The 142,546-nt window shown below is 34.9% G+C and overlaps 1 protein-coding gene across 1 annotated transcript; it reads left to right on the top strand.

Annotated features, from left to right (window-relative positions):
• The first annotated feature begins 22,628 nt into the window (after window positions 1-22,628).
• Window positions 22,629-113,184, top strand: inc (BTB/POZ domain-containing protein inc). Its single transcript, XM_090407611.1, has 6 exons — window positions 22,629-22,835; window positions 59,492-59,600; window positions 76,403-76,494; window positions 76,716-76,814; window positions 95,430-95,558; window positions 111,960-113,184. The coding sequence occupies exons 1-6, from the start codon at window positions 22,629-22,631 to the stop codon at window positions 111,987-111,989; spliced, it is 666 nt and encodes a 221-aa protein (XP_090263737.1). The 3' UTR covers window positions 111,990-113,184.
• The last annotated feature ends 29,362 nt before the right edge of the window (window positions 113,185-142,546 follow it).

The raw sequence follows: 142,546 nt of genomic DNA, 5'->3' as shown, positions 1-142,546 counted from the left end.
TTAGATTATTTCCATTGAAAACAAATCAGTACGATATAATCAAAGCTGCATTGATCATATTAGCAGAAGGCAAGATGACAAATGGGCAAAAACTGAATCTTCAGAAATTAAAATAAAAAATCTACAGAAATTAAGCATTACATAAAAATCAGACTCGTTCAATCTATTAATATTTTAGTATTGCTTTTCAACAAATTTATCGTCACTTCTTTTGTAGCTTAATTGTCAAAACGAAGTATCCCAACATACCACACAACGTTAAGCCAACCTGTAATTGAAACTAACCAGTAAGACAGATGTGAGCCTATTAGTCTGTTTATTGGAGGTATCAACTGGTGTGGAAAAGTTCCATTTAGACTTCACGTATCCGTATTTATTTAGGATAGGGTTGCTTAAGAACATATGCACACTCTATAAAACCTCTTCCACTATTATACTAGGTGATTATTAGTAAGCGTCTGCAAAACCATTCCACGAACTTCTCCTCTGTCATCCAGTTCTTTACTTACTTTGTGCTATTCTTCAGCTTTCTTTCTATAGGATTTTTCTATTCGATGTTTTTTTTTTTTTTGGTCCATTCGATCCTGTGAATTGTGCTCAGGCATAATCTTCCAGACCTGGCTGTTCGTAATGATGGCTGTAACTGCAATGATGCTCTACAGGAATGTTAGTTGTTCTTCTAGTTTGTTCATAATTATTTATTTATTTATTCGTGTGGGTTTATCCCCCCGTCCCTTTGGCGGTAGGCAGGTTGAGCCCTCCTAATGAAGGATTATGTATTTATTTTTTATGACTGTAGGTCCGTGTGTGTTCACAGGCCGGTTTGCTCTGAGACCGGCTAACTCACCTTTCGTTCAAAGAGACCAAATAAAGGTTCCTCACGTCACTGACGGAAATCGAACCCAGGTTTTTCCGACCAAAAGGCCTCGTCTATATCGACTGAGCTACGGAGGCTCTTCTTCATAATAATGAAGCTTGAAGATGCAACTGTGTAGAGGACACTAGTAAAAACGGAGATGAGATTCACTGATCAGAGAAGTTTATATATGGATGTCTCAGAAGTATATATTAATAAAACATAAGTTTATATAGGGAAAAAGAGGATGGAGAAGAGTAAAAAAAAAAAAACAGATAATAGAGATCAAGGAGGGAGAAGAAAAGACATTGACCAAAAGACTAAGAATGTGCATTAAGGAAAGCATCAGAAAACAAAGATTGAACCTTGTGATCCTTGTTTTAGTATTCTGGGGAAGCAGCATTAGATGGACCACTGCTTGTAAAAGTTGGCGAGGTGAAAGTGGAACTTCATGAATCAAACAGTTTACAATGTTGCATAAGTGTTAGGAGGAAATAATTTAAAAAAAATTGTATATTAACAAGTCGGCAAGACAGCATTCATAGACAACTGAAAATCAGTTTGATAGCGTTTAAATTAAAGTTGATTTTCATACCATTATTTTATTTTTCTTTCTTTATACTTTAAACATAAATGGCCATGGATAGTGTTACAAAACAGGATTGTGTATAACAAATCATATTGATACTAGATATAAACAGACTGCAAAAACAGTCTGTTTATATCTCATTTTCGTTTAGAGCTCATTTTCGTGTGGGAAAAGAGTGTTTAAAATTTGAATAAAAATTCACAGATGGATACTGAACTTAGCAGGATTAAAACTGAAAGGGGAAAAAAAACTCTCTCATAATTAAATAATTTTTTTTTCTTTCGAACAGCTCATGCAATGAATTGTAAGCATAGAATAATCACAGTTTAGGTTATTCAGTATTTACACGCCTATGAGCAAACCAAAGAAGTGTGGGATAATTTTGATCTAGAAGATCTGTGAGACAAATTAGAGCCCATAGGGAGTGCCATTATTTGAAGACGAGGGTAGAGAGGATCAATAATTCGATATCATATCGAAAAGCGTATTTCTTAACTTAGACTGAGTGGGCAGTTCAATCTCCACTGGTAGCCAATCAGAGATAGCTGGCTCAAAATAGGATGTTTATTTTTTTTCAATAACTCTCTCTCTCTTTCTCTCAGAACTCCTTGCGATATCTCTCGGAACTAGGTTGAGAAACCCTGCATTAAACAATCAGTTTAAGCTATCGATAGATCATGGAAGAACTATTAGACTAAAATCATTAGTGATTTCACTCATATTGTTATACTGACCACTAATAATGGATTTTTTTTTCTGGCTTCATTTTCTTTTCAATCAGAAAAAGGAAATTGATAGGCGTTTGAGTTAAAACGGAAGTTTTTTTTTTATTCGAAATGCTAAAGGTTAAAAAAAGAGAGAAAAACAAGTAGAGTCCTATCGATAATCTTGCCAGCAAAGGTTGGTCGATTGATAGAGCCTCTGCTACTAATCTCACGCAAAAAGTTAAGTAACTTTGAGCGCGGTTAGTAGTTGGAAGGGGTAGATCGTTCGATACTGTTGGCACACTCTCCCTCGATGAGTCCTTGGACTCCCTGGAGATGTCACATAATAATAATAATCTTAAACGGTTTTTGAAATTAATAATATTCCAACAAAATTTTAATACCCTACAAATTCTTTTATGAAAAAAAATAGCATTGGCCCTATAATAATAAATGTTAATTGACACGAATTAGAAGTTATACCTTAGAATCATCGGCGCTGTTAACCTAGTGACTGTGCTCTTCCCAACCATATGCCTGGGGAAGGAGTGTCCTAGGATCGATTCCCGTCGACGACGTGAGGAACTTAAGGATCTTCCTTAGCCAAGTTAGCCAATCTTGGGCGTGAGTAGCAGGGTTCCCCCCCCTCCCCAGTTTATCTGGGGGTTTTCATCCCGCAAGCAGGCAAACCGGCCCCGTGAACACACAGGTTACAGTCATAGGATATCTCCAGGAATAAGAAGTAACCAACCCATTCCGTAGGATTTCGGTTCCGAATGCCTGCACGGTAATAAAGTGTAGGTCTACACGTGAGCGTAAATTAGGATAGGATAGGATCTTAGAATCAGTAATAGTAATAATAATAAAAAGACCACCCAGCCTGTTTCATGCCAACCAGTACTGCACGTTTGACCAGAAACAGGTCGGTGGTGACAATATCCTGGAATGGGGATTGGTCGTCTCATGGACATACTGGATCCTTTCATCCCCATAGAACACACTTTGACCTCTAATTCGTCCCTGACGATTCTTTGGACCATATATTATCTTACATGATGACAGTGCGGTCCGATGGATCTGGACTTCTCCAAGATAAGACCAAATATCACAAGGCTCGCATTGTAGAAACAGGATTCAAGAGCATGTATAAGCATTTCATGCGTTCTGCGGGCCTCCTAATTCTTCTGATTTTAAATCCGTGGAATATTTGTGCAATCATGCGGAATGATGCAAGGGCTTCACTCTTTCGCTGAACTCGGGGACATTTTTTGTCATGTTGTTCCAGAACACCTCAGGATACCTTCCGTGGTCTAGTCGATTCAATGCGAAAATGGATCCGAGCGGTTATCTCGTCCCAACATGCTACTTAGTAGGTGGTCATAATGTTTTTGGCCTCATGTGTGTATATGCGATATATGTACAATTTAATAATGAAGCAATCAAACACTATGCTGATCTTTTGGTATATCTTTATTTTTTTTGTTTATTATTATTATTAAGAGATATAATAGCTCTCGATCTGCAGAAAAATTGTTCGTAACAAGTGTAAATAATAGTTAGGTAATAGTGGGATAAAGACTCACAGATGAAGATATTTGCTCCACTGATTAGAGCAGGTTGAAATTTTGGAACGTATAAGTAGTGAATTAAAGCAGAATTTAGTTTATCTCCTATTTTTCTGGAAGTAGAGCCCTGTATTTAGCACTTCAAGAAAGCGCTGAAATCTGGGGAATTAGTAATACTGGGAGGACAGCCTAACAAGCTGTAAATATATCTAAATAAAAAATAAATCAACTAACGCCTTTCATTCCCTTATAGGGAGTAGGCGAAGCCTTTATACCCTATTACATATACCCTTTTGGAGACTGAGTGGGCAGTTCAGTCTCCATCAGTAGTCAATCAGAGATAGCTGGCCCACGTCTATCACTAATTATAGGTGGTTACTGATGAAGAGACCAGCAAACAAGTGCTGTCATCTCTTGGTGCACCAAGAGATGACAGCACTTGTTTGCTGGTCTCTTCAGACAGTAACATATCCTAACAAGATATGTTATTGAAATAATGCGGGTACTAAGGTCGATTTTCTGGAGTTTACGGGACAAAAAAACCGCGTATCCGGGAGACAAAACCTGCTTGCCCATGCCAGAGATCGACTAACTCTGGAACCGGTTGAAGAAAGGCTTAGAAAAAGTTCCTCCAGTCGGCGACTAGACTTAAACTTAAGTCTAACTTCGAGCGACCAAGCGCCACTTCCACTGAGCAACACAGGTGGCATAAATATATGTTAGTGATAAATAGCTCTTGTTGTGTGAGATAAAATATCTGTAGCAAAGATAATGAAATATTGGAATCATTCTGAAAGTTTCAAGGTTAGACGCTAACAAAGATAAAACACAAATAAAAACCTGTCAAGCAGAGAAGCTAATCTCCTTAACAAGAAGTTAAACTTTTATAATGGGAAAAATTACTGAAAATAACAAAATCAAAGGGAAATGCAGTAGCTTAATTTGATTTATTATTACAGGAACAGCCATAGTAGACCAAAAATGGAAAACAAACAAAAGATAGCAGCATATCTAATTCCATTTCAAGAATGCAAATATTGCATAAGGGAAGACAATTGAATATAAAATAAAGCAATACACTTACAATGCGTTTGGTGTGAAAGCTATGCTGGGAAAACAGATTAACAAGTGATATAATTATAACTGAAATTATGAAAAAGAATGTCTGCCGAGAGATTCCAAATCTACCTAAAAACCTACAAAGAGCAATTGTATAAAACACAAAAATAGTACGATTTTAATGAATGAAATAGAACTTGGTGGAGTAAAGAAAGAAATTAAGTCCGCTGAAGGTACATAAATATAACAGAGAGGGCGGATTGTTCTGAAGAACTGAAACATTGTGAAATCAGCTGTGAGTGGTATAGCTTCTGCAACTTAATAGTATTAAGAGAATTCCATGTGGGTAACATGCAAAATACTAACACAGAATTGTGTGAGTAAAGAATCATCATTTCTACTGAAGACAAAGACATCAAAAGTCCCCAACTGCGCCTCTGTCACAAGATTCACACAACAGCGAATGCAATGGATAAACGGCAAAGTTGAACAGGAAAAGTTGATACATCTAAACAGAGAAAAAATCCGCTAAAGCAGAGGTAAAAGCTACAGTTAACAATTTATTTTCCGAATAAAATCAATTGTATTATACATAAACAATTCGAAGAGCTTGTTAATCTTAATGCCTGTCTGCAATTGACATTGCACCAAAACAAGCACACCAATACCCATTTGGTATACAGCACAGAAATAACAGTTTTTGTAATTAAATTTCTCTCTTAAATTTAATCTGTTTGATAAAAGAGATTTATTCTTCGTTATAACTCCTGCTTTATTAGAAAAATAATTCCAATTGATAATAATATTTTAGGCATCATCAGACCGTTGTAAATGGCGTTTGAATCCATAGATTCTGAAACACTTGGCAACACAAAAAAAAAACTGATCTAAGTGCGATTCTAATCGCCGACAAGAATAACTTTTTCTAAGCCTTTCTTTTGCTAGTTCCAGTAGTTGATATCTGCAAGTGCAAGCAGGATATTTTTCCTCCCAGGAAACACAGGTTTTTAATCCCATAACTCAAAAAAAAAAAAAAATCAACCATAGAACTCACAGCATTTCAAACAATAATATATAGTACTTAGGGTTGGGGACAAGATGTTGGCAGTTGTCAAATCTGTCACTTACCTAGATGCCAATTAAAATCATTGATAATGTTGGACCAGCGATTCGTGATTAGCAGGAGGAATCCAATCCTTTTAGTTTCCCAAACTTACTTGGGACTAAATAGCTTCGTCTTCTCCCTTTGGGAAATCAAAGATGGAGAGCGAATGATAAATGACTTGAATCATTGAATTCTCTTTCTACTTAGCCGTTTCACAAAATGTGCATTGTTCAAACATTCAAGATCTTCAACAACTAATATTTTAAACACTGAATACAGAAATACAGAGCATTATGTCCTTTCTCTTAAAGCAATCGTCATTCATCCTCTCTAACCTTTCACGATATGGAAATTGCCAGTAGAAATGAAAGAAACTCCCTTCTTGGACTCAGCCTTTACTTCTAGTTTCCTTACACTGAAAAGAAACACGAATAACGCTTTCTTCTCAATGGATTACTTAGCTCAGTGGATGTGGCGTTTGCACACCACAACGCTTGGCGCACGAAGCAAGACTTCTTGGTTTTGAATCTAGTCGGCGACTAGAAGAAATTCTAAGCCTTTTTTTTCAACAGGTTCCCGAGTTAGTCGATCTCCGGCATGGGCAAGAGGGTTTTTTCCCGTGAACTCAAGAAAATCGACCGTAGAAACCACATTATTTCAGACATTAAATATATTGTGTTCGGGTCAGGGAGCACAAGATGGCGGCACATGTTGAGCCTTCTCTCTTCACTGCATGACACTTAATTACTGATAGCCTTGGGCTATCTATCTCTGATTGGGTACCAGTGGAGATTGAACTGCCCACTCAGTCTCCAATAGTTAGATAGGAATATATAGCCACGCCTACTCCCTATACGAGAATAAAGAGGCGTTAGCTGATTTTTTTTCTTTTTTCTGATGGATTACTCATCCTCCTGGCGACAAATTTTGTACAAATTTCCAACCCACTAAACCTTAGGATATTCTTATAAAATTTGACAGTTGATCCCTATAAAACTGTCGATGCTGTGCACAAAAAGGCATTTCGAATCATCAGCGCTTCCTATTTTCAAACGAGACCTGAGTTCGAATTCTCTCTAAGACAAACTTTTCACTGTTGGCCAGTTAGTCGGTCTCAAACGGAGGTATAATTGTGTTTTCTGTTTTACCGGAAATATCGATTTTCTTCCCGTAAAGCAGGAAAACAATTTTTCCAGACTATCTCATCTTCACTTAAAACACTCTTAAAATTTTTAATTTTATTATCAAATTTTGTTTCGTCACACATGAAAAATTGTTCATTAGTCATCCAGGAAAGATTATTTTCAGGAATGATCAAAGTGACATTTTGGAATATCTTTTCAGTAGCATTATTAAGAATCCACTTCATTCGGAACGACCAGCTTGAATCGTAAATAAGAGGAGTCATCCAGTCTTGTACAAAGAGTTTCCCTCCCAGAACCAGAAGTTTTTTCGTCTAACAGAACAGACACACCTACCCAAATACATACGCAACTAACATGCTTCATATGTAAACACTTCCATAGTTCAGATGGAAGACCCAATGGGCATTGAAAACTTAAATTATATTTTTGTAGTGAACGACAGGGATCTTTTTTCTCAATTGTAGGTGAGTTTGCCAATCTCATGCGTAGTCAATATTTGTTCTCACCTGAAACTCTGTTTTTTTGTATCTTTAATATAGAGGCACATCGGCTAGAAAGCACATAACAATTACGGAAAAAATACCATTAGTAGGAGGTAGATGGCATAGTGTGGTGTAGTACCGTTGCGTGTAATAGGGCACTGAGAAGTGCAGATAGTAGTTTATGTGAGAAGAGTACCCTATCGAGATTAGTCCTTGGACTGATTGGAGGTGTCTTAATAATAATCTTAATAGAGATAAAAAAAGAACTTTCTTTAAGTAAACTAATTTTAATCGTGAATTTTTGTTGAGGTATCTAAGGCAACTTTCGGAATTAGCTCTCAATGTTGTCAGCTAAGAACAAAAAGATGCGCTTCACTGGGCACGTGATCATCAACACTGGACAGCTGACAATTGGGAATATATTGCCTAGTCAGACGAATTCAATCATGTGTGAATCATGCTGATGGCAAAACCAGAATATGATGGCAACAATAAGGTAGTGGACACTTACTGCCTAGTAGCAACAACTCAGGCTGGTGGCGGAAATGTGTTCTTGCCACACGTTCACGTTGGGTCACCTGATACTAGTTTAACACTGACTGAATGCCACATCCTATCTTAACATCGTTGCTGATCATATTCATCCATTCACGGCTGCAGTTTACCCGTTGTCAAATTTTCACTTCCCGCAAGATAATGTACCATGCCACAAGGCGCGTAGCGCATTGAAGTGGTTCGAGAAACATGACAGCGAGTTTTCTTTGCATCATTGGCCAGCTCAATTCATATACCTCAGTTCTATAGGACATGAGGTCATAGAAGAAAGAGAAGGATTGTGAAATGTGACAGGATGACCATAACCATCTCATGGATAAAGTGAAACGAACAATTCTCAGCAGCAAAGTGCAAATTTCAGGCCATTCTTAAAGCTAAAAGGTTCCCTCAATTTAATAAAACTTGTTCCCATAAAGAGGCCATTTAGTGTACTTATATTTCTATTGCAATATATGCAATAAATAAAGTTATTAAAGATTTAAAGAAAAATATTTTGCTAATAGATTGAATTGCAATTGGTGCATTTAATTTGTGTACATCGACTATATATATTCTACTTAAATGGTTAATGTGACAGCTTTACCGAACACTTACAAAATATAGCCGTTGATCAATTGCTGTTCGGTATTAAAATGTTTGGTGTATAAACGTAAATTTACTTATTTTAATCGAAATGACGCCTTTGTCCATGGCCGTAGCAATGATGAGGTTATTGAGGAAATATCCTCAGGCCCACGTAATGAGAGGATGCAGACAAAAAGCAAATTTAATAATTTTTAAAAATTATTATATTTCATAGAGAGAATGACTTAAGTTCAGTTCTATTCGCCGTCTAGAGAAATCTTTTCTAAGCCTTTCTTCAACCGGTTCCCAAGCAATCACCTATAGAATTGGCATGCAGGCTTTTTCTCCTGGAAACTAGGGTTTTTCATCTCATAAGCTTAATAAAATCGACCGTAAAACCCAACAGTATTACAGACAATAATAGTTTGTGTTAGGAAACACGACATGGCGGACTTGTTTGCCGTCTCTTCATTGGATGTCGCTTAACATTAGTGATAGTGTTGGGTTCAACTATTTCTGGTTAATATTCCTGACAATTACCGGTAGTGATTGAATTGCCCACTCAATCTCCAAAAGTTAGAGATGGCTAAAATAATCTTGCCTAATCCCTATTAAGGGAATGAAAGGCATTAGCTGCTTTTCTTTTTATAATTTCTCAGTAATGATTTTCTAAATAGTATGTAGATATGTTACTTACCTGTGTTGCATATATTTTGTTATCTTGTAATTGAAATAAACATTTGTATTATCATTAATTTTCATGTTATTTATGTACCCATTTTCCCCTTTGCTGCAAAAAACTGTTATGCAACTACTATGGGTTCTAGGTCTATTTTGTTGGTTTCGGGTTGAAAAAGGTTATGTCACAGATAGGATATTCAAGACACACACAGCTCACCTGTTAGCTGTCATCATATTTTTTCCCCTTTGTTCATACTACTGCAGGAATTTCATCCAAGTTGAATTTAAAAAAATTAAACGGAATTGTAATGCCATCCTGGTTGGATGAGTGTTTAGTCTATTTTTCCTACAAACTACAAACTGTGTAGCTCAGCGGAAGTGGTGTTTACACTTCTCAGCATTAAACTGCCCGAAGTCACGAGTTCGATTCTAACTGCCGACTGGCGGAACTTTTTGCAAACTTTTTTTTGACCGTTCCGAGTTACTCGATCTCTGGCACGGGAAGCGGGTGTTTTCTTCAAGAAACTCAGATTTTTCGTCCGATAAACTCAAGAAACATTCGACTAAACATGTGCAGTCGCTAGCCAGTCTCATACTGCAGTGGAAGGTTTTCATTCCACAAAATAGGTCAACAGGCAAGTTCGTCGCCCATAAGAGATATAATGCACTGCTCAAATAGCCTTAGTTGCTTCAGCCATAATTCTCAACCACGGTGATTGCGATCACGTGATTCATCAGGATCCAAATTCTATCTTCTATTACTCTAGTTCTAAGTATATATTTTAGTTCAACAAAAATATTAACAAGACATAGCGAATCTTATTCGAGGGTTTAAATCCAGTTAATAAAATACTTGTAGTAATTCTCTCAGACATATCTACAGATCTTACTAATCAACTGTTTTTGATGAAATATGGGATATTATATTTTCCCCCTTTTGTTCATGCTACTGTTAAATTTCAATCAAGTAGAATTTATCAAAAAAAAAAAAAATGAAGGAAATTGTAATGCCGCCCTGGTTGAATGAGTGTTTTGACTATTTTTCATCCAAACAACAAACTGGGAGACTGTGTAGCTCAGTGGAAGTTCTGTTTTACACTTCTCAGCACTAAAAACCTCCTGAAAAAAAAGCTTCGATAGTCCGATTCTAGTCGCCGACTGGAGGAACGTTTTCTAATCCTTTTTTCGACAGTTCCCGTGTTAGTCGATCTCTCTCTCTCTCTCACGGGCAAGCGGCTTTTTTCTTCTGGAAACTCAAGAAAATCAAGCATAGACCTCACACTATTTTCAGACATTAAGAAATATATATTGTGATAGGGTTAGGTACCACGAGATGGCTGCACTTGTCAGCCATCTCTTCACTCTGTACCGCTTAATTAGTGATAGCCTTGGGCCGGTTATTTCTGATTGGCTACAAGTGGAGATTGTACTGCCTACCCTCTCTCTCCAAAAGTTAGATAGGGCTAAAATGGCCTTGCTTACTCCCTATAAGGGAATAAAAGGCTTTAGCTAATTTATTTTAACAGCAAGCTGTATGTTAAAATATCACTTTGGGCATCGGTGTTTTGTGAATGTCTCCAGATGGTAGCGAATTTCATAACCTCTCAGCTTATTGAAGGCTTGAGATAGTGTCATGTTTGGTCTCTAGAGAAGGGTTTCCGGACTATGTATAAAATAAGTTAAAAAGAATGAATAATAAAAAAATGATTTAATAGAGAAAACATTCTTAACCCACCTATGCTACTAATGTACTATAGGTTTACAGAAATCTTTCTTGGGTGGCAGCCACATAAAACAAAGTTTCTTACGTTATTTTAGGTCCCTTGACAATTTCAGCGCAGTCTGATCATTTCCGTTTCTTCTTCCTTCTTTACAACAACAACGGAGTGGTAAAAAAGTGGTTTCAAATAAGTAAGTAAATGCTGCAAACACCACTATCTCATTATGCAATTAATTTCACCCAGTCATTCAACTGTCTTACCCTTCGTTTAACAGAAATATTATTACCACGTGATACCTCCAAGGAGTTCAAGGACTTATCGTGGGATGACACACTGCTCCATTACACCCAACTTACCTCCTCTACTCGAGCTCCAACTACAACGACACTGCTGCCATCTGTTACACAACACCACCACACCACAATATTTAATTAATTAAATAGTATTTTCTGTTTGTAAATTGTGTGTGTTCTCATGACCAATTTGCCTATATGTATGCATTGGGGGTTGAAAAATCCGAGTTTCCCCTTGGGGAAACTCGGATTTTTCCTACATCTCCACCGTATGAGATCGGCTAACTCACCTTCAATTGAAAAAAAAAAACTTATATAAAGATAACAATAGAACACGTATGCACTGCCGCGCCGTGGGTAGGAGGCGCCCTTGTGGAAAACTTTTTTCAGCGCCACCATAAAATAAGTTTCCATGATAATTTTTGCAAAAATTTCACTTTGTTAAAAGTACAAAACAGTTATACGCATATATAAAAATAAATGTTATTTAACAGTAGTAGAACATTCTAATCACTGAAATTCATCAATAAAGAATTTTTAATAATAAAAATTTTCAAAAATGTTTATTCCTTGATATATAAATACAACAGAATGTGTGTGTGTGTATATATATATATATATATATATATATATACGAATGGCTCAGTTAAGTAAGTTTGAGCGCGGTTAGTAGTTGGAAAGGGACCCATCGTTCGATGCTGTTGGCACAATCTCCCTCGATGAGTCTTTGGACTCCCTGGAGGTGTCAAATAATAATAATAATATATATAAACAAAAATTACTTTTATTTTAATGTAAAAAGAAATATTACATAACAAAAATAATTTGGAGATATGCTTTTATCTATATTTTTATCTCAATTAGGATAAATGTAGATTTATTTTACATATTTATCCGTCTTACTTTACCCACCACAAAATTTTTAATAATATCTTTAATGTCTAATGAATCCATAATATTATTTTCAATTGATATAATTGATAAATCCGTTAGACGCTCTCCAGACATTGTTGACCGCAAATTTTTTTATTAATTTCAGTTTTGAAAAACTTCTTTCCCCTGTTGCTACGGATATTGGTAATGTTAAGTAAATACGCATCGCAATCGCAGTATTCGGAAACGTGTCGGTTAATTTATTTTCGTATATATAATTTAAAACATCCTGAGGAGCCGACTCTTTTTTTAATAAAACATTGCAAAGTTTTTAATTCCTCAAATAAAGTCATATCATCAATATCGCGATTGTCGGATTCAGTTTTAAGTACAAATCTTTACAATGTTTCATTAAATCTTCATCGCTGCAATCTTTTAATTTGCTAATGTCTCTTATAACTTTAAAGTCCTCGGTATGTTGTTTTAAGAGTATGAATCTTTCCGTGACTGAAGTTATTGTTGTGTCTAAAATCGCGAAGAAAAAATTTATTTTAAAATTTTGTTTAGGATCATGCGTTGTCTCATCTGATGCTTCGTAACCAAACATTTTTGTTTTTGTTCTTTGCGAATGTCTGGAAAAATAGGATCAATATTAAGATCGTTTGCTACTTCTTTTGCAGTTCTAATGATATTTTCAAAATATTGGTCTGTTCGGCGAGGATTTAATTCTTGTATAACATAATCAAGAATTTCTGTAATGTTTCCTATATCAAATGTCGGATTCTGCATTATTTTGCTTGCAACATTTACGAGACTTAAGATTTCGTACCAAACATGAACAGAGCAAATAAATTTAAACGAATAAATCTTTGAAATTAAGTTGTCTGTCTGAATTCTAGAATCGATATCTTTAGTTTCATCTTCCGTAATATCAAAAAGAGCCTGGTAAATTTCCTTGATATTATTTTTAAATGGCTTTATTGCTTCTACTCTACTTTCCCAGCTAGTAGCAGAAAGTGGTTTCAAATTTAAAACACTAATATGTTTTTTTAATATAGCCCAACACTTCACAGATATTGAAAAATAATTATATAATTTCTGTATTAGCCCAAAACAATTTACAGTTTCACAGGATATCTTAGCTGCATCATTAACTACCAAATTTAATGAATGAGCAGCACAGAATGAAAAAAAGCCCTTGAATTTATTTTGAGGATTTTTTTCTGCAGTCCATTATGTTTACTTCGCATATTTGAACAGTTAACATAAACTTGGCCGCGTAAATCCGAAATGTTAATATTCAATAATTTTTTTATAAATTGAAATAGTCCTTGCCCAGTGGTATCTTCTACAGATTGAAAACCCAAAAAAGTTCATGAATTTCTGCTTTATTTGTATATATATATATATATATATATATTTTTTTTTATTAACACATCTAATAACAATAGTTGTTCTGTGTGGCTTTTGTTCCGGAGTAGTGCAAAGAATTAATGAATAATATTTCTCCTCTTTAACCATTTCTAAACTTTTTTGTTTTATAGCTTCAGAAATTATACGGATGATTTCATTTTGTATTTTATCACCTAAATAATGAGCAATGTTCGTTTTTTGTGATGTTTGGATGCAATGCAAATGTTCTGCCATTATCGAATCGAATTTAGAGACAGTTTCTATTAACTTTAAAAAATTGCCGTTATCATTTTGAAAAAGTTTTTGTGAAGAGCCTCTAAAAGCTATACACTGTCTTGATAAATGTTGTATTATGTAGATTAACCGTTCTATAACAGATTGCCAATATTTTTTCTCAGTTTCGTATAATGTTTGTTGTGTGCAATCAATAATGCATTTCTTAATCAACGACATTTTAAGTTCGCTGTATTTTGAACAATTTTTAATATGCGCGGAACTTGTCTCGTGTATTTTTAGTATATGACTCAAATGTCGCCAATCGTTACAACCGTATTCGTTAGTAAGTTGGGAATTTTGACTACTAAATATTTTGCAATAATAACAGAAAACCGAATTTCGAAATTCTGAATAAACTAAATAACTTCGTTAAAGTTCGCTAAAGTTCGATAATAGTATGAATCGGAAAACTTGCGGTCAGATTCATCTTTGGGAAATTCTTTATTAACTACTTGACGCGGGCAATGCTCAACTAAACAATCTCTAACTTTGGTAGTTACATGATTCGGCCAAGTATCTGGCTCACTAACATTAAAATTTAAAGTAAATTTGAAGTTTTTCGCTCAATGTTTCGCTGAATTAATCGGAATACAATATTTCTTCTGCTGCAACTTCTGTAGACAGTCCTGTCAGGCCAGTTTCATTTTCGCATGTAACATTTGTTTCTTCATAGTTATCTTGTGTCCTCTCTTTTTCTGTAGTAGAGCTACACGGAGTACTTGCTTCGTCAGAACTTTCTGTTCTTCGTTTTTTATGTGGCCCTGAAATTAAAAATTTATTCAGCGATCCAGCCAATTTACGTTCCAGTTGTACTCGTTGCAATTGTCTTTTCCTGTTTTGTGCACCAGATAACTTCTTTGGCTTTTTTCAGACATCTGGGAGTTAACATACTTGGTTAGACTTTAAAATAAGAAGAGCATTAAAAGTTGTCCACCAAAATAAATAATAATTGCTGAAATTTTCCTTTAAACTTATTTTTTAACCCCTATTATTTTTAAGGTGAATGGCCCAAAACTGACTATTTTTTTTACTACAGAATTTGAATTTTCAGATGTTTTGTATAATAAATATGTTTACATTTTAGTTATTTTTTTTGAAAATTAGCAAGTAGAGATATTAGGTACTGATTGATTTCTCAGTGATATTTATTTAATATTTTTTACATTCTGGTAATTGTTTAATAATTAAGAAATTTCTAGAATATTAAATTTATTTATTAAGGAAATTAGTAAAAGAACCCCAACCCCAATGTCTTCCAACCAGAACAAGAACAAATATATAAATAAATCTCTTATTGAAAATTATTTATTTTCTAGACGTCTACCCAACATAAGATAAAAAATCTTTTGTTTTCAAAATAAGATAATTAACTAAAATGAAACAATTTAACTGATTTTCAAACTTAGCAAAAATATAATAGACGTACTTACTTTACGTGAATAATAATCCAAATTCACAAAAACAAGTCAAAAATTGTCCAAAGTCACTTAAACAAAGAATACACAATACACTCAATATGTTTCACATTCAAAATTGAAATGACGCTGAAAAAAATGTCAGAAGTGCATATTTGGATAGACGCTATTTCGTCTATCCAAATTTGAAGCTGAATTTAAGAAAACGAACATCGTACTATACACCTATGTTTCAGACTAAATATTTGGATGGATCAGTGTTTCTGAAACTTCAGATATCTGTGTACCCCTTCTTTAATTTTCATTATTACCAAGTACCTTTTCAAAATACCCTTATCAAAATAACAATAATAAATAAATAAAAATATATTTCTCCTCCCGGAAACTCGGGTTTTTCGTCCTGTAAACTCAAGAAAATCGACCGTAGAACCCACATTAAATACATTGTGTTAGGGTTAGCGACCACGAGATGGCGGCACATTTGAGCCGTCTCTCTTCACTGCGTACCACTTAATTAGTGATAGCCTTGGGCCATCTATCTCTGATTGGGTACCAGTGGAGATTGAACTGCCTACTCAGTCTCCAAAAGTTAGATAGGGCTAAATGGCCTCGCCTACTCCCGTATACGGGAATAAAAAAAAAAAAAAAAGGCGTTAGCTGATTTTTTTTTCTTTTCAAATATCTCTTTTATTTGAGTTTAGATATACAATTCAACAACAACAAAAAAAAAGGATTTATTTTTAATAGAACAAAATTTATAAAGATACTATGCATTTTTACTTAATATAAATAAGTTATCAATGAGACAAGTGAAATTGCCTATTTCTATATCTGATATATTACTCTCTTTTATAAATCCAGTCTTTAACCAATGATCCATACTTAAGAATTTGAAAGCTAAACAAATTACCGTATTTACTCGACTATAACTCGCACTTTTTTCCCAAAATTAAAGCTAAAAAATCGTGGTCCGAGAAATATGCGGGGATTTTCTGAAACTAAAGTTTTCAGAAAAAAAACAACTGAAAATGGGTATGACTTACCAAGAAGCTTCTATTCTCCATCACTTCTTCTGTCCTCTAGAGCAGTTTCCTTGTGTGCAATCAAAGTTATCTACCCAAGCAGAGTCATCTTCTTTCCCATTATATCAAGCAAAAATTACCAGTAATTTAAAACTTGAGATACGTAATGAACAATTCTTGACAAATTACTAATGAGAAGTGAAAGATCTGCGCGATTGTAGGCCAGTAGAGAAAAAGCAATTATTAAAAAGTGCATATGATCGGTGCGTATTAACAAACGATCACGCGACCCAAACTAAACAAGCTGACAATTGGAAAAAAAAAAAAAAATCAGCTAACGCCTATTTGTTCCCGTATAGGGAGCTGACAATTGAATTGAAATGCTAATTCTCTTAAACTGATTTCCATAATATCTGAAATGCATTCACAATATATTTCTTAGTTTTAACACGTTCGTGACGGGATAGTGTCAAGCAAAACCATGTTGCACCTGCTATATATAGCAGTTTCTGTTGGAAGGAAGATGTGATACGTTAGTGTTTATATTCCCAGTTGTCTGTAATTGCACTGTTTGTTGAGAAATATATTACACAGTCTGCAAATGTCTGTGAATCTTATTCAATGACATGATAAAACGAATTGTTTTTCGTGTTTCTGCAGTATAGTTGCTGTTGTGGAGGGCGTATTGTTTACTACAGGGAGTAAAAAAATGTGAAAGTCGGGGCGATAGTGATTCGCAATTTGAGTAGGAGAATTCATGCATAATATAATTATATATATATATATATATATATATATGTTTAGTTTTAGTAGTATATACTAAAACTAAACTAAAATGTTTAGTTTTAGTATGTATGACTGTAATTTTTTTATTAATAAAATATAATAAGCACATATTTAACTGTCAATGGGAAATGGCGCCTTTTTTATTATTCGCTAAACTAAACCCTGTATTTTTGTAAAACATCATGGTGCCATAATACGGCTGAACGAGCGCCGTTATTAAGCAGCGCCGTTAGGTCTGTCTTAAACTAACAATTTCCACTAAAAATATTGACCATTGACCATTGACGTTACTGACAGGATGGGTGAAGCACAAGTGCTTTTCATATTCCCCTTTATCTGTAATGAGAGTTATTTGGGAATGGGAGATTTGTGAGCAATTAAGCTCGCCCTCTGAGGGCAGTAGTGTTAGCTATGATCAGTTGAGAGAAGAATAGCCTTAGGTCTTTTGTGTTTGTAGTAATCAGTCTCATTGTAATTGACAGCTTGCACGATTAGTGGGTTTGAATGTGAACTTGACTTCACGAAGAATTTTTCTGCAAGATCACGAAGAAGGGAGGAGATGTATGGAATGCCGGTTTCTCGGTGAATCTGTGAATTTCTGACGAACCACGGTGCATCCAGGATCATCCTAAGGCATTTATTTTGGATTCTCTGCAATTTTGAAATGTTTGATCTTGAAGTGTGACTCCATGCTGGTGAGGCGTAGGTGATGACTGGACGTATTTCCATCCGGTAAAGAAGCAATTTATTATGTAGGTTCAATTTGCTCTTGCGGTTGATCAGTGGGTAGAGCTGAGCTATGACTTTGGAAGATTTGGAACAAACGAGATTGATGTGTTTGTTGAAAAGGAGTTTCTTATCCATCAATACCCCAAGATATTTGGTCTCTGAATGCCATGGGATCTTTTGACCAGAGAGCAGGATGTCTTCTTTGTTGCAGATCTTTCTTCTTGAAAACATCATGGCTGAGCTTTTGAGAGGGTTTACTTGAATTCTCCAGTTGGTGAACCAGTTTGCTAGCTCATTGATACTTCCTTGGAGTCTAGTGATTGCTAGGTGAGGGCTGAGCGATCTGGCCAGAATAGCGGTATCGTCGGCATAAAGAGCGGTAGTAGTTTTTGGGTTGAGAGGAACATCTGCCATGTAAGTTGTGAAAAGTATTGGGGCCAGAAGAGAACCTTGAGGTACTCCCGCCTGGATTCTGCGCCTTGAAGAAACAATTCCGTTGAGTTTTACTTGCATGTATCTTTCATTGATATATGAATATATGAGTTTCACTAGTTTAATTGGGATATTGTTTTCAATTAGTTTGAAGATAAGGCCTTGATGCCAGACCTTATCAAAAGCCTTGGCAACATCCAAAAATACAGCAGCAGTATGAAGGTGCCAGTTAAAACCATGAGTGATATGTTCTGTTAGTCGGTGAATTTGTTGCACCGTGTTGTGAGCTTTGCGAAACCCAAATTGTTCATTTGGGATTATTTTCTGTTGGTCCACTGCTGTTTGCAGTCTTGATAGGATGACCTTTTCTGTCACTTTGCCAAGACAGGAAAGAAGACTGATGGGCCTGTAGCTTTGGGGAAGTTGTGGGTTATTACCAGGTTTTTTCAGAGGTATAATGTCCGCGACTTTCCAATCAGAGGGAAAGTATTGGAATCTTAAGATGGAATTGGTAATATTAACTAGATGAATTATGGCTTTCCGTGGGAGTAGCTTTATTATTCTATTGGTAATGCCGTCAGGGCCGGGGGCCTTTTTATTCTTCAGATGGGAAATGATATTTATTATTTCTGTTGGAGATGTGGGGATGATGGTTTCTGAATCATCCTTAAGCTGACTTAGTGCATTTCTAACTTTACGATGGACTTTGTAAATAAGATTGATATTTAAGTTTGCATAAGATGGGCTGCATTGATTTTCCAGATTGTCAATTAGGGCTTCTGCTTTTTCTTCATCTGTGTGTGCAACTCCAAGATTGGTCTTTAAAGGGGGAAGTGGTTGTCTTTTGGTACGAAGAGATTTTACAAACTTCCACATGGAGTTATCTTCTGGGTTGATTTCTTTCAGTTTGGTTTCCCATTTGGAGTTTCTGTGGACCTGGAGGGCTTCTCGAACCTGTCTGTTCAAAGTGTTTAAGGTTGCTTTGTCCTGCGGGGCTCTGGTGTTGTGATATCGCTTTCTGGCCTTGTTTTTGGCTCTAATCAGGTCCATTATCTCTTCTGGGATCTTGGAAGCGTGGAAGACAGTGGTCTGAGTGACTGATGCTATTGCTGTGTTGATTTGCCTAGTTAAGTTGTTTACAGCTTGATCTATTTCTTCTTTTTTACGAATTACAGGGGGAGGACCGATGTGGATTGGAAGAACCTTAGAGAGCTTGTCCCATGGTATGAATGAATGATGGGGAGAGAGTTGGTCTTGAAGTCCTAACCTGAGTAGGATGGGATTATGATCTGAGTTAAGCTCTTCTACTGTCTCCAGCTGGTATTGATATTTGATGTTTCTGAGGATAACTATGACTAATACATCAGAACTTCCTGATGGGCTGTAGTGGGTGGGCTCAGTGGGTCCAGCTACTATTGATGAGTTGAGTAATGTGTAGTTGTATAAGGTACGTCCTTTGGTGTTGATTGACGAACTGAACCAAGCCGTATGTTTAGAGTTAAGGTCTCCAGCTATGATTATGGAATCTGTGGAGCCGAGGATGGAGTCTAAGTCTGCTGTCAATAGTGGAATACTGGGAGGATTGTACGCTGCGTAGATTTTGAGTTTGCCAGCGTTATTTGAGTGCACCTCCACACCCGTCACCTCAAGGTTTAGAGTTTGGGGGTTGGTCAGCGAATTGTGGCTTAAATAATTTTTGATAAAGATAGCTGTTCCACCTCCACTAGAGTTAAGTCTGTCTGTCCTGTATAAAATATAACCTCTTAGTTTTGGATTGTTTGATGGTCTGAGGTGGGATTCGCTGATCAGGATTATGTCTGGATTGTATCTTTTTGCAAATTCTTGCAGCTCGAGAATTTTGTTTGTTAAGCCATTGGCATTCCATGCTGTTATCATGAGAGAATTTGGTTTAAATTTTTTAAACATTATAGAGAGCTGTTAGCATGGATTGGGTTTCTAGGTAGAATCTTTTTCTGGAGGATGGTGAGGTGCTTGCTTTGCTGAATTCATGCAGCATTGTTGCAAGTGACGAGGTTAAAGCTGAAGTGAGATTAGAGCTTGTTCGCTCTTGTGATGAAGAAGTCTGGGTTCTTACCGCTTCTGCATATGATTTGGACATGGTTGAGGGTCTAGTGCCTTCCTGTGATGTTGAATGTGAGGTAATATGTTCTGGAGGGCGGACTTCTTGGATGTGCATTGTGTCATTTCTTGGAGGAGCGTGGTTACTTCTTAATGATCCACGGTTTTTTGGATGGAAAAGGCAACCCTTGTAATTAGAGGGGTGTGGTCCTCTACAGTTGGCACAACAGGCAGGTGTTGACCTGGGTTTGGTGCAGGAGTTGGTTTGATGACCCTCACCGCATTTTAGGCATCTATATGCAGCTCTGCACAGTTTTTGGGCATGCCCGAACCTCTGGCATCTGTGGCACTGCCCTGCCGATGCCTTCTTCCTTAGAGGTTCGGTTGTGATTTTAAGCTTACAGATGTCCGTTAATTCATAGATGCTTTTTTGTGTATTAGAGATTTCGACCAACACCAGTGGCATTGGTGTTTTATCTGATCTCAACATTCTAGTGACTTTGGTTGGAGTCAGTCCTTGATTGATGAGGTCAGCTGTAATCTCATCAGTTGAGATGCCTTCAGCCACTCCTCTTAGAACTACCTTTAAGTTCTTCTCGCTTGCTAGCGCAAAGGTGTGGAAGGGCAGTTTGGAGTTGTCAAACAATTTGGTCATCAAGCGATAATCGGTGACAGTGGTAGGGTGGATCTTTACTCCCTCTTCCGTATTTCTTGCCCAGGAAAAATTGATATTATGATCTCCTAGGGATCTTGAGACTGAGGTCCATTTGTTTTTGTCTCGAAGGATAACTGGAGGGACCTTTTCTTTTCTGTCTTGGGAGATCTGATTTTGTTGAGTTGATACATTATCTTCCAGTTCACCTCCCGATGTTCTTCGTCTTTTATTAGATTGTTCCTCATGAGAACAATCGAGCTGTCGGGGAGACTTTGTAGGTAGAACAGGTGTAATGTCCTCTTCTATGTCTAAATCATCATCTTCAGTGTCATTTACTTGAGTAAAGAGATTCAAGCAGCCAGGGTAGTCTGTATCAAATTTCTTAAGGATGAATTTGAGAATGTCAAGTGACATATCTTTGTTTAGCTGTTGAATGGCGTCCTTGATATCGTTTACATTCTCCATTCTTATGTACGAAATATTAAGATATATTTCGGAAAGGTATGATGGCGTATAGAACGGGCTAGGGCCAGAAAATTGTATCAAAAGTTAAATTCTTACCTTTTATTCTGTAAACAAAGCAGATTCACAATATCTAAAACTCACTAATCACCACTGATATCAAAAAACATTCTTCACAACAACAACCTTCATTCGAGACTACTATGCGAGATGCCATCTTTTTTTCCACTAAATATATAATAAACAATAGAATATTTATACAATTTTCGCTGAGTCGATGCTTACTCTGTGAAATAAAATCTGTGGTAATATCGATAACGTTTCATTTCAAACAAATTATAAAAAACTGGTGATGTATTAAGTTAAAATAATCTAAGTTGTTAGATTATTTAGAATTCATAATAATTTGACTGATTTAAAATTTCATTTGTATAGCATTAACTATAATTTGTAATTGTGATATTTATATAGTACGATATAATTCAAGAATAAGAAAATTTATATATATATATATTTATTTATTTATTTCCCGTCGTGAAATGGCGCCCCTATATTCAAGCGCCCTTGTGCGGCCCTGCACGTATGTCACAGTAGATAACTTTTCTATAAGAAAAAAATAATGATAATAAAGCCTATATAAAAATTTCTTTATATAGGCTTTCAGAATTGAATTCGGATCTTTTTCAATCGCACCAGGGATGCGATTGGAAAAGATCTCTATAATATCTATAAAAGATATATATATATATATATATATATGTGTGTGTGTGTGTGTGTGTGTGTGTGTGTGTGGATAATGAGGAAAGAAAAGGTTGTTGGAAATTTAGAAGCAGCCACTTGCTTACATAATAATTTTAATTAACGAAAATGTAACCTTCTTCTTGAAAAACTTCTGAAATTTGAGCAATACTATAACAGCAGCAACAAGAAAAATAATATCAGCTAAGTTTTTACTTTCTAGTACTAGGGTCTTTTCTACCATTCTTTTTAATTATATATATATTTTTTTTAAATGTTCCACCACAGATCACAGGTTACATGTTGAAAATGATTTAAAAAAAAAAAAAATGTATCTATTAACGCACTCTCCAAACCAGTGTATTCTAACTTGTAGTTAAGCAGCTTGTCATTGATTCAGTCGAGAGTATGTTGGTACTATACACAAACATGGCTGCTAAACTATACATGAATGGTGATGATAATATTCACGTTAATGTCTTCTCGCACGATGAGAAACCTGGTCGAAGAAATCAGTGGGTGCGCTTAAATGTAGGTGGAACTTATTTTTTGACAACAAAAACTACCTTGTGTCGAGATCCCAACTCTTTTCTCTACCGTCTCTGCCAAGAAGATCCAGATCTAAATTCGGATAAGGTGAGGTTGAAGTCACTGACCAGCTGTGATTCAGTTGGTTGGATTATTTTTAAACAGAAAAAATATATTTCATATTGTAGGCTACGTTGGTTTCATGTCACATAAGATATCACACCTGTTATCGGCAATTCTAATATATTATATTTGATTATGGGTTCTCTTTAATAAATAAATCAATTCTTTTAGCACTTCAATTAATTTCGTAACCAATAGTGTACGATTTAATATAATAAAATTTATGAATATAAAAGTTATGCAGGATGTAATAATGGTTAACAGTTTTCGGACGTCTGTTATCTTATGTTTTTATATAAGATATATCAGTATTTTTTTACACTTGGTTTTTAGCGAAATAAGGCATTTAAAGTCAAACTATATATACACACACATGTGAAACACTTAACATTTTGAGAGCACTAATAAAATCGCGATGGTATTATTTATTATGAACTTTCAAAGTGTCCTGAAGCCTAATGACAATTTAAATGCCCAATTGCATTATTTCTCAAGAAAGTCTTCCTGGTTTGGAATACTCAGTTGTATGCATTTGGAATACCTAGTCTGAAGCTGTTGCATTAGGATGGGAAGGAGTGAAATATTGGTGTGATTGGCAAGTTGCATGTGTTGCCTCCTTCCCTTCTTGTTAATTAAGGAAGTCAAATTATAGGAATAATTGTTTGCTTGCTACTTCATATGTGATGACATCAACCTCATCTCAATAAATGTAATGTTGACTATTTCACTGTTCTTATCAGTCATTGATGTGGTTTGGGATATCCTGATTATTCATAATGTGACACCCGTTTGAACATTTTTAAGTCTACTTGTTTACTGTACTGTAACAGATTTCACAACCATACTATTTGATTGATTTCTTCACCTGCTATACTTTCAGATTTTAAATAAATAAATATATATATATATTATTGCATTTCACATAACTATTTCACCAAGACAACTAATTAGTCAAAGTCATTCAATAGCAAGACTAATTAAGACAAAATTTAAATATGTAGATTCTTTGAGACTTCATAACTTCATACATTTTTGTTTGCTCAAATCTCTCTCCCTCTCTTGAATCCCTGTTATGCACGTAATCCATACGGATATAGGAAGTTGTGAATATTTAAAAAACTAGGTAATGTAATGATTAGTTTGGTGTATTTATTATATTGCTCGGTTCTTGTAACATAAGTTGAAGCAAGCTTTTAAGTTTTATAAATGTTTGAGGATTAACAGAAAGCATTAGTATTTGTCACTGCAGTGCATTTTTTTTTTCAATTTATTATAAAGATATAAACCATAATTTCATTCCCATTTCAGATTTTAAGTTATTGCTTTCTATAGTCAACTGTTAATGTAGAGTTCTAATTAATTTGAATGATCAAATTTGAGGAAGGTTTTTTCTCCTTGAAACTTGGATTTTTCGTCCCTCAGAAACAGGAAAACTGGCCCCATGAACATGCATTTCTACAGACAAATACACCCCCCTCCCCCATCAGACTCTGTGACAAGTCAGTCAGGATCACGCACATAAGGTCGCATCATGTAAAAAAAAAAAAAAAAAGGCAGACTCCAAATAGATGGGATAAGACACAAGAGGAAGAAGAAGATCAAACAGTTAGCTGATCAGTCTTTGCTATAAATTTCTATACTTATCATATGAAAATGTGTGAATATTAATTTTTATTTTTTTTAATATATATTTTTTTTGTTCCTTGAATAACTCGAAACTAAAGTAGAAATCGGAATTTCTCTCTCCTAATTGTTTGAATTATATAGGTTAATATAAAGTAATAGTTTGAGGATTAACTATACTTATAAAATATAACTGTTTCCTGTTCTATCAGTATAACACTCAATTTGTTTGACCTTAATTTTAAATTTTAAGTAATAATTTTAAAATATTGATTAATTAGTTGGGTGAATGAGTAGGTGCTCTTTGAATAATAAGTAACATTTGGGTTTAATGCCTGAATAGACAAACTGGGACAAGTAACATACCCATTACTTGTCCCACTGCTGTATTATTGTGTGTGTGTGTGTATATATATGCTTAAAAAACTACCAACAAATATTTTTAATCTGTTTACAGTGAAATTTACTGATTTCTGTTCAGCTGTTGTGTGTATATAAATTGATAAACTGATGCTAATAGACCCTGTGCATTGTTATCAAATGCATATAAAAAATAAAAGGGGGGGGATTAGAGAAAGAAAGTAAAAAAAAGAGTAATGTCCATATATATATATATATATATTCTAATTACTTAATGTGATTTTATATGTTGAAATTTAGACTAAATTTATGTTGGTTCTTATAACAGAAATATGACAGATGATGATGGTAGGTGATTTGTTACATGCAATTTTAGAATTGTTTGCCATATTAATTTTCAGTTGTGTGGCTCTATAACTGCTACAGTTATTTATGAAACTCAATATTAAAAATAATTTGAAATTTATTTAAAACTTGCAAATTATTAAAACACGCAGTAACTCCATATTATAAAATTATTATCATATTACACTACTAGTGTTCCTGTTTAAAATGCAATATTTTATATGGTATGAGAACTAGTCAATCTTTTTTACTGCATGTTATACATGGCAACTTGGAGTGTTTTGGAGGTTTGTAGATTGACATAATTGTCATTTGTTTGTTTTTAAGACTTCTGGTTTATATTAGTAATTATATGTAATTATAATTTGAGTAATAAATAAATAATAATAAAAAATAGGTTATTCAAATAAATGTAAGTAGTTTTTTAAAAAAAATGCAATATTTGTTTTTAGAATATAATATAAGTATCCATCAGACTAGTTTACTGGATAATTTTTAATGGACTGAATGAAGTGACTGGATAGATTATTTCAGTTATCCAGTAACTGAAGTAATCCTGTGAATTTTTGTTTAAAATTTTATTTAAGCATAATGTATAGCCATATTTTCCTGTATGTTGTGTCTGTTGAGTGTGCACTGTAAATTTTGTATTTATGACTATAGATAACTATCCAATTTTTGAGTACTGCTTGTAACATTTTATTATGGTTATACTCCACAGAGTCAAAGACTCATCATAGGAGACCCATACTAACCATTATTCCCACAATACCTTAAACTTATTTAAGGAAAATAAGTTTAAGGAAAAAAAGAGTAATGTCCATATAACCTTTTAATCCATTCTTCTCTCTCACCACTCTCCAAGCAAAGAACCTAGTCCACACTCCTACACAATGTCCAGGAATGACCCCTTATTCTTCCACTTACTCCTCACGTATTGAAAAATTTATTTTGTATCAGTCTTATAGAATCTCTTTAGTAACAAGTTTCTGTCGTGTCTCCTCTTGCTTGTCTGTCAACTAAACATTGCATCCCACATACCTTCAGTCTATCCTCATAGGGAGCTTTCCATTTGATCATTCACCAGCTTGGCCAGTTGAATCCTTATCACCACATCCTGATTTCTAAGAAATGAAAGTGACCAAATATATTGCATAGTAGCCAAGATGTGATTGAATCATGGCCTTATAAAAAGAGATAATAACCTTCCTATTTTTACTTGTCAGTGTTTTCTTTAACATCCAGGTAATCGTATGAGCTATTTTTTCAGCTTTTGCAAAATGTCCTCTGAACTTTAAATTGCTCTCTGTTATCATTCCTAGATCCCTAACCTCATCAGTTTCTTGCAGTCCAGTACATACACATCAATATGATACAAAGTATGTAATCATTTCATCCCAAAGTGCATTACCTTATCTTTTGCAATATGAAATAAATAACCATTGCCTTTTGCCCACATCAATTTATTTAAATCATTACCTTTATCAGCTAATGATTCTGCAGTTTTGCATAGTCAGCAAACAACTGAATATCCACCCCATTTAAAACTCAAACATAAAAGTTTGAGTATTTGAATAATGCTAGTGATTTAATTTTTGATTGGAGAGAAGTGGGGGGAAAAGTTTCAAATTTTATGTGATAGTTAATTTATGTAAAAATCACACTCAGAAGGACTGCATCTGTTGATGGGAAAAAACATGGATTTGATTGTTAAAGCATGAATTGTCTCTGTAAGGGCATTTTGAATTGGAGGTGATGTTGGAATCAGTTGTGAAGGTAGCAGGATTTTGATTTTCACCCAAAAATACTTCTGAAGAGGAATAAACCCTACCCTTTTTCAGAAAACTGGCTGGATAATGTTTACAGTTAGACAATATATTATAAGTTGAATGGAGCTGGATGGATGCAGAACAGTCTTCTGTAATGAGTACTGGGACTTCATGCTTAAGTAATGATAATATATACATTTATGTTGCAATCTTGTAATATATCCCAATTTAAATATCTATTAAAATATGTAAATTTAAATATATATGTTACACATATGCACCCAAAAATTTTAATGTTTTATGGAGCATTAGGTTAAATGAGAAGAAGAAAGTATTACATTGTTGAGAAGTGCAAACGAAAGGATAGGGCATTCCAAAAATGAGAACAATGTCATCAGGAGTAATCAGAAAATGTATAGATGTGCTGGTGGTGATGATAGTAATAGAAATTAATGTGGAAGAGCTTATGCAACAGTTAATGAAAATGAAGAACAAAGTTAAATGATTAGAGGAGAAAATTGAACATTTAAAGAAGAATTCAAAGGTGACCAAGTGCTGACTGTGGATCTGATCATAGACTGGTCTTAATGAAGATGAATATTTGCCTGAAAACAATAAAATTTAAAAGAAGTCAACCCCTAAAATGGGATCTGCAAATGGTACAAAATCCGATTTTAAAATTTAATGAAAAAAAATATTTCAGAACTGCTGTCTGCACAGTTGCAAAATGAAAATAAACCCTCTAAATGGAATAGACTACAAGCAGCTATCATAACATCTGCTTTAAACCACATCAATAAACAAGAAGAAAGAAAGAAAAAACCATGGATAACTGAAGAAGTAATCAACCTTATTGATGAAAGAGGAGCAAATGAAGAAGAAAGGTTAAGATATAAAACTTAGGATAAAAGAATCAAATAGTTATGTAAAAGATTGAAAGAAATCTGGATAAATTGGCAGTGCACTGAGATAGAAGAATTACAAAACCATAGAAGCATTCCTGAAAGTGAAAGAACTTAATGGAAAAATAAAATGTGCACAGTCTAATAACATCAAGGACAAAGATGGAAACATACTCATTGATAAGGAAAAGTTAAATGGAAGATGGGCGGAGTACTTATCAAATCTCTATGATGATGATAATGGTAACATCTTGGATGATTCACGACACCTTAAGTTAAACGTAACAACAGATAGATACCGCAAGAAAGGAGGTAGAACATATAATTAAGACTCTTCCTAATAATAAATCCCCTGGGTGTGATAATATTCCGGCTGAGCTGCTGAAAGCTTTGACTGGCAATAATAACTGTTTAGTGGAATCCATTCAGGACATCTATAAAACAATACAATTACCTGAAGTTTTTACAACATCTATCTGTATACCAATTCCAAAGAAACATAATGCACACAATTGTGAGGATTACAGAACTGTGAGCCTAATATTCCAAATTGAAAGAGCCATAAGCAGTGAATTGAGTGAACAACAGGAAGGCTTCAGAAGAGGAATGGGAATCATTAATGCTATCCTGGAACTAAAATACTAATAGAAAGATCACTTGAAAGAAATAGGAATATTTACATATGCTTCATAGACTTTCAGAAAACACAATTCTGGAAAAATAAAGATCTGCTCAGAAATTCTGTGAGTATTGAGACAAAGAAAAGAATGATAAGAACATTAGTGTGGCCAATTTTCACATATGGAAGTGAGACCTGGATATTCAAGAAGAGAGTAAGGCAACAGATAATGGCTTTTGAAATGTGGTGCTATAGGAGAGCTCTGAAAATGCCATGGACAGAACATGTGACAAATACAGATCTCCTACAGAGAATGAGAACACAGAGATCTTTATTACAGGAAATGATCCAGAGAAAGATGAGATTGGCAGGACATGTACTGAGAAGTTCAGCAGGACAGAGGATATTAACAGTTTTAGAAGGAAAAATTATGGGAAAAGGATCAAGAGGCAAAAAACGAAGGTAATGGCTTGAAGATATAAGATCATGGACAGGATCACATGGCTATGCAGAAACAAAAAGGAAAGCCACCAACAGAGAGAACTGGAAGGACATGGTGCTGCACTCTCTCACTGAGGAAGCTACATGAAGAAGAAAGAAGATATTAACTGATGTAAACGAGGAGGTTAATAGGAAGAAGCAAGTATCTTTAGATACTTGCTTCAAGTATTTCATTTAGAGATTCAGTTATTAAAAATAGTAAATAATAAGGTACATATGGCATACTTTCCGGGTGGTACAATGTAATAAATATCTTGTGCTTTGCATGGAAGGAATTAGTGGTGGACACAACTTGGATAGTTAGACAAAGAATGTGTTAAAGGATTTGAAGTTTTTCCAGGAGGTGAAGGATGATAGTGTCATTGAGAAAGTGGTTAGTTTGTTGCCCTGATATGATAGTGAACTGAGAAGGATTGCAGGGATACTGAAGGACAAGATGGCAGAATTGTCAGGCAAAGAGTGTTCAGCTTGTGAATGTATGGAGTGATGAAGAGAAGTTGAATGGTTTAAAGCTGATGGATTGTATTTAAATGGGCTTGGTGTTGGACATCTGGTGGAGCACATAGGGTTCATTCAAAATTAGTATCGATTAGGGTTAGAGAGAGGGTGAGAAGCAGGTTGTGGTTGGACAGGAAGAAGATGGATACAACAGCAGTGAGGTGATTATGGCAGGGCAGAATGATGCTGTGCAAACATTTGGGGAGAATATGAATGAAAATCAGTTGGAATCAGGGAAACAGGAATGGGCAGATCAAAGAGAGAGATGTACTATTGAAAAGAGCACCATCAGAATAAGTGATGGTGTTGATGGGATGGCTTCAAAGAGTTGGGAAATTGTTGTTTGTGTATTGCTGTAAGGAGTATCAGAATTAAAGGGGCTGAGTTTGTAGCATTGAGTCAATATGCCCAAATGTAATTGGTATAAGTGAAACTTGGTTGTCTGAGGATAATATACCATTAGGACTAGAATGGTAAGATATAGAATTTTCCAAAATGATAGGAAGATGAAGAGAGAGTGTACTGTTAATGATAAAGCAGAGGAATTATTTCCTTTAAGAGTGGAAGTGGAAAATAGTAATAGTATGTGTAGTAAGATTTTGAAACTATTTGGTGTGAAGTTGAGATCATTAGAATAGTATATCTAAGAGGATGTTGTTATAGGCCAAGGAATGTGGAAAGCATTGATTGTGGAATGTTTAGAAAAATTGGTTGTGTAAGTTAAAGGAAGGTGATTCTATTGGGAGATTTTAATTATAGGAATGGGGATTGGAAAGAAGAGATAGTGTATAGTAACAAGGAGAGTGAATTTGTTGAATTTCTGTAGGATCATTAGCTGAAGCAGCATGTGATGGAAACAACACAAGGTTGTCGGGTGTCGAATTTGGCAATATCCTCACAGAATATGGTTGTAAATGAGATATCAACACTGCCACCTGTTGTTGAGAGTTGGTTTTTGGAAAGTAGTCAAACAATAAAAGATTATCAAGAAGGTATATATGTGTGTATGTGGCAACTTGTTTAGGTAAAATTCATATAAGCTCTGCATTACTTCCACCTTAGCAGTATCAGGTCTGGCTCCCACTGACGAGACCTCGATAAAGGTCGAAACCGGTGTGGGTAGTGACCATTGCCTTTAATTGCATAGCATCATACATCTTCGCACGGGGATGTGCTTTACATTAAGGGAAAAATACTAAGGAAAGTGATCAGAGCTTCATTCACCTTTACCAAGAGTTGCCTCTGACTTGCACTACGTGCAGGCGCGAACTTGACTTAATTGTCTGTTTGCATCATTATCATCATCAAATTCCTGCCATGTACCCTCAAGGGGTGTACAGGATATGACAGTACTACATGAAAAAATTACACCATTACTAACTTCCTATCTACAATTTTCCTCCAAATCAGTCTGTTACTTGTCAAGACTCCAACATTATCAGATCTTATATTTCTATCGTCTAAGGCACTTTGTACCGTATCAATCCACCTATATCTTGGTCTTCCTCTGGGTCGTTTTCCTGCCAACCTGGCAGAGAACACTTGTTTTGCTAATCTTTACTCTCCCATTCTATTTAAGTGACCATACCACCTGAGATTAGCTCTGCTAACGCATTCCTGGATGCTAACAATGTCAAGTTCTTTCCTAATATCCTCGTTTTTAATATATTGCCATTGATACCATCTGTTCATGCCTCTAATCTTTCTCTGGACTCTCATATCTGCGGTCTCTAGTCTTTGGTCAAGTGTTTTACTTCTGACCCAGCTCTCAGATCCATAAGTTAAAACTGGTTTGAACACTGTCTTGTATATACAGCTAATTTAGTGTTCCGACTAATTTCTCTCTTATTCCATATGAATTTATTCAATTGATTTCCCACCATACCAGCTTTGCTGATTCTGTTGTCTATTTCTATATTTAATTTACCATCTTCAGTAAAAATCGTGCCTAAGTAGCTGAAATGTTTTACTTGTTCCACAGGTTCCCCATTCACAACACAGTTGACATTTTCAATGATTCTGCCTATTTTCATTGTCTTTGTCTTTTTATTGCTGACCTTCATACCATATCTATTACAACAGCTATTCAATTTAGTCAGAGAATCTTGCAGACTTGTAGTGGATTTATTTAGAAGTATAACATCATCCGCATAAAGCAAAGAGCTGACATTAACATCTCCAATTTTGATATCAGGTTTAATACCACTCTCCTTCATAATGTGATCCATATAGATAATGAATAACAGAGGAGATAATGTTACATCCTTGTCTCACACCAGATTTAACATTAAACCATCTTCCTGTACTTCCTTCATTTCTAACTGCTGACTTACAACTCAAATAAAGACTAAGTATTGCTTGATATAATGCCCCATTGATACCATATAACTGCAGCGTATTGAATAGCTTCTCTCTTGGCACCTTGTCATATGCCTTTTCCAAATCGACAAAACTTAAATACAGATCTTTGTTATATTCCCATGCTTTTTCGACTATTTGTCGAAAAGTGAAGATCTGATCCTGACAGCCTCTATTTGGCCTGAATCCAGCTTGTTCTTCACCAAGCTTTTCTTCCACAATTCTTCTCAACCGTTTCTCAAGTATACTTGCATAGATCTTGCCAGGAACACTCAGTAGGGAAATACCTCTGTAATTCTCACATTCAGTTTTATTTTCCTTTTTATATATGGGTACTATGAGAGCTCTACTCCAATGATTGGGAATTCGTCCCTCTGTCCAGGACTTCTGAACTATGCAGTGCAACCACTGTAAGACTTTTATACCACCATACTTCAGCATTTCTGGTCAAATATTATCTACTCTTGCTGCCTTTCCACATTTCAAGCCTTTGATGGCTTTTTCTATTCAAGTATGGATATGTATTCCTGACTGCATGCCTGGTCAGTGTTTTTTATCACTGTGCTGTCAACACTGCTTGTTTCATTTAGCAATTTTTGGAAGTAATTACCCCACACTTCAAGGATATCTTTATCTCCTGTTTTCATGTCACCTTTATCATCCCTAACTCCTTTTACAGCACTCTTTCCTCCATTCCTAAGCTTCTTCAACAACCTGCAGAATATTTTGCCACCTTCTTGATATTTATTTTCTATATTCTTGCCAAAGTCCTCCCATGACTTTTGTTTAGCTAGTTTTACACACTGTTTAGCTTTCTTACATTTGTCTCTGTATTCTGTAAGAGTAAAAGCTGACTTATTTGCCAGGAACTTTTGATATACTTTCTTCTTTTCCTTCACTGCCTCTTTAACTTCCTGTGTCCACCAGGGAGTTCTGATTTTTTTTATCCTTGCACACAACCTCACCACATGCCTCTCTGGCAGAATCAATCAATGTTTTCTTCAGAGTTTGCCACTGAATCTCCAAGGTTTGGTTCCTGTTCTCAAACTCTTTCATTTTCTTTTCAATAATCTTTCTGTATTTTAGTCTGCAGTTCACATCTGAGAGCTGCTCAACTTTTATTCGCTTTAAAACTTCTTACATGTTATTCTTTTCAATATGAAATTCAATTTTATCCTGCTCAAGATTAAATAGTGATCACTTCCAATTTCAAATCCTCTGTACCCTCTGGTGTCCTGCACTAGGGAGAAAACATCACTATCAACAATAACATAGTCAATGAGACTTTTCTTATTCCTAGCCTCTTCTCTCCATGTGAATTTGTGCACATTTTTATGTTGGAACATGGTGTTAGTAATAACCAGACCATGTCCTGAACAGAAATCCAACAGATATTGCCATTATTATTAGCTTTGCTCTTTTCTCCAAATTTTCCCAAAATATTTTTGTATGTCTCACAATCCTTTCCTACTCTGCTATTTAGATCTCCAACAAGGACCAACTTTTCCTTTTTCATTGTGTCAGTTGCTTTTTCTAAAGCGTCAAAAAATTCCTCCACTTCTACCTTAGTAGAACCTTCTGTGGAACCATAGGCACAAATAAGTCTCATTGTCCAGTTCCCCATTCTCATATTTGCCCACATTACTCTACTTGAGACTGACTGGCATTCAAGAAGATTAGCCTCATATTTTGTATTGAATACTATGGCTGCTCCTTCTTTTCCTTGATTGTCATTGCGTGAATATAACATTTTGTATTTATTGCTCAGAACGATCTCACCAGTTTTGGTCTTTTTTGTTTCAGTCACCCCTATTATGTCGATCTGCTACTTATCTAATTCCTGAGCTAGCTCCATTTCTTTGCCATTCAGGCTTCTTACGTTGATAGTACCGATCTTTAACTCTGTTATGTTTATTATAATTATTTTCATCCACCTTGTATATACCTTGCACAAGTTCAGGGTATAGCGTGATGTCTCCAAACCAATCTTTTTCTTGATGTACTGTTGAGTCAAGGCAAACCGTACCCATGAACATGGGTACTGTGTGTTCATGGATATAGTACATCAGCAAGGAGGGCAACGGGAAACCACCTTGCTCATAGTCACTTCCCTTGTATGGTAGCATAACTGCCCCTACCATCCGTATGGATGAAAGGAAACTAATCATCATTATCAATCACTGTTGAGTCATAGCTAATAACACTGTCTCATAAATGCTGAATCAGTAAACGACCATATGGTTTTGCAGTTCTCTTCCACTGTATAACTAGCTCATTCCTCCCAAGAAAAAAAACTTTCTGCACTCATTAACATTCCTATCAGCAATTTTCCTCCAAATTAATAGTATGTGTCAGGAGTTCCAGTATTGACAGATCTTATATATTGATTCTTCCAGAGCACTGCTGACTTCATCAGTCTGCCTAGATCTTGGTCTTCCTCTGGGCTTCTTCCTACCACCTTGATATCTAACACCTGCTTTGCTAACCTTTTCTCTATTATTCTGTTTAAGTGAAGATACCAACTTCGATTAAGTCTACTCACACATTCTTGTATGCCAACAATGTAAAGTTTCTTACTAATATCTTAAATTTTAATATGATGTCACCATGTGGTGATTCCTTTAATTTTTTTTTCAAAACTTATATCTGTGTTCTTAAATCTTTGATTAACTGCTTTATTTCTAAAATAGTCTCAGATATATAAGAGAACATTAGTTTTTGAACACTGTCTTTTATGCTGCTAATTTGATGTTTTGGCTAATTTCTCTCTTTTCAGTTTTCAGCTGGCTGCCTACCACAACAGCTTTGCTTATTCTGTTGTATATTTCTATATTTGATTTACCAACTAAATATTGTGCCTGAATAATTGAATTTGACTTGTTCTATAGGTCCTCCATTTAGGATACATTTTTCATGATCCTGCCTGTTTTCATTTCTGTCTTTTTATTCATAATTTTCATATCAAACTTATTACAGCATCTATTCAGTTTAGTCAAAGAATCCTGAAGACTTGCACTATGTTATTTGGGAATATATCATTTGTATAAAATAAAGACCCAAGTTGAATATTTCCAAATTTGATGTCAGGTTTAATGCCACTTCCTTTCATAATGATCCATATGGACTACCAATTAGATTGGAGATATTGTGTATATATCTAGCTTTGTCTTAAATCAGAATTTATATCAAACCATCTTCTTGTATCTCCTTCAGTTCTAACTGCTGATTTACACTTTTAGCAGAATGTGTATTTCTCTATATAATGTTCCATTTACACAATATAAATGTAGTGTTTTGAACAGCTTTTCTCTTGTCAGCTCATTATATGCATTTTCCAGATCTACAAAACTTAATTATAGAACCATGTTTATATTTCCATAATTCTCAACCATCTATATGATCCTGACAACCCCATTTGTCCTGAATTCAGCCTGTTCTCCAATTTTCTTAGCCTCCTCTCAAGTGTGCATGCATAAATTTTACCCGCAATGCCTAGTAGAGAAATTCCTCTGTAATTCTCACATTCCATTTTGTTTTCTGTGTTTTTTAGCTTTACTCCACTCATCTAGAATTCCTTCAGGCCATACTTGGAATAATGCAGTGCAGTCAAATGTTTTACACATTTATACCTCTCTATTGTTTAAACTTTATATCAATGACATTGTCAGTGGATTGTAGGGGATATTCATTTGTTTGCCAATTGAAGCTGGGAAGGGTTATTAGTAATGGTGCAAATGTGGTAGCCCTGCAAGAGGATTTGAATAAACTGAACAGATGGGCAGAATAAACTGAACAGAATGAATGGGGTTGTCAGTTTAATGCAGCAAAATGTAGTCTTGAAGTTTGGGATACATCAATGGGAGGCTGCATACTCTATCGGAGGAACTGTACAGGAGGAGGTAGGGGAGGCAAAGGATCTAGGGGTGATGATTGATGGAAACCTGAAATTCACAGAACATGTTACAAAGGTGGTGAAGGTAACCTAGAGGATTGCTGCAATACTGAGGACACTAACCTGCAGAGATAAGAGTTGTCATTCCATTGTATAAAACCCTGATCAGACCACTTTGACTATTATTCTCAAATTTGGTCCTTTAGGATTTGAAGAGGATCAGAAAAGATGTGGAAAGGGTGCAGAGGCAGATAACAAAGATGGTATCAGGATTGTACAATGTTAGTTATGTGGAAGAAATAGGGTCCTCACCACATATCGTTATGCCCATAGTTAACCATGAGTCATCATGGTAGTCAAACTCCTAGATAGGAGATGACACATGAATGGGAGTTATGAAGACAGGCTGAGGGAATGTGGATTACAGAGTTTGGTGGATTGAAGAAGGAGAGGTGATATAATTAAGACTTTTAAACTGTCGAAAGGTGGTTACAGGATTGACACTATGGAGTTCTTTTGCTTGGTAGAACAGAGGGAAGGAGTGAGGATAGGGGGCCATACCTGAAAGTTACAAAAGGAAGTTGTGAACAAGAGGGTGATGAGTGGTTTCTTTGCATGGAGGGTGGTTGAACCATCGAACCGAATGCATTGCCCTGATAGAGTGGTGAGAGCACAACTGGTCAATGAGTAGTATGATAGACTTTGTTTTCTAGGATGGGCCTCCCACAATGAGTCTTTTGACTCCATGGAGGCCTGAATTATCATCATAATAGTAATTTTAATTTGAACATTTCTGGTTGAATATCATCTACTTTATCAGCTTTTTCACATTGTAGTTATCTGATGATTTTACTGCCTCAAGTATTAATAAGTTATTCTAAATTAGTCAGTTATCAGTTATTCAAAATGAAAAACTAAATGAGAAATATGCAGCGTGATATTAGACATTTAATAAAAACAAATGAAAGTGTGCAAAAGAATATAAGGAAATTAAAAATGGTAAAAGAGGTGATGAGCGATTCGAGAACAGCAGTGTATGAAGATTCCATTGTTAGAGGAACATGAAATCTGGAAGAAGGCACGTTGGAGGTAGTACAAGATGAATAATGGTAATAATTAATTACATGAAGAGTTTAAAGAACAAGCCAGGAGAGTGACTTAGTAAGGAAAACAAAAGTGCAGTATGAGCAAAAATTAGCAAATCAAGAAATCTGCTGCAGAAGATATTGTTGAAGGGTATTCAGTGATCAATTTAAAAGGGTGTTTCATCCTCATCAGAGTGAAATCATTAAGAACTTAAATGTAGATGACATACAAGAAGATGGCTTAATTGTGAGTGAGTAGAAGGTATTTGAAGAAATAAATAACCTTGATGTTAATAAGACAATAGGATTTGATGACATATCACCATGCATCTTAAACGAATGTTCCTGTGAATTGGCAGTAACATTGGCATGCCTGTTTAATAAGTCTTACAACAACACAGGTTTCAAAGGAGTGGTAAGAATGTAAAATTATTCCACTACATAAAGGAAGTGATAAGCCTTATCACTGTATATCTGGAGTTGTGGTGAGTACTAGAGAGATTGGTGAGAAGTAGTTACAGAAATGAGTTGATAACAGCAGTATTCTCTGTGGTTGTCAGCATGGGTTTGTTAAAGGGAGATCATGTTTTATTAACTTATGTACTATAACAAGGTGACAAATGTCTTGGACAACGGAGATGCATATACACTGATATATTTAGATTTTGCAAAAGCTTTTGATAGACTGCTACATGACAAGCTGTTAATTAAATTCAGACAGATGGGATTGGATAACAGACTTCTGAGTTGGATCAGTGACTGGCTGTCAGATAGGTATCAGAAAGTTGTATATGGGGGTGCAGTATCCCAAAAGGGAATGTCACTAGTGGTGTGTTGCAAGGGTCCGTTTTGGGACCATTGTTGTTCAGTTTGCACATTAATGATATTGGGATGGGTTTATGTGTTTATTACTGGTGATTTGCAGCTGTTTGCCAATGATACAAAGGGGAGAGCAATGCAGAGTCGAGCAGATGTTATGGCCTTACAGGAGGACTTGAATAGATTGTATGAATGGGCAGATAAGTGGAATTATCAGTTCAATGTTGCAAAGTGTAATGTTTTGAAATTTGGTAAGTAATGATGGGAATGCAGTATATATTTGGTAGGGAAACTTTAATGGAGGTAGAGGAGATGAGAGAGAGATCTAGGAGTGTGTCCTGTAATTCAGGGGCCACATTGCCTAAGTTGTGACATCACATTGGATAATGGCAATGATGTGGAGGACCCTGAACATGCAGAAATAGAGAGGTTATGTTGTCATTGTATAAGGCCTTGATCAACCTCGTATAGATTATTGTGTGCAGATTTGGTCACTGGATTTTCATGATGATGAGGATATGTTAAAAAGAGTCCATAGAAGATTCACAAAGATGATCAGCGGTTTTTGAAATGTGACATGAGAGAGATTTTTCATATAATGGGAAAGTTGTGGGCTGAACAAGAAGACATCCCTGAAAATTTGTATAAGGAGGGTGTGAGCAGAAGAGTGAAGAGAAGGTTCTTTACATAGAGAGTGGAATACACTGCCTGAGCATGTTGTGAATGTATTACATTGAATCAGTTTAAGGCACAGTTGGATGAGGTTTGTGTGTGATAGTGTGTACCTCCTACCATCAGTCTCTAACTTCATGGAGGTCAGATATCCTCCTCATCAATTTCCTGATATGTATCAGGTTACTATGACAGCACTACTACACGATTAAGTTTACACTATTATTAATCTCCTATCGACAATTTTCCTCCAAATCAGTATTACTTGTGAGAACTCTAGTATTGTCATATCTAAAATTTTGTGCTTCTAAGGCATTTCTTGACCTTGGTCTTCCTCTGGAAGACCAAGGTCTATTCATTAATAATAATTATTAATATCTGACCTTGGAAGACCAAGGTCAGATAATAATTAATGTTTTACTGATTGTATTCCTCTTGAATATTTTCAGTTACTGCTTGCTTGTTTATTTAGCAATCTTTCAATATAATTATTTCAGACACAGAATATCTTTATCTTCAGTTTTTATTGCACTTTTATTTTTGATGCCTTTTATAGTATACTCTGCCTCCATTTCTTAAGCTTTTTCAACAGCCTCCAGAACGTTTTGCCAACTTCCTGATATTTATCATCTGTGTTCTTACCAGTCTTCCCATGACTTTTGTTTGGTTACTTTTACACACAACTTTCTTCCATTTTTCTCTGTATTCTTTTAGGACTTTTGTTGACTTACATGAAAGGATCTTTCGATACGTTTCTTCTTTTTCATGACTGCCTTTTTAACTTCTTGGATCTGCCATGAAATATGGAATTTTCTATCCTTGCCCTCTGCCTCCATGGCTTGATTCAATGAAATATCTCTTTAGTGCTTGCTACTGATATACTGAGGTGTTAGGTTTTTTGTTTTCAAACCCTTTCCTTTTTCTCCAGTAATATTTGTAGATTTAAATCTGCTGCTTGACTTTGATTCCTTTTAAGGCTTTCATAAATATTCATATTTCACTTTTACCCTCTTCAAATCCAAACGTTGACCACTTCCTATTTCAACCCCCCCCCCCCATATACCCTGAACTAGTGTGAAGATATCACTATTGACAATAATTTTCTTGTTTCTTCTTTCTGTGAGAATTTGTACACATTTTTATGTTGGAATGAGGATGACTAGTCTGTGTCCCAAACAGGAATCTAGGCAAGTACTTACCATTATTATTGGCTCTTTCCTAGAATTTACCAAAACTGATATGTGAAAAAAACTACAATAACACCAGTGGACGATGCAGTTCTCTAATTGTTCTACCAGTTCCACTTATTTTCTGTTGATGCTCCTTGTATTGATGGTGCCAATCTTGAATTCTGCTGATTAGTGAGTTGGAGTTGGCCCAGTATGCAGACTTTTCACTGTTTGCCCTGGTTTCCTGAAGAAACAACTGGAAAGTTGTTCCAATTGAAATTGTCCCCCCCCCCCCCCCAGCATTTATTTGCTTTCTAAGGTCTTGCAGCCTAATGTGTGTGTGTGTTTCATTTCTTATATATATATATAAGAAATGAAATCGGCCCTTCAGAACACACGCAATTTACAGACAAAAATTACTAGTTGTGGTGGTGTTGGAGGTGGGCGGCAGATGGCGTTGATAGAGATGATTCGTAGTAGTAGAGGTTAGGTGCAGAGACAGTTGTAGATGTCCTCCCACGATGAGTCTTCGGACTCCTTGGAGGTATCAGGAATAATAATAATAATAATAATAATAATAATATATATACAGGGTGTTCGGGATAAATTTGACAGTTTCGTAAGGAAAAAGAAAATCTTCTTTGTATCTATTAAATTTAATGAATTGACAAAAAACATTACAGGCAGAGTTAATTACAATACTATCAACAAGATTTACTCAAAATAACCACCATTAGCATCGATCACAGCTTCAATCCTGCTTCGGAACCTCGAACAAGCTGATGCTACTGTCTCCCTGGGAAGGGCCGCAAAAACTGTTTTAATTTTATCCATTAACTGGGCTTTTGTATTACTGGAAGTGCGATTGGTGTCTTTTTCAACTGCGCCCCATACAAAATAATCCATGGGGTTAAGGTCTGGGGAGTTTGGAGGCCAAACATTTGGACTGGTGAAGTCGTAGAAATTTTCAGACAACCATTTTTGACTTTTCCCAGAGGTGTGGCAAGGGGCCGAATCCTGCTGCCATACATACGGCCTACCATTGGCTACCCTTGTTATCCAGGGCTTGACTACAGTGTTTAGCAACTCCACGTAGCCATCTGAAGTCAACCTGAGGCCCTCTTGGAAAAAATGCGGAGGCATCACATTGCCTTCAGAGGATACACATCCGAAAACCATCACAGTTTGGGGAAATTTAGTCTGCATTACACGAGGAATGTCCTTTGTACTGTATGCAAGCCATCTGTTATTCTGCGTGTTGTGTTTTTGATCCTGGCAAAAGTTTTTCTCATCGGAAAAGAACCAGATTGTTTGTGGTTCCGCAGGATGTTTCACTCTGCTTAGAAGTTTCTTCGCGTTTATCAAACGTTTTTCACGGGCTTTTCTGTAAGCAGCTGACCTTTGCGGCGCTTGTATGAGTAGTAGCGGAGGTCTTCATTGAGTGCAAGCTTCATAGTAGAGGCTGCAACATTCATTTCACGTGACAAAGCCCGAATTCCAATGCCAGGGTTCTTCAACACCTGTTCCTGCAGATTTGCGAGGAATTCTGCTGTACGAACGCAATCAGATCGTCTGCTAGGGATCTTTCTTCTTGCTACATCCTCGTAGTCACCATTGCAAGTCTCTAGTTCATGCCTGATTGTTTTTACTGTATTCAGGGAGCATTGGGCAGCAGTCGAAATATCCTTATTTTGATGGCCGGCACGAATCATCATGATACAAGTTATTCTCTTCCATGATTCAGGTGGGTTCCAGCTATCCATCCTTTCTGAAATCTTGTATATGAATGAAGAAGGGTCCAACCTTTTAAATGAAGAGAAGTGTGTGTTAATACATGTAACTTACGGAAAAATATAATTAATTATAAATATGTCAAATTTATCCCGAACACCCTGTATATATATATATATATATATATAAGAAATGAAATGCTTTTTGAAAATGGATTCAAAAATGTGCACATAAATCATTCCTGAAAGTGACCTATTCTTGGATGACTGCAGATTGCTCCTGTGTGAGAAAATATTTGACAATTTTCCTTGAGTTTTTCTTTGAATATTCAAATTTAAAAACAAAAGCAAAAAAAAAATTATAATATAAATCATGCTCGGAGGGTCTGTGCATGATTTTTTATTTAAATGTTTCTTGGCTTATGAAATATCTTAAAGTGAAAAGTGATTCTAGATACATTTGCTTATTTGCATCACCTCTTGCTTGAACCTTGATCAAGATTAGCAAATAAGATTCAAGTAGATTACAGAATCAACTCTTTCTAACATATCAAGGACACGTGAAAAGTTAGTTTGCATGAGCATTTCTAGCAAAGAGGAGTTAGTCTGGCTTATGAAGAGTTTTTCCTCCCATAAATTGAGATTTTCATTTCACAGAATACCTAGATGGTTGGAGAACATGCAGTTAACAGACATGTTAACAGACATGGCACACTGGCCTTATGGCCTTGGTTACTTCAGTCATAATTTCAAACAACAAATCTTTGAACACACTGCAGGTAAGTTATTTCATTGTACTTGTGAGTGCATATCACATTTTCTTAGATAAAATATGACTGACAACCATGATAAAAATAAATTTCACAAGGGAGAGAAAATTAGTTTATATTCTATATGAAAAGAACTAGGGGTTGTAATACTCGAGGGATACTTGGAATACTCGTGGGAAAGACTGGTGGTGGTGCAGAGAACAGAGGCATATAGAATGAAAGTAGCAGGTCGTCATCATTATTTGTGATTACAGTTGAAGCAATTAAGACCTCCTTAGTTGCTTCCAACTATAAGGAAGTCATTTTGCCTCTTTATAAGGCCTTAATAAAACTGCACCTGGATTATTGCTTGCAGATTTGGTCTCCTGGATTATTATTTGTGACACCTCCAAGGAGTCTGTAGACTCATCGCGGGTTGAACAGTGGGAGGACACCCACTGTTCAACCCTCCATCTTCACCACTACAATCATACACTGTACAACCAATCATCTACATCAATGCCATCTGCTGCCCACCACTACCACAACTAGTATTTTTTTGTCTGTAAATTGCATGTGTTCTGAAGGACTGATTTGTCTGTATGCAGGATGAAAACCCGAGTTTTCAGGAGAAAAAACCCTGCTACTTCTGTATGAAATCGGCTAACTCACCTTTGATTGAAAAAGTCCATATAAAGATTCCTCCTGTCACGACGAGAATCGAACTTAGGCCTTTTCTAATCGAAGGCCACAACATACTGTCATTCTTCCAATTGCACTATGGAGGCGCTTAAAAATACCAACGCCATCTACTGCCCACCACCACCACTTTCACAGGTGATCACAAGTATCCAAGCCCACGGCAGGATTCGAACACACAGCCTTTTGGCTGGAGAGTGGATACGCTAACCACTCGGCCATTCAGGCCAGGCAAGGGTTCCAAGGAGATAAAGAAGTTGTGTAAAAGGTGCAAAGAAGAGTTAGAAAGATTTTATCTGGATTATGGGATTTAGATTATGTGGACAGATTGTATGTGGATTGCAGACCCTAGTTAACAGGAGAAAGAAGGGTGATATGAACTGCTATAAACTTCTGAATGGGTGTTAAAGGATATTGTCTGATGAAATTTTTCATTCTATGGAAGGTGGGGAGAGAACACATGGACATCCATGGAAGTTAAGTTTGTTCACAGTCAAGAAAGGGGTAAGAGCTAGGTTTTTCCTCTCACAGAGCAGTGAGTGAGTGGAATAGTTTGCCTTTAGGTGTAGCGAGTGTATCGAGTGTCAATGAATTTAAGAGAAGGTTGTCATACCTTCATATTTTTCATCAGAAATAGCATCAGTAATTCCCTTTTCCCCACTATATACACACACCTGAATGTGCTCACACATGCAGATGGTATGGGTGATTTATAGCCTCTCTTGATGAGTCCTTGACTCCCTGGACATCTCAGATAATAATAAAATTACAATATTTATCTTCTCAGCTTCCAAAAAATTAGGTTTTCTCTTTTTGCTTCAAGCTTTACTTTATCTGTGACTAGCTTTACTATGAAAATCACAAATCCATTTAACCAAAGAATACTGCTTTCATGTTTCAAGCATTGCCCTTAAGAGTTCTGTAAAAATCTGACTCAGTACACAAGAGTACATCTATGTTGATTAATAACATATCACTTACCAACTGACTCCTCACACTTTCACGCAGCCATTCAGTTTCTGCTGTTTGCTTTATCTTAAATATTCTGTAGGCACTTTTCATCAAAAATAGCATCAGTAATTCCCTTCTCCCCACCATGTACACACACCTGAATGTGCTCACACATGCAGCAGCTATTGTATACTCCCTAGTTCAATTCAACACACTCTCTCTCACTATTTTATAATAGAATTTTAGAATATTAGTAGTGTGAGTGGGCTAAAGATTAGATAACCCAGAGTTCCTGCTCTAGAGCAGTGCTTCCCAAACTTCTGGATGTCAGGGCCCCCTTTGGAAAAATTAAAATATTTCAAGGCCCCTCTCGAAAAAAGATTGTAATATAGACATATATTATTATAATGTTTATTGTATTTATATTCAATACAAAACATACATAGCGAATATTGCAAAAATCAAATGCAAATATTACATTTTAGCATCTTACATACATATTTCACATGGCACATTATTTCATATTTTTATGTAGATAGATATATTCTTATTGTACATTTGCAGTACAAGCACATGAAATGTAAAACGATTAGTAATAAAGAAAGAATTAAAAACAAAATAAGTTTAATAACAATTTAATGTGATGGATGTGTTTTAATACTGCTACACAAAAAGTCAATATCAGGTGAAATATTTGAAACTGCAATTCTTAAATTTCTACTTTGAAATGAAACTTATATGAATAAGCAGATATTTACTAATATTTATTAAGCGCCGAAATACGCAGGAAGCAAAATTTGTGAACCCACACCAATGTGAGATTTTTTTTCCCCATTAAAATATAAAAAATAACAGAAAAGAAATAATAAATAATAAAAATTAAACACGTTTCTTTTAAGATAAAAAAAATCTACTTAGTCTTAAAACATTTTCAATTTGTTTTCATTATTTCATGGCCCCTAAGGGGCCGCAGCCCACAGTTTGGGAAGTGCTGCTCTAGAGAACCAAACATTGAACTCTTCAAGCCACCCTGGCCCTCCTGTAAGCAAGGTAATGGTGTTACATAACAGTAAGTTTCTATGAAACATGTATAGAAATAAATTGAAATTCATCTACCATGTAAAGACTATGGATGTTTGCCTTTACATCTACCACGTAAAGACAAACATCCCTATCCACTCAGTCCACCAGGCCAGTAGTGGACTGATTTATAGGAATACCATTAAATAAACAAACAAAAACTATGTAACTATTTAATAGGTATAGATGCACCACATAATGACCAAAGTTTTACATTGCTTTGTCAGAACTAAAAGTTTCTCTTTCTCTCAACCTCAAACAAATGCTTATTAATTTACATATCACTGATATTGAAATAAATTGATACATAAATTTAGCTTTTTGATGCTGCAAAATAATTAGAATTGGCAAGAGATAAATCTGATTTATCTTTCAGTAGGATTTCAATATGAAGATATAGCAGAATAATAAATAAAACACGAAGCAGTTTTTTTTTTTCCAGTTCCACAATGTAATTGCCATAACAATAACTTATTTATTTTTTTTAATATTAAAATTGCTGTGTACAAATTTTTCACAATTTTAGTGAGGTAAAGAGATAGCAAACAAATGCTGGTTATTTCCATGATATTTAACATAACTCTGAACACATCATTTGTATTGCACCTACCTTTGGGAGGTATGAGAAGAAAATAGGTCTTTGCTCTGATAGATTTGGCCACTTCAAGCCTTCAATGTAAAGTGGTGATATCACAGTGGGTGATAACTTATCACCTAACAGTGCCTAGTACCACAGAGACTTTGGCATTCCTCAGAGGGATATAGATGCCACATCATAACTTTCTGTCTTCCTGCATTCATTCATTCATTCTCATATAGTTTACTCTAGTACGATGGTTTAATACCTGTTAGCTAAGGGATATGTCCACGGCTACTGATGAACGTACCACCAGAAAGCAGATAATAGTAGTTACTGTAGAAGACTGACTGTACTTCATTGAAATTTGTGTATCACATGTTGTGACCAGAACATCAGTTCCTTCATTGTTTTACACTTCTAAGTTTAGTCATAGACACTGAATGATACTGTAATCATGCAGTATCTTGGCTATCTTGAGAAGAATGTTCTTAGTCCTCTTTAGGTGCACTGGTTCAGTATGATTAATTACAAATGATTTGCACTTAGGATTTTCAGAAATGAGACGCCAGGAAATTTGTAATGTCAGGCTTAGAAGATGCATTAAAGTAGTAAGGACAGTATAAATCATTGGTGAGAAAATCATTGATGAGCAGAGATGGAAGTTGATTGTTCTGTTATATAACAGAACAGGTTTTGATCATACTGAACATTTACTGCAGATTTTGGAGAGATAAGGAAATTATGGGAAACATTAAAATGATAAAAGTAATAAGTTTTTGGACTATTAGCCATGAGAATAGAATGTTGGAATGTGATCCTGCAAATTGGAGTACATTGTAGTGTAAGCATGTAAGTTGAGAGGCATTGGTTACAGAGATTTTTTTTAAGCATAAGAGGAGAAACCTTCGTATTAGAATTATAGAGAGAGATACAAGTAAGGTAGGGATTCCTTTGCTCACAGCAGGGTTTCCCATGTGTTCCGTGGAACACTGGTGTTCTGTGGAAGGTCAATAAGTGTTCCGCAAGAAGTTCTCCTGGAATTTGTCATTTTACTTTTCTAAGTATTTTTATGAATAAATATTTTATAGTGGAAATATTCTGAGGAGAATAATATTCGTGAATATGTCGAAAAACTCAGACCCAGAACGCCTATTAATATCTGTGTGTGTCGTTAATTTTCATACATCGAAACCTTTCAACATTTGGGAAAGGGAATACTGCTGTTTATGACCGGTCATAAAAATTGCCTGTAAGCAGATTATAACAATGGGCAGTGTATCCTCTGTTCTCAAAACTGAAGGAAATGACATCTGTGTAGCAAATGTCAGTGACCAAGCGGCATATTTTTAAACATGGAAATATTCATGAATTATCGTTAATTTTCACACATCGAAATCTTTCAACAATCAGGAAAGAGAATACCGCTGTTTATGACCGATCATAAAAATTGCCTGCAAGCTGATTACAACAATGGGCGGCATATCCTCTGTTCTCAAAACTAAAAGAAATAACATCTGTGTTGCAAATGTTAGTGACCAATCAGCACTGAAGTATAAAGAAAATTTTTCCACTAAAATTGAAGATCAAGGTAGTCTGTATCCGGTTCTCAAATCTAGTAATACTGAATATTTTCTTCGCAAGTTCGTATTGTAAGGTGAAAGTTTCTTAACTGTAGTGCCATGATTTTTTTAAAGTAATAGACCTGCAGATTTAAATTTTAATATGAATAAGAGACAAGGGACTTTGTTTAATTTTGGTATTAAGAAATCTCTTATTGAAAGTGTTTGTGACGCAACAGATAGTGAGTCATCTACCACCAGCCTACAAAGCGATCTCCAGGATGTACAAAAGGAGGGGAAAACTACCAGCACACAGGAGAAAAAGTCTGCATTCACCCGTAAGTACTTATAATAATATTATAAATTTTTGGTGATCAGAATGGGATATGTCAATGAAAATCAACACAAATTAATTTAATGATGTTTAATTAATTATTAATGATCAATTATTATTAATAATGAAAAATCAGCTAAATAATTAACAATTAATTATTAATTAATACATTACAAAATAACCAAGGTGTTCCATGAAATTTTCAGATTTGTGAAGTGTTCTGTCGTAGGAAAAGTTTGGGAAATGCTGGCTTACAGTATGATACATGAGTGGTGTTGTCTGGAAGGATGTGTGTGTGGGGGGGGTGAAGACATAGACTGAATGAAAGGTTTCTGGACTGTAAAAATAAAGAAATAAATAAAAATAAGGTTTACCCCCCCCCCCTTCAAAGCTCATCCATGGTACTGATGTATTTTTGTTTACAACTTTTGTAAAGTGTGGAGGTGGCATTCAAAAATTGCATGTTTATAACTGGGATTTGAAAATGGGTCAAATTGTATATGTTGCTAAATTATCTAAGGAATGCACCATCAGTTTATTTATTTATTCATTATTATTCCTTTAAGCAGCTCTGTCTTTAAAAATGTCAAAAATCATCTAATTTTTGCTAATACAGAAGAAAAATTCATTCCATGAATAGGTCTCGAAGTGTATCATTGATTTGCAAGACTGAATAAAAGTTTTGTTTATCAAGAATATTTCAGTAATAAAATAGTTTGAATTATCATAATATTTTAGTTAGGAAATTGGAAGTATATACTTCATAATCTGGCTAAGAGTTTACTGATTTTTTTTTTTTCTTTCAGTTGTCAAAAGCTGAAGGAGATTAGCTTAGTAAAATTTTGCTGTCTCCATGTATGTTTGATGAAAAAATAATGATGTTGTGAGCAGAGCAAATAAAATGTGACTTTAGTAAATTAGACTTCTGTGATAGGCTTCACAGAAGCCTGTAATTTAATAAAGGTAGATAACACATGCACAATGGCTATTTCTCATAGAAATAGTAATGATTGTTAATCAAATAGGAAAAAAAAAGTTTCTTTATTGATTAATTTTGTTCCAAAAGTATTTAAATGGAAAGATTTTCTTGATATTGATTTGTCTACAAAATAGGACAGATAAGTTTTTTAAGTTGAAGTAATCAGCCATCACAAAATATAGCTAAGGATAGGTCAACAAAAAGTAGAGTGCAAAGGACAAAGGTTAAAACCTAAACAATGATATCTTTATCATATTTAGATTTGATGTGACTGATATAACTAGGACCATTCTGAACTAGATCATAGGTCACCATTCAATAGTTATGTATGCATATAACATGAAAATTAAGAATACTTTTTCATTTATTTATTTAATGTTTCATAGAAACTTACTGTAAACAAAATATAATGTATCGGATACTAATCAGTGTAAAACTGGATATGAGGGAGATACATTCAGAAATTACATGTTTATAACTGAAATTTGATTTTGTATTTAAATGCAGATAAATACAGATTACTTGGCCAACCAAGCTGGCAGATTTGATAATAAGTTTGCTTATTATTGCATAATATAGTTATTTTTTTTAAATATAAAGTTGCTATTCTGATCAGTACAGAAAAACATTTAATGTTTCATGAATATTGAAACATTTTAGGGCATGTATAGAAATCAGAACATGTGAGGAAACTAGTGAGCAGAAAGAATAAAAAAAGTAGGGTAATCTTTTCACCTTCATAAACAAATTTGGTCATTTCCTGATATAACAGTAAGCAGCTTTATAGAACTTGTAATGATAAACAATAGGCACAAGGTGTATAAGAAATGGCTTTGCTTGCAAAGGAGCTGATGCAGATATTGACCAATTCTCATTCTCTTTTCAGTAACATTGAAAAGTACAAGGATGTAAGCATACAAAGATAATATGTAGAAGAGCATATTGTCTATATGCCTTAAGCATATCGAAGTGAATACGGTATCTGCACAGCAGATACCGTATTCACCTCTACCTATAATTGAGAGAAGTATATAAAATCATCATCATAACACTAATTATGGGTATAGACCATATTGGTCTATTCCGGTCTCATTATCCATCCAATATCCTTTTTTGTGGTCTACCCTGCCTTCTCTTTCCAAATGGCTTATATAAAATAGAATATTTTATATTATAAAAGATTATAGAATATTATAAGAATAGAAAATGAAAAATATATTATTACTTTTTGTACAGATGAGACTCTTCAGTTCACAGACAACAGAAAGAAACAAGTTTATGCAAGTAAGGAGACTTTATATGAAATGCAGTGCGAGGTTCAGATTTCTATAGTGATTCATGTTAACATTTCTAGAATAAAATTTTGTAAAAATAGGAATGAAATAGATAATTTACTGGATAAACTAAATATTTACAACCCGACGTTTTGCCAGCTCAAGATGGCATTATCAAAGGCATATTGAATTATACACAATCAGCGAAAACTGAAAATTAAAATGAGCTCCAGTGTAAGGATAGTCACATGTATGGAGTATAACAGTAGTGGTGATTTTCTGTGATTAATGCTGGCAGGTGGTTAGGGTGTTGCTCCAAAATTTATGTACAATTAAATCATCATTTCTGTTACTGTTCACCGGGTTCTGTAAGAACAATCTGTGATTTAAACTTGAAATATCCCGTTGGCTTGTGCTGATGATATCATTATTCTTGGCTGCCCTTTGGATTTCATATAGACTACATATAATTTAAGGCAGTAAACCTATGGGTCTTATCATAAACCAGGAAAAAAACTCTAATATATATATATATATATATATAATTTAAAACATTAATGAAAGGCTCCTAAACTGCGAAATTTAAAATTGGGAATAAAACTGAATATGTTTGACTGCTGTGTTCCTGCTGAGGATCTGAAGATGGAAAGAAAGTGTCTTTTTTTTAACAGCTGAGCTACGAGATATACCCCGTAGCGTTAAGAAAGCTGATAAACAGTTATTTTGGAGAACTTTAATGCCAACCTTAGCATTCTAGTTAACAGGAATAATTGGACCATTTCGCATTGGTAACTGTAGTGACAGTAATGAGAAACTCCTTCAGCTATGTCAGCTAAATTGACTGAGAATAAGCGGCACTTATTTTATACATGAAGATATTTATAAGCACACTTGTTTCACTTGACAGAATCCACAAGAACACGTTATGTCCTAATTAATAGTAAATGGTCAAGTTCTGTGCATAACACTAAAACATACAGAGATAGGATCTGAGCACTGCCTTGTTAAGAGCACATTGTAACTGAAGCTTAGAAATATACTAAGACCTACCACTTCAATTTAACACTGAAGCATTGAGCAATGCTGAAACTGCCAGAATTTTCCAGGATGACTTGCTTTGGTGTTATGAAAGAGCAAACCTACAAAATCATGATGTAGAAAGACTGTGTGGGATGACTCAAGAAGGTTATGTATGAAAATAGTCCATGTTTTAGAGCCTTGTTCTTCAACCTGTGGTCTGCGGACTGGCACAGGTCTACGGAAATTTCCTGGCAGTCCACCAAAAATTTCTTCGTCTCTCTCAGAAACAATGCTCCAGCCACGTATATCAAATTTCTAACCTCTAAGCAGCAGCAGATGTCGCACTAGCTAAAAATCGTAATTTTATAACATTGGATTTAATAAATAAAATACTATCTACGTTGGTTTATGTTTCTGTCTTAGCTGTCAGCCGATCTGTGAAATATTTCTCCTATTTTCCCTGGTCCACAGGTGTAAAAAGGTTGAAGAACATTGTTTTAGAGGATTGAGAGAAGCAAAAACACAAATACATACAGGGGGTAGGGTGCTGAAAAGTTCTGATAAACACCTAGAACAAAAATGATATTAAAGCAATTGATATAACCACAAGAGAGAACATATCCTAAAAACTTTAACCCCAATGTTTCATCAAATTAGAAGTAGCCAATTTGATGAAACATAGGATTCATCATATTGACTAACACCGAATCACCAAACATGTAATAATCTGTTCTTTTAGGATATATAAGAAGAGCGGTCAGAGGTTTTGAAGAAATTCGAACTTTTCAGTCCACCTTCGTATAATATTGGAGCAGTGAGACAATGCAATTAATTCCTAAAAGAAGAAGAAGATGGAGCATCCAAATAAACAATAAATGTGGGGAATTAATAAACAAGTAAAATTACGGTTGAAAATCAATTTAAAAAATAAACCTGGTTTAACCACTCAACCGTCCACATGGATTAAATATATCAAAAATATACTCTAGGTAACACTTCGTATCCGTATAATTTTTTCCATAATATTCCACATTTAATCCTCATGGATTAAATATATCAAAAATATACTCTAGGTATCACTTCGTGTCTATAATTTTTTCCATAATATTCAATGGTTATATTGACTTAAATGGACATGTCACATCCATGTAATTATGGATTATATACACATCCTGGCCAGTATGGTGGATAGCAGCATGGCAGAAATTGCAGCTAGAGGAATAATCACAGAGGGAGACAGGCAGAGAGAGAGAGAATGGAGCAAAATCATTAAAAGATAAAAAATAAGAACACAGTTGAACAGCAAGGTGGGCAGAGTATTTTGATAATCTTTTAAACAGTACTTTCTTGTAAATCTAATTGACAAGCTTAGGTGTTGGATGTTATAACTTTTTAACAGTATTAGAAAACTTAAACAAACTAAATTATAAAAAGATGTTTATTAACTGGCTTATATTCCACTGGATTTCAAACCAGCATCTTCAGAGAAGATCTTCCTGTCTGTCCATGGATAGACAGGAAGATCTGTTAACATCTGCCCTGGAGAACATAAATACATTCACTACCATTATTATGGCAAGTTTTGACTGGCAGACCATTCTTTGGACACCCCTTCCTATAGGATTAGATGGAAAAAAAGCCATTGTGCTATATAGAAGACATTACACGTCAGAAAGATTATTTTTAGTGTATCGGCAATGGCTATAAAGCATTCTCTTCTTTAACAAATATGGCTGCATTAATTTACCAAAAATTTGGGAGACTGCTATTCTATAATCAACACCTACACAGCTGTGATACCTCTTCTTTTCAACATTAAAGGGTGCCAAATTAGGACTTGCAATTTGAATTGTAAACAATTCAAATTGTAAGTCCTAATAACATTTCAAATTGTTTCACTTATTGTTCTGTGTAAACTATAACCGTAACATGTTGTTTGTTCTGAAGATGCCGGTTTGAAATCCAGCAAAATATAAGCCAGTTAATAAACATCATTTTATAATTTAGTTTGTTTGGTGTTGTAACACTGCTATAACACAAAGAAATATTCGTAATTATTTAGTTTTGAATATTTTCTTGTGACCCTAATCTCCTTTGTGAAGACTACCAATTTTCAATTTGACATCAGTCCCATTACACTATCTGAAGTTAAAACTCCATAAATCACCAGGATATGATGAGATTATTGCAGAAATGTGAAAAAGAGGTGGGGGATGAGAGAGAGTAGTGACTTCATCAGAAGTATAATCTTACCCGTTTTTTATGAAAGGAGATTGAATGTGTGCAATTATAAAGGAATTAGCTTATTGTCTGTACCAGGTAAGGTCCTCTGCATTACTCAGCAGAATTAAGGACCTGGGTTGACAAGTAATGTAAAAAATAGTAGGCAGATTCAGAAGGGAAAGAAGCTGCATAGATCAAATATTTTCATTGAAGAGATCCTCAAGAAATGTTTGCAGTTTGTGATCATATATTTTGTCAACCTCAAAAATGCTGCAAAGTGGTCTGAAATAATCTGGATTATGCTGATCATTTGTCCTTATTCAAATAATGTAGGAGAAATGAATGCCTTTATTTCTGCATTATATCTCAGTAGTCGTCAATGTCAAATTCCTTCTTAATATCTTCATTTTTAATATGATTCTGCCATTGTTACCATCTGTTCACTCTCCTAATTTTTCTCAGAACTGTGGTCTAGTCTTTGATCAGGTGATTCATTTCTAATCCAGTTCTCAGATCCATAACTTAAAACTGGTTTGAACACTGTCTTGTATACTGGTAACTAGTTTAGTGTTAGGGATAATTTCTTTTTTATTCCATATAAATTTATTCAACTACTCCCTCTACCATAGCAGCTTTGTGTTTTGTTGTCTTTTTCTTTAGTTATCTTCACTAGAAACTGTGCCGTATATATCTTGGAAATATTTTACTTATTCTATGGGTTCTCCATTGAGAATGTAGCTAAATTTTTCTATGTTCCTGCTATTTTCATATTTTCAATCTTTTGATTGCTGATTTTCATTCAAATTTGTTATAGCTGTTATTTGATTAGAGAATCTTGGAGAATTGCACTGGATCTGTTTAGAAATACAACATAATCAGCATAAAGCAAAGAGCTGTTTGATATCTCCAGTTCTAATATCAGGTCTAATTCCATTTTCTTTCATAATGAGATCCATATAGGCGATACATAAGAGTGGAGATAGTGCACTCTTGTCTTACACCTGATTTTACATCAAACCATCTTCCTGTATTTCCTTCAGTTCTAACTGCTGCCTTACAATATAGACTATGCCTATGCATTGCTCTGTATAATGTTCCATTTTTGCTTTTTCTCTGCCCATGTTTTCATATGCCTTTTCCAGATCTGCCACACTTAATTACAGATCCTTGTTATAATCCTTGTGATTTCTCAACTCTCTTTATCATGAAGTGAATATCTGATCTTGACAACTTTTATTTGTCCTGAATCCAGCTTGTTACTCAAGTTTCTCTTCTACAATTTTTCTTAGCCTGTTTCCTAGTATGCTTGCATAAATCTCACCTGGAAGAGAAATACCTCTTTAATTCTCGCATTGTTTTATTCTCCATATTATTAATGGGAACTATGAGAACTTTATGCCAATCATCTGGAATCTGACTTTCTTGACCAGGTTTTCTGAATTATGCAGTGTAACCACTACAAAACTTTAAGACCTCTGCATTTGAACATTTCTTGTTGAATATCATCTACTCCAGCTGCCTTTTCACATTTCAGGCTTTTGGTTGGTTTTTCTATCCTTTAAGTATTGATATGTACTCCTGTTTGCATTTCTTTTGAAAATTTTTTACTACTATTCCATCATTGCTTGTTTCATTTAACAGTCTTTCAAAGTAATTACTCCAGATATCTAGGATATCCTTAATCTTCAATTTTCATGTCACCTTTATCATCTTTAATTCCTTTTACAGTGCCCTTTCCACCAGAACATTGTCACCTAATCTTTATCTTCTGTACTTGTGTTTAACTAATTTTATACATTGTTTAGTTCCCTTACATTTTACTCTGTATTCGTTTAGGATATCTGCTGACTTATTTGCTAGGAATTTCGGTATGCTTTCCTCCCCCCCCCCCCCTTTTTTTTTTTTTTTTAACTTGTATCCACTGTGAAGTTATTTTTCTGTCCTTGCAGACAACTTCACTACATGCTTCCTTGGCTGAATCATTCATTATTTTCTTCAGAGCTTGCCAATTAGACTCCAGTGTTTTTGTTTTCAAACTGTTTAATTTTTTTCCCTTGAATACTGTTTGTACAGTTGAGTCTACAGTTTGTCTGTAAAAGCTGCTCAGTTTTAATTATTTTTTAAAAACTTTCTTACATACTGTTCTTTTCAATGTTGATAGTATTCTTTTATCTTTTTATTTTATGATAGTAGATTTTATCACTTAAAACTAAGGATGATCACTTCCAATTTCAGATTCTTAGTATATTCTTGTACCCTAAACCAGTACTGAAGATATCACAATAACAAAGTCAGCGAGTCTTTACTTATTTCTCATGTCTTCTCTCCATGTGAACTTGTGCACATCTTTGTTAATAATGGCTAATTCATATCTTGAACAGAAATCTAGAAGATACTATTATTAGGCTTGTCCTTTTCTCCAAATTTTCCCAGAACTTTTCTAATATGCTTTATGGGATGCTGTTTAGGTTGCCAACAATGTCCATCACTTTCATTTTTTTTTTTTTTTATGTCAACTGTCTGCTGTAATGACTCAGAAAATTTATTCATTAGGAGATCCTTCTATGAGACTATAAACACAAGTTTCATTGTCCATTTCCACATTTTGAATTATCTGAAATTACCTTACATTCAAGAAGTTTATCTTTGTGTTTGCTGTTGGATGCTATTGCAAATCTTTCCTTTCCTTGATTGTTATTTCTATTCATATCATCTATTCTAGAGAAATGATTAAGAAAAATCCTGGATGTGAAGGTTGCAGAAGGACAACTGGATTCATGTAAATGGAGGTTGTCAGGATCAGATTTTCACTCGAAGACAGATAGTTGAGAAATCATGAGAATATAACAAGGATTTATATTTAAGAATGTTAAGAATAATTACTTTAATTTACTGAGGTTTGACCTTCATATTATTATTATTATTATTGTACAGGCACCTCCATGAGGTCCAAAGACTCATCATGGAAGACCCAAATCATCCACACAATCTCTCATACTTCTCTCCTTATCCATTAACAGATAAAGTGCTTACAACTGATTCTGGCAACCCATTCCATTCACAACTCTTCAAGCAAAAAATGTAGTCTTCACACCTCTACTAACAACACTTTTACTCATGGGCATCCGCTTAGAGGGAGGGAGGGAGGGAGGGGGACAAACAGGGCATCCCCGGATCAAGTAAAAATTTCCACAAATTATAATCATAAAAGTGATTGAGATATGTAACATTAAACCCTCGACCGTGGGACGCTTTATCTGTCTTAAAATTTTATTACAGGTTGGCCGGTTTCGGCCATCGGCAGGGTAACCATAGAACACGTGTTTCATCTATTGCAGCAATAAAACACGTGTTCCTGTTTTGGTTCATCTTTTTCTGATTTGTGAAAAAGATGTTCATTACTGTTGTGAATAGCGACCAGTGAATTGTAAATTTATAGTGAAACAAATTTAAAAAGAAAAATACATTTTAAAAGGTAAGTATATGTAATTTAATATTATTTTACTTGTTAGTTTTATGATTTTTTTTGCTTTTAAACTGAAATAATTTATTTAGGATTTTGGGATTAATTAATTAGTTGATTTTTAATAAAATATGCTGGTCAGTTTTTTTTATATATGAAATTGTGCTAAAACTGGAATCTTTAGAATTAAAGCTTTGCCACCCCCCTGGGAAATTTTCTGCAGACACCCATGCTTTTACTCAACTTTCAGGGATGACCTCTTGTTTTGTCCCCTATAGTAAGTGCAGAAACATTTTCCCTGTATTAATTGTATAAAGCTCTTTAAGTAACTCAAATGTTTCTATTATGTTCCCTCATTTTTGCCTATCAACCAATTTCTGCAGTTCACAGAGCACTCACCTGTTTAATTGCTTCCCTCTGAATCCTCTCACCCACTTCATCATCCTCAAGAAACCCAGATGACCTAAACACAGTAATCCAGTTGTGAATATATCAAGGCCTCATAAAGGGAATAACTTTCTTATCTCTACTTGTTAGTGTGTATTCAATAGTCAAGTAATCTTATGAGATACCTTATCAGTTTGCCTTCTAAACTTCAGCTCTCTATTTATTACCATCCCTAAATTTCTAGCTTCGTTTATTTCCTGGAGTACAGTTCCATCAATGTAGTATACAGCTTGCAACTGATTTATTCCAAAATGCATAACCTCACATTTCTCCACATTAAACTGCTAACTTATCTTTTGCCCATACTTGACATCCTATTTAAATCATAATGCAAGCTCTACACATTGACTTGATTAACTATTATCTTATCTAATTTTGCTTCAACAGCAAACAACTGAACATTTCCTTTTTAATTATTTCCTATATAATTTATGTATACAAATTAAACAGTAGTGGTCCTAGCATGGAACCTTGTGCTGTACCACTCATCATCTGCTTTTGCCTGGATTCTGCTCTCCTATATACCACTTTTTGATATCTGTCTAGCAGCTGCCCTCTTATCCACAAAACTAGTGTTACATCCATCCCTATTTGTTCTAATTTTTGTAACAGAGTTCCATGTAGTATTCTGTTAAATGACTTTGTTGAAAATCCAGTTTGACTAATTTTTCCAATACTTTTACTACTGAAATACTGATTGGTCTATGGTCCTAGAATCTCCCTTATGCAAAGGAATTATTTTGCCCTTTTTCCACTCCCTTGGAACTCTACCAGAGCTGAGATTTAAATTAAAGTGCCTAGGCATTGCCACATTATCTTAAAATGCAAGCTGATATCCCATATAATCCCACAGCTGTATTTACATTGAGATTCTGCAATATTCTAAGAACCACCAATTCATCCAACTCTGTTCCCTCCAACTCAGTGTATCACAGCAGTAACGTCATCTGGAGTACACACACACACACACACACACACACACACACACACACACACATATATATATATATATATATGTTATATTACAATTCACATAGTGTGACAATGATATAACCATTATTCTTCTGACCTGACCTCTAGTGAGAGGGAAAAAACCTATATCAAAGCAAATGACTGAGCTATGGAGAGCCTCCATAGCTCAGTCAGTATAGACGAAGCCCTTTGTTCAGAAAGACCTGGGTTCGATTCCCATCAGTGATGTGAGGAACCTTTATCTGGTCTCTTTTGACGGAAGGTGAGTTAGCCGGTCTCATACGGAGGTAGGGTTTTTTTTGTCTCCCAGAACAGGCAAACCGGCCTTGTGAACACATGGATTACAGTTGAATACATATGTTCCAGCCATAGGTCTGATTCATCAGCTATATACTGGTCCCAAGCCTGGATAAAATGGGAGGTTGGGGGGGAAAGCAATGGTGAACTACCCTGTAAAAATCTCATCAGAAACACTTTTTGGTAAGAATTCTTGCCAACAAGGTCACCTAAGGTCGGAAAGCGACCGAAGGGATAAATCATCATCATATCAAAGCTATATCCTATAGCTATATGATTGGCTGCGTGGCTTTGCGCTTCACAATCATATGCCTGGGGAAGGAGTGTCCCAGGTTCGATTCCCGTTGAAGATTTGAGGAACTTGAGGATCTTCCGGAGGCATAGCCAAGTTAGATGGTCTTGGGCGAGGGCAGTAGGGTTTTTTCCGCCATTTGTGTATAATTATATATAAATGCACATGTATAATTTGCCGGCCTGGTTGGCTGCGTGGTTAGCATATCCACTCTCCAGCCAAAGGCTGCGGGTTCGAATCCTGCCGTGGGCATGGATGTTTGTGATTTTCTCTGAAAATAATAGTGGTGGTAATGAGCGGTGGTAGATGGCATTCGTGTTACATGATGAAGGTTGGTGGAGTAGTGAGACGTAGAGTTGTAGAGTAGATGCCCTTCCTCGATGAGTCTTTGGACTCCCTGAAGGTGTCAAATAATAATAATAATAATTTACTTAGATATAAAGAGCCAATAGGCTTCATTTCGGTGAATTCCCTTAATTTAAATAATAATAATAATATTTTTATAACATAGGCCGTTATGAACACACATGGATTACAGTCATGATTACATATGCTTCTGCCATAGGTCTGATTCATCAGCTATATCCTGTCCCGAGCCTTGATAAAATGGGAGGTTGGGGGAAAGCAATGGTGAACTACCGTGTAAAAAATCTCATCAGAAACACTTTTTGGGTAAGAATTCTTGCCAAGGTCACCTAGGGTTGGAAAGCGACTGAAGGGATAAATCATCATCATCATATCAAAGCTATATCCTATATTTTTATAACATAGTTAGAGAACAATTCATATTATCTTTTAATGATTTTAATACAGCAATAGTGGTGACATAGGTTCAGGCTAAGATCTTGGAATACCACAGCTCTAATCATAATTAGGACTGGATTTGATTATTGTCATGATACAAGGGATCTAAAGTTTTCTTGTGCCATGCATTTGGTTTTATCTATAAATTTAAAAGGAAAATAATAAAAAAGCAGAGTAAAGGCCTTCTGTCATTTGGACAACCTGTTGCAATGGTTTCAACATTTTTAATCTAGTGCTGTCAAAAGTTATTTTCCATTATCCTTTGTGACCCCCCCCCCCCCAGTTACAATATATGTAGTGTTTAATTTCTTCAGTTCTCCCTCCCAAAAAATCACTAGATGCCCACTGGAAAAAGAGCCATACTTGAGACCTACTGAAGTACTGATTCACATTAATTATTTCATATTGGTAGTTTCATGTTTGTTTTCCTTGTGAATTCGTAAGAAACCAGAAAAATGAAAAGTTGCTTTGCTTTTAGAAAATAAATCTTTAATGTTAATGAATTATTTTAATGATTGCCTTCAGTAAAAGATGATTTTAAAGATTTGGTATGCTTAAGTCATTTTTTCTTGATAGGATGAAACAGGAGCATACCTCATTGATCGAGATGCTACATACTTTGGACCAGTTTTAAATTATTTACGCCATGGAAAACTTGTCATTAACAAAAATTTGGCTGAAGAAGGTGAGTTTTTGTTATTCTCTCTCTCTCTCTTTGAAGAGGATTTGTAATTTTTTGAAAAATTCAGATTGTATACTCTTACTTAAGATGGTTTGTATGCATGTATAGTAAACTGTTATGTAATAATTTCTGAGTGACTAAACTTGAAATAATGTTTGAAAATGAATATAAATAGAATTTCTTACTAATAGGAATCTAAAGCATTTAGATTTCTGTTACAGTTGAGTCACTGAATGTAATAATGACTAAGAGTCAACAGTGTAGCAAACATCACGATAACAAACTCTCTCTCACCATAATGAATCGTAGGGAAGTCCCACTGAAATCCATCAAACCATAGGTACAATGCTGCTAAAAGAAATTTACTGTAGCAACTATCCATAACAAACTGTTCCTGTAGTTCACACGAGTTTGCTGTAGTAAGAGTTGACTAAAGATAGAAATGACTAACAAATTAGTAATTTCTACTAATGACTTCTTAATAATTACTAAATCCCAACATGAAAGGTTTTTCATCTACCTATAATGCTGGTAGTGCACCTGGTGGACGGCGTTGGAGGGAAGAGGAGAAACATACTTATACATGAAGGAAGTTGTACCAAAAACAGCAGAAAAGGGAGAATGAAGGAAAAAAAATTCTAGTTTCAAGTTTTAACTCTGAAAGACCAGTTTTGCGTGTGTCCTTATGAGGTTTAGAAGAAAGTAGAAATATTGCAAATGTTTATTCTGCCAAACAGTTGTCATTAAATATCTAAAGTACATGCTCAGCAAAAATTGAATGTCTTTGTGATAGTGAGTAGATTGAATCATTGAAACTGTAGGAATCATTAATCAACCTAATTGGTTCTTTATAAAAAAATAAATGAAACTGCCTGAAGTTCCTGATATGGCTTCAGTTGATAAATGGATTATGGTTTAATGAGTCCTTGGGGAGAAAAAAACAGGAAAAAGTGGAAGGGAGAAAAACATTAATTAAAATAAAATAAAAAACACGAATACCCACAAACTGAACTAAAAATGACAACAAAAATAAATTTTCGTGAAAGTGAATAGTCTTTCTCGTGTCCAATTTTTATTAATTCTATTTTAATTAAATGCACATTTGTCATTTCTTTCCTTTCTCCTTATTATACACTAAACCTTAACTCTTTCTTTAAAGATTACACGGTGATAAGCATTCATTATGAATATGAAACAAATTACCATGTTAGAGAACTTGCTTTAATTAAATTTAAAAAAATTTTAATCTTTTAGAATCATTTAAAAGATATTTGGAACACTGCTGGAGATTATCATCAAATTACTGCTATATACCATCAAGGGGGTGTACATGATATGATAGTACTACACGAAAAATTACATCATTACTAACTTCCTATCTACAATTTTCCTCCAAATCAGTCTGTTACCTGTCAAGACCCCAACATTATCAGATATTATATTTGTATCTTCTAAGGCACTTTTTTACCATATCAATCCACCTATATCTTGGTCTTCCTTTGGGTCTTTTTCCTGCTAACTTGGTGGAGAACACTTGTTTTGCTAATCTTTCCTTGCCCATTCTGTTTAAGTGACCATACCACCTGAAATTAGCTCTGCTAACGCATTCCAGGATGCTGACAATGTCAATTCTTTCCTAATATCCTCATTTTTAATATGATATTCCCATTGATGCCACTGCCATCAATGGCAATATCATATTAAAAACTAATCTTTCTCAGGATTCTCATATCTGCAGTCTCTAGTCTTTGGTCAAGTGTTTTACTTCTGACCCAGCTCTCAGATCCATAAGTTAAAATTGGTTTGAACACTTTCTTGTATACAGCTAATTTAGTATTTTGACTAATTTCTCTCTTATTCCATATAAATTTATTCAGTTGACTTTCTGCCATACCAGCTTTGTTGATTTTGTTGTCTATTTCCATATTTAATTTAACATCTTCACCAAAATCGTGCCTGAGTAGCTGAAATGTTTCACTTGTTCCACAGGTTCTCCATTCACAACACAGTTGACATTTTCAATGACTCTGCCTATTTTCATTGTCTTTGTCTTTTTATTGCTGACCTTCATACCCTATCTATTACAACAGCTATTCAATTTAGTCAGAGAGTCTTGCAGACTTGTAGCTGATTTATTTAGAAGTATAACATCATCCGCATAAAGCAAAGAGCTGACATCAACATCTCCAATTTTGATATCAGGTTTAATACCACTTTCTTTCATAATATGATCCACGTAGATAATGAATAACAGAGGGCTAATGTACATCCTTGTCTCACTCCAGATTTAGCATTAAACCATCTCCCAGTACTTCCTTCAATTCTAACTGCTGACTTACAACTCAATGACGAAGTATTGCTTGATATAATGCACCATTGACACCATATAACTGTAACGTTTCGAATAGCTTCTCTCTCGGCACCTTGTCATATGCCTTTTCCAGATCTACAAAACTTAAATACAGATCTTTGTTGTATTTCTCAACTATCTATCGTAAAGTGAAAATCTGATTCCAACAGTCTATTTGGCCTGAATCCAGCTTGTTCTTCACTAAGCTTTTCTTCTGCAATCCTTCTCAAGTATACTTGCATAAATCTTACCTGGAACATTCAGTAGAGAAATACCCCTGTAATTCTCACATTCAGTTTTATTTCCCTCTTTATATATGGGTACTATGAGAGATCATCCGGAATTCATCCCTATGTCCAGGTCTTCTGAACTATACAGCGCATTCACTGTAAGACTTTTATACCTCCATATTGGAACATTTCTGATTGAATATCATTTACTCCTGTTGCCTTTCCACATTTCAGGCTTTTGTTGGCTTTTTCTACTTCAAGTATAGATATGTTTTCCTGACTGCGTGCTGTTGAGTGTTTTTTTACCCCTGGGCTATCACTGCTTGTTTCATTTAGCAATTTTTCAAAGTAATTACTTCATACTTCAAGGATATCTTTTTCTTTTGTTTTCATGTCAACTGTATCATCTCTAATTTCTTTTACACCACTCTTTCTCCATTTCTGAGCTTCTTCAACAACCTTCAGAATATCTTGCCACCTTCTTGATATTTATTTTCTATGTTCTTACCAAAGTCCTCCCATGACTTTTGTTTAACACTAGTTTTACACAGTGGTTAGCTTTCTTAAATTTGTCTCTGTATTCTCTAAGAGCACAAACTGACTTGTGTGCTAGGAACTTTTGATATGCTTTCTTCTTTTCTTTCACTGCCTCTTTAACTTCCTGTGTCCACCATGGAGTTCTGATTTTTGCAGCCTCACCACATGCCTCTCTGGTTGAATCAAACAGTGTATTCTTCAGGACTTGCCACCGAATCTCCAAGGTTTGATTCCTGTTCTCAAACTCTTTCATTTTTTCTTCAATCATGTTTGCATATTTTAATCTACAGTTCACATTTGAGAGTTGCTCAACTTTTATTCGCTTTAAAACTTTCTTACATGTTCTTCTTTTCAATATGAAATTCAGTTTTATCCTTAAGGGGGATAGTAAATCCCGTATTATTTTACTGCCGGGTACGAAACTCTGAGATCGAAATCTAAGAGTTTCGTGCCAAAGAACTATCGGCGAGTCCAAGCGTAAGTCATCACTTCCATCATATCCCTCTTAACTTACTTTATGTTGCTGGAAAAATAGTCTCTTGGTTCTTTATCGTAGTCAATTTCATCCTGTTCAAGACTAAATGGGGATCACTTCCAATTTCAAATCCTCTGTACACTCTGGTGTCCTGCACCAGGGAGAAAACATCATTATCAACAATAACATAATCATTGAGACTCTTCTTATTCCTTGTCTCTTCTCTCCATGTGAATTTGTGCACAGTTTTATGTTGGAACATTGTGTTAGTAATAACCAGTCCATGTCCTGAGTAGAAATCCAACAAGTATTTACCATTATTATTAGCTTTGCTCTTTTCTCCAAATTTTCCCAATATATTTTTGTATGCCTGACAATCATTTCCTACTCTGCTATTTAGATCCCCACCAAGTACCAACTTTTCCTTTTTCATTGTGTCAGTTGCTTCCTCTAAAGCCTCAAAAAATTCCTCCAATTCTAACTTAGTAGAACTTTCTATGGGACCATAGGCACAAATAAGTCTCATTGTCCAGTTCCCCATTTTGATCACATCACTGTACTTGAGACTGCCTGCCATTCAAGAAGATTAGCCTCGTATTTCGTGTTGAATACCATGGCTACTCCTTTTCCTTGATTGTCATTGCCTGAATATAACATTTTGTATTTATTGCTCAGAAAGATCTCGCCAATTTTTGCCTTATTTGTTTCAGTCACCCCTATTATGTTGATCTGGTACTTATCCAGTTCCTCAGCTAGCTTCATTTCTTTGCCAATTCATGCTTCTTATGTTGATAATACCGATCTTGAACTCTGGTGATGCTGAGTTGGGGTGGGTTTTATGATTTGTTCCAGTAGCTGACTTTTCATTGTTTTCCCTGGTTCCCTGGCAAAAACAATGGGGAGCCTTGTTTAACCGGGTGATGTCCCAGCCAGCATGAAATTCTGTCATGTTGTATCATCATTTTTATTTTTGTTTATTATGCCAATAAGAATACAATTTGGTTGGCTAAATCTCAAATTGCCAGCCCATCCTTGTTTGTTCAGTATCCAAGTAGATACCTAACAGAGTGCACCACGAGAAAGTGAGGATTGGACATTTGGTCAGAATCTCTGATCAGTTTTCCACGTTCCTTTAAAGGCTATAATGAGGTCTCCTCTCAATTATATAGCTTTGACCCTTAAGCACCCGTATTATTATATAGTGTATTGCTTTTGCTTATTATTGGTGAGTGGTCTGTGTAATTTAGCCCTCGTGTAAAATTGGTGATTTTTATCTGTTTTATTGTATTTTACAGAATATCAGAGTAGATTTTCATGTTTCTAGGGTATTTAGTTTCTTTCTAGCATTTTAATTGTGATATTATAATATTAAATACAGCTGTAAAATGGCACCAAAAACACAGAAGAAATGGAATGCTAACAAGAACAGTGAAGTAGTGAACAAGAAGGTTTTCTCCACTAAAGACAATATTGAAAATAATTTAACTCCAAAATGGCTAGGTTAAAGCAGATTATTAGAAAGACTATGAGGGAATTACAGAAAGTCAAGTGGCATTTAGTAGAACAAAGGAAGAATAAAAAGGTTCAGCAGCAAACTGGAAAACAACAAAGCATGGAATCAGGTAAGTTGGTGTGTAATAATGAAAATCTGGTAAGTAAGGTTGATTGTAAAAAAAAAGGTGTTATTTGGTATGGTGACTCTATCATAAAACATGCCATTGATAAGCTGTTTATAATGTCAAGTTTTTTCTAGAGCAAAAATTAAATATATAATGCAAGGAATTGAAAAACAGAAAAGAAAAACAAAAGAGGTCATAATTGTGGTAGATACCAATGACTTAACTAGTGATAAATTCAGTATGAGAGAGGATATTATTTTTATTATTTTATGGCATCTCCATGGAGTCTGGAGACTCATCGTGGGAGACCCAAATTAACCATTATACACACAAAGCCTATCATACCTCTCCTTGAATCCATTCACCGTCGGGGAAAATTGCAACCAATCCTGGCAATCCATTCCATTCACTCACCACTTTCCATGTAAAACATCTGCTCCACACACCATAACCATACTCTTACACAACTTCCATGGATAGCCTCTAGTTCTCTATTTATCATATATATTGAGAAAAATTTTACTTTCATCAATTTTATAAACCTGCTTTAACATCTTAAAAGTTTCTATAATGTCCCCCTCTTTTCTGCCCTATCAACGAAACTTTGTAACCAACAAACCTTCAACCTACCTCGTAGGGAGTATTCCACAGACCTGTCACCATCTCAGTCACGCGTCTCTGAATCCTGTCTACCACCTCCTGGTCACAAGAAACCCAGGTGACCGAATCTGTGTGCACTAATGAAGATGTGGCTGAAAATCATAGCCTCATAAAGAGGAATAATAAATTCCTCATCAATTAGCTGCAATCCAATATGATCAATATGATATGCCATATGCAACCTTTTCAACCAAGCATAACCTTACATTTTGCAACATTAAATTGATAATCATTATTCTTTGCTCACAATGCCAGTTTATTTAAATCATCCTGCAGGATATCTACATCACCATTATCAACTGTTGCTCTCCCCAGTTTTGCATCATCAGCAGACAATTGAATATCTCCTCTTAAATCTTTCCCTATGTCATTGATATACAAATTAAAGAGTAGCGGTACTAGTACTGAACCCTGAGGTACTCCACTCGGCACGATCATTCTCCTAGATTCCACTCCTGTCTGTTTGTCAGTCCCTCATATCCATTCCCATTTGCTCCAGTTTTTGTAATAGTTTTCCATGTGGTATTCTGTGAAATGCCTTGGCAAAGTCGAGCAGTGTCGTGGTGTAGCTATTATCTTTATCTAATTTTGCTGTTACTTTATTATGAAATGCAAATAAGTCCTTGAGGTAGATGTTCATCTACCTTAAGATTGATATGCATCTCTGTAATATCAGCAACTATAAAATCACCATCTGGATGATACACCTTTGCAAAGTGATCACTCTGCAACTCAACTGTTTCTTTTGGTTTAGTCACCTTCCTACCATGAGCATTGTTTAAAGTCATTCTACCATAGCAATTTTTGTTCTTATTTGCTACATAACGAAAAAACTCTTTTGTGTATATTTTGGCCTGTTTTGGCTAATTCCCTATCATACTAGTCACCCTTCTTGCTTGCACTTTTTACTGCTTATGAATATGTTGATCACTTTTGATCAATATAGTCGTAAGATTGAAGCACTTGCCCAGTGCTTCAATTGCCTTCATTCTAACATCCAGAAAACAAATCTTCTGCACCTTTTCACTCACCAGATTGTTCTTGAATAGAGACCAAGCAGCATTGATTTCCTTCCCATCCAAGTTTTCATTTCATGCTATCACTGCAAGCTGCCTCCTGAATTTGTCATAATTCTCTCCCTTATACTTCCACATATAATCCTTTCTCACAAAAGTTCTGATATGGCTTGCCGCCATCCAAGTGATCAGTTCATGGTCACTTTCACCAACTGGAGGAAAATGTGACACTTCATTTACAATAATATCTTCTGATGAAATAATCAAATCCGATATCTTTGATCTACATGTATGTACTGCTTAAAATAGTTGTCCCTCAAAAACTCAAGAAATTCATTCTCTTTGGTTCCAAATGCTGTCTCTTCATTCCAGTCTATGTTACCATAATTGAAATTGTCCATAATGATATCCCTTTTTTTAATAGCCAGACCACTTTGCCTGAACATTTCCTTCCCATTACCTTCCACATTACCTTGTCTATAGCAACACCCTACTAAACATTTCATCCTGTCCACCTCCACTTCACACCATACTGCTTGAAAACTATTGTTACTATTTGCCCTACACATCTTCACCCTACACGGGCACAACTCCTCCTTTTTTTGCCATGTCTTTCTTCATGATAGACTTACATATCCCTTCATCTGTATTCCTTTCAGAATGATATCCTGTTCAACCAAGTTTCACTTATTCCAACATTTTTTGGGAGAATGAACTCTATCAGTGTTACAATTTCATTCCTCTTGTTTTAAATACTTCTTGCATTTGTAAACATACACACTAGTTCATTTCTGTTTCTATAGCAAGTCCAGCTGGCCCTATTTCTTGGATAAGACTCCACCACACTCTCCCCCTGTCCATTCCTTGCTGTCATCACTCCTTTCCAGACCTAAGCATCACCCTCACATCCTTGACTATCTTAATCCTTTCTTGCACACTTGCAAATCTACTCACGAAACCATCACCTACACTTTTCATGTAGTGTCTCCCTCTCGTTCTCTTCACTTGTGCCATTCACTTCTTCATATGCAAACTTGCCTACCTTACTCTCCTGCTCTTCCACAACTCTTCTTGCTTTCTCTTGCAACAACAATTTCTCCAAATGACTCGCACCAAATCCATTTAAATGTAACCCATCTCTTTTATACATCTCTATTCTCCCTTCAAATTCATCCCACACATTCACAAAATGTGAACCCCTTTCTCCTCATACAACTCTGCTGGCATACCATTCATAATCTTTGCTTTGCTCAGCCTATTATCATACCTGGGTAACATGCTGACTACCTTACCTACCACATTGTTAACAGTTCTCTGATATCCTTACATTCTCCTTGTTACCAGTCAAATTATTTTTAACTACCATACCAACTCGTTTGCTTGCATACTCCTCTTATCCAATGCTTCAATCACCCTGCTCATTCTACCATCCAGAAAACAAATTTGTGCACCTTTTCACTCACCACACCTCTAATTGGGATTGGAAAGAAGTCAAATAATTCCTTTCATGAGGGAGGTTCTAAGACTGCAGTATCAAATTATAGACCAATCAGTAACTTTGGAGTACTGCTGGACTTTGCAAAGGCATTTGATAAGATTCAACATGGAACTCTGTTCCATCAATTAGAGCAAATGGGTATGGATCTCAAGCTGGTGATATGGATTAGAGGATGGCTGGTGGATAAGTTTGCTATCAGCTTTTGAACATTTGCAACAACCTATCACATGAGTTTTTCATCTTACAGCAGGGAGCATACTTTGCAAAACACTTTTCCCAAACCTGTAGAAATTGATTTTGGGAAAATTTGGAGAAAAGAGCAAAGCTAATAATAATGGCAAATACCTGTTGGAATTCTGCTCAGGACATGGCCTGGTTATTACTAACACCATGTTCCAACATAAAAATGTGCACAAATTCACATGGAGAGAAGAGGCAAGGAATAAAAAAAGTCTCATTGACTATGTTATTGTTGATAGCGATGTTTTTTCCCTGGTGCAGGACACCAAAGTGTACAGAGGATTTGAAATTGGAAGTGATCACTATTTAGTCTTGAGCAGGATAAAATTGAATTTCATATTGAAAAGAATAACATGTAAGAAAGTTTTAACGCGAATAAGAGTTGAGCAGCTCTCAAATGTGAACTGTAGAACAAAAATATACAAACATTATTCAAGAAAAAATGAAAGAGTTTGAGAACAGGAAGCAAACCTTGGAGATTCAGTGGCAAACCTTGAAGAAAACCCTCATTGATTCAGCCAGAGAGGCATGTGGTAAGGTTGTCTGCAAGGAGATAGAAAAATCAGAACTCCCTGGTGAACACAGGAAGTTAAAGAGGCAGTGAAGGAAAAGAAGAAAGCATATAAAAAATTCCTGGCAAATAAGTTGGCTTGTGCTCTTAGAGAATGCAGATACAAATGTAAGGAAGCTAAACACTTTGTGAAATTAGCTAAACAAAAGTCATGGGAGGACTTTGGGAAGAACATAGAAAATAAATTGTTGAAAATTTATTTTTCACTTGGTCAGACTATAATAAATTTAGTTTAATCCTTTATCCAAGTGTGTGCAAATAAAGTTTGCACCTGAAAGTATCTTCAGGACTGGGGTAAAGTGGTACAACACTGGGCAACTCCTTGCAAAGGTGGAGCAAGCTACCAACACTCCTATCTCAGTATCTCCCATAATGCAAAACACATCTCCTTGTGGATATGTATAATGTTATGCATTAAGGGAAGGGCCACTACCCAGACTAGTTTCGACCTTTATTGAAGTCTCTTCAGTGGGAGCCAGGCCCAAGTGGAGATACCAGGCAGAAGCATTAGCAAGGTCACCTCCTCCTATAGGAGCCACCAAATGGTGTGCCACCTTTTTTTTTTTATTAAATTACTCTGGATTTAGAGAAAGAAGTTGAAAGTTTATTTTTAGCCCTTCCCTTAATGCATAACATTATACATATCTGCAAGGAGATGTGTTTTGCATTATGGGAGATACTGAGATAGGAGTGTTGGTAGCTTGCTCCACCTTTGCAAGGAGTTACCTGGTGTTGTACCACTTTACCCCAGTCCTGAAGATACTTTCAGGCGCAAACTTTGTTTACACACTTGGATAAAGGATTAAACTAAATTTATTATAGAAAATAAATATCAAGAAGGTGGCCAAATATTCTGGAGGTTGTTGAAGAAGCTTAGAAATGAAGGAAAGAGTGCTGTAAAAGGAGTTAGAGATGATAAAGGTGACATGAAAACCGGAGAAAAAGATATCCTTGAAGTATGGAGTAATTACTTCGAAAAATTGCTAAATGAAACAAGCAGTGATAGTACGGTGGTAAAAAAAAACACTCGACAGGCATACAGTCAGGAATACATATCCTTACTTGAAATAGAAAACGCCATCAAATTCTTGAAATGTGGAAAGGCAGCAGGAGTAGATGATATTCTACCAGAAATACCCAAGTATGGTGGTATAAAAGTCTTACAGTGGCTGCACTGCATAGTTCAGAAGTCCTGGACAGAGGGACGAATTCCCGATCATTGCAGTAGAGCTCTCATAGTACCCATATATAAAAAGGGAAATTAAACTGAATGTGAGAATTATTTCCCTACTGAGTGTTTCTGAGATTTACCTAAGATTTATGCCAGTATACTTGAGAAACAGTTGAGAATTGTGGAAGAAAAGCTTGGTGAAGAACAAGCTGGATTCAGGCCAAATAGATGCTGTCAGGATCAGATCTTCACTTTATGGGAATATAACAAAGATCTGTATTCAAGTTTTGTCGATCTGCAAAAGGCATATGACAAGGTTCCAAGAGAGAAGCTATTCAATATGCTACATTTATTGGTGTCAATGGGGCATTATATCAAGCAATACTTAGTCTGTATTTGAGTTGTAAGTCAGCAGTTAGAATTGAAGGAAGTACGGAGAGATGGTTTAATGTTAAATCTGGAGTGAGAAAAAAGGATGTACATTATCCCCTCTGTTATTCATTTTCTATATGGATCACATTATTTAAGAAAAGTGGTATTAAACATGATATCAAATTTGATGTTTTAAGGATACTTGTGACATAAGGACTGAATAATATATGCACATAAACACAAGAAAGATATTTAATTAACCAGATATTTCGGTCTGGAAATAGCAGATCATCTTCAGTGGCACTACAAGAACAGTTTAAAAATAAAAATACAAGGTGGAATACTAACAATAGATCATTTAAAAATAGAACAAGCTGAGTGATGTTATATCACTAAGTATTAAAGGGAATATTTTTAAGCAGAGACATGATTGAAATAAAGATATGAATTAATGAGTTATCATGATTAGACTTTCCCAGATTTTTGATATAGATATACAGTCATTCCGATTCAGGTTAGGATGATGGAGTAAGGCCTCTACGCTTTCTTTGAATAAACGTTGAAATTTATAACGGGATCTATGTAAGAGGCGAGTTTTTGACCAAAGGATGTTGTGGTTAGTTTCAATCCCATGCGGAGCCAATCCAGATTTTTCAGGTTTGTTGTGATGAATGGAGGATTGATGTTCTTGGATTCTTTTTTCAAGAGAACATCCAGTTTGCCCAAAATAGGAAAGATCACAGTTGCAAGGAATTTGATAAACTCCAGGAAGAGACATAGTTGAGTGTTTGTCTTTAGGAGAAGGAAAATGGGACGATAATTTGTTAATAGGTCATACTTAGCTGTTACTCATATTTCTTCGTAATTCTTGCGATAGGTTCTGAAATCCCGGAGATGTTTGGAATTGGAACTCGACGTATTGAATCTTTGTTGTTTTGTCGGGAAGATTTTGAGTACTCTTTTCGGAAAAGCCATTGAGTTTCATGTGGATAGTAGAAAGTTCTTTCTATAGAAAATTAGAAGTAGAACAATTAGTTTTGGCTCTTCTGATTAGATATTTTATGATTCCTGGTTTTTGACAAGGATGATGGGCTGATTCTTTACGATTATAACGACCTGTGAATGTTGGTTTCCTGTAAACTGTAGTTGTAAGAGTATTACAACTACAAATACTCTTACAACTACAGTTTACAGGAAACCAATGTTCACAGCTCATTCTTATATTATGTTATTCTGTTTATATTATTCACATGATATCAAAATTGGAGATGTTAATGTCAGCTCTTTGCTTTATGCGGAAGATGTTATACTTCTAAATAAATCCGCTATGTCTGCAAGATTCCCTGACTAAATTAAATAACTGTTGTAATAGATATGGTATGAAGGTCAGCAATAAAAAGACAAAGACAATGAAAATAGGCAGAATTGTTGAAAATGTCAACTGTGTTGTGAACGGAGAACCTGTGGAACAAGTAAAACATTTCAGCTACTTAGGCACGATTTTTAGTGAAGACGGTAAATTAAATATGGAAATATAGACAACAGAATCAACAAAGCTGGTATGGTAGGAAGTCAATTGAATAAATTCATATGGAATAAGAGAGATATTAGTCAAAACACTAAATTAGATGTATACAAGACAGTATTCAAGCCAATTTTAACTTATGGATCTGAGAGCTGGATCAGAAGTAAAGCACTTGACCAAAGACTAGAGACCGCAGATATGAGAGTCCTGAGAAAGATTAGAGGCATGAACAGATGGCATCAATGGCAATATCATATTAAAAACGAGGATATTAGGAAACAACTTGATATTGTCAGCATCCAGGAATGCATTAGCAGAGCTAATCTCAGGTGGTATGGTTACTTAAACAGAATGGGTGAGGAAAGATTAGCAAAACAAGTGTTCTCTGCCGGGTTGGCAGAAAACGACCCAGAGGAAGACCAAGATATAAGTGGATTGATATGGTACAATGTGCCTTAGACGATAGAAATATAAGATCTGATAATAACTAAGATGAAAAGCCAAATGGCTATTTTTTTTTTTTTTTATCTCCTTAATTTAAGATCTGATAATGTTGGAGTCTTGACAAGTAACAGACTGATTTGGAGGAAAATTGTAGATAGGAAGTTAGTAATGATGTAAATTTTTCATGTAGTATTATCATATCCTGTACACCCCTTAATAGTACATGGCAGGAATTTGATGATGATGAAAAATTAGTCAAAAATTCAAAAACAAGTGGATAAGAATATGATATTCTATGAGGGACAACATGGTTTTGTGAAGGCTCAATTGTGCCTTAGTAATTTACTAACTTTTCACAATAGAGTTACAGCTAAGTTGGATAAAGGAAATGACTACATGATAATTCTGCTGGATTTTACGAAGTCATTTGACAAGCTATCTTATGGAACTCTCTTATGCATAGAGTAAATGGAGATAGATATGACACTGGTTATGTGGATAAGAGGGTGGCTGCTGGACAGATATCAAAAAGTGGTATAGGAGGAGCAGAATCCAGGCAAAAGCAGATGATGTGTGGTGCATCACAAGGTTCTATGCTAGAACCACTACTGTTTAATTTGTATATAAATGATGTAGGAAATATTCAGTTGTTTGCTGTTGAAACAAAATGAGGTAGAGTAATGGTTAATCAAGGTGATGTGGAGAGCTTGCATTATGATTAAAATAAGCTGTGAGTATGGGCAAAAGATAATGAATATCTGTTTACTGTGGAGAGAAATGTAAGGTTATGCATTTTAGAATAAATCAATTGCAGCTGTGTATTGCATTGATGGAACTGTACTCCAGGAAATAGACGAAACTATGGATTTAAGGATGGTGGTAAACAGAGTTAAAGTTTTAAGGTAATAAGATTACTTGACTATTGAACACTCTCTACTTGTTAGTGTGTGTTGTTGTATAGGAAGTTATTTCTCTTTATGAGACCTTGATATGTCCACATCTGGATTACTGTGCTCAGGATTAAAGGTTTTTGTGGGATTGATATAGGGGAAATGTTTCAGTGCTTGCTTGCTAGAAGGTGCAGAACAAGAGGTCATCCCTGGAAATTGAATAAAGCTGTGGTTAGCAGGGATGCGAGGACTGGGTTTTTTTTTTTTTTTTTTTTTTTTTTTTTTTTTTTTTTTTTTTTTGCTTGGTGAGTTGTGAATGAATGGGGAATGGGTTGTCATGAAAGTTTTTTGTGAACCTGTAGTTAGAGCTTGACAAATACACTCACCCACTCGCCTATGGCAAATAGATTTTGTTAGCTGATGAGCAGTTGCAGACTAACAGAAAAGAAGATTTAATTTAAATGATTCAGTAATATATGCCAGCCTGGTTGGCCGAGTGGTTAGCATATCTGCTCTCCAGCCAAAGCGCTGCGGGTTCAAATCCTGCCGTGGGCATGAATGTTTGTGACTGTCTGTGAAAATACTAGTGGTGGTGGCGGACAATAAATGGCGTTGGTGTGGATGAGGTTGAGTGGTGGAGACGGAGAGTTGTAGAGTAGGTGCCCCCTCGATGAGTCTTTGGACTCACTGGAGGTGTCAAATAATAATAATAATACTGTGATTAAATTTTATTTAATCACAGTATAGTGATTAAAGTGATGGATACCCGGACTCAGAACTCAATAGGAGGATCCAGTCATGGTGGATAAGTTGGAAAAAAAAGGTTTCATGCGTCTTGCATGATTCAGAAGTGGTATCGAGCAAGTTAAAAGGAAGAAATGAGAATGCTAAGACTTGCGAGCGGTGTAACACGATTGGACAAGATCAGAAACTCACTAATCAGGGGAACAGTGAAGGTAAAAGTATCTGGAAAGATTAGGGAATTAAGGTTGAGGTAGTTTGGTCATGTTATGTGGTGAGATAAAAGCTATGTGGGAAGGAGAATGCTGGAGATGAATCCACCAGGACAACAATGGCATTTTTTCCTGACCTCAGACAGGAGAAAATGGCCTGGGACAGAACTGAGTGGAGAAGGTTGATCTGCTGCAGCAATCCTACTTGAGTGGGAATAAAGCCAAAGAAGATAACACCCTTAATCACTTTATGGATTCCTTGATTTATTAAACCTAGCATTAAAAAAGGGGTAGGGGAATTTGGTGAGTATATTTTTTTGCACTTGGTAAGAATTTGCATTTGATGGGCTCTGCCTATAGTACATTTGCACTATGGGTAGAGTAAGGATTTTTTCTATTTTTTTAAAAAATTAATTTTATATATTTTTTATTTTTAAAAATTTGTTTGCATAGTCTGGAAACCCTGCTTTAGAGACCAAAATGGAACTTTTGATCTCTAAAGCCACTTCAGGCCTCCAGTAAGGAGTGCAATGGTCTGATACTAGACAATGAAATTCATCTATAACCTAAAGACAGTTATAAACATCATATCCATTGTGGGATTTGAACCCATAGCCTCTTGGTTAGGGATTATATAGACTAATCACTCAACCAACCAGGCCTACAGGTTACTAAAAGATTCTATAACATAGATGTAAAAGAAATTTTTCAGTACATGAGTAGGGAGAGAACTTGGTGTCATCTCTTGAAATTGTGTCTGGTTACTAAGGGTGCAAAGACTAGATTTTTTGATTGGTGAACGGTCAATGACTGGAATGAATTGCCACAGATAGTTGAGTGTTTTGAAAATGAATGAGTTTAAGGTAAGGTATGATAGGTACTGTGCGAAAAATAGTTGGTCATAATAATTATAACACTATGTTAGAGATTTCATTTGGACTGTTCAATAGTTTATTAGTGTGTTTATCACTGTATCTACGGTGATTTTGGCATTATCATTTTACATGATTTTAAAAAATAACATGAATTTATTAGAGATGCATTCATATTTCTCGATTCTCAACCTTGACTCACATGGCTTGTGCTTCCTCACATTATAATGAAAATGATTTTTCCTCACACAGTGCATGCAAGTTCCTCTTACAGATTTCAGTTAAGGTTTTTATTTCTGTTAATTATAAAAAAAATTATTACTTTTAATCTGCATGAATAATTGGTCTTAATTTGTGTGAATATTTGTTATTCATGTATACATTTAACAAGTATACATGTGTGCATGTATACTTGTTAAATGAATAGCTGTTTGTTTACACCCATTTTCTATGCAACAAGGAAGCTGAAGTTATGCATGAAAGTGGTTTTTGTTGTGCACCTAATGAGAAAAATCCTAAAACCAGAATTTTTTTTCATTTACAAAATGGTCCAGAATGTAAAGGCAGAACCTTTTTGTTAACTTAAAAAACAATTTAATGCCTCCTTAACCACCCTTATAGCCAGGGCTCAACAAATTATGCAAAATCCTACTTGCCACACAAAAAAGATACTCACCCAAGATTTTATTTTTTTTAATGAGATGTCTCGATAAGTCAAGAAGAAGAGTTAGCTCTCCTTAATTCTTCTTGACTTACCAAGGCAGATCATTAAACGGATCAGTGGTGCTTCACCTGTGTTTTTAACATTAAAAAGATATTTTAGAAAGTTATTTAGAAAATCGTTTTTATTAAATCAACAATTATTCAATTTTACTAGTCTTTAGCCACTCAACCATCAGCGAGTGTATTTGCCGAACCCTGCTTATATATCATTTGTAGGTGTCAAGAAAATTCATTTGCAGGAAATCTAAACATAAAATTTAATGATTATAAAAGTGGTTTTATAATCATTAAAATTGTCACTATTCTTTTTGATTTTAAATTCATATGTTTCAATAAAGTTTCATAAACTCTTTTTCGAGTATTATTGTATAGTTTAATTAATAGGGACCAGCAGATAAGACTGAAAATGGGTATTCAGCTATATACTAATTACTATAAACTGCCAATATCATTAGCAGGAAGCAAAGAAAAATACAAAGATGACTTGTTAGTGGGAAACTAAGTGTAGTATTAACAACAAAGACCACCATTAGTGATGTTTTTATTTGAGAGCTAAGAGACCTTGCCATATTTGGTTAAGTGAAATGTATCATTTAGGAAGAGCATTCCAGTTCTCTTAATTTTTATTCTTCATAAAATTGGAAATTATTTTATTTCAGGAGTGTTGGAAGAGGCTGAATTCTACAACATTACCGAGCTGATTAGACTGGTAAAAGAGAGAATTCAGGAAAGGAATGCAAAAATATTAAAGGTATGTCAAAAGATTTTTTTTTTGATAAATACTTATATACATCATTTTGGATTTTATGCACTTCACTTTTGGGTGTATTCAAAAACAATACAGTTTTGTCCGTAAACAATTCTGTATGTTTTTAAAAAATTTTAACAGTGTTTCTTTTTAACAAATATTAAAGATTTTCACATGATACTTTCATGTATTAAATGCATAACATTCAAATATTTTGTTTTCAGTGCGACTCCAAAAAGCATGTATATAGAGTACTGCAATGCCACGAAGACGAACTTACTCAAATGGTTTCGACAATGTCTGATGGGTGGAGATTTGAACAGGTAAAACAGTACAGTAATTTTGTTTATTATGTATAATTACAGTTATCTCTCAGTTATCCAGCAATAGTGGAGAGAAGTTTTCTGGTCAGATAATTGAAGGATTGAATAACTGAAGATATAATTGCATGCTATGACACTATAGAAACCCATAGAAATTCACTAATCCATTCAAGGATTGGTTAATTGAGCTTCATTCATTTCAAGGTTAGATAATTGAGAGATTACTGTATAAAGCAAATATAATATATTATTAATGAATTCCAAAATAGGAATGTAAAAATATGAACAAACAGAACATTAATAACATTTCTGAATATATGGCATTAGTGACATTTGTTGGCCAAGATAAGCAGTGAAGGAAGAAATGCATTGATATTTTTCTTTAAAAGCTTGAGATTGTAGTTGTAAAACATTCCTGAAAGGATATTGGACTGCCACTTCTCATGTTTTTATAAGCCTGTGGAATGCATAGGACCGATATATATCCCATTTCATTGGAACAGTATCCATGGAAGTATCTGTAGAAAAGACAAAACTGCAAGGCACTGTGTGCAAAATAGCATTTACAGTGAATTGGTGTGTGTGTGTGTGTGTGTGTGAGAGAGAGAGAGAGAGATAGCTTGTAAGTTAGCTGCTCTTCTTATAGCATCTAGAATTTTTAGGAAAGTTTTTGGTGCACCACCCCAGTATTCTAAGGTTAAGTTCATTTCAAATTTGTATACGGTTGGTAGCTTAATATATATATATATATATATATATATATATATATATATATATATATATATATACAGGGTGTTCGGGATAAATTTGACATATTTATAATTAATTATATTTTTCCGTAAGTTACATGTATTAACACACACTTCTCTTCATTTAAAAGTTTGGACCCTTCTTCATTCATATACAAGATGTCAGAAAGGATGGATAGCTGGAACCCACCTGAATCATGGAAGAGAATAACTTGTATCATGATGATTCGTGCCTGCCATCAAAATAAGGATATTACGACTGCTGCCCAATGCTCCCTGAATACAGTAAAAACAATCAGGCATGAACTAGAGACTTGCAATGGTGACTACGAGGATGTAGCAAGAAGAAAGATCCCTAGCAGACGATCTGATTGCGTTCGTACAGCAGAATTCCTCGCAAATCTGCAGGAACAGGTGTTGAAGAACCCTGGCATTGGAATTCGGGCTTTGTTCGTGGAGTTGCTAACTGTAGTCAAGCCCTGGATAACAAGGGTAGCCAATGGTAGGCCGTATGTATGGCAGCAGGATTCGGCCCCTTGCCACACCTCTGGGAAAAGTCAAAAATGGTTGTCTGAAAATTTCTACGACTTCACCAGTCCAAATGTTTGGCCTCCAAACTCCCCAGACCTTAACCCCATGGATTATTTTGTATGGGGCGCAGTTGAAAAAGACACCAATCACACTTCCAGTAATACAAAAGCCCAGTTAATGGATAAAATTAAAACAGTTTTTGCGGCCCTTCCCAGGGAGACTGTAGCATCAGCTTGTTCGAGGTTCCGAAGCAGAATTGAAGCTGTGATCGATGCTAATGGTGGTTATTTTGAGTAAATCTTGTTGATAGTATTGTAATTAACTCTGCCTGTAATGTTTTTTTGTCAATTCATTAAATTTAATAGATACAAAGAAGATTTTCTTTTTCCTTACGAAACTGTCAAATTTATCCCGAACACTCTGTATATATATATATATATATATTTTTATTTATTTTTTTTTTTTTAAGTAAAAAAAAAATGCCAAGTTCTTTTTTAAAGACTGAGGAAGCTATTAATGTGATGTAATATTTTTTTACCTCTTTGTGCCAGAAGAAGAACATTGTTATCCATTATGTGCGAGAAAGAAATTATGTTATATTCTTAGATTCGTCCTTGGTGCTTAAGGGTCGAAGCTGTATAACTGAGAGGAGACCTCCACATAGCCTTTAAAGGAATGCAGAGAACTGACCAGCGCTTTTGACCTAATGTCCCATCCTCACCTTCTCGTGGTGCACCCTGTTAAGTATCTACCTAGATACTGAATGAACAAGGATGGGCTGGCAATTTGGGATTTAGCTGACCAAATTTTATTCTTATTGGCTTAAACCAAAACAAAAATTATGGTACAACATGACAGAATTTCATGCTGGCTGAGGTGTCGCCCGGTTAAACAAAGTCCCCGTTGTTTTTGAAGGAAACCAGGGCAAACAGCGAAAAGTCAACTACTGGAACAAATCTTAAAACTCACTCCAACTCAACCTCACCAGAGTTCAAGATCAGTACTATCAACATAAGAAGTCTGAATGGCAAAGAAATGGAGCTAGCTTAGGAATTGGACAAGTACCAGATTGATATAATAGGGATGACTAAAACAAAAAAGACAAAAACTGGTGAGATCTTTCTGAGCAATAAATACAAAATGTTATATTCAGGCAATGACAATCAAGCAAAAGGAGTAGCCAATAGTATTCAACACGAAATACGAGGCTAAATTTCTTGTATGGCAGGCAGTCTCAAGTAGAGTGATGTGGGCAAATATCAAAATGGGGAACCTATAGTCACATAGAAGGTTTTATTAAGGTAGAATTGGAGGAATTTTTTCAGGCTTTTAGAGAAAGTAACTGTGACACAATGACAAAGGAAAAGTTGGTCCTTGTTGGGAATCTAAATAGCAGAGTAGGAAATGATTGTCAGACATACAAAAATATATTGGGAAAATTTGGAGAAAAGAACAAAGCTAATAATAATGGTAAATACTTGTTGGATTTCTGCTCAGGACATGGACTGTTTATTACTAACACAATGTTCCAACATTAAAATGTGCACAAATTCACATGGAGAGAAGAGACAAGGAATAACAAAAGTCTCATTAACTATGTTATTGTTGATAATGATGTTTTCTCCTGGTGCAAGACACTAGTGTACAGAGAATTTGAAATTGGAAATGATCACCATTTAGTCTTGAGCAGGATAAAATTGAATTTCATATCGAAAAGAATAACATTTAAGAAAGTTTTAAAGTGAATAAAAGTTGAGCAACTCTCAAATGTGAACTGTAGACTAAAATACACAAACATGATTGAAGAAAAAATGAGAGTTTGAGAACAGAACCAAACCTTGGAGATTCACTGGCAAGCCCTGAAGAAAATACTGATTGATTCAGCCAGAGAGGCATGTGGTGAGGTTGTCTGCAAGGATAGAAAAATCAGAACTCCATTGTGGACACAGAAAGTAAAAGAGGCAGTGAAGGAAAAGAAGAAAGCATATCAAAAGTTCCTGGCAAATAAGTCAGCTTGTGCTCTTAGAGAATACAGAGACAAATGTAAGAAAGCCAAACACTGTGTAAAACTAGCTAAACAAAAGGCATGGGAAGATTTTGGTAAGAACATAGAAAATAAATATCAAGAAGGTGGCAAGATATTCTGGAGGTTGTTGAAGAAGCTCATAAACGGATGAAAGAGTGATGTAAAAGGAATTAGAGGTGATATGAAAACTGAAGAAAAAGATATCCTTGAAGTATGGAGTAAGTAGTTCGAAAAATTGCTAAATGAAACTAGCAGTGATGACAGCACAGTCATGAAAAAACACTGACCAGGCATGCAGTCAGGAATACATCCATACTTGAAGTAGAAAAAGCCATCAAAGGCTTGAAATGTGGGAAGGCAGCAGGAGTAGATGATATTCGACCAGAAATGCTGAAGTATGGTGGTATAAAAGTCTTACAGTGGCTACACTGCATAGTTCAGAGGGCCTGGACAGAAGGATGAATTCCAGATGATTGGAGTAGAGATTTCATACCCATACAAAAAATGATTCTGAGAATTTCAGAGGTATTTCTCTACTGAGTGTTCCTTGTAAGATTTATGCCAGTATACTTGAGAAACGGTTGAGAAGGATTGTGGAAGAGAAGCTTGGTGCGGAACAAGCTGGATTCAGGCCAGTAGAGGCTGTCAGGATCAGATATTCACTTTACCACAAATAGTTGAAAAGTCATGGGAATATAACAAAGATTTGTATTTCAGTTTTGTAGACCAGGAAAAAGCATATGACAAGGTGCCAAGAGAGAAGCTATTCAAAACACTACAGTTGTGTGGTGTCAGTGGATCATTATATCAAGCAATACTTCGTCTTTGAGTTGTAAGTCAGCAGTTAGAATTGAAGCTGGGAGATGGTTTAATGTTAAATCTGGAGTGAGACAAGGATGTACATTATCCTCTCTGTTATTCATTATCTATATGGATTACATTATGAAGGAAAGTGGTATTAAACCTGATATCAAAATTGGAGATGTTAATTTCAGTTCCTTGCTTTATGCGGATGATGTTATACTTCTAAATAAATCTGCTACAAGTCTGCAAGATTCCCTGACTAAAGTGAATAACTGTTTTAATAGATATGGTATGAAGGTCAGCAATAAAAAGACAAAGACATTGAAAATATCAACTGCATTGTGAATGGAGAACCTATAGAACAAGTAAAACATTTCGGCTACTTAGGCACGATTTTTAGTGAAGATTGTAAATTAAATATGGAAATAGACAGCAGAATCAACAAGGCTGGTATGGTATGGTAGGAAGTCAACTGAATAAATTTATATGGAATAAGAGAGAAATTAGTCAAAGCACTAAATTTGCTGTATACAAGACTGTGTTCAACCCAATTTGAACTTATGGATCTGAGAGCTGGATTAGAAGTAAAACACTTGACCAAAGACTAGAGACTGCAGATATGAGAATCCTGAGAAAGATTAGTTTTTAATATGATATTGCCACTGCCATCAATGGCAATATCATATTAAAACGAGGATATTAGGAAAGAACTTAACATTGTCATCATCCAGGAATGCATTAACAGAGCTAATTTCAGGTGGTATGGTCACTTAAACAGAATGGGCAAGGAAAGATTAGCAAAACAAGTGTTCTCCACCAAGTTCTCAGGAAAAATAAGACCCAGAGGAGGACCAAGATATAGGTGGATTGATATGTAAAAAGTGCCTTAGAAGATGGAAATAATAAGATCTGATAATGTTGGAATTTTGACAAGTAACAGACTGATTTGGAGGAAAATTGTAGATAGGAAATTATTAATGATGTAAATTTTTCATGTAGTACTATCATATCCTGTACACCCCTTGAGGATACATGGCAGGAATTTTATGATGATGATGGTGGTGGTTTCATCCTTTATCCAAGCATAAGCAAACAAAGTTTGCTCATGAAGTAACTTTACGACAAGGAAACTTGTATATAGAGCTAATTTCACATCAGTTGCCTTAGTGACATTCCCATAATGCATAGCACATATCCTTACAGACATGTATAATGTTATGCATTATGGGAATGTCACTCCCTAGACCATTTTCAACCTTTATGGAGGTCTCATCAGTGTAAGTCACACCCAGAAGTGATACCAGTTAAAATACTATTTTAATTGGTACCAAGGTTGAAGTAATGCAGAAGTCATATTTCCATATACAAGTAGCCAAAAGGTGTCACACTTTTATTATTAAAATACTCTGAATTAGAGATAGATGTTGAAAGTTTTTCCACTTAGTTACATTTTAAATTAAAGATGCCGAGATACTAAGGCAATTGATGAAGTCATTAGCCTCTATATATGAGTTGCATCATCATCATGAAGTTACTTCATGCACAAACTTTGTTTGCTTACACTTGGATAAAGGATGAAACCATTAATTTCTTGGAATCTGGCATCTTTAATTTATAATGTAACTAAGTTGAAAAACTTTCAACATTATTAGTCTAAGAAGAGTGTTAAATCCTGAATGAAGGAATCTTGCAAAGAAATCATTCATTCAGAATCTAACATACTAAACTTCACAGACAAAGAGAAATACCTGCACATCAGCTGAGATTAAAGTGAAATCTCTTCACATATGTATAAAATTGCATTAATTTCGTGTACCATGTATTTAATCTATTGTGATCATCTAAGATCGAATTAGAGAATGTCTTAAAAGAGGAATTTGTTAATATTATTTAAGCCTCACTTTAGCTGTGTAGAGTGATTGTGAGTCACCTGATAAAAATTAAGTAACAATTCTACACGTGACCAGCGTAACGCCAGCGGCAGTACCTTACGCAGAAGGTACGTCAACACGAATTCCATGAATACAAGAGCATAACAGCAAGGGATGAACCCAAAGGGAGAAAAGATATGGGTCGTGTGCAAAAGGAACTCCAAAAAGGGAGTGCTCGATTGAAGAATATAAGGGGATGAGCGCCATATCGGCTCTCTCTTGTCTTATCGTTTTTGTGGTTCGGAAGTTAGCTGGTGGTTTGAGTAAGGGAGGGATGAAGCGTCAGTGCTATGATGTCGAACAGCGAGTTTTCCTGGGAATGCTGTAGGATTCCACACAGAGCTGAAGGTGAAAATTCCAGCCCTAGCAGAGAAGTCCCATCGAGAGGAATAGAGATGTTTTCTGAGACATGAAAATCGAGTCCGTGATCGGCAGTAATTATGAAGATGGCATAGCCCCTACACTGGCGTAAGGACAGCCAATAAACAAGAGGACCAGATGTACACGTGGTGCTGAAAGACATCGAGAAAAAGTTCGGTAAAGTAGAATTAGTCTATTTTGTGTTTAGAATTCCTTAGAAGAGAGAAAATTATATATGAATGTAAATTATGAACATTATTCTGAAGAACTTTGTGGACAGACTCTAATTAGATAGTTAACCTCCTTTTGAGAATAAGAAGAATTGTTTAGAGGAGATCTTTTGTGTTGTATGTGATTGAATTAACATAATGAGATTAGGAATGTAGATTTATAACAACTGAATAACATTAGAATGTTTGTCATGTCATCTTATGAATAGCTTGCAGAAGGGAATTTTAGCTTAACATACCAATTGCAAACTATCCCATTTTCCAGTTACTGTGTTTTACATGTTTTATAACCTTTGATTTAATTTAGAGTATGTTAATCTCTTAACTGAATTCCTATTTAGCATTGAGACAATAATTGAATGTATGAATTTCCTTAGTGTATTTTGCTTTGATATTTCAATAAACATGTTTTATTCACCTAAACCTGAGTCATGCCTGACTACAATTCCGATTTACCACTTATAAAAATAGAACCTATTTTGGCAGGAAGGAATTAGAATGTGTATATAATTATAGATTTAGGTCACAACTGCAGTCTGAATCTATACGGCCATGTAAAAATAAATCCCCAGTGTGTAAGAATGCCTAAGAATCTAGTATTGTCTCCCTGAGCAAGGATTTTTTCTGCTATAGGATACTGGCTGGCACAGCATAATATAAATTTGCCAGTATCCGAAGAGGAAACAATCCTAGATGTAAATATATTAGGCCCGATATCTGACGAAGTAGATTAACAATTGAAAGATAGAATAGGAAGATATAAATCAGATATCAAATATAGAGAAAGCAACGACATAACAAGAGAGATCTGACATTTTCTGGGGATTTGTGTATTTATTGATGAAAAATGAAGGTGAATTGAGATCCTTTTTGTGAATAGAAAGTGTTTCGACTATGTTTTGTTAGCATTAACAGGTTATCCTGATTCCCATTGAAAAAATGGTATTGAGATCGCTGTTTTTAAAGCATTGGTTGTAGGAGATCTTGAAGCTTAAAATGCTTATACACTTCATGGCTTGCCAAAGTGTCAGAACATATGGAGTGTACTGTCATCAGCAAAACTTTTCTGAAGGATTTATTGGTCAGTGAGAGAAGATTACTTATGTATTATGAGAAGGAGAGAGTAGGCAATAGAAGAAATCCTTAGGGCATTCCTACATTAGTGGAGAAGTTCAAAGAGAAAAAGCCATCCACCATTGAGTGTAGTGGTAGTCAAGAGAGAGAAAACTACCTATTCAATTAGAGGGTGGAAGGATGGCAGTTCATTAAGCAGGCAAAGATTACAGGTTTTTATTATTGTTATCCTGACATCTTATGTTTTTCTTTCTGCAAAACATCAAAAAAAAAGATTAATTGCATGTGTCTATATGTTGGTTCATAGGCAGACCAAGAACTTATGAGAATATAACCTTTGGCATGGAAATTGCCTTGGTGTATGTAAAATTGTTCTTGTTTTTAAGCCTACATGTACCATGCAACATTATTACAAATAATTTAATGTATAATAAAGATGTTGAGGGGAGGGGGGAAATATATATCAGTGCCGTTGCGTCCCCATTTTGGTTAGGTGAGCTGTTGTGGCTTATGCAACCCACACTACAAATTTCATGTCAGTTTGCCTGTATTATTGCATTTTTATCAATGTATGAAAGTTTTAAGAGTGTGTAGCACATCAGTGCTCATCTTAATTGGGCTAATGCAATTAATTATAAGATATCTTTGAATATTTTAATTTATCAATTAATTGTAATCAAATCTGAACAGAGTGGGGGACAAAGTGTTTGTTTCAAGATACTGTATATTAGAAAACATAATGCAGGAGAATGCTATATTTGGTTGGTATATTTGAATTACTCAAAGGTGTAAAATTTGGAAGAGGAAGATGAGGCTTACCTCCTTCGACTACAATGCTGTTTCCCATTTGTACGAGGTGTGATAATTTAATTCCCAAAATGGCTGTATAGTGTGTCCGTGTGGAGTTAGACAATAAGAAATCTGTGTGTAAATTTTGGTGTAAAAATGTGTAATCGAAATTTGGAGCAGTGTGTTAACATCATTAATGTGAAAATCAGCAAAACTGCTACTGAAATGTTGGAGCTGTTGAAATTGGCATAAGAGATTCAAAGGTGAGCGAGAAGATGTGAATGACAACCCCAGAAACAAAAATGACAGGCTCAACCCTACAGCAAGAACTGCACATGAGCAAGGAAGATCTTTTCTTTAATAATTACTATAAATACAAAATGTTTTTGCTTTGCTTAGTCATAACAGTATACTTTTAGGATATAGCAAACTAGATGTGCAATTAAAAAACTGCACTGTCTCCTAATCGTTGTTTATGCAAAAATAAATGTGATTAGGAGACAAGAAAGAATTATAAGAGCATGAAATTATAGAAATCTAGAATTAATATCTAAATTTCAAAAGGTTGTTACATTAGCTTAAATTAATGTCGCTTACTGGAAATCTTCATGATAAATTACTGTAAATATATACTGTAAAAGTGTAGGTTTTTATAATTAAAATAAAAAATTTAGGTCAAAAACTCAAAAATTGTAAATCAGAAATGTAGAATTTTTACATGATGTTTACATGATGTTCTATTTTATTTCTTCCAATTTCTTTTATTCTATTTCTGGCAGTTTCATTTGTTATATTTTTCATGTTTTTATTCACATGATTTCTTTTGCTTCATGTGAATGGTACAGAGATTAGTATTTTTACCTAAATTCATTGTATCAAATCTTGCACTATAACAAACTGTCTCTGGTCCCTAAGAGTTATAACAATGTATTGTATTTCTCAAAGGAGTGTAGGGTGTTATCTACAAAGTTCTGAATAAGGTCTGTAGTCAGTGAGAGAAGATTGTTGATTATACAGTGGGAAGAACAATGTGTTAAGGTTGACCATGTTAATGGAGAAATTAAAGGATATTCACTGTCAGTCAAAGTTAGTAATTAGAGAAGGAACTGTACAAGTTGTAGTTTGGAGGAGAAAGCCAATAGGATAGGAGCTTAGGCAGTCTTTGTGTCAAACTCTGTCAGATTTTCTGAAGATAATCTAGAGCAACTGCTTAGGATTTTCCATTGGCAGATGACAAAAACCATATCTACTTTGGAAACAGTTGTGATAGAATCTCTGCCTGTTACTGGATTTCTACATTATTTTGGAATGGATTAATCTGAAGGGAATACATACATATGAGGTAATGAAAAGGCAAAAGAGAGACATCAGTTAGATATTGACTTGTCTTCTATACTTGTGTGTGTTTGCGTTTTCCTCTCAATAGTGATGACCCTACCAGGAAGTAATTTATTCCTACGTGTCCATTGCATATAATGCATATATTACATGTAACTTTCCAAATACTAATTAACATTGATATTTCCAATTTTGTATCATTATTCATATTTACATTGATATTTTTACATCTATATGTACATATTCCTACCTTTACATCCATATTTATATTTTTATATATACATATATTTACACTATATAATTCATACAATATCAGTAATTTATGTTATATTACAATGACTGGAAGCTGATCTTATTTGCAAATTTAATTAATTCTGTGTAATACTTTTTGATAAGTCTCTGTTTTGACACTGACCACTTGTCTCCGGAAGTGATGACGTGGCATCCGGATGTGTAATCCAGTAGCTGACATTCGTAAAGTATGTGGTCAACAGTCTTTTGAAGGTGTGGACTACAAATGCATGATGGTGATTCCAGGATATGCAATCTGTGTAGGTAATGTCTTAGTTTTCTATGTCCCGTTGGTAGCATGGTTAAATCTGGAGAAATTATGTTTTTTTAAGCCAGAGTCTGCTTCTGATGCTTGGCAAGAATCCATTTTTTGATGTTTTCCATTCTTCTTTCCACAAGTCTAGGCTTCTTTCTTCTGCAAGTGTTTTTATAGCAGATTTCGAGTACTTTTGATAGCTTGTTTCTAGCCGCTTCTTTAGCCAGTTGATCTGCTCTCTCGTTTCCTGCTACCCCAGTATGCACGTTCACCCAACAGAACTTGATTTCCCATCTCGATAGAGTGAGATCCCAAACCAGATATCTTGTCTGTTCTATAACTATATGGTTGATCTGGTTTCTTATGCTGTCTATAGTGCTTCTACTATCACCATAAATTGTTGCTATCTTTTAATGAAAGGTGTTGAGTTCTAATTCCTGGAGATATGTAAGTGAATGAACTATAGCAAGTTGTTCTGCTTGGTTGTTGGAACAGAGTGGATGCAGTCTGGAGCAGTAATCTTGTATGATGGACTATTTCTTATATGTAACAAAAGAACAACCGACGTTCCCTCTGGTTTTGCTTTCATCGATGTATATATGGAATTCTTATCTTTCAGAACTTTCCTTCTCCTTAATATATGTTCTCTTTGCTGGGAGAGGCCACCAACTGTAGTGAAGCAGATGTTTGTAGCAATTTGGATCAATGTAATTTTCATTATCTATTGTGTGTGTGTGAGAGAGAGAGAGGAGGGAATTGTAAATTGGATTTTAGCTAAGTTCCAAGTTGTCATCATCATCAAATTCCTGCCATGTACCCTCAAGGGGTGTACAGGATGTGATAGTACTACATGAAAAATTTACATCATTACTAACTTCCTATCTACAATTTTCCTCCAAATCAGCCTGTTACTTGTCAAAACTCTAACACTATCAGATCTTATATTTCTATCGTCTAAGGCAGTGCTTCCCAAACTTCTGGATGCCAGGGCCCCCTTTGCAAAAATTAAAATATTTCACGGCCCCCCTCGAAACCAAATCGTAATAGAGAGATATATTATTATAATATTTATTGTATTTATATTCAATACAAAACATACACAGCGAATATTGCAAAAATCAAATGCATATATTACATTTTTTGCCTCTTACCGTTTAGTTCTCAAGACGATGCAGGCTGTTCTGTTAAAATATGAAATACTGTCCTTTTTTTTTGAGTCTGTTTCTGCTTCTTCTGATTGTTCACGAGAATTTTTTTATATTTTTTATCAGCCAATTATCCATCTCAGGGTTAAATTTTTTAACGTAGAATAGATCAAATAATATCACCACTTACTGGCACACCACAGACTGATAACATGAAATTAGTGAATATTATCTGAATAAGGGAATCCCCGGACCAGGAACATTTTTCTCTTTTGTGACTTTTCTCCTTTTAAGGTAATTAAGCCTAACACGAAACAGACAGTAAAGGCAGGTTATTAAAACGTGCATATGATTGGTGCGGTATTAACAAAAGATCGTGCAACTGAAAGATAAAAGCATAGCTGACAATTGAGTTGAAATGCTAACTCTCTTCAACCGAATTCCATATATGAAACTGCCTTAACATTTTATATATATATATATATATATATATATATATATATATCATCATCATCATCAAATTCCTGCCATGTACCCTCAAGGGGTGTACAGGATATGACAGTACTATATGAAAAAATTACATCATTACTAACTTCCTATCTACAATTTTCCTCCAAATCAGTCTGTTACTTGTCAAGACTCCAACATTATCAGATCTTATATTTCTATCGTCTAAGGCACTTTGTACCGTATCAATCCACCTATATCTTGGTCTTCCTCTGGGTCGTTTTCCTGCCAACCTGGCAGAGAACACTTGTTTTGCTAATCTTTCCTCTCCCATTCTATTTAAGTGACAATACCATCTGAGATTAGCTCTGCTAATGCATTCCTGGATGCTGACAATGTCAAGTTCTTTCCTAATATCCTCATTTTTAATATGATATTGCCATTGATGCCAACTGTTCACGCCTCTAATCTTTCTCAGGACTCTCATATCTGCGATCTCCAGTCTTTGGTCAAGTGTTTTACTTCTGACCCAGCTCTCAGATCCATAAGTTAAAATTGGTTTGAACACTGTCTTGTATACAGCTAATTTAGTGTTCCGACTAATTTCTTTCTTATTCCATATGAATTTATTCAACTGACTTCCCACGATACCAGCTTTGCTGATTCTGTTGTCTATTTCTATATTTAGTTTACCATCTTCAGTAAAAATTGTGCCTAAGTAGCTGAAATGTTTTACTTGTTCCACAGGTTCTCCATTCACAACACAGTTGACATTTTCAACAATTCTGCCTATTTTCATTGTCTTTGTCTTTTTATTACTGACCTTCATACCATATCTATTACAACAGCTATTCAATTTAGTCAGAGAATCTTGCAGACTTGTAGAGGATTTATTTAGAAGTATAACATCATCCGCATAAAGCAAAGAGCTGACATTAACATCTCCAATTTTGATATCAGGTTTAATACCACATTCCTTCATAATGTGATCCATATAGATAATGAATAACAGAGGGGATAATGTACATCCTTGTCTCACACCAGATTTAACATTAAACCATCTTCCTGTACTTCCTTCAATTCTAACTGCTGACTCACAGCTCAAATAAAGACTAAGTATGGCTTGATATAATGCCCCATTGACACCATATAACTGCAGCGTATTGAATAGCTTCTCTCTTGGCACCTTGTCATATGCCTTTTCCAAATCGACAAAACTTAAATACAGATCTTTGTTATATTCCCATGCTTTCTCGACTATTTGTCGTAAAGTGAAGATCTGATCCTGACAGCCTCTATTTGGCCTGAATCCAGCTTGTTCTTCACCAAGCTTTTCTTCCACACTTCTTCTCAACCGTTTCTCAAGTATACTTGCATAGATCTTGCCAGGAACACTCAGTAGGGAAATACCTCTGTAATTCTCACATTCAGTTTTATTTCCCTTTTTATATATGGGTACTATGTGAGCTCTACTCCAATGATCGGGAATTCATCCCTCTGTCCAGGCTTTCTGAACTATGTAGTGCAGCCACTGTAAGACTTTTATACCACCATACTTCAGCATTTCTGGTCGAATATCATCTACTCCTGCTGCCTTTCCACATTTCAAGCATTTGATGGCATTTTCTACTTCAAGTATGGATATGTATTCCTGACTGCATGCCTGGTCAGTGTTTTTTATCACTGTGCTGTCATCACTGCTTGTTTCATTTAGCAGTTTTTCAAAGTAATTACTCCATACTTCAAGGATATCTTTTTCTCCTGTTTTCATTTCACCTTTATCATCTCTAATTCCTTTTACAGCACTCTTCCCTCCATTCCTAAGCTTCTTCAACAACCTCCAGAATATTTTGCCACCTTCTTGATATTTATTTTCTATATTCTTGCCAAAGTCCTCCCATGAGTTTTGTTTAGCTAGTTTTACACACTGTTTAGCTTTCTTACATTTGTCTCTGTATTCTGTAAGAGTAAAAGCTGACTTATTTGCCAGTAACTCTTGATATGCTTTCTTCTTTTCCTTCACTGCCTCTTTAACTTCCTGTGTCCACCAGGGAGTTCTGATTTTTTTTATCCTTGCACACAATCTCACCACATGCCTCTTTGGCAGAATCAATCAATGTTTCCTTCAGAGTTTGACACTGAATCTCCAAGGTTTGATTCCCTGTTCTCAAACACTTTCATTTTCTTTTCAATAATATTTCTGTATTTTAGTCTACAGTTCACATCTGAGAGCTGCTCAACTTTTATTCGCTTTAAAACTTTCTTACATGTTATTCTTTTCAATATGAAATTCAATTTTATCCTGCTCAAGACTAAATAGTGATCACTTCTAATTTCAAATCCTCTGTACACTCTGGTGTCCTGCACCAGGGAGAAAACATCACTATCAACAATAACATAGTCAATGAGACTTTTCTTATTCCTAGCCTCTTCTCTCCATGTGAATTTGTGCACATTTTTATGTTGGAACATGGTGTTAGTAATAACCAGTCCATGTCCTGAGCAGAAATCCAACAGATATTTGCCATTATTATTAGCTTTGCTGTTTTCTCCAAATTTTCCCAAAATATTTTTGTATGTCTCACAATCATTTCCTACTCTGCTATTTAGATCCCCAACAAGGACCAACTTTTCCTTTTTCATTGTGTCAGTTGCTTTTTCTAAAGCCTCAAAAAATTCCTCCACTTCTACCTTAGTAGAACCTTCTGTGGGACCATAGGCACAAATAAGTCTCATTGTCCAGTTCCCCATTCTCATATTTGCCCACATTACTCTACTTGAGACTGACTGCCATTCAAGAAGATTAGCCTTGTATTTTGTGTTGAATACTATGGCTACTCCTTCTTTTCCTTGATTGTCATTGCCTGAATATAACATTTTGTATTTATTGCTCAGAAAGATCTCACCAGTTTTGGTCTTTTTTGTTTCAGTCACCCCTATTATGTCGATCTGGTACTTATCTAATTCCTCAGCTAGCTCCATTTCTTTGCCATTCAGGCTTCTTACGTTGATAGTACTGATCTTTAACTCTGGTGATGTTGAGTTGGGGTTTGTTTTCAGATTTGTTCCAGTAGCTGACTTTTCGCTGTTCGCCCTGGTTCCCTGGCAAAAACAACGGGGGCCTTGTTTAACCGGCCGACGCCCCAGCCGGCATGAAATTTTGTCATGTTGTACCATCATTTTTTATTTTGGTTTAACCAATAAGAATACAATTTGGTCGGCTAAATCCCAAATTGCCAGCCCATCCTCGTTCGTTCAGTATCAAAGTAGATACCCAACAGGGTGCACCACGAGAAGGTGAGGATTGGACATTAGGTCAGAAGCCCTGGTCGGTTCTCCGCATTCCTTTAAAGGCTATGTGGAGGTCTCCTCTCAGTTATACAGCTTTGACCCTTAAGCACCCCATATATATATATATATATATATATATATATATTAATTAGTTTTAACACTTTTACGAATTTTAACACGTTCGGTTGAATTTTATTGCTGCCTTGGGAAATCAAACTCACACACATCTAATTAATAACAATAGTTTTTAGTTAGATACTGTGTTTTCCCATGCAACATATGGTTTTGTTTCAGTCTATATATACAGCATAGTTTCTGTATGAGGGAACATGTGATTCATTAATTAGTGTGTTTTTATCCCAGTTGTCTCTAATTGCACTATTTGTTGAGAAATATATTACACAGACTCCTCATACCTTATTCTCTGGCATAATAAAAGAACTTGTTTTTATTGCCTTTGCAGTATAGTGGCTGTTAGGGAAGGGTGTTGTTTACCACTGCAAGGGGAGCTACTATCTCCCCACATGAACTTCTTTAAGCTATTTTTCATATGTGAAGTATATGCAAAACTTTTATTGGTAACAGAAAACTAGCTCGGATGACAGTGATAATATAAAACGAGTTTTGATATGTATATAAAGTCAATATCAACAGTTCTTGATATTAAAATATAAAAAATAACGAAAAAGAAATAATAAATAATAAAAGTTAAATACGTTTCTTTTAAAATAAAAAAAATCTGCTTAGTCTTAAAACATTTTAAATTTGTTTTCATTATTTCACAGCCTCCCTCAACAAAACCTACAGCCCCCAAGGGGGCCACGGCCCACAGTTTGGGAAGTGCTGGTCTAAGGCACTTTGTACTGTATCAATCCACCTATATCTTGGTATTCCTATGGGTCTTTATCCTGCCAGCCTGGCAGAGAATACTTGTTTGGCTAATCTTTCCTCACCCATTCTGTTTAAGTGACCATACCACCTGAGATTAGCTCTGCTAACGCATTCCTGGATGCTGACAATGTCAAGTTCTTTCCTAATATCCTCGTTTTTAATATGATATTGCCATTGATGCCATCTGTTCATGCCCCTAATCTTTCTCAGGACTCTCATATCTTCGGTCTCTAGTCTTTGGTCAAGTGTTTTACTTCTGACCCAGCTTCAGATCCATATGTTAAAACTGGTTTGAACACTGTCTTGTATACAGCTAATTTAGTATTTTGACTAATTTCTCTCTTATTCCATATAAATTTATTCAGTTGACTTCCTACCATACCAGCTTTGCTGATTCTGTTGTCTATTTCCATATTTAAATTACCATCTTCACTAAAAATCGTGCCTAAGTAGCTGAAACGTTTTACTTGTTCCACAGGTTCCCCATTCAAAACACAGTTGACATTTTCAACGATTCTGCCTATTTTCATTGTCTTTGTCTTTTTATTGCTGACCTTCATACCATATTACAACAGTTATTCAATTTAGTCAAGGAATCTTGCAGAGTTGTAGCAGATTTATTTAGAAGTATAACATCATCCTCATAAAGCAAAGAGCAGACATTAACATCTCAAATTTTGATATCAGGTTTAATACCACTTTCCTTCATAATGTGATATATATATAGAGATGTGATACATATAAATTCACATGTGATCCATCGTCCTGTACTTCAATTCTAACTGCTGACTTACAACTCAAATAAAGACTAAGTATTGCTTGATATAATGCTCCATTGACACCATATAACTGTAGCGTATTGAATAGCTTCTCCCTTGGCACCTTGTTATATGCCTTTTCTAGATCGACAAAACTTAAATACAAATCTTTATTATATTCCCATGATTTTTCAACTATTTGTAGTAAAGTGAAGATCTAATCCTAACAGCCTCTATTTGGCCTGAATCCAGCTTGTTCTTCACTAAGCTTTTCTTCCACAATTCTTCTCAACCGTTTCTCAAGTATGCTTGCATAAATCTTATCAGGCACATTCAATAGGGAAATGCCCCTGTAATTCTCACATTCAGTTTTATTTCCCTTTTTATATATGGGTACTATAAGAGCTCTACTCCAATGATTGGGAATTCGTCCCTCTGTCCAGGACTTCTGAACTATGCAGTGCAGCCACTGTAAGACTTTTATACCACCATACTTCAGCATTTCTGGTCAGATATCATCTACTCCTGCTACCTTTCTACATTTCAAGCCTTTGATAGCTTATTCTACTTCAAGTATGGATATTCCTGACTGTATGCCTGTTGAGTGTGTTTTATCACTGCGTGTTTCATTTAGCAATTTTTCGAAGTAATCTCCATACTTGAAGGATATCTTTTTCTCCCATTTTCATGTCACCTTTATCATCTCTAAGTCCTTTTACAGCACTCTTTCCTCCATTTCTAAGCTTCTTCAACAACCTCCAGAATATTTTGCTACCTTCTTGATGTTTATTTTCTGTGTTTTGGCCAAAGTCCTCCCATGACTTTTGTTTAACCAGTTTTACACAGCGTTTAGCTTTCTTACATTTGTCTGTGTATTCTCTAAGAGCACAAGCAGACTTATTTGCCAGGAACTTTTGATATGCTTTCTTTTTTTCTTCACTGCCTCTTTGACTTCCTGTGTCCACCATATAGTTCTGATTTTTCGATCCTTGCAGACAATCTCACCACATGCCTCTCTGGCTGAATCAATCAGAGTTTTCTTCAAGACTTGCCACTGAATCTCCAAGGTTTGGTTCCTGTTCCCAAACTCTTTCATTTTTTCTTCAATAATCTTTGTGTATTTTAATCTACAGTTCACATCTGAGAGCTGCTCAACTTTTATTCGCTTTAAAACTTTCTTACATGTTATTCTTTTCAATATGAAATTCAATTTTATCCAGGTTCTAAGTTGTAGGATATAAAAGCTGGCATTGAAAAATAATAAAAAAAAAGATAATAGCATTAGAGGGATTAGTTCTGAAGCATGGAATGTGAGAATAGTTGGAGGGATACCCTCATACAGAATTCAAGATTTTTTTCTGATCATCTCTCTTGCTCTGTGACAAAAGAAAAGTAGAGGTAGTATACATTTTTTTATTTATTAAATATTGACATTGCAATACAGAAAGGATATGGAATACACTTGCTTTGCTCATAGTTGTGTTATATAATTGTATGGTTAAACTTGAGCATTTTAAAAGGGTAGTTTAGTTTAATTTGAATTTATATACCTGCAGTTATGTGTATTAGTGAATCACAAAATGTTGACTAAACATCATAGTATTAATTTCTATGAATATTTCAATATTCATAGAAATATTGAAGCTGTTTGGTGCTCAATATTTTGTCACTGAAGACTTTCTTTTCCCCCTCCTGTTACTCCAGCTAATCAACATTGGTTCCTCCTATAATTATGGAAGTGAAGATCATGCAGAATTTTTGTGTGTGGTTTCTCGAGAATATCCAGGGTCAAATAGCATTTCATCAGAAATTGAGCCCACAGATAGAGCTAAAGTAAGTATTGTGCATACTTTAAAATGTTATTCAGATCTTTTCTGATTAAAAACTTTCTCTTTAGTAAAGCATGGCCATCCTTCTTCTTTTGTAAGAAGATGAAGAAATTTAGAAATCGATGCTGATAACTTTAAGATTGTGAAAATGGAAAATTATTACTTGCACCACAATGAATAATTTAATTTCGCTTAAACTTGCAATTACACAATTTTTACTTTCAGCATATTACTAATTCTCATTGTCATCAGGTTCAGGTTACTATGACAGTACTACATGATTAAGTTTACATTATTATTAATTTCCTATTAAATATTACTTGTGAGTACTCCAATATTGTGGTATCTAACACTCTGTGTTGCTTCTAAGGCATTTCTGACCAAATCAATCTACCTGGACCTTGATCTTCCTTTGAGTTTCTTTCATGCCATCTTGACATGAGGTAGTTGTCCCTCAAAATGTAAAAAAATTAATTTTCGTACTTCCAGAGAAACTTGTGTTAAGGCTTAATGGAGTAAAACAGTACTGAGAAAGGATTAAAAATAATATTTAATTCTTCGAGTATTTCATATCAGTCACTGAGACATCATTGCAAAGTACAATATGAAACTTGTAACACACACACACACACACACACACACACACACACACACACACACACACACACACACACACACACACACACACACAAAAAAAAGGCAACACAAAACTAAGTGAAACACTTGAACAAAAGACTAGAGTTTCTCCCTCACAAATTAGGATTATTCATGGTGAAAATATACTGTATTTACTTGAATATAACTCGCACTTTCTTCTCCAAAATTAAAGATGAAAAATCATGGTGCAAGATATATGCAGGGATTTTCAGAAACTAAAGTTTTTCAGGAAAAAACTAAATTGACGTTCATAATTAAATTCTTAGTATTCATTATAATTTATAATTGCTCACATTATTTAGAATTATCACCATTTATTTACGTGATCGGCCGCTCACCTTCATGCAATATATTTGAATCTTTTAGCAACAATGCTTCTGTAATTAAATTATTTCTGGCAAAATCATATCCCAAGCTCTCAAAATCCTGTTGCACAGCAGTTGGTCTCTTAATCTTAATCCACCCTTATACAATCCAAGATCGAGAAGAAGTCGATGCTTTCACTCCCACATTTCCTTTATGCAGTTATTAACAAAAGATCGTGTGACTCAACGACAAGTCGATGATTGTTGAGTTGAAATGCTGATTTCATGCAGTATTAACAAAAGATTGTGCAACTCGACGACAAAGACAAGCCGACGATTGTTGAGTTGAAATGCTGATTCTGTTTAACCGAATTCCCAAATATCTGAAACTGCCATAACAACATTCACTATCTATTTCTTAAAGTTTAAAACTTTTTTCATGTGGGAACTATATGTGAAACTTTTTAATTTCTTTTTTTTTGGAAGGTAAAGCATTATAGTAAGTTAATTCTTTCTCTAGAGAATTAAACTCACTGGCATTTCTTAAAATATGTCAGGATACAGAAATATTATCCAACTATGTCAAATTTAAAAGACAATGAAGAGATGGGATATGAAACAAGAAAGGAGTGGGGGGGTGGAGAGTACTATTAATGATATCAGATGACTGTAGTCCACTTAAGTTAGAAACTCATGAAAACAATAATGGTAAAAATGTCCAGTATAGTCAGTTTGTGGGTGTTGCTACAGACCTGGTGGTTCATTTACTGGGAAATGGTCAACTATATGGATATTCCAGTCAGGACAGGTTACATGCAGAACTTAAAAGTTGGCAATTATGATAAACTCAGGAGAACAGTATCTCTGGTTTAAGGTAAAGATGCCAAGAAATTATATTCTTGGTTTAATCCTTTATATATGTGTATACAAACAAAGATTGCATGTGAAGTTTCTTTATGACTGCACTACTTGTATATGAAGGATAATGACTTCACTTGCTTTATTATCCCATAATGCAAAGCACACATCCTTTTGGATGTATATAATGTTAAGCATTATGGGAAGGATCACTACCCAGACTGGTTTCTAGCTTTATTGAGATCTCATCAGCAGGAGCCAGATACCAAGATTGAAGTAATGCAAAAGTCATATATTTCTCATTCTGCATTACTTCAACCTTGGTATCTCTTCTGGGCATGGCTCCCACTGATAAGACCTCAATAAAGGTCAAAACCAGCAGTCCGGATAGTTGCCCTACCCATAATGCTTATTATTATGCACACCCCAAAAAGGATGTGTTCTTTGCATTATGGGATACTAAGGCAAGTCATGCAAAGTCATTAACCTCTATATACAAGTAGCCCAGTCATGAAAACTTCACATGCAAACTTTGTCTGCTTACACTTGGATAAAGGATTAAATCATGAATATAATTTCTTGGCATCTTTAACTTATAGTTTAACCAATGAAAAAATTTTCAAGTCTTCAGTTACTGAATGGGAAGGATATCAATAGTGCTGCATGGAAAGCTTTAAAAAAATGCTTAAATAATGTGTTATATGAATGTGTTCCTAGAAATTGAAGAACAAATAGAATGGGAGTAAAATGGATGTGCAACCTTATTAAGCGAAAAAAAAAAAAAAAACATAAGAAGATGATGTGGAAGGAATATCGTGAAAATAAGAGTTAGTGGAGTTATGAAATATATAGAGTACAAAGACAATGAAAATAGGTAGAATTGTTGAAAATGTCAACTGTGTTTTGAATGAGGAACCTGTGTAACAAGTAAAACATTTCAGCTACTTAGGCACGATTTTTAGTGAAAATGGTAAATTAAATATGGAAATAGACAACAAAATCAACAAAGCTGGTATTGTAGGATGTCAATTGGATAAATTTATATGGAATAAGAGAGAAATTAGTCAAAACACTAAATTAGCTGTATACAAGAGAGTGTTCAAACCAGTTTTAACTTGTGGATCTGAGAGTTTGGTCAGAAGTAAAACACTTGACCAAAGACTAGAGACCGCAGATATGAGAGTCCTGAGAAAGATTAGGGGCGTGAACAGATGGCATCAATGGCAATATCATATTAAAAACGAGGATATTAGGAAAGAACTTGGCATTGTTAGCATCCAGGAATGGCAGGATAAAGACCCATAGAAATACCAAGATATAGGTGGATTGATACAGTACAAAGTGCCTAGAGGATAGAAATATAAGAGCTGATAATGTTGGAGTCTTGACAAGTAACAGACTGATTTTGAGGAAAATTGTAGATAGGAAGTTAGTAATGATGTAAATTTTTCATGTAGTACCATCATATCCTATACATCCCTTGAGGATACATGTCAGGAATTTGATGATGATGATGATAAAGTACAGACCAGAAAAATTATGAGTTGTACAGAAAGCTAAATTGGAGTATGAAAAAGTAAAAGAAAGAACAAATGTGAAAGAATAACCTTACTGAATGCAAGAAGGTGGTACCCTTGTGTAAGAAGAAGATTCCATTATTCAAATAATGACTGCTCGCTTTTCGAGGATCTATCAAGTAGGTGTGTATAACATGGTGAACAGCGCTACCAGTACATTGGATGAATAGATAGAGGTGCAAGGGAATGAGGTTCAAGAGCTGTTGGATAACCAAGATATGTATTTAACAATAGGGGCAGATAGGATATTCCTAAAAATAGGAATTTCTAATTGTCATCTGCAAAGCACAAATTACAACTATGATAAACATACAGCACTGAATTAGATTTTTGTAGATACAGTTCAAATTGTAACTGAAAAGGAACTAATGTCTAAAATAAGGTGGCTGAATGCAAATTGAATTCTGAGAAGTCAGGCTAAATTTGGTTTTAGAATGACTTTCTCCCAGATCTCTGTCAGCCATTCTTGTTGGCATTGGAGAAATGCTTCATAGCTAATGCCATTTCCAAAAATAGTCTCTCAGATGACTGTAGTGATTTCTGTGCTGTAGTTTTCTTCTATTTAATCCTGTGTGCATGAATATCTAGGGAATAGTGTGCCAGTCCATTTGCCATACTAACAACTGTTTTCTCTTCTAAACATGCTAGTTATATAACTACCAAATGGTTCGTTATCCTTTACTGTTTACACAAAACCCACAGAAACCTAGGAGGTGCTTACAAAAATCAATCACACCATCCCATACTCAAAACACTTACACTCAGAGCCAGGGCTATTTGTTTAAATGATACATCCCTTACCACTGAACTCGAGTACCTTCACAAAACTCTTTCAGGCAATGGCTACAACCCGTGGTGTGCTGGAGCCAGCTCACATGAGTTGATTGTTACATTTTCAAAAATTTTGAGCTGATTGTTGAACCACCAGGGGCTATAAATTTTATAGAGTGGCATGCTCTTCAATCCACAATGGCTAGTAGCATTTGGGCGATAAACTTATATAGGGATGATGCAGAAAATCCAGCTGTGAGACACTTGCTTTGGCACAAAGGGTGCCAAAGCAAGTGCCTCAACTTCCTTTCCCACAAGCAGTCTGTGTACGGATTATCTTTGATTGCAATTTTAGAGGAATATTAATTTTCAACAAACATCTGCTTAATTTTGCATGCACTACTTTAGGTAATGACATTCCATGCTTGATGTGTGTCAAACATCTCACATCTATATCTTGTGAACCTAATAAGGTTATTAACCTAAGAAAAAGTAGTGGACTAGGCAAAATTAAGTGGATGTTTGCTGGCAATTGAATTTGTTTATACTTTCAGAGATTTGTAATTCTCACTGAGAATTAAGTGTTTTTAAATTATTTTTTTTTATTTTAGCAAGTTAAAAATTTACCAGTACACCAACAGCTACAACAGCCTTTATAAAATAGACAAAATACTACATGCCTCCTCCATCCTTCCTGCAACCAACTCAAGATTATTATTATTACCAGGACTCATCAAGGGAGACTATAGATTACCCATACCTTCTCTCAAACTCATTCAAAGTGGATGCACTCACTATTTCAACAGACAAACTGTTCCACTTATTCATTGCTTCATGAGAGAAAAATCTAGCTCTCACCCCCCCCCTTTCTTAACTGCACACAAACTTAACTTCAACAGATGTCCCTTTGTCTTCTCCTTGCCTTCCATGTAATGAAAAATTTCATTAGTAGATAACCTGTAACACTCTTTCAGAAATTTATGGAGCTCTATCATATCACTTTTCTCCTGTTTGCCAGTGACTGCAATCCACATGCACTCAATATCTCCTTATAATACACATTTCATAATCCTAATACCATCTTTGTTACTCTTCTTATCCCCTCCAAACCCAGAAGAACAATTTGTGCACACAGTCCAGTTGCAGTCATATCAAGGCCTTGTAAAGAGGTTAAAACGACTTCCTTATCATTACATCTCAGTGTTCATTTAAACATTGAAATTATTCTCCGAGTTGTATTTTCAATTTTTGCCATGTGACTGTTGAACTTCAAATTTCTATTCACCATACATAAAGCCAAGAAAGAGGTAAACAACAGTGGTCCAAGGTCTGATCCTTGGGGCACTTGTCATCTTAAATCTGGCAGATTCAGACCCCTCATTTACCTCTTTCTGATACCTGTCTATCACTCCCCCACCTATCCATGTTAATAACTGATATTCCAATCCCATATTCTGTAGTTTATGCAATAGCTTTTTGTGTGGTATCTTATCAGATATCTTAGCAAATTCCAACAGTTTATAGTATGTTCATTACTTTTGTTTACCTTACCTATAACATTCTTGTGTAGAGGCTTAAGTGCTGTGAGGACATTATGTTGGAGGTTTAATGGATTTTTTTACAACACTCAGAAAGAATTAAATTAGAATTTAATACTCCTATATTTCGTCCTAGTCACTAGGACATCTACGGGGATTACAAAAACAATTAATGTAACATGCACACAAAAACTTACAATACTAAGCCCAACCACGTGGGTGACACTAAAGTCCTATCTAGGTGGAACGCCCTCTATGGGCGGTAGTAGGTGGCCTGGAATGTAAGGTGGGACCTCTGGTGATGAGTGTTTCCCAAATCTCCGGAAGCTTAATGCAACCGTATTTGTTAAGATTTGGTTGGTTTCTGAGCACTCCACCACAGCAAATTCAAGAAAGAGAGACTTTTCTTAGAAGCAGCAGCAGCTCTCAGAAACCAACCAATACAATCGTAAAATGAACACTATCCTCCGCGATCGCGCTACCTACATCCTGCTAGAACACGACCCCACAAAAACACAAGTTAAGAAATTAAAAATCTTGCTTAAAAAAGTAACCTCCTGGCCCCCTGACGTCACGAAAAAACTTAAACCTTTCCACTCCCCCCCGAATATACGGTTTACCAAAAATCCACAAACCCAATTCCCCACTCAGACCTATAGTAGATGCCACCAATGCACCTTGTTACAGACTGTCTAAACATCTGGCCAACTCTCTGTCCCTCCCCCCCTCACCGGAAATTCAGCTTCCTATATAAAAAACTCAACCCACTTTAAAGCCCTCACAGAAAATTTAACCTTGAACAGTACAAATACAGACATATTGGTAAGCTTTGATATCTCCTCTTTGTTTACCAATATTCCCTTAACTGACACTTTATCTCTCTTAGAAAACGTTTTCCCCTCTGACATCTTAGATCTCTTTTCCTTTTGCCATCAACTCTGGGTATTTCTCTTGGAATAACAAAATCTACAAGCAGATAGAAGGAACTGCCATGGGTTCCCCCCTCTCACCCCCCCCTTGCCAATTTCTATATGGAAGATTTCGAAAAACAAGCCATAGACTCAGCCCCACTCAAACCTTCTATCTGGCTAAGATATGTAGATGATGTGTTCTCCATTTGGCCTCATGGTCCAGACACTTTAGACTCCTTCCTCTGTCATCTCAATAGCCTACATCCAAGAATCCAGTTTACTATGGAAAAGGAAAAGAACAATTGTTTACCCTTCCTAGACACCTTAGTCACGCGCCTGCCCAATGATACACTTGCCTTCACTGTATACAGAAAACCCACACACACAGGCAGATACATTCACAAACTCTCCCACCACCACCCCTCACAACAATATGGCATCATTAAAACCCTTACCAAGAGAGCCCACAATCTTTGTTCCAGTGGAACTGCCCTCACTACTGAGCTTAACCACATACACAGAACTTTCCTCTCCAATGGCTACAGTGAACACAATATCAAAAAAATAATTAATTCCTCCCCCATTCCCTGTCCCTCTCATCAACAAGAATTTAAAAATGCCATCACCATACCCTACATCCGAGGCACTTCGGAAAAAATAGCCAAGATACTAAAAAAGTATAACCTACACACAGCATATAATCCCTACCGCAAACTTGCTACCCTTATCCGTTCTACGAAAGATCAGCTCCCCCCTCTCTCTCTGCCTGGAGTTTACAAAGTACCCTGTTCCTGTAAGCTTGCGTACTTTGGACAGACAGGCAGATCAGCATCCATCCGCCTGGAGGAACACAAGTCGTACATCGTTAAACACAACTATGGCCATTCAGGCTTGGCTGACCATGTTTTGGACACCACCCACAGAGTATCATGGAAGAAAACCACCATGCTCCACCACAGCAAATTCAAGAAAGAGAGACTTTTCTTAGAAGCAGCAGCAGCAGCTCTCAGAAACCAACCAAATCTTAACAAATACGGTTGCATTAAGCTTCCGAAGATTTGGGAAACACTCATCACCAGAGGTCCCACCTTACATTCCAGGCCACCTACTACTGCCCATAGAGGGCGCTCCACCTAGATAGGACTTTAGTGTCACCCACGTGGTTGGGCTTAGTATTGTAAGTTTTTGTGTGCATGTTACATTAATTGTTTTTGTAATCCCCGTAGATGTCCTAGTGACTAGGACGAAATATAGGAGTATTAAATTCTAATTTAATTCTTTCTGAGTGTTGTAAAAAAATCCATTAAACCTCCAACATAATACCTATAACATTATCATAAAAGTATAGCTAGCCTGTCAACTTGTTCTGCATGCAAGTTTTTACCAACTTCTGTAAAATCTTCACAATCACTCCAGCGATAGGTTGGTAGTTAGAATCATCAGTTTTTGTCTCACTCTTGTAGAAAGAAACTATTATACATTCATTCAATTCCTGTGTGATCTTTCCTGAGCTGAGACTCAAATTATACAAACATCTCAAAGGCACCTAGTCGTGTTGGCTGTACATTCCTTTAGCATACATGATTGACATCTTATCTGTCACTATTGATGAATTCATATCCTGGTTATGGTACATCTTAGCAAATTGAGCACTTATAATTTAAAAAATCTCATCTGCTTTTAACACAAGGGTACTTTGTGTATTCAGTAAGGATTCTTTCACATGTGTTCTTTCTTTTACTTGCAGCAGAGGATAAAATTATTTTGGGTTACCCTTTAGCCTGCACAGCCAATTTCTTTTCATACAGCATATTAGCTTGTCATACAATACTTTTAACTTTTCTGGTCTGCACTTTATATATTTCATGACTCCTTTGGTATTTTGGCAATTCTGCATGTTGTCAAATATTTGGCTTCAGCTGAATCAGTAGAAAGATTCATATTTGGCCAGCTGAAACAGAAAAATCCCTGTTACATGTATCATAACAATTGCAACCAACAGAAAAGCCTTCCCTTATCTTGTGCAACTTGCATACAAAGGCTTGTAGGTTTGCTGTAAGTACTTTCTTTGCTGTTTCTATTTTTAGTCTGTATTATGCAGTCTTAAAAGTTGTTTATATTATGAAGTATTGAAATTTGTCTTATAATGTTGAAAAAGAGTGCTGTTTTGGCCATAAATAAGAAAAAAAAACAACACAATATTTGGAGGTTTTACAATTTATATACAGATTCAACCTTTGCAAAATGTAAAATATGCAAACAAAATATCTGGTTGATACTGAAAAAAAGGAAGTACACATTTGTCATTAATTTTGCAAAAACACGACCTTAGCAATGAATTTGTAAAACAAAATAGTCTAATATCAAATGACCAAATCTTAAAGGAAAAAAAAAATTAATCGAATAATCTTAAAAACAAAAATAAAACAAAATTTAGATGACAAATAGGAAAAATCTTTGCATGACAGTATGACCAGAATGATTGCATTGGATAACAGGCCATTACTGAACTGTTCAAAAAAGGATTTTCAAGGCTAATGAGCAAACTTATTCCACAGTACAATTATTTCTCAGAGAAAATTTCTTTTGACATCAGCTACCAGCATATTCATCAAAAGAGGTTTTTCAGAAACCAGATGTAGACTGCTCTGAAAAATGCTGAAAAATTCCTTTTCCTGCATCATAATTTATTATTTTTATTATTAAATCCACAGTTATTCTCTCTATTTCACAGTTTAAAATAAAAGTTCTGTTAATCTTTTTTTGTTGTTTGAAGAAATAAGTGCAATATTTTTTCTAATTTTTATGCTATATTATTTTTTAAATAAATGTTACCTGAATTAAATGGTAGTTTTATATTATGGATCCATCTATATTTTATATTAGTTTTGAAATTTTACCAAAGAGTTTATGAGAATATAACATTTTGAATTGGAGTTGCCTTGGCTTACATTATTTAACTGGCATGAACTCTGCCCAGGAGCCTGTACATTCACCTTTTATAGTGCATGAAATTTACAGTGCATGATTAGGTTTTACTGGCTTGACAGCCATTTTGAACTGTTGGTTTGCAGTAGAGACTGAGACCAAATTTCAAATTGCTATGTTCCAAAAACTTGGAGCTACAAGTGGAAATGAGAATACAAAAATTCTCATTCAGTACTATAGCAAAACTATGTCAGAAAGCTAAATTCATAAGTGAACTCTCAGTGGGTGCATAATAAAATATTAAAGCATAGAGCTGAGAGGCTTAAACTTGTCATAAGTAAGATGACGAAGTCAAGGATATTATGAATCCATCCATATTTTATAGACAAATGTAGAAAGGAACTTAAGTTTCTTTCAACAATTCTAAGTTCTGAAATTTTTTTAGAGAGCTTAAGAGAAAATTATGTTCTCAGAAACTAGTACATTTTTGAAACTTTTCAAGTTTCTTTCTACATTGGCTATAAAATATGGATGGATCTATAATATCCTCCATTTCAATTTCTCAGAGCCTGTGTATCTCAGTGGAAGTATGTCCACAGCGCTGGGCTGTCCGAAGAAAGTGTTCTAAGGTGTGGGTTGCCTACTAGAGGAACTTTTTCTAAACTTTTATTCGACTGGTTCCTGAATTAGTCAATCTTCAGCATGGGCAAGGGATTAGGAACCATGAGATGCCGACACTTGACAGCTGCTTCATTTCACCAGATGCCATGTATACTAATGATCGTCTTGAGCTACCGGTAGCCAATCTCTGTTTGGCTACTAGTGGAGATTGAACTGACCTCTCAGTCTCCAAAAGTTAGATAGGGCTGAAATGACTTCACCTACTCTTTATAGTGGAAATAAAAGGTATTAGCAAATTTATTTATTTATCAGTATCTCACTTATTCACAAATTCAAGCCTCTCAGCTCTATACTTGATATTTGACAGTTTTTAGGGAAAGCAAAAATTTTATTCTCTCTCTCTCTCTGTCTCTCTCTTTATCAAAAAAGAGCCTGAAAGTCTTCATTTTGGCAATGTAAAATAAACAGAAATAGGATATATATTGTTTCATAGTCATATATATAAAAACTTGGAAAGTTTTGAATCAAGACTAAAGAGCTTATGAGAATACAATCCTTGGCATTGGAGTTGTCTTCACTTTCACTACTTAAAAAACTTTCCAAGTTCATGTGTGAAATATGGATTGATCTGTATATTTTACAATGCTGAAATGAAGACTTTTAGGTACTCTTACTTTGATAAGTACTCTTACTCACCAACTGTTGTTCACTTATGAAAAATACAATTCTCTAACATAGGATTTGGTATTGAATGAGGGTTCTTGCTGTTTGAAGGCCTTTGATTGATCTGTGATAAGCCCCACAGTTCTGAGCATTTATCAAGTCAGTGCAAGCTAAGGAAACTTGGATGCTGAGGACTATATTCTCATAAGCTCTCTGGTGAATTTTTGAAACTTTCAGAGTTTGTGTGTGTGTTCAGCTATGAAATAAGGATGGTCTTTTCATTTTCACATGGTTACATGGAATGAAGTATTATGGAATGAATATTTGGTATTTGTTTATCACCCAAATCATGGTTTGGCACATCCCTAGTTATTATTCCTCTTTTCTGGGTTTCTTGACAATATGGAAGATGCAGAGAGGATCCAGTAGCAAGTGACCAAAATAGTGACTAGACTGGAATGCTCCGTGAGGATAGATTGAAGATTTGTGGATTACAGAAATTGATTGATTGGCTAAAGGGGTGTGGGGGAGATTTGATAGAGACATTAATTAAAGGATTTTGTAGTGTTGATACAGAGAAAATTTTTAGTAAATGTTTATGAATGCTTAGTTGGTAAACGAGTTCAAAGTGAAGGGATAGGTATTGTGCAAATGATGATTAATTCTTAGTGAAATGTTAGTGGGCCTTCTGCAGTGAGTTTGCAAACTCCAAGGAAGTGCCCATATAATAATCTTCATCCTCTTGCACATTCTGAAGTATATAAAGATCCTTGTGCTTGCAGCTTAGCTTACTTTGGAAAGACTGGTAGATCTGTTAACATTTTCCTTGAGGAACATAAAAATAAAAATGCATTCACCACCATCTATATGGCATATCAGTACTGGCAGATATTTGTTCACATGGGATTAAATAGAGGAAGACATTCGTGCTGCATAAGTCGCTTTATGTCTGAGAGACTGTTTCTGAAATTGGTATCAGCTTTGAAGCACTCCTCTAACTTCATCAAGTATGACTGCATTATATTGTCAAAGATCTGGGAAACAATTAAGAACATATTTAGCCTGAGTTCTCTAATTAATTTTAGCCAGCCCATAGAGGGTAGCTTTTTGAATTGTTTCTGCAAAACATCTAATTGAGTGCTGCGCACTTACTACAGTTGTAAATTTTCTACTCTAAAGATGCTGGTTAGAATCCAACTAAACCAACTAAAAAATTATTGAAGTCAATAATTTTTTTTTTTTCAGATGTCTGATACCATCAAGTGCTGTTCTTTCAACTGTTTAAACAATTTTAAACAATTTGCTTCCTTCATGATATTTAGCTACTTTTATGTATAACTTAGCTTTCGTATATCATCATCAAATTCCTGTACATCCCTGGAAAGATGTATAGGATACTATGCTAGTGTTACATAAAAAGTTTACATTATAACTAATATCTTACTGACAGGCTTCTGCCAAATTAGTCTGTTATCTGTCAGGATTCCATTACTGTCAGATCTTATATTTAAGTCTTCTAAGGCACTTCTGACTTCACCAATCCATCTGGATCTTGGTCACCCTCTTGGTTTTTTGACCTGCCATCATACATCAAACCAAACACCTGTTTTATTAACCTTTCCTTTCCAATTTTAAGTGACCATAAACTATCTGGAATTAGCTCTGCTCACACAAAGGCTTCTTATATTTGTCTATATTTTCTAATACATGCTGACTTACTAGACAGGAACTTTTTGCATTTATTCTTTCCGATGGACCAATTCTTTAGTTCTCATGTTCTCCATCGTTCTTAATTTTCTATCTTTGCTCACAGTTTCACATGCTTCTCACTGAGTCAGTCAACGTTTTTTTCAGTTGCCACTCAGTCTCCAAGGTTTGGTTCTTGTTATCAAACTCCTTTACTTTTTATTTTTTACATATATATATATAATATATACTTGTTTAAGTTAAGCGATATTACATCCCATATAGTTTCTTAGCCGAATAAGAAACTCAAAGAGTTTCATGCCGAATATAGTAGAAACTATATAAAGTTCGGCGATTCCAAGCGTAAGCAAATACCTGGATACTGCAGCACTGATCCCAAAGGGTAGTGCAAGCTGGGGCAACTCGTGGTAGAAGTGGAGCGAGCTCCGATCCCTATTCTTGATATTTGCCCATAATGTGAACGTAGCTCCTAGGAACTGTAATTTTTGTTCACATTATGAGAGAAGGTCACTACCCAGACCGGTTTCGACCTTTATTGAGGTCTCATCAGTGAGTAGCCAGACCTAGGTATGTCGCCGAATTGAAGCCTTTGGCTCTTCACATATCTAATAATTTATTAGAGCACCTCACGGCAATACTCGTAGAAGGGGTACAAGTTCTGTTCGCTACAAACTTGATATTAACTAGGTCTGGCTACTCACTGATGAGACCTCAATAAAGGTCGAAACCGGTCTGGGTAGTGACCTTCTCTCATAATGTGAACAAAAATTACAGTTCCTAGGAGCTACGTTCACATTATGGGCAAATATCAAGAATAGTGATCGGAGCTCGCTCCACTTCTACCACGAGTTGCCCCAGCTTGCACTACCCTTTGGGATCAGTGCTGCAGTATCCAGGTATTTGCTTACGCTTGGAATCGCCGAACTTTATATAGTTTCTACTATATTCGGCTAAGAAACTATATGGGATGTAATATCCCTTAACTTAAACAAGTTATATGTCGCCGAATTGAAGCCTTTGGCTCTTCACATATCTAATATAATATATACATTTTTTTTTTTTTTAATTTATACTTTACATCTGAGTTATCTGATTTTAGCACACTTTTTTCTTTTCACTTTGATACTTATGTATCTTACTTAGATGGTGGTGACTTCCTGTTTTAAATTCCCTATACATTGCTGAAGCTTGGATCAATCTGAGACATCACTGTTAACTGTGTCCAGTCATACCCCGACTTACGTAAATCCGGAGTTACACGGTTTCATATATGTACGTATTCCTGTCCAGCTTCATGCCTCACCACTAGTCGTATCTTTCTGGCACTGGCCGCATTTGCCAGTGTCGCACATGCTGTGAACAAGCACTGACGTGTTTTGCATGATCTCCATTCATACACAATTTTTATAGTCTACAAACCTTGCGATTGTTTAATGTTATGTTCTTGATAAAAATTTTATCACATAAAAAATTATAATGTCATCCAAAGGAAGCAAGTCCGATTCTTCTACAGCTAGCAAGAAAAGAAAAACATTGACTTTGGAAACAAAACTCAACATTATTAAGGATTTTGAAGTCGGAATGAAAATTTGTGAGCTAGCAAAGAAGTTTGATCTACAGGAATCCACAGTAAGAACAATCATAAAAGAAAGGTTTACAGATTTTGGAGGACATAGATTTTAATGAGGAACAAATTGTAGCCACAAGGTAAGGAATAAAAAAATCATTGGTTTGCTATGAAGAAATTTTGCGTGACATGAAAAAGACATTATGCCGTCAGACGAATCTATTAGATTTTATGAAACCATTGACATCGAAATAACTTTCTTTTTTTTTATGTATGCAAAACTACAATTATGATTATATTTCTTAAAAAATATAGGTGTTTTTGTAAACCTTTGGTCCCAGTTAACTAATATTTTGTATGTTTGTATGCAAAATTATACCTTAGTTACGCGAATTCGACTTACGTGCTTTTTGTTGGTCCCACCTACCGCGTAACTTCAGGGTATAACTGTATTTGTATATGTCCTTTGCATTATTTAAAAAACTTCTGTAATTTAGTTTGAACAGTGCTACGTGTTGTGAACTACCATAAAATAAAACGTAATGCATCTCTTTTGTATGTTAAAATATCAGGCACAAAGAAATGGAGTTACCTTGGCAGTTGTTTTGCACAATCACACTCCATAGTGTTTGACCTCCAGGTTTCAAAGATTTATGAACTCAAAATTCAGCATTTCAAAATCCGATAAATTTTCGCAAGTTTCACAAGTTTTCACAATCTTGTATAAACTACTCTGAGATGGGTGACATCACTGACATGTCAACTAAGCAAATGAATTGTTAAATAGAAAACTTTGTAGCCTGATTTGTATAATTATCATGTGTGCCCATTTTCCAAGTTGAAAATATGGCATGAAATGAAATGAAATAAACAATCAAGTGTTTATTTCATTTCCTGCTTTTTTGTGGATTCTGTGCCCAGGAACTGTAGTACATTAAAGCTTAAATACTGGGAGGATATCATGGAGCAGGGAGGAGTACATTAGTACCATGAATGAGTAGAAGGTTGAAGGCAGGAAGGAAGCAAAGAATCTTGTTAATGTTGGATTTGTGACTTCCAGCTTATATTGTAATCCTCTCCCCACTACTTTCTAAATCTGTTAAAGAAGTGGGGTTTGGGATTACAATAATCCCAAAATAGTATGTACTTGTTACAGTTTTGATTAACAGTAACAAGTACATACCCTTAAAGGTTATGCAGAATAATATGATATTCCAACACAATAGATTTCAATTCATTTCTTGTCAACAATTTTTTCTAAATTGGTCTGTTACTTATGGGGTCTCCAGTATAGTAGGTGTAGCTGAGGAAGAATTTTAAATGTAATTCTAGAGCTGTTTCAATGATTGCATGAGCTGAATGAAGTTGAGCATTGTCACAATGTAAAATAACTTAGAAAAATTAAACATGGAAACTTAAACTTATGTGAAAGTTTATTATCCATAAAATTTTGCCTGTGTAGGCATCCTTAGTACATTGAAAATGGAACAAAAATTCCCAATTATTAAAAAAAAATATTACAATCTTTGATTTTACAGCAGGTAGAAATCACCTGTGCCATCCTGCATCTTTTTTTTAAAAAAATAAAAAAATTAAAAGTTTACTCACTCTTTGTTGTCCTATTAACACTATAGTGGCACTTTTCAAAAATGATTCTTTAATCATAATTTTATATTGTGTTACGTTTTCAATTTACTGAGAATGCCCATGATACATAGGCAAAAATTTTACAGCTAATAAATTTATTTCAGGTAAGTTTAGGTTTCGGTGCTTAATTTTTTCCGAGTATGTCAGCTTACCTACCAATATTAACGCAATGTAAAATAACACCTTTTGAGAGCAGTCCTATGGCTTATACTGCATAATGTTGGAAAATATGTTTTATCATATTTTGCTAATATTCCTTCTGCAAATGAGGTGGAAACATTTTGCCAGTATTCCTAAAAAAAATTACCATCTGATTTGCAGTGCTTAATGTTAGCCTGTTTGCTACAACCAAACAATCAGAACAAATCCTAAATGTTTATGCCTTGTCTGTATGAGATAGAGCATTGGCAATGAAGATGAAGCATTTAGACTTCATCTACATTATACTTATATGACAACACTTTCTAAACGTGCACATTACTTTTCAATTTCCTTTTTGTTGATAAATTTTATACATCAGAGATAGTTCTAAATTAATAATCAGTATTATGATTCATAAATTTTTTAATTAACAATTAATTCTATTTTTTGTATATTAATTTTTTTATTAATTCTGTTATTTCTTATTAAAATGCAAATGTTGTTTACTCTTTAGGTAATACAACAAAAAGCAGCTCGTATGTGATGATGCATCCAGTGACACATCATTATGAGTGAATAGTCATAGTCAAGTGGAGCCGGCATCTGTGATAATGAAATGCACTGAGTGTAAGCTTAGCAAGATTGGAATATTTTCTGTTGTATTTCATCTTGCTGGGATTAACCTCTCATCAGAATGTTTTGTTTATGTAATATAGTGGATATGTAGCTCATTCCTTTATTTTTTTCTTTTTTCATTTTTTTTTTACATACCATCATTTAACCACTACTTACATATTAAATGTTCCATACGTCTCTAGATGAAGTAAAATTTTTTTGTTTCAAAACTGCAAGCTTTGCAAATGCAGTTCTGTCATAGCCAGTCATATGCAACCATTTATGATGTAACTGTAGTATATATTACAATCTCTTGAGATTCTACTTGTATTTATGTATCAGGGTACAGAGACAGGAGATGAGTAATGCACGATGGACCTGTGCAAAAATCAGATATGATGCACACCAGAATAACATTTAATTTCATATGATTGTGTAATCAAATGAAGTAATTCCTTAGGTTCACTTCTAACATTCCTTAAAATCGCATCAAGTAATTTTTGCTATTTTATTCTTTTTATGCATATAGAACTCATAGTCAAAATTTAAAGTTTTGGCCAAAAATAATAATAATAATTCAACAAATAATTTTTCTATCATTGGCCTGTGTCTTGTATTAAACTTTGAGTCTCCAGTAATTTTGCATCCAAAAAATGCATTTGATTATATGCAGTGGCATTTAGCCACAATGTACAGTAAATAAAATTCAACTTTTTGTTTATACTAATGATTAACATATATTTTAAAACATTATTATTAGGGAGGAAAAGCTTGCTAAGAAGAATTTCTTAAAAATACTTTATAGATAACAAATGATTTGCATACGGTTTAGTAACTTATAAAAGATTCGTTGGCTAGCTAGATGATTAAATAAAACCTTCTGGCTCCTTCAACTGCATGACACAATTTTTTTTTATTTAACAACTTGATTTGGCATTTTTGAATTCTGAATAATTAAAAAAATTTTAAGACAATTATTGCTTTTGAACTATGTTGGTAATCCTAAAATGTTTCCTGACATCTATTAGAATTCATAATGAAATCCTCTTTGGCTATACTGAAATTTCTTCTCAATAATAAATTGTTTTCTGTTCAGGACCCATGCAATGGTAAACATGTAGTTTTCTTGAAATATGAGTATTCAGATGAGTTTCATAACATGGATTTGAAAAATTTTACTTTCTGTTTTATATGAATTTCAAAGTATTTATTTTCATGAGGGATTAGAATTAATTTTAGTAAAATTAATTTTTTGTACTGTATTCTCTAAGAGTTTCAATTCTTTTTTTTTATTTTAGCAGTAAAATTATAAATTTTTAAACTTTATTATTTAAAGTTTAATTAATATCCAAATTAATACACATACTTTTAATATAATTTATAATATAAATTTATTATATGGGGCTTTTATAATATAAAAGCCCCATATGACAGACAATAAAGGTTTAATCTTACTTTCTGGCTGTTATCAACCAGTCAGCAAAGTGAACTTTATGTATATATGTATGTAAAATTACAGGGAATTTTTTTTTTTTGACAACATATTATTGTATTATTCTATTAGGAGGTATTTGTATATTATCTTTATTTAGCTATCTTAATTTCAGAATAGATGCTATTATGTGATTTTGTGTATGTGTGTGTGTGTGTGTATGCAAAAGTGAGAGAGAGAGAAAAATGTAGTTTTGTGGGTATATCATTGCAACAGATTTGTATAGTAATATTGGGAGGAGAAAATTAATCTTTCTTGTATTCCATGCTCATACATGTATAATTTTGTCATGCTGTCTGGTAGCTAGAATTTGAGACTGCCAGCTTTGAATGTTTAGGAATGTTATATCTGCATGCGTATTTGTATTTGATAAATACTATATGTTTAGTTCATGATATATTCAGTTTATTTTGTTGTTTCTTTTTGTAAACTTCAAAAAGGAGCTAATAATTCATTTTTATTACCTTTCTTTAGAATGAAATACTGTAGTATATTATGGCATGCTGTATAAGAGTTGAGCACATAAAATATATATTTTATAATAATACTTCATATAAATATTTCAAAGTATTACTTTTAGTAAGTATAGTATGTTTGACATTAATGCTTTTGATTTTCCTCCTTTATTTTATGTGATTTTAGTTTATTTTTTAAATTTCAGTTTCCAAGAAGATTATTTTTAATCATATGTGATTTTGTTGTTTTTGTACATTGAAATTCATGTAAACTTTCTTTGCACATCTGTCTGTTTTAGTATAAGGCTTTTGAAACTGTATTAGAAGGTTGTTTTAATGCTGAAAGATAGTACAAATAGATATCTGATATACCCACAGTGTTTTTTCAATTTAATTTCCCGAAGCTACGGCACTAATGATTTGGCTAGGATGAACTTTGCTGGTGGTAATGCTTTCAAACATTAAGTACTACTGATTTAACATATAATCTTGCTGATTAACAAATGAGTTTTTAATCCAGTTTTTGTTATAGATTCATTAGTAAATTCTCTATCTAAGATGATTCATCTGGTCCTAAGTAGAAAATCTAAAAATTTTTTTTTTTTTTTTTTTTTCATCCTGCAGAATAAACAACTGGATTGTTTTAATTCTCGGACTTGTTAATATTCATAATGAGTTTTGGTGTATTTTGGTTACTAAAAAGAAATCTGATTGGTCTTCAGAAACAAAGATGGAGAATGACTTTCAAGGAGCATTATGTAAATGCTAGTTCTTTTATAAGAGAAATCTTTGCAGTTAATAATACTGGTCAAAATTAGATGTCTTATACATCTGATAGAAATTACCATCTGCAGTCTGGAACTAGCACTTGCTCAAAACTAAGGTTTGGATAACAAACAATGTATTTGCTACCTGCTAGGAAAGATTTCATATAAATTAATACTGTTTCACTGAATTATTTCTCTCTTCAATCTTTTAATTTCCTGTATCTAAATTGCAAGTTTTATGGCAGGGTTTTAGCTTCTGCAAATTGCACAGCTCAATTGAAGAACACATTTGAAAGATAATATACTTGCCTCATAACTTAAGCTGTCTCAACATAACTCTAAAAAGATGTATGCAGTATGTTTTTAATGTGTCACAAGTACTTTGCAATTACCATTGTGTGAGTGTGAGTGAATTCTATTTTTTCCCTTAAGATTTCATTCACTTCATTAATGCAGAGAATATAAAATTATGACAGTGTATATGCAAATGATGCTTAACAGATCAGTGAACATATATAAGTTATCAGCTAGAGAGCAAAAGAGATCAATTAGTACAGAATTTATGCAGGACAGTTTACAAAGCCAGGGAAACATTAAATTGCTATGGAAGATATATCCTGTTTGCAGAAATTTATTCTCAGTAAAAATAAAATAAAAAAAACTAATACTACTACTGAATTTATCTGGATAAAAAAAAATAAACTGTAATAGCAAGTATAATCCTGGTTTCAAGAAATGGAGACCATTAAGCAATATTCTTGAAGGTGGAACTGTCTTATTAAAAGCAGTAATTAGTATGTGTGGTTGGGTGGGTGGGTGGGTGGGTGGGTGTGTCTATGTACACATATGCACAAATACCACCATTTCATGTAATGTAGGATGATCAGATATGTCATACCCAGAACTCTAAGTGGTCACCAGGGAACTTGGATATAATTATTGAAAAATTGCTTTGATGAATAAGTCCTTATTCCAAGCAGTTTGATTACTATTTCCTTCTAAAGTAAAAGACAAAGTTTTTAACATTGGATAAGCAACCCAGCAAATCTGGGAGGGAAGATTAAGTATTTTTGTTGTTGCTGTTTGCTTCTTTCTAACTGCACTTCAGTATTCCATCAGGGTCAGGGAGTAATTCAAAACCTGAATCATTTCTATGAGAGAGAGAGGATAAGATAGCTTTGTGAACATGATACCCCAAGGAACTTAGCGAAAAATATACAGTAAAGAGAGTGGATGGCATAATCATTTAATTGTTATATCTTATGATAAGATAAAGCAGAAACATTTGCTTTTTGTTTCACTTTATGCATCAACCATCCTAGTTGGCTGAACAGATAGTATATTTTTTCCATCCTACAGGTTGCAAATTCTCTCTTGCTATGGCACTAAAGAACTTTCTGGTAGTTCAGGCAGGAACTTATGCCTATTTTAGCATAGAATTAGAACACGGACACCAGAGGAAAAAGAAATGCTGACCTACAACATTGTTTTAAAAAGCTGCTCAGCTCAAATACACTTAAGATTACTCAGTTTTTTTGTCCATTGCAACCATGTTTTATGGCCATGCATATATGATCTACTCTTGATGCACTTTATTGATACTGTGTGAAGAACATATTATGAAAATGTAAATGATTAGTGACTTTCTACTTAAATAATTTTTACCCCAAAGTGGAAGAAGTCTTCAAAACTTAAGTAGATGAATTACTGTACATAATCCTGATAAAATATTATTACATGTTTACCATTGCAGGATTTACAGAAAGATGTTTGATGTGGATTCCTAATATGTTTCTCTGACAGATTAACCTTTGTTTCACTTTTCTCATATCATATTCTTTATGTTATAATTTTGATGTGGGAATTAGCAGCATATCATATTTTTCAGGCATATTAAAGGCAATGACATGTCTAGATTGCTAACACATGTTAGTGTCTCCATTGGCAGTAACAACATTCTGTGTCAGTCATTTAATACTGATTGTGACTTCATAATGAAAATCCTAACCACAAACACTAAGCTTGTGATTTACTATCCTTAATTGTTTTGAATATAGCCTTTTAATGAATTAGTAGCAACTTTTTAAAGTGAGTAAATTATGTTGTTTATTAATGTTTAACATAACTGGACTGGAATACTTAGTTTCCTAAATTTTAGATTTCGCTGCAGACCTTTTATTTAGGATTGTAGTTAGATGCAAACACCCTAGTATTGTCATTTTATGAGAATATATACATAAAATAGGAAATTTTACATGACAATTATCATGATTTCCTGATATATATCTGCTGAAAATGTACAGAATACTATGATAGTATTGCACAATTAAGTTCACCTTATTACTAGCTTGATATCAACAGCTTTCTTCCACATTCAGAAAGACTTTTTTTTTTTCTTCTTTGAGTAAGTGTATGTTTAAGATGTGAAAAAATGGGAAACAATGGGAAAAAATTGTTTTTTTTTTTTATATTTATATGTATATATTTAACAGGACATATGACACACCTAAGTTTAACTTATCTTATTAAGATAACTTTCAAATTTGAGAAATATGTGCCAAGAGAAACATAAAAAGACTAAACAATATATAACATGAAACCTGAACACTAAACTTCTAGACTTGATTCATGAATAGAAGAAGATCGGAGAAGAAAAAAATGCAAAACTGTGCACCTATACAGCACATCAGTGATGTAGGTTTTTGTACCCTCTTGTTGGGATTGATATTAAATTATATAGTAATTGGGATTGTAAACAATTTACCTCTCTCTCACACACACACATTGATATAAGCTGCATGACTTCATTTGTGAACTGCTGTCAGCACACATTACTGTATCTAGCAATAGTTTCTTAAATTTCAATTTGCTCACTTTGTAAGCTGCTTGTTTTTCATTTAAATCTTAATTTTTTTTTCTAGTTTTTGTTGAATCATATTAAGTTGTAGAAATAGAAGTAAAGTACTTGAGCATTATGTGGACATTGAAAGTTCAGATTTCATGGAACACTGAAGATAGGGCACAAATCCAGATTTAGACAAAACTGTTAATTGGTATACATTTAATGTAAATAAATGACAAAAAAAGTGAGGAGATTGAATTTGTTATTTGAGAGCTGTATATGTAGATAACACCAAGATTGAGTGTAGTAAAATTTTAGAATAGTTGCATGTGCATTTTTTGTACAAATGTTTTAGTATAATTATATAAATGTATGGTAAACATCAACTTTTCTCACTGCCTGGATTATCTTTTAAGCTTTGATTTAGTGTAATCATTATGTATTGTACAGGTCATTAATCCTAATTTGTACAGAAGAAATAATACAGCTGTGTATATGTCTTGAACATTTTCATCCCTAAACTTCTGCCAGATTCAAAGTTTTACTCATTAAGATCTTCATACTGCCAAATTGGATTTGGCTAGAATGGCAAAATTTAGGAAGTAAATGTAGTGTAGATTTTTTCTAGCCATGAAGCCAAACATGGAACATGTTATTTTTATGTGAAGTTTAGGGCTGAATGAGGGTGCTAGGCAGAACCAGCTCTTAGAGTACATTATGCTATAATCAGTCCAAAATCAAGCCATGTGAAAATTTTGTTACTGGTATCAGCTTTTGGGTACAAGAGATATTTGAAAAATAAGGTGTGATACTTGTGTTTGCTAGTATGCAAACACATGTATTTTTCAACATATAATCATCTTGCCTTTTAAGGCATTTCTGTCATCAGGAGATCAATTTATCCTTTTCCACCTGTAAAAGTAGCCAATGTTAAACTTCCTTTTGAACATATTAAACTGTGTCAAAGTGTCTTCTGGAAAGATGTTATTTTGGCAGACACACGTAAAAATATTTGAGGAGGTTGGTTGGAAGTTGACTATACACAAGATTATCCATCAGCAGCTTTGGTTTCAGAAATGTGTATATATACACTTGAATGGCAAAAAAGCAATTGACAGAATTATGCAAAACAACCAGTATCGGAATGATGCATGTTTTAACAATGAAAAAGAAATGGAAATTGGAAGTAGCCAAGGCTGCAGTGTAAGATGGATGCTCCAAAATCTCTCACTGATTGTGTTATATATGTCCTCTTATAAGTAAGGATAATTCAGTGAATGATGATGATGTAGCAAGATTTTTTCCCACTGGATTGAAAATATATTGCATTTGACAAATTATATTCTTATTTTCATCCTTATTTTACTGAAGTGTAAATAAAAGTTTTCATGTGAATTATCTTCATCACTACTATTCTTGTATACAGAGCAGTTGAGAGGGTATATGCTGTTACTGTACGTTATGGGATACAGAGCAACTTGATGAAGTTACCTGCTCCATATACAACAAGTCATTTCACATATTTTGTACAATGTATTCCTGTGGTAAAACAATTGTTTATCAAAATACAATTATAGGCCTTCAATATAATCTCCTTTCTTCCTTATCAGTTACCCCACATTTGAGTAAGTCTTATGTTCCTATTAGCAAACCTTTTTTGTTGTTGTGCTTGATAGGTCACTTCAGCAGAAACCATATAATTGGCAGTGAAGAGTGTTTCCAATAGGGTGGTGGTTTCAACTTAGTGAACAGATTCAAGTCTGGAAGGTTCATGTCAGGGATTATACATATGTAAAGAAGCACTTGTCATCCTGCTTTTTTGAAAGGTTCTGATTTTGTAAAACAAGAACACATCAGAATGAGCACGTGATGTTTTTGCTCAGCATAACTAACAGAGATGTGAAGGTGGAAACTGTTACATCATTCCACTGGCCACACATATGCAGTATGTAGAACTTTCAAGGTGACCCTTGTAGTAACCAAGTCTACTTAAAAATATTTAAAGTGCAATTATTTGTTTTCTTATGCTTGAGATGAAGAATATAAGATAATTTTTTGTCAACCATAATATACTGTCCCAGTGAAAACTTGCTACATTTATTTCTAATCTCTAGAGTACTGCAATAATATTGTAATAAACTGTTATGCCACTTGTATGTGAAAGTTTACTTAGACATAGCTGTCAGTATCCCACTGATGACAGTCACTATTCCTCAAAGTAATAGTGACTCACTATAATACAATATGCACACTCGAGAAGGTAGTGTGCATATATTATGGGATACAGAACAACTAGATGTGAATATCTACCATGAAAGCAAATCTTTTGTATGCTTACATTTGGAGAAAATTGAGATAAAAACAAGAATATAATTTTTCAAATATAGCATGGAGGGAGGGGGATTGTTGTGCAACACCACATCCTGTATCGAGAGTTCTAGGCATTTCTGACTAATCTTTGGATTCAGTTTCTCCATTGTTTGGGAGTTTCCCACAAAGCCACTCAAAAGAATGTCTTGATTATTCTGAAAGATCCTTCTAATGATTGGCCTTACAACGAGTGTGTTTTTTTTTGTTGGGGGGGGGGGGGGGGAGTATATTTCCAAGTCATCAGATCCTTTGTCATTTATCAGGTGAGATGATGCATCCACATCTTGTCTGCCACAGCATTTATGTTTATAAAATTGTCACCATCATAGTAATGAATCGGCAACTAAAGACACATCCTTAGATGTTGTCTTATGCAGTTTCATCAATTGTTTTTGCATGCACAGTGTAAAAACCAAACTGCTGATGGACATTGTGTACAGTTGACTCCAAACCACCAGTCTGCCATTTTCTCTTTGCCAACTGGCCAATGTGGATGCATTTCCACATTGGCCAGTGTCATCTCTCATGGTAGCACCATTTTGGTTAACATGTAGCTTTCAATTACATATGCAGGTTCATTGATGAAAGAAACACTTAGCAGTAGATAACTGTGTTGCCTTACTTTTCAGAAATCATTTGTATGTCATTCTTGTTTCCAGCAACATCTGTGCTTGATTTTGATCATGTTTATAGTGCAGAATATACTAGAAATTGTATGAGAAATTTGCAATTTTTTTATTAGTTCAATCTTAATATTGTCATTTTTATTTTTGTCTGTGCAGTTTCTTATGTGATTGTATTTAAACGATATAGAAGTTTCCGTGTTGTCCTCATCCTACCTGTGCCAAGAATGGTTCATCCAAAACAGTTTTGAATAAAAGGCTAACTCAGACAATTCTTATAATATTCTACTCCAGCTAATGTGTGTATTGCATCAATGTCTAGTTTAAATCATTTACTAGTTACAAAATCTGTCATCTTACTTTTTTTTTTATGTCTTATGCTCACTTAAAAAATCACTTTCTAAGCAATAATGTGAAGCAAAAGTTTTTTTTTTTTTAGTTCTGTATTATCTTGACTGTTTTGTACTTTTAGTTGTATTTCTTTCTTGTTGTTGATCATATGAAGTGTTTTGCAGACTCATTAAAGAATAAATTGGCCCTTGATGAATCATTCATACACTGTAGGCATAATTGCTATATACATAACAAAAATACTATATGGATATGTAGGGCATAAAAATATAGATGTTCATTTAGCTTCCTTTAACAAACCTTTTACCTAGAGTTATGTTGTTGGTATACACCACCAATCACACATTTCCTTTAGCACAAAATTAACCATAAAAGCATTTCTTTAGCATAAAATCTCAAGATATATCAAGATAGTAATCGTATCTTGAGAATTTTATACAGATTTATATATTATGGAATGTCTAAAATGCATTTGTCTCACTAAGAGTGTTGGTTCAAACCTAATTTAGGGACTTAGAGTAATACAAACATTTCAAATTCATTTGATGTATAAGGTAATTTGGCAATCACATTACTCAAAAACACACTCCATGTAAATACAGATTAGTGACCGCAGTTGATAGCTGGTCTCTATGGATAAACTGTTTTGTCATATTTAGACAAAAGCATATGGATATATCTATAGATGAAGTGACATTGGTGATTTTAAACCTATATATCTATAGAGGTGATTTTAAACCTACCTTTCAAACAGTCTAGAAAAAAATAAAATGAATACTATGTGGTTAAATGAATTTCGTTGCACACTATACCTTCACATTAAGAAGCTGAATGCGCATAAAACGGCGATCTCATTACTAGGTTTCCAAATTATGTAATCCTTGCTTGATCTATCAGTAACAATTACCTGTAATATTGTTTACAGGAAACTATGTTATTGTTTTCATCTATCAAAAACAAAACTGTGCGCATGCTTTTTAACTCAGCTCTATAAACTGAGAGGAATTGCCATTATTACAATAGAAATCACACCTCCTATGGAGCATAGTTTTCTTAACGTAGAATTCCTGGATACACAAAAATATCTTCTTGTAATAAACTTTATGCCAAATTTCCATTGAAAGCACCTTTGTACTATGAACTCTAGTTGGGATTTTTTTCAGTAGTTTTAAAAAAAAAACCTAGTCCTTTTGCATTAATGATGCCAAAGAGGAGGATCTAAACCAGTGTTACCATTTTTAAATAAATAGATTGTAATGGAAGGCAGTCATAATTAGACACCTTCAAAGATATCTTGGGTTAACTTTATTTATGATTAATTGGCTGGGTGGTTAGTGTATCTGCTCTCCAGCCAAAAGGCTGCAAGTTTGAATCCTGCCTAGGGCATGGATGTTTGTGATTTTCTTTCACCTTTATACCATTCATTCATTCATACGAATATATATATGTATATGCACTCTTCCAATATGTTGTGGATCACCATGGGAGAAACAGACACAACCCTCCCACAATGAAAGACTGTCACCTGGCAGTGGGAAATATAAAGGCTGAATATCATCAAGATTAATTGGTTGTGGTATACAAAAAAAAGCAGTCATAAAGTGACTTCATGCACTTTCTTTTTACACGCGATTTAACTTGCACCCTATATATTATATAGCAATTCCCACCTACAACAGATTGAATGCCTTTGTCATAAGTGCAATTACCAAAAATAATGTGGAATTCATATTATTAAAAAATTAATATTATTATTAATTTTTTAATAAATTCATATTATTAAAAAATTAAATTTGAACTGCTGCTTTTAACAGCTTGGCTGTACCAATTCATAATAGAAATTGCTACAACAATTGTAAGCAAACCTGTACCCTCAGGCCATACAGTATAATATAATATGCTTTGAGTATGTAACTCTGTATAGTAAAAATGTCTCTTAAGAGTGAAGAACAAAATTTTGGCATTCTGACTAGGCTATACTATGGAATTCTTTCACCTGTTTTATATGTTTAAAATGCATGAATTGTATAATATTTATTTTAATAATAAAATATAATGCATCAATTTTACACATTTGTATTAATTTGTACTGTACTGCAAATATTGTGGTATACAGTAATAATATAGATTGTGTAGAGCACTAAACTTTATTATTCACTATATATATATATATATATATTAGGGTTACCAAGTAATTTTATAAGTTCAGTTATTTAACTCCTAATCCCAACTATGCAAACAATTAAGTTTGCGCCTGAAACATAGTTCAAGTCTAAAGGTGGTGCAACAGGCAACTCATTGTAAAGGTAGGTAAAGCTCTGATCACTATTCTTAGTATTTTCCATAATGTAAAGCACATCTCACTAAGAGATATATACTGCAATACATTATGAGTGGGGTCACTACTCAGACCGGTTTCAACCTTTTTTGAGATCTCCTCAGTGAGTAGCTAGACCCTAAATACCAAGGTTTTAGTAATACAGAGCCTTATCAACTTTACCTATACAAGTTGCTACAAGGTGTTTTTATTTTTAATAAGAATCTCTGGAGGAGATATAGATGTAAATCTAATAAACATTACCCAAGGTAAAAAAACCTTATTTACATATATGTTAAAGATGCCAAGCTATTTTAAACCTGGTTTTACTTCATTTCCCAAGTAAGCAAACAGACAAATAAGTGAAATTTGCGCCTGCACGTAGTGCAAGTCTAGGCAACTTGTGGTAAAGGTGGAATAAGCTCTGATCACTATTCTTAATATTTACCCTTAATGCAAAGCTCATCTCCTTGAGATGTATGATACTGTGCATTAAAGGCAAGGGACCACTACCCAGACCGGTTTCAACCTTTATTGAGGTCTCATCAGTGGGAGCCAGGCTTAGAAAAGTTTATTTAATAAGGTCAAAGCACCTTATGGTAACTTATGTTTGGTAAAATACTTATAAGCTCTGCATTACTTGGTATTTCTAAGCCTGGTTCCCACTGATGAGACCTCAATAAAGGTTGAAACTGGTCTGGGTAGTGGCCTCTTGCCTTTAATGCATAGCATCATACGTCTCCTCAAGGAGATGGGCTTTGCATTAAGGGTAAATATTAAGAATGGTGATCAGAGCTTATTCCACCTTTACGAGTTGCCTAGACTTGCACTACGTGCAGGCACAAACTTGACTTATATTTGTATGTTTGCTTACTTGGGAAATGTAGTAAAACCAGGTTTAAAATAGCTTGGCATCTTTAACATTTATACCCAAGGTAAAAAAGTTTTTATATACATATATACAGGGAAGGGGGCATGCGGGTTCATAAGTTCATTTTTAAGAAACAAAATTTTTATCATAAAAAAAAATTCTTAGAATGATCATTATTAAAATAAGGCCGGATACACCGAATAAAAATTTTTAAAAATTATATATATTGCCGGCTGTTTACAATTTTGCAGCGATAGCAGGCTAAATGCTTGCCTGCAGAATGTTGTGTCTACTGCAGTCTATCTAAAGTGAAACGGTTTTTATGCACAGAAACGAATTTTCGTACAAAACATTTGTTGCTAGTTAACAACTAGCAACAAATTAGGTAACTAGTTAAATAATTAGATGAGATGCATACCATATGACTGGTTAACTAGTTAACCAGTCATGGTATGCATCTCTGTAGGCTACTGACAGTAGCAGAGTGCAGACTATTATTTCGTCTCTGTGTCGTGTTGAGTAATAATATGGTATTCATCTCAGTAGGCTACTGACATTAGTAGTGTGGACTTTTATTTCGTCTCTGTGTTGTGTTATGTAATAATTTGTTGTGGGTATAAAATAGAAATGGAATCAATCCACAAAATAGTAAGCATAATGCTGCAAAAGAAGCAGATATTAAGAAACAAACGGGCACTTAATAAATTTGTTAAAATATTAAAATATTCTGATGCACGTTGTAACCAACTCGATACATTAGAAATCAGAGTTGAAGAACCATGCACATCATCCAGTGTCGTAGCTAGAGCTTTTGTCGCCCCTCTCGATACCAAAAATACAAAAAGTCAAGACGACGTATAAGGAAATAAAACCACTATGTTTATTTTTGAAGTAAAACTTCAACATTCTAAAATGTTATTTTTCTTGCTTTTCTGTTAGCAAAATCGTCGATAACATTGGCAGTCTATTTCATAGCAGTAGGCAATTATTAATTTTATTTAGAAAAACTCTCACAACTAGCAACACTATTACAATATTTTGAACTGAGTTCTCGAGACTTAGAATTAACCGCAAAAGTTCAAAAAGGTTCATAGTGCTGCATGGGGCAGACCGCCCCATCTGCACCCCTACCCCCCTAGCAACGCCACTGACATCATGCAGTTGGTATGAAAGTACTATTGCAACTATTGAACAAGATAACCAGATGCATTAAGTGAAAAACAGGAGAAGATTTAGTTGTAGTTGATCACAAAACTAACACACTAGTCTGTAAATTTAGAAGATCCAGGTGAATGGTGAAATATTGATGAAAAATTACGAGTTCTTTAATTGAAATGGAGCCTGTTCAAAATAAAAATATATATCCCAGAGATACATATGGTTGTAAATTTGGCGACACATATAATAGAAAAATGGAAAACGGGGAGCTCGTGCCAAGAACATGGCTCATTTATTCCGAAACTTTAAATTCTGTTTTTTGCTTTTGTTGCAAACTTTTCGTACCTACTGAATGAAGGTTATAACGATTGGAGAAATCTAAGTTAAACTTTGCATAGACATGAGACTAGTTTGACCCACATGAAAAATTAAAATGGAAGGAACTTGATAAAAATTTAAAAAACAAAACTACTATTGATTGCCAGACTCAAAGCATGCATGAAATGGAAAAGAAACATTGGACGAGTGTTTTAGAACGCTTGATTGAAATTATAAAATTCCTTAATAGCCAAAATTTAGCTTTTCGCAGATCATCTGATAAATTATATGAAAGGAATAACGGCAATTTTTTAAAATTGGTCGAACTGTTTGTGAAGTTTGATCCCGTTATGGAAAATCATGTTGAAAAGGCCCTACAACGAAACAATAGAGTATATTATTTGAGTAAAGAAATGAAATATTAAAGTAATTGCATTACTTTAAGTAATGCAATCAGGGATACAATTTTATTATCAATTCGAAAATCTAAATATTATTCCATAATTTTAGACTGCACACCTGATGCAAGTAAAACAGAACAAATGACCATTATTATTCGCTTTGTTTCCTGTGACAATGGAATTGTCAAGATCAGGGAAAACTTTTTAGGTTTTACAGAGATATGTCAGATTCCACAGGACGTGGTTTATGTGCAACAATAATGGAACAACTGGAAAAATTGAACATTCCCATTGAAGACATGCGAGGTGAGTGGTATGACAATGGGGCAAATATGAATGAAGAAAAAATATGGGCTCCAAAATTTGCTTTTAAGCAAAAATCCTCGAGCTTTTTACGTGCCATGTGCTGCTCATACTCTAAATTTAATCATTAACGATGCAGCCAAAGTGAATGCAGATACAATTAGTTTCTTTGCAATTATTCAAGAAATATACAATTTCTTTTCATTCTCTTAGAAACGTTAGGCAATCCTTTTAAAGTCCGTAAAAAATTTAACATTGAAACAGCCATCAGAAACTCGATGGGAAAGTAAAATTAATGCAATCCGCCCTCTACGATATCAGTTAGGGGAAATTTACGATGCACTTTTTGAAATTTTAAATAATGAAAATTTTAATAAAGAAACTCAACATGAAGCACAACATTATATGCTAAAATAAAGGACTACAAGTTTATTTGCGCTTTTATAACTTGGCATGATTTACTTACCAGAATAAACCCTGTGAGTAAAATTCTTCAAGACAAAAATATGATCATTACACTTGCTTTAGAATCTATCGAAAACTTAAAAATATTCTTACAACAGTATCGATCAGAAACAAATTTTAAAGAAGTTCTAAAAACGACAAAAGAACTGAGTGAAGAGCTGGATGGAGAACAAGAATTTAAAACTGGTACGGAAGTTCGACGACGAAAGAACACACGACAATTTGACTACGGGCATCATGACGAAACGCAATCGCCAGAAGATAAATTCAAAGTGAATGTGTTTTATACAACATTGTGTTTTACACAACGTCTAGAAGTGTATAAAACACTTCTAGACATTGCAATGTGTTCGTAATAGAACGTTTTGAACAACTAAAAACATATTATGATAATTTCAATTTCTTGTATAGATTACTACAAATTAATAACGAAGATTTACGAAAACATTGTGACGATTTAGAGATTCTCTTGAAGGATGGCGACAATAAAGACGTAAATGCAATAGAACTATATGACGAGTTATGTGCTTTCCGGGATATTTTTCGGAAGGATAATTTAAATATTCAAAACCCTTTCGATATTCTTAATTTTATTGTGTCCAATAATTTATCATTCGCTAACTTTTCAATTGCTTTAAGAATACTATTATCCTTACCTGTTAGTGTAGCAAGCAGTATTTATTTATTCATATGGAGTTTCCTACCTTTTTCTCCCCCGTCCCTATTGGGGCGAGTTGAGTCAATCAATGCTTTTCACCCTAACTGGACCGAAAACCATTAGTAGCACATCCGTCCTCTCTTATCTAAAAAAAAGACAAAAACAGTTGTATTTTATTCCTTTATAGGGCGTAATGAGGTCATTTAACCCTATCTATGTTTTGGAGACCGAATGTGGAAGTTCAGTCTCTACCAGTAGCCAATTAGAGATAGCTGACCCAAGTCTATTACTAATTATACACACCATCCGACAAAGAAACAACTGTCGCCATCTCTTGGTCTCTAATATGCTAAAACAATATATTTTATTATATGATTCTACAGTTGATGAGACGACAAACTTGAGTGTTCGGGAGAAATAACCTGTTTGCCTGTGAAAGAAGCATCACTTTTAAGGCAGATGTAGAAAACTTTTGTAGATGTTTTCTACATCTGCAAATATAACTGGAAGTATTCATTCTGCTACAATGTCAAAATGTATCACTTAAAATGTTGATATATGTCAAACAGATCAGTAGATCAATAAAACTAGATAAATGTTAAGCAAGTTTGAGCGCGGTTAGTGGTTGGAATGGGTCAATCGTTCGATGCTGTTGGCACACTGCTCCCTCAATGGATCTTTGGACTCTCTGGAGATGTTACATAATATTACATGTAATATTCTGGCTAAAAAGCAAATGTGATCAAGGTTGATTACTCTTCCACCATATTTGGTTGCATTTATTTAATTTCCATAATAATGTGAATCATCCAATTACTCATCAAACACAATATATGATAACCAACAACCTATCTGAAAGTTTACATAATTACAAACTTCCTATAGACAATTTTCCTCCAAATTGATGTTATATGTCAGGACGTCAGTACTACATCAGATTTTACATTTTGGTCTTCTAAGACACTTCTTACTGTATCAATCCACCTAGATCTTGGTCTTCTTCTGAATCTTATTCCAAATATCTATTCTGTTTAAGTGATATGTTACTGAGTTTCTTACCTGAATGTTAATATAAAATGCCTTTATAATATCTTCATTTTTACCATGATTCTGCTATTGATGTATTCCATCTATTACTCTTCTTTCTCATTTTTCTCAGCCCTCTCATATCATCTGTGATTTCTTCTTTTCAGTGAAGTGATTTATTTCTATCCCAGCTCGGAGGTTCATAAGTTGAAACTGGGTTGAGCATTGTCTTTTATGCATATACAGTAATTTAGTGTTTTATCCAACTATGCAGTTTAATGATTTGACTAATATTTCATTGAAATTGATGGACTTCCTAAGAATCCAGTTTTTCTAATTATGTTGTCGCTTTTCATATTTCATTTTCCATCTAGCTGAAATGTTTTACTTATAGAATAATTTTTTCATCAGGATGTAGTTGATGCCTCTTTTCAGTCTGCCTTTTTATGACCAATTTTCATATATTTATTACAGCGGTTATTAAGTTTCAGCGCCTATGTAGTTCAGTGGATGTAGCGTGTGCCATCCATGGCTCTGGACCGCCTGAAGAAAGAGTGTCGTAAGTTCAATTCTATTCACCGACTACAGGAACTTTTATTAATCTTTTTTTCTACCGGTTCCAGGGTTACTCAATCTCTGGCAGGGGCAAACGGGCTTTTTTCACCAGAAAAAAGCCCGTTTGCCCATAAACTCATAAACCGGTTTTTCGTCCCGTAAACTCAAGATCGACCGTAGCACCCACATTATTTTCAGACAGAAAACATAGTGTTAGGATTAGGAACCATGAGATGGCGGCACGTATCAGCCGCATCTCTTCGCAGGTGCCGTGTATAAATAGCGATACTCTTGAGCCTGCTATTTCTGATTGGCTACTGGTGTAGACTGAACTCTCCCCTCAATCTCCAAAACGTTATAACGGCCTCGCTATAGGGGAATAAAAGGCGTTAGCTGATTTTTTTTTCTTTTAGGTGATGAATTATTATTATTATTATTATTATTATTATTATTCCTGATACCTCCAAGGAGTCCGAAGACTCATCGCGGGAGGACATCTTCAACTGTCTCTACACCTTACCTCTACTACGAATCAACGCCATCTACCGCCCACTTCCAACACCACAACTAGTAATTTTTGTCTGTAAATTGCGTGTGTTCTGAAGGGCCGATTTGTATGTATGCGGGATGAAAAACCCGAGTTTCCGGGAGAAAAAACCCTGCTACCTCCGTATGAGATATGCTAACTCACCATCGATTGAAATCGACCAGATAAAGATTCCTCCCGTCGCGACGAGAATCGAACTTAGGCCTATTCCAATCGAAGGGCGCAATGTACCGTCGTTCTTCCAATTGCGCTACGGAGGCGCTTACAGTGAAGCGCAGTGAATAACAGTGAAGGTAATGTACACCTTGTATGATATCTGATTTAAACAATTAAACCATCAAACATTAGACATCAAACCATCTTGATGTCTCTCCGTCAGTTGTAACTGCTGATTTACAATTGAAATATAGGCTATGTATTGCTCGATATATTATCCTATTTACACCGTATAACTGTAGATTTTGAACAGCTTTTCTCTTGGCATCTTGTTATGTTATTATTATTGTTATATGCCTTTTGCAGATCGACAAAACTTAGATTCAGATCCTTGTCATAAAGTAAAAATCCGATCCTACAACCTCTATTTTGAATGAACTCAGCTAGTTCGTCTTTTCCAAGCTTCCCTTTTTCTGTTAGCCATATCGTATGTTAAAAAGAGAATAATCTACTAGCGCCTTTCATTCTTCCATGGAATATGCGAATCACTGGTCAAATATTATCATTGATTTAAACAGCATAAGATCGCAGACAAGTGCCGACATCTAGTGGTCCACTGCACAATATATTATCAGAATCCAACGTAGAAACCACGACATTTCAGACAATACATTATGTTATTGACCACTTCATATAAGTAGAGTGATATAAAAGTGGACAACATAGTGTAATGGACCATTCCATGTGACAAACCGACTTTCCCAGAGAAAAAAAAAATCCGCTTACACGTGCAGAGACTGATTAACTCGTTAACTGACAGAACAAAGGCATAGATTTTCACTAGGATCAGATTTTCACTTTATGACAAGGATCTGAATCTAAGTTTTGTAGATCTGGAAAAAGCATATAACAAGATGTCAAGAAAAAAGCTGTTCAAAAACTACAGTTATACGGTGTATATGGGGTAATATATCAAACAATACATAGCCTATATTATTATTATTATTATTACATAACACCTCCAGAGAGTCATCGAAGGAGGGCACCTACTCTACAATTCTGTCTCCACACCTAATCCATCAACTACAACGAACCGCAACTACCACCATCATCTACACCAACGCCATCTACCGCTCATCATCACCACTATTATTTTCACAGACAAACATCCATGCCCACGGCGGAATTCGAACCCGCATATATATACTCACACACACACTGCTTGGAAAGAAATTAACTGATGCCATAGTGTGAGGAACAAACAACAATAGTGCCTACCTTAATAAGATGTAGGACCTCCTTTAGCTGTAATGACAATTACTGCACCAATCCTAACGGAAATACTTTCCACAAGCATATGACAGGGACAATGGGAATTTGGGACTATTCTTCCTGTAGGAATGTAATAAGGTAATACACTGGGCAAGTCCGCAAACCATGCAGTTATAGTAGCAGCTTTATTACATGGTGCATTGTCTTGCTGAAAGAGACAGTAGTCAGTTCAGTAGGCATGCAACAAAGTAAGGAGCATTACATTGTCCAGAATGTTCAGATACCTCTCAGAGTTCAATGTTTGTGGCATAGCATAGGGCCGAGGCCAAATCAGGATCCATCATACATCTTCGAATTTCATAGCTGAGGTAATATATATATATATATATACTGTATATATTACATATATTATATGTAATATATATATATATATATATATATATATATATATATATATATATCATCATCAAATTCCTGCTATGTACCCTCAAGGGGTGTACAGGATATGACAGTACTACATGAAAAAATTACATCATTACTAACTTCCTATCTACAATTTTCCTCCAAATCAGTCTGTTACTTGTCAAGAGTCCAACATTATCAGATCTTATATTTCTATCGTCTAAGGCACTTTGTACCGGATCAATCCACCTATATCTTAGTCTTCCTCTGGGTCGTTTTCCTGCCAACCTGGCAGAGAACACTTGTTTTGCTAATCTTTCCTCTCCCATTCTATTTAAGTGACCATACCACCTGAGATTAGCTCTGCTAACGCATTCCTGGATGCTGACAATGTCAAGTTCTTTCCTAATATCCTCGTTTTTAATATGATATTGCCATTGATGCCATCTGTTCATGCCTCTAATCTTTCTCAGGACTCTCATATCTGCGATCTCTAGTCTGTGGTCAAGTGTTTTACTTCTGACCCAGCTCTCAGATCCATAAATTAAAACTGGTTTGAACACTTTTGAATACAGCTAATTCAGTGTTCCGACTAATTTCTCTCTTATTCCATTTGAATTTATTCAATTGACTTCCCAACTTACCAGCTATGCTGATTCTGTTGCCTATTTCTTTATTTAATTTACCATCTTCACTAAAAATCGTGCCTAAGTAGCTGAAATGTTTTACTTATTCCACAGGTTCTCCATTCACAACACAGTTGACATTTTCATTGATTCTGCCTATTTTCATTGTCTTTGTCTTTTTATTGCTGACCTTCCTACCATATATATTACAACAGCTATTCAATTTAGTCAGAGAATCTTACAGACTTGTAGCGGATTTATTTAGAAGTATAACATCATCCGCATAAAGCAAAGAGCTGACATTAACATCTCCAATTTTGATATCAGGTTTAATACCACATTCCTTCATAATGTGATCAATATAGATAATGAATAACAGAGGGGATAATGTACATCCTTGTTTCACACCAGATTTAACATTAAACCATCTTCCTGTACTTCCTTCAAATCTAACTGCTGACTTACAACTCAAATAAAGACTAAGTATTGCTTGATATAATGCCCCATTGACACCTTATAACTGCAGCGTATTGAATAGCTTCTCTCTTGGCACCTTGTCATATGCCTTTTCGAAATCGACAAAACTTAAATACAGATCTTTGTTATATTCCCATGCTTTCTCGACTATTTGTCGTAAAGTGAAGATCTGATCCTGACAGCCACTGTTTGGCCTGAATCCAGCTTGTTCTTCACCAAGCTTTTCTTCCACAATTCTTCCCAACCTTTTCTCAAGTATACTTGCATAGATCTTGCCAGGAACACTCAGTAGGGAAATACTTCTGTAATTCTCACATTCAGTTTTATTTCCCTTTTTATATATGGGTACTATGAGAGCTCTACTCCAATGATTGGGAATTCGTCCCTCTGTCCAGGCTTTCTGAACTATACAGTACAGCCACTGTAAGACTCTTATACCACCATTCTTCAGCATTTCTGGTCGAATATCATCTACTCCTGCCTGCCTTTCCACATTTCAAGCCTTTGATGGCTTTTTCTACTTCAAGTATGGATATGTATTCCTGACTGCATGCCTGGTAAGTGTTTTTTTTATCACTATGCTGTCATCACTGCTTGTTTCATTTAGCAGTTTTTCAAAGTAATTACTCCATACTTGAAGGATATCTTTTTCTCCTGTTTTCATGTCACCTTTATCATCCCTAACTCCTTTTACAGCACTCTTTCCTCCATTCCTAAGCTTTTTCAACAACCTCCAGAATATTTTGCCACATTCTTGATATTTATTTTCTATATTCTTGCCAAAATCCTCCCATGACTTTTGTTTAGCTAGTTTTACACACTGTTTAGCTTTCTTACATTTGTCTCTGTATTCTGTAAGAGTAAAAGCTGACTTATTTGCCAGGAACTTTTGATATGCTTTCTTCTTTTCCTTCACTGCCTCTTTAACTTCCTGTGTCCACCAGGGAGTTCTGATTTGTCTATCCTTGCACACAACCTCACCACATGCCTCTCTGGCAGAATCAATCAATGTTTTCTTCAGAGTTTGCCACTGAATCTCCAAGGTTTGCTTCCTGTTCTCAAACTCTTTCATTTTCTTTTCAATAATCTTTCTGTATTTTAGTACAGTTCACATTTGAGAGCTGCTCAACTCTTATTCGCATTAAAACTTTCTTACATGTTATTCTTTTCAATATGAAATTCAATTTTATCCTGCTCAAGATTAAATAGTGATCACTTCCAATTTCAAATCCTTTGTACGCTCTGGTGTCCTGCACCAGGGAGAAAACATCACTATCAACAATAACATAGTCAATTAGACTTTTCTTATTCCTAGCCTCTTCTCTCCATGTGAATTTGTGCATATTTTTATGTTGGAACCTGGTGTTAGTAATAACCAGTCCATGTCCTGAGCAGAAATCCAACAGACATTTGCCATTATTATTAGCTTTGCTCTTTTCTCCAAATTTTCCCAAAATATTTTTGTATGTCTCACAATCATTTCCTACTCTGCTATTTAGATCCCCAACAAGGACCAACTTTTCCTTTTTCATTGTGTCAGTTTCTTTTTCTAAAGCGTCAAAAAATTCCTCCACTTCTACCTTAGTAGAACCTTCTGTAGGACCAGAGGCACAAATAAGTCTCATTGTCCAGTTCTCCATTCTCATATTTGCCCACATTACTCTACTTGAGACTGACTGCCATACAAGAAGATTAGCCTCGTATTTTGTGTTGAATACTATGGCTACTCCTTCTTTTCCTCGATTTTCATTGCCTGAATATAACATTTTGTATTTATTGCTCAGAAAGATCTCACCAGTTTTGGTCTTTTTTGTTTCAGTGACCCCTATTATGTCGATCCGGTACTTATCTAATTCCTCGGGTAGCTCCATTTCTTTGCCATTCAGGCTTCTTATGTTGATAGTACGGATCTTTAACTCTGGTGATGTTGAGTTGGGGTTTGTTTTCAGATTTGTTCCAGTAGCTGACTTTTCGCTGTTCGCCCTGGTTCCCTGGCGAAAACAACGGGGGCCTTGTTTAACCGGGCGACGCCCCAGCAGGCATGAAATTTTGTGATGTTGTACCATCATTTTTTATTTTGGTTTAACCAATAATAATACAATTTGGTCGGCTAAATCCCAAATTGCCAGCCCATCCTCGTTCGTTCAGTATCAAAGTAGATACTCAACAGGGTGCACCACGAGAAGGTGAGGATTGGACATTAGGTCAGAAGCCCTGGTCGGTTCTCCGCATTCCTTTAAAGGCTATGTGGAGGTCTCCTCTCAGTTATACAGCTTTGACCCTTAAGCATCCCATATATATATATATATATATATATATATATATATATATATATATATATATATATATATATATATATATATATATATTACAACACACACAGCAATCCTTCGATTAGTGCGTCATTTTTTTTCGATACCCAAATTCGATTAGTGCGCTTTTAAAATTCAATTAGTGCGCCTATGTACACATTAAAAATAAATGTTACAGATTTTAAAAATTTTTGATCTATACATTTTTTATGGCTAACTATTTCAAAAATCACTCACCACGATGAAATATTTTCGTTACCGATTTGAAACAGTTTATAAAGTAATTTTTTAATGGCATACTACACTATTTCCATGTACACTATGTTGCAAATTTACCTCCAAAATTTATGTCGTCTGTTTTACATAGCATTTTGCTGATCATATCTCGTGCAATTGTTTTCCTTATTTTTTTATTTTAAAGTATTTTTCCAACGTTTCATGATGAGTAAAAGAATTAGTGAGCATAAAATAGAAGTGTGAAAATGATTCGAAAAGTAATCTGATTGGAAGAAAAACTTGAAATAATAAAAAAAAATGAACAAGGCGAGTACAGAGCAAAGATAGGACAAGAACACAAATATGGGTGAATCAACTGCTGAATACAAAGAGAAAGGTAAGGCTGCTTCAAGTTCAACCTGCATGCATGCGAAATCAAAGTATTATAATGATTGAATTAGAGAGACTTCTTTTTACGTGGATCGAATATTGTAACCAAAAACGGATCCCGATAAACACTGGCCTTATTAAATCAAAAGCGTTAAATCTCTTTGCAACCTTGAAAGAAAAAGAATTACACGCCAATGCTGGGTGATTTGGGCGTTTCAAAAAGAGAAATAACCTACATAATGTCCTAATCACAGACGAAGCTGTGATTAGAACATTATGTGCAGATAAGGAGATATCCAGAGATTTCCAAGAAAATTGTGTAAGAAGGGAACTATCGTGATCAACAAATATTTAATGTCGATGAAATCTGCCTTTTTTTGGAAGCGAATGCCTTCCAAGACTTTTCTAGCCAAATCAGAGAAATCTCAGCCTGGCTATAAAGTAGCAAAGTCGAATGAAATTACTGCTAGCAATATGCGAGCCGTTTGGAAGCACATTCTTCCACATTGTGCAAATGATTTTAGAGGCTTTTCAAATTAATCTAATTAATTAAATCTCATTCTGTGAAATTGGGTGATTCCGATCTACTAAATTTAGATGCACAGCGGGAAGATCCTGAAGAATATGAAGAAAATTTAATCACTGACAAGCCCAAAGAGGTTTCACAGTAATAATTTGAAAATAGTTTTCGTACAATCGAAGTTTTAAAGCAGCAATGCTTAGAGACTGACCCTGGTGAAGAGAGAACTAGTAAAATTTGCAGAAGTGGCAATAGGGCCATACCGTCAATTGTGTGAAAAAGGGAAACAGAATGCCCGCCAAACTATGTTAATTCAATTCTTTGTTAAGAATCAGAATAATAAATTTATATTCTGAATATGTTTTTATTGTCTTTCAGCTTCATGGGTTTCTTTTAACTAAGCCCTGAGACTATACCATAATTATTTTATAAAAAATTAAGGGCCAGACAAGAAATTTGAGGAACGAATTATACTTTTTCCCATAGGTTATTGTATTCGATTAGTGCGTTTTCGATTAATGCGCCTGTTTTATAGAACGCATTAAGCGCACTAATCGAGAGATTGTTGTACTGCTCAAAATAATTAGGGGATATTTTGGTTTTCTTGTAAATTATAAAGCTATGAAAATAATTTACAATATAACACATTTATTTTAAAATATTCTTAATATACAACAGTGTAGAACACGCAACAACTGCGTACAAAATCATGTTAAGACTTGTCGAAACGCGTCTTAGCCGTATTAGCATGGGGGGGGGGGCTATAAAAGTGGCTTGTTGGGCTCACTTCCACAGTGCATAATTATCACTTTAATTGTCAACTTGTGTCATCTACCACCCATTATTTTGTTAAAAATGGCCGAGCAACATGATATCCCGGAATCCATGGCTTGGAGAGCCATTGGTCGATTAGAAGTTGGACAAACGCAGCAAGTTGTCGCTCAAGCGTGTCGTGTATATCAAAACGTAATTTCACGAGTGTGAAATCGCTTTCTGGAGACGGGAAATGTTCGCCGAAGACAAGGTCAAGGTCGCCTATCATCAACAACTCCAAGAGACGATCAGTATTCGTCATTACTTACCAAAAGAACATGCCTGGGATGTTTTAGGTAGCGCGTTTCTGCTCGATTGGTGCCACAACGATCGCTTCAAGAACTCGAAATTGCTCTCACAGCAGAATGTGGAAATGTCCCACAAGAACTGTTTGACCATCTTATCCGGTCCATGCAATCAAGATGCAACGCTGTTTTGGCTATATATATATATATATATATATATATATATATAATTAGTATATAACTTATTCATTTATGTACTTACGATTGAACTTTATACTACATGCAGTATTTTATACTTACATAGCGCATTTTGAAAGATTAAGGGCATAATGTGTTAAAACACAGAAGCATTTTCAATTTTGAACATCTGATAGAAATTGCTTAAAGCTTATCCCAATATGCTGCTTTTTTCCTGGGAATATCTTTTTTAATTATGTACTGTAACTTTTTCTTTCTCTCTTTCAAGTTTTTATGGACTCTTTCTCGCTCAGTCTGACAAAATCCCGGGTGGGTGCAGAAGGTTCACTTTCCTTCCTCCCCTGAAAGTTCTCCAGACTCATTATTATTCATTAGCATTTAGGGCCATAATGAGACAAGTCTGCCGAATTAATTGCTAATCCCTGATCTAATTAATCTTTCTCTCTGACTCCCGACACTTTTCATATTCGCATTCCTTTAGAGATGGGGGACCGACTCCTTCGCGAGCTTACGCTCCGAACCAATTGTTCTGCTAAATTTGGGGAGCTAGGGTAGCAGGTGCTGCTGTTCATCCCATCAAAGTCCCATCAGTAAGATGAAGAAGAGAGTTCGGGGGGGGGGAGAGAGAGAGAGAGAGAACGGAGATACATATAGAAAAAAAAACCCTTCAACTCAGCCGACTTGTAGGTTTCCTTCATTTGTAGGGTTAATTAAGCTAACGACGGCCTTAATGACCCCCATTACGGCAGTTTCTGTCACTTCATCTTCCAACCAAATGACTTTTAACACGTTCATTAGAGTTCCCCCTGGGCCGACACAGGAGGGTATTAAATTGGCCCCAGTTAACGCTTCGATACTTACCATTGGACGGATGTTCAAATGCATGAGATGATTGTAATTAGGGAACGTTCGGCCCTCTTACAATCTACTATTGTTTAAGGGGAAAATGCGTTGAAATGTGGAAGCATCTGATCTTCTCCCTAACTGACATCTCGACACTGTATCTTCCCAGAAGATGCTACGTTGCTGTATTTTGTTGAACAGATTTTCAACCTCCTAAATATAACCCACTGATTTAATTGTGTAGATGAAAACACTGTTAAATGAGATATGGCTTTCAACCTCATGGACATTACCATACGATAGATCAAACAGAGTGGATGTGTGTAGTGGGAGAATCGAGGGAATATTAAGATGTATAACGAGAACATTAGTTTGGTGTAAACTTTGGTGAAAGGTTGCTTCGTCCTTCTGTCTTTTCTTCCATGTATACTATGCTCTGACTTTCCCAATTTTTATATTTGGTATTTGAGATCGTGATTTTTAAATGCGTTGAATCCGGGTTTAAATCCGATTGTTGTTCGAATCGAAATTAATACATAGCTTGGATCCAGCTGGACAGATTTATATAAAATTAGTTAATTTCTAACTTTATCGATTTATTCTAAGCAAGCCGTGAATAAAATTCAAGTTCTCCCTGATCAGGTTCTGTACCTGAACTAACGTATTTCAGTTCTGTTATTGTACATCCCTGAGGGACACAAACACTGCACTGTAATTTGTCATCTCCCTGTGGGAGATGACAAATTACAGTTCACTCTACTTCGATTGATTTACTGTCCTGAAGACAGTTAAGTCTTGATTTTCTCTCCAAGAGAGTGAAAATATTACATTTGTTAAATTGAGCATACAGCGTACGATAGATAATCTTATCTTTGAAATTTGGTGTTTATGATTTTTGCTTCCCTTATGTCTCCTTCATCGAATGAGTTTTTTTTTGGAACTTAACAGAGAGTTATTAGTGTTTGTTACTATAGAGATCGAGTGGGTTACTGGAAAATGGCTTTAAAATACCATTATTATAGTAAGATTTTAATCTGTCCCTTAACTCACTTGAATAGTGATATTAGTTTGCAACCTTCTGTAGGCTATGTGGACATTAAAAAATGTTTTTTTTTAGTTGAAGATAAAGGATATATTTTTTACGCCTTCGATGATTATTGAACTTTTTTTTAACTTGTTGAATAGCGCAGAAATACTTTTGGCATTCATTGTTCTAGTTTTTTTTTTTTTTAAAAGATACTACTTGTTTTTCTGTAACGGGTTTTCCTCTTTTCGTCTTAATATTCTAAGTTAAGTGATAGTTATTATATTTAGGTAGGAGATGAGTTTCATCGCCCGGTGTGAGACCACCGCCCTGCTTACTGGAGGCCTGAAGTGGAGTGAAAAGTTTTAGGTTTGATCTCTACAGTAGGATTTCCCGGCTATGTAAAAATTAATAAATAATATAAAAATATTTTTTTAAAAAATATCCTTTTCGTGGGTGGGAGTACATAAAAAAAAAGACAATACACTAGCCTCATACTTAGTTGCTTCGACTGTCATTTCAAATCACACCAAAATCTTATATTTCAAAACTGTGAAATAAAACAAGTAATTTTATAAGAATAGAACAAAAAAAAAACGAAAATTAAAAATATCAGTTATTTTGTGTTTACTTTTAATAAATGTCATTTTGATGTAGTCAGCTATTTCAATAAATAAATCGCACCGAAAATGCAGTTCGAAATCAGAGATTGGAACGTTGAAATGTTCCAATCTCTGATTACAGTATTACAAGTACAGACAGGGGCAGCTCGTGCATAGGCACTGCAGCACCCCCAATTTTTCTCGATATATAAATATATTTATTAATTTATTTATATTTGCTTGTAATATTTAATTTTATCATCCACAATCCTCTACAATTCGCTTATTTTGTATAAAAAATAATAAAAATCCATCTTGTAGCACTTAGGAGGGCAAGGACGCTAGCAACACTGTGTTTACCACAGTGTTATACTGCTACGCACGCAAGCATATGCACGTCATAGTGAGATGCGAGCTATTAGCGTAATGCGGCACTGTCCGTGGCGTAGTTCCACTGTTGTTTATATGCAGTTTGCGCCAGTAGTAGAGTGTTCGTAGTGCTTATCGTGTTTACTCCATCTCTTTAAATATTTGGACAAAAATGTTCAAATATTTTACAATTTTTGAACATTACAATTAAAGGATTTAATTGTAATGTTCAAAAATTGTAAATCCATTCCTTTAATTACAATAAAAGGAATGGAATTTATTTATAATCATTATACAGTTTAGTATAATTTTGAATTATACTAAACTATATAATTTTATCGATAATAAACAATATTTTTTCATGTTTAATTTTTTTTTTAATTTTTACCATAATTTTGATATTTTATCCAAACACGTATATACTGTACTTAGAGTGTGTATGTATATTTCGAAAGTTGCAGCACCCCCATGACATCAGGTCACGAGCCGCGACTGATTACAGAATACAATTCCTATATTCCAAGCACCTAAAATACAGTAATTAGTGGAATTATCTTTATGTTTAGTCTATTTTCTTTTAAACTCTTGGAAAATACATTTAATATTAATTCTCTGTTCTAGACATTTTTCTTCTCTTTTACTGCTAATACATCATAGACTACTTGTGTAGAAACAATGCCTTTGGTAGGAGATGATTTTCATCGCCCGGTGTGAGACCACCGCCCTGCTTACTGGATTATAAACAAACATTGTTGAACAGAAGATGACCAGGTAGGAACACATCCTTAAGGATGTTTTCGATCATCATATTACCGACTTTCAATAACATAATCAGTCTCATTACTTTATTGTTGAACATCATATCCCATATACATGCAAAGATGTCGAACACCGATCTCATTGCTTTGTATTTATATAATCAGATTATATCTCGCTTGGTCAATCAGAATAAATTACTGTAGTTTCTTTGGAAGGGGGGGATATGCTGTAACCCTTTATATCTTTCTCTGTAATTCAGGGATAACATATTTCAATTCTAGTTGTCTTTGTACAAGTGCATCTTGTCTTACGGATACAAATTAATTATCACTGTTCTTGAAGAACAACAATCTATACATTTATTAGTTTTTTAGGAGAAATTTAAGACTTTTCTTAAGGATACCACATGAGGCCCTAAACGTGTTGAGTGTAGAATATTTGTAAATAGTAAATTCTACTAAATGCAATGCAAGAAACGAGCATTGACATAAAAATAAAGAAGTCAATTTTGTCTCTTTACATGGTTGTGATACGACCTCATCTGGACAGTTGTGCCCAGATCTTATAATCTGGTTTTTGGGAGGTGATGCAGATTGAGTGGAGATGGTGAGATTGAGAATTTATGGACTGAAGATATCAAGAAATAGGAAAAGGACGGATGATATGAGATCGACCTACAAACTTCGGCACAAGATACCATAAGTATCAGTCGAACTATTATTATTACAATCAGACTTGAATCCCAACCTGTTGGCTGGAAAGAAAGAGAATGCTTGGTCCACTGTGCTAACCAGGATACTCCCCCCCCCCCAAGAAACTTGTTTTAGCATTTTAAATATGTCATTTCCAAATCTCCCAACTCCGTATTCGACGTAATGTTAATCCATTGTTCTAAAGAAAGACTACTTATTCCCCTTCACAACAATGCTATAGAACACATACTCCTTGTCGCTATGGTTACAAGAAACTCAGTTTAATGCGCAACTGTCTTGTAATGGGCGTAGATATTTTATGTTCAGGATCTGTGTTGATAGAATTGAGTGTCTTCTTACCAGAACATTATCGCAACCGTCTTGATTTAATCTTCTGACACGAAGTGGTCCATACGAATTAACAAGCCATGCAATTATGCTGGAGTGAAAGTTATTTCATGTTCGACTGACTGATTTTCCGTTTCAGTCGACCTTCCCTACGGAAGCTCGATTCAGGTTCAGAAAGAACTTTTCAAATCCGTGCCTGCAGTTTTTCAGTGTTCCAACGTAGCATTCAGAGTTAATGGTAGTGGGCATAAACTTCGAAAGAAGCAGTGAAAATGACTTTGCCAACAGAATTTTTATTTTATTTTATGTTTTAGTCGATTGTTACCATCTCCTGACTCACAGTGTAATAATATACTTCAGGGACCTCTAGTGACGGAATTGTGAAACTTCGCTATGAAGTGCGAAAAATTGGATATAGGAATGTAGTTCAGTTGACGTCGTTATGCAATTTGTTTCAGAGACAAACAGACAGAGAAATTACTTCACAACCCACCCTCTCAGTGAAGATATTAAAGCTGGTACTAAACAGTTCAGAGCGGAAAATATTCCTAAAATGATGGTATATCTGATGAATTATTCATCTTTACTTTTAGTCTTATTCCCTTCTCTTTGTTTTTTATTTGAAGAACATCGTCTTTAACCACTTCTAATCAACTCTCTCTCTCTCTTTCTTAATTAAAACTTTTTATTGAAGCTCATTAAA

Source organism: Typopeltis vanoorti, chromosome 17 (genome assembly GCF_054136105.1).
Source record: "Typopeltis vanoorti isolate ZY-2024b chromosome 17, IOZ_Tvanoo_1.0, whole genome shotgun sequence".
NCBI lineage: Eukaryota > Metazoa > Arthropoda > Arachnida > Uropygi > Thelyphonidae > Typopeltis > Typopeltis vanoorti.
This window is presented reverse-complemented; position numbering and strand designations above follow the sequence as displayed.

Bases quoted from the DNA above. Each gene is read 5' to 3' on its own strand.
- inc (XM_090407611.1), top strand. From the start codon at position 22,629: ATGGCTGCTAAACTATACATGAATGGTGATGATAATATTCACGTTAAT. The intron at 59,601-76,402 runs GTGAGTTTTTGT...ATTTTATTTCAG, and splicing joins CAAAAATTTGGCTGAAGAAG to GAGTGTTGGAAGAGGCTGAA. The intron at 76,495-76,715 runs GTATGTCAAAAG...TTTTGTTTTCAG, and splicing joins GGAATGCAAAAATATTAAAG to TGCGACTCCAAAAAGCATGT.